Source organism: Pongo pygmaeus, chromosome 4 (assembly GCF_028885625.2).
Source record: "Pongo pygmaeus isolate AG05252 chromosome 4, NHGRI_mPonPyg2-v2.0_pri, whole genome shotgun sequence".
In the NCBI taxonomy this organism is placed as follows: Eukaryota; Metazoa; Chordata; class Mammalia; order Primates; family Hominidae; genus Pongo; species Pongo pygmaeus.
Window position 1 is genome coordinate 43,835,504 of NC_072377.2, and position 144,179 is coordinate 43,979,682.

General features: G+C 39.2%; 3 protein-coding genes and 1 pseudogene across 15 annotated transcripts; all 4 read right to left on the minus strand.

Annotated features, from left to right (window-relative positions):
- Positions 1 to 31,588: 31,588 nt before the first annotated feature.
- On the minus strand, positions 31,589 to 69,228 carry TMEM267 (transmembrane protein 267). Of its 5 annotated transcripts, XM_063664801.1 has the most exons (4): positions 68,249 to 68,416; positions 67,823 to 68,065; positions 40,792 to 41,177; positions 31,589 to 33,492 (listed from the first exon to the last, which is right to left on the minus strand). In XM_063664801.1, exons 3-4 carry the CDS (start codon positions 41,101 to 41,103, stop codon positions 33,157 to 33,159), a joined length of 648 nt encoding a protein of 215 aa, XP_063520871.1. In that variant the 5' UTR covers positions 41,104 to 41,177; positions 67,823 to 68,065; positions 68,249 to 68,416; the 3' UTR covers positions 31,589 to 33,156. The 5 variants fall into 5 exon arrangements, with proteins under 5 accessions (XP_063520871.1, XP_063520872.1, XP_054342889.1 ...); XM_063664802.1 differs by lacking the exons at positions 67,823 to 68,065; positions 68,249 to 68,416 and adding an exon at positions 68,996 to 69,228; XM_054486914.2 differs by lacking the exon at positions 67,823 to 68,065 and having other exon boundaries at positions 68,136 to 68,417.
- A 1,481-nt stretch (positions 69,229 to 70,709) lies between these two features.
- C4H5orf34 (chromosome 4 C5orf34 homolog) lies at positions 70,710 to 97,510 on the minus strand. Of its 7 annotated transcripts, XM_063664796.1 has the most exons (15): positions 97,149 to 97,510; positions 93,981 to 94,046; positions 93,151 to 93,382; positions 92,580 to 92,669; positions 89,737 to 90,383; positions 88,482 to 88,535; positions 87,675 to 87,770; positions 86,380 to 86,503; positions 78,538 to 78,629; positions 77,572 to 77,641; positions 76,749 to 76,919; positions 76,245 to 76,339; positions 74,652 to 74,750; positions 71,909 to 71,949; positions 70,710 to 71,116 (listed from the first exon to the last, which is right to left on the minus strand). In XM_063664796.1, the coding sequence occupies exons 3-15, from the start codon at positions 93,343 to 93,345 to the stop codon at positions 70,923 to 70,925; spliced, it is 1,968 nt and encodes a 655-aa protein (XP_063520866.1). In that variant the 5' UTR covers positions 93,346 to 93,382; positions 93,981 to 94,046; positions 97,149 to 97,510; the 3' UTR covers positions 70,710 to 70,922. The 7 variants fall into 7 exon arrangements, with proteins under 7 accessions (XP_063520866.1, XP_063520868.1, XP_063520865.1 ...); XM_063664798.1 differs by lacking the exon at positions 88,482 to 88,535; XM_063664795.1 differs by lacking the exon at positions 93,981 to 94,046 and having other exon boundaries at positions 97,149 to 97,486.
- On the minus strand, positions 78,835 to 80,549 carry LOC129036045 (putative elongation factor 1-alpha-like 3; annotated as a pseudogene).
- A 10,251-nt stretch (positions 97,511 to 107,761) lies between the features above and the next one.
- Positions 107,762 to 137,312, minus strand: PAIP1 (poly(A) binding protein interacting protein 1). Of its 3 annotated transcripts, none has more exons than XM_054486919.2 (11): positions 137,189 to 137,312; positions 135,687 to 135,856; positions 127,550 to 127,735; positions 122,859 to 122,971; positions 119,564 to 119,675; positions 117,462 to 117,587; positions 116,177 to 116,283; positions 115,490 to 115,607; positions 114,377 to 114,431; positions 110,438 to 110,531; positions 107,762 to 108,130 (listed from the first exon to the last, which is right to left on the minus strand). In XM_054486919.2, the coding sequence occupies exons 2-11, from the start codon at positions 135,783 to 135,785 to the stop codon at positions 108,037 to 108,039; spliced, it is 1,104 nt and encodes a 367-aa protein (XP_054342894.1). In that variant the 5' UTR covers positions 135,786 to 135,856; positions 137,189 to 137,312; the 3' UTR covers positions 107,762 to 108,036. The 3 variants fall into 3 exon arrangements, with proteins under 3 accessions (XP_054342894.1, XP_054342892.1, XP_054342891.1); XM_054486917.2 differs by lacking the exon at positions 137,189 to 137,312 and adding an exon at positions 136,675 to 136,997; XM_054486916.2 differs by lacking the exon at positions 137,189 to 137,312 and adding an exon at positions 136,438 to 136,934.
- Between the last annotated feature and the right edge of the window lie 6,867 nt (positions 137,313 to 144,179).

Consider the following 144,179-nt stretch of genomic DNA (forward strand, 5'->3'; position numbering starts at 1 on the left):
GCTGTAAATAACAAGTCAGACTAGATGACCTCCAAAGTCATGCCATGCTTCCTCTAGAACTATGTTGTCCTATATGGTAGCCACTAGTCCACATATGGCTCTTGAGCACTTGAAATGTGACTAGTCCAAACTCAGATGTACTATAGGTATAAAATTCACACTGGATTTCAAAGACTGGGTACAGAAAAAAATATAAAATATCTTGTTAATAATACTGATTATTGATTACATGATAATATTTTGGACACTTTGGGTTAAATAAAATATATTATTAAAATTAATTTCACCCATTTCTTTTTATATTTTCAAATTACTGCTGTGGTTTGATTATTTTTTTCTTCTCCAAAGCTCATGTTAAAAATTAATCCCTAATAGTGCTGGGAGATAGGGCCTAATGGGCAATGTTTAGGTTATGATGGCTCCACCCTCATGAATGGATGAATGCTACTATAAAAAGGGCTTGTGGGAATGGGTTGGTATCCTCTGCTCTTCTGCCAGGTGAGTACACAATGCTCCTTCTCTCCAAAAGATGCAGCAAAGTGGCATTATCTTGGAATTAGAAACTGAAATCACTGGTGCCTTGATCTTGGACTTCCCAGCCTCCATAATTGTAAGAGAATACATTTCTGTTATTTATAAATTGCTCAGTCTCAGGTTGTGGTGTTATGATATATATACTGGCTTTCATCCATGGTTTCTGTCTTATAACTCCCATAACCCTTGTTACAGTTTTTTTGTTTTTGTTTTTGTTTTTTTTGAGACAGAATCTCACTTTGTCGCCCAGGCTGCAGTGAGTTTCACCATCTTGGCCAGATGCTGGTCTTGAATTCCTGACCTTGTGATCCACCCGCCTTGGCCTCCCAAAGTGCTGGGATTACAGGCGTGAGCCACCACGCCAAGCCCAGTCTTTTTTTTATATTATAATGTTGGGGCACTTTAGGCTTCAGGAACAGGCCTCAGGAAACAGAATCTCTCTCTGACCTTCTGTTTTTCTTTCACCTGCCCAAGGCAGGACTCTAATCTGATTGTGGGTCATAAGATCCTCATTCCAGAAAGTGTTCTGTCCCATACTCTAGAGGAAGGAATGCTACACAGGCCAAGAAAAGCCTGAACAGGCAGGACTTGCTGGGTTTAGATTATGTGCTTTTTGTCTAATCACATTTCTACATGGTTGTTAATCACGCCTATGTAATGAAGCCTTTGTAAAACCCCAAAAGGGCAGAGTTTGGAGAGCTTCTGGATAGCTGAACATGTGGAGGTTCCTAGAGGGTGGCATGCCCAGGGAAGGCATGGAAGCTCTGCATCCGTTCCCCCATACCTTGGCCTCAAGCGATCCTCCTGCCTTGGCCTCCCAAAGTGCTGGGATTACAGGCATGAGCCACTATGTCTGGCCTTCATCTGTATCTTCTGTACTGTCTCTTATAATAAACCATTAAATGTAAGTATTTCCCTGAGTTCTGTGAGCCACTCCAGTGTTGCAGGAAGTCAGGAACCCCGAATGGAGGGACCAGCTGAAGCCATGGCAGAAGAACATAAATTGTGAAGATTTCATGGACATTTATTATTTCTCCAAATTAATACTTTTATAATTTCTTATGCCTGTCTTTACTTCAATCTCTGAACATAAATTGTGAAGATTTCATGGACACTTATCACTTCCCCAATCAATATCCTTGGGATTTCCTATGCCTGTCTTTAATCTCTTCATCCCGTCATCTTCATAAACTGAGGAGGATGTATGTCACCTCAGGACCCTGTGATGATTGCGTTAACTGCACAAATTGTTGGTAGAGCATGTGTGTTTGAACAATATGAAATCTGGGCACCTTGAAAAAAGAACAGGATAACAGCAATGTTCAGGGAACAAGAGAGATAACCTTAAACTCTGACCGCCGGAGCCAGGCAGAACAGAGCCATATTTCTCTTCTTTCAAAAGCAAATGGGAGAAATATTGCTGAATTATTTTTCTCAGCAAGGAACATCCCCGAGAAAGAGAATGTGTCCCTGAGGGTAGGCCTTTAAAATGGCCGCTTCAGGGGCTGGCCATCTTTTATGATCGAAGCTGTAGGGATGAAATAAGCCCCAGTCTCCTGTAGTGCTCGCTTATTAGGACGAGGAAATTCCTGCCTAATAAATTTTGGTCAGACCGGTTGTCTGCTCTCAAACCCTGTCTCCTGATGAGATGTTATCCATGACAATGCGTGCCCAAAACTTCATTAGCAATTTTAATTTTGCCCCAGTCCTGTGGTCCTGTGATCTTGCCCTGCCTCCATTTGTCTTGTGATATTCTATGACCTTGTGAAGCACATGATCTCTGTGATCAACACTCTATTCATACACTCCCTCCCCTTTTGAAAATCACTAATAAAAACTTGCTGGTTTTATGGCTCAGGGGGCATCACGGAACCTGCTGACATATGATGTCTCCCCCAGACACCCAGCTTTAAAATTTCTCTCTTTTGTACTCTGTCCCTTTATTTCTCGGACTGGCCAACACTTAGAGAATATTGAAAAGAACCTACGTGAAATATTGGGGCAAATTTTGCCCGATATCTGACTGAATTTCCCCCAATACTCCAGCCAATTAATCAAACCCATAGAGGGGTTGTGGGAACCCCAACTTGGAGCCAGTTTTTCAGAAGTTCTGGAGGTCTGGACTTGTGACTGGTGGGAAGTAGGGGGTGATCTCACAGGACTGAGCCCTCAACCTCTGGTTCTGGCACTATCTCTTGGTAGATAGTGTCAGAACTGAATTGGAGGACACCTAGCTGGTGTCCACTGCTTGGTGTATGCACCAATTTACCCCCTACATATTTGGTTATAGAAGTCTTCTGTGTTGATGATTTTTGTGGTATGAGAGCAGAGGAAAAACAGTTTGAGAGTTTTTTCCTCAGACATATTCTGTTATAGCAGCATAAAACAGACTAAAACAATTATATATGTAATTGAAACCCAGAATATTTCAAATCACATGGGTAGATCACATATTTGCATTGGGTGTTGCTGCTTTTGAAGATCAAGAGCAGGTGTCCAAATTTACCCCAGCTTTCAAGTTACATTTAACCAAGTTCCAATTCACTATCAAGAACCAGAGTTATAATAAGGAATGGGAGCTTTGGAGAGCAACAGACTTGCAAAGATAGTGACCTCTTGAATGAGAAGACCCACTGCAGCATTCCAGCCTTTCCACTAAGCAAAGGGACCTTGCCACAGGTCTTGATAAAGGAGCACAGAGAACCAACCTGTGGAGGTGACAAAGACCTGTGAAATTACACACACCAGCCATAACCACAGTAGCCCCTCTGGACCAAAGCCGTGTGCTCTGAAGGTAAGAGTCAGGAGGCTGGGTGTGGTGACTTATATCTGTAATTCCAATACTATGGGAGACCAAGGTGGAAGGATTGCTTGAGCCCAGGAGTTTGAGACCAGCTTGACCAACATAGCAACACCTCAGCTATACTAAAAATTTTTTAAAAAATTAGCCAGGCACTGGCATGCACCTGTAGTCTGTTACTTGAGAGGCTGAGGTGGGAGGATCTCTTGAGCACAGGAGGTTGAGGCTATAGTGAGCTATGATCATGCCACTGTATAACAGCCTGGGCAACAGAGCAAGACCTTGTCACTAGGAAAAAAAAAAGTGGGGGAAGCTGCACAAAAATTATAGTCTGAAACAACCATGAAGATTTGCAAACCCAACACGAGTACCCAAACATTCACCAGCCTGCCAGGCAACTGAAATTCCCAAACATAGTTCCTCCTGAGAATGACTTTCTTGCAGTAGAAAATGGCTCTGTTCAGATGAAATGAAGGGTGGCGATTGGATAATAGGAGTGATTTTTAATCCAGTAGGACAAAATTCACACAGTTATTAGGGCACTGACAAGAAAGGCTGGACTGAATTTGAATGAGCCTGCAATTAGGCCCCTTGTATTCACTCGTGTACTTTTATTTGCTTTTGTATTTGACAAGACAGCTTCTCTTTCACTGTGTGCATATTTCTTCTGCTAGGAAATGCCACCTTGCCCCTTCCAGCAGGAAGGCATAGGGACAGAATCCAGGGACTTGGAAAACAAAGGGACTCCTCCTTGGGTTGTTAGCATTCTCCCTTTCATCCACACTTTCCTGGGGGCGCTGGAACAGGTTCGTGGGTTGAGTAGTGGTTACTAGAAGACAGTTGCTATAACATGTAGAACCAAAACTATTAAAGCACTCATGAAATTACCACCATTGGAATTACAACCTTATGGGAGGGTATTATGTTACCCTGGTGCTAAAAAGCAAGCCTGACATCTGCCAACAGGAACCTGTAAACCACTAAAAACCCTATGCCATGCCGTTTTTTTTACTAAGTTTTTGTACTAAGACATGAATAAGAGGAGTGCTGGGCACATCAGTTTTGTTTGGAGTGAGAGAAAAACTGAACCGTGGGATTTTTGTCTGGAGAGAACACAGGACAATTTATAATTATCGGGCATGTGTGTCTGTGTTTGAGAGGGGTGCTAACTAGCAGACATGGACCACCCATAAACTAGGAAGGAGCCCCAAAGGGGTGGATTCAGATGAATAACTTTGATTACCTAAATATTTTTCTCTGTGCACGGTGACTCTGCAGAAGAAAATGAGGGACAGAAATGTGTGCCGTTAGGGCTCAGAGGATAGTTGAGCCATAGAATGAAACAGTTGAGGACCTAAAACTATGTCTGGTTTTGTGTTTTCCATTTATGAAATGGTCCTGGCTAAGAATATCTAGATTTAACCTTTTAGGAAAAAAACAAAAAAAATTACCGGGAAGAACCACATAGTTTTCACTTTAAAAAGAAGTAAATTGTAAATCTCAAATGATCATAAAAATACCTGCTGCCATCTCTGCACTGGGCAAAATGACCTGCTTGGATTAGGAGGATGAAGATTTCCAAACAGTAACTTTCACAGAATAAAATTAAGCCACTGAAGCTTCCTTGAATATTTGTCTTGGAAAATTAGTATATGGATGGAATATATATATATGTGTGTGTGTGTGTGTGTGTGTGTGTGTGTGTGTGTGTATATATATATATATAATTTTTTTGAGATGGAATTTCGCTCTTGTCACCCAGGCTGGAGTGCAGTGGCACAATCTTGGCTCACTGCAACTTCTGCCTCCCGGGTTCAAGAGATTCTCCGGCCTCAGCCTCCCAAGGAGCTGGGACTACAGGCACGTGCCACCACGCCCTGCTAATTTTTGTATTTTAAGGAGAGACAGGGTGTCACCATGTTGGCCAGGCTGGTCTCGAACTCCTGACCTCAAGCTATCCACCCGCCTTGGTCTCCCAGAGTGCTGGGATTACAGGCATGAGTCACCGTGCCCGCTCTGGATGGAATATTTTGAAAATCATATCAACATTTAAATATCCTAGGATAATTTATAATGTAATGGACCCTTTTGATAAATCCTTTGGCATTGAGAATAATCACCTTTTAACCTGCATAATACTTGAGTTCTGATTTGTAGTTAATAGATCTGCTAAAGTAGGGCAGAGCCAAACAGAAGTCTCATATTAAAAATTGGGCTCCATATACTTTATGGCAGGCTGCTGAGTTACAAATTTTAAAAATAGTATGTTCTCTTTTGATTACAAAATTATACTAGGGCCATTGTAGAAAATTTGGAACATGTAAAAAAGTATAAAGAAATAAACATTTTAAATATAAAAAAATAGCTTTCTTAATCTATTGGCATATATTCTTCCAGGCTTCTTTCTGTACGTATCTAGTAATTCATTCATTGACTAAACCTTGATAAAGGAACTACTTACTATATGTAAGACACTGCTAGACATTGAGGACAAATGGTGAACAAAAGGGACATGGTCTCTGTCTGCAGGGAGGACACACAATTCAGTAAGCCACAGCAATAAAGTCTGCTCAGTGCAAACACAGGAGAAGCACAGTGCTTAGGGTGTTGTTGCAGAGGCACTTCACCTAGTCTGGGAATGAATCAGCTCTAAAACATGATTTTTTATTTTTTTAGATGGAGTCTCGCTCTGTCAGCCAGGCTGGAGTGCAGTGGCACAATCTTGGCTCACTGCAACCTCTGCCTCCTGGGTTCAAGCGATTCTCCTGTCTCAGCCTCCCGAGTAGCTCCCAGGCGAGTGCCACCATGCCCAGCTAATTTTTGTACTTTTAGTAGAGATGGGGTTTCGCCATGTTGGCCAAGCTGGTCTTGATCTCTTGACCTCAGGTGATCCGCCACCTCGGCCTCCCAAAGTGCTGGTATCACAAATGTGAGCTATACCATGCCCGGCCTAAAACATGATTTTTAACTGCTGCCTAGTTTAGTATTTCCTAATACAGAGGTATTGTACTTTATTGAACCAACCAACGGCTCTTAATGCTGAACACTAAGATTGTGGTTTGTTTTTTGAGACAGGGTCTTGCTCTGTCACCCAGTCTGGAGTGCAGCGGCATAATCTTGGTTTACTGCAGCCTTGACCTCCTGGGCTCAGGTGATCCTCCCACCTCAGCCTCCCGAGTAGTGGGGACTGTGGGTGCATGCCACCACGCCTGGCAAATGTTTGTATTTTTTATATAGATGGGTTTTTGCCATGTTGCCCAGGCTGGTCTCAAACTCCTGGGCTCAAATAATCCACCTGCCTCAGCCTCCCAAAATGTTGGCATTATAGGTGTAAGCCAGGGCACCCAACCAAGATTGTGGATTTTTTTTTGACTATTATAAATAACTTCTGCAATGAATCACATTCAAACCTTTATACTTATTCTTTAGAATGCATTAAAAATTTTTTTTGAAAAGCGGAATTGCAAAGTAAAAAGGAATCCTTATTTGAAAGGCTTTTGATACATATTCAAAAGCCTGTTAAGCTGAAACATTTACCTAATTTTAATTTTTTCTCGGCAACACTTTCCACATCTTCCAGCATCTTGCAATGATGGCTCTTATTATATAAAGCCTATCGCATGCATTACAATGGCTCTGGAGAGCATATGACAGGGCTCTTTCATCCTCAGGAAGACATTGTCAGGTATGGTTTTTCCCAAGTCAGGATTTAAGGACTTTTTTGGACAGAGGTTTCAAAGCCCTCAGTGCACCTTCTGTAAATAGGAAAAGGTATCCCTCTCTGGGTGGACAAAGCCTCCAGACCCACAGCTTCACAAGCAGAAGGTGCCTGCAGAAACAAAAGTCCCCTTTCCTCTATTAAAAACAAAAAATGGAGAGTGGATACTTCTTTGGATGGTTGCAACTGGGACGTATAACTTGGCGAGCGAAGCCCATCCTGCATATCCGCCCCACTCCTCCTTCCTCAGCAGGTAGCTTTCTGCAGTGCAAACTGCACAACCATCTGCAGCCCTGACCTTTCTGTTTTTTCCTGAGACTCTGATCTTGTTGCCCTTGCGTGGACAACCTTCACAGCCTTTCCCATACCATCTAGGAAACTCTTCCTCATTCTTTAAGGCACAGCTCCAGTGACACTCTGAGCATCTCTCTGCTGCCCATCCATGTTTCCCCATGCTCCAATGGGTGACCCTCTGTTCTCACAACCTTCTAGGGTGGGCCTTGAGAGCAGGAAACCCCTCCCGTTAGCTTTGCCTCCTCTAGTGCGGCTCAGGCCCAGCACACAGAAGGTGCTATATTCCCATTACTGAAAGGAATGCCTGTTCAATCACTGTTACTGTATTACACCTTAGGTTTAGAAACCTTTGTTCTGACTAAAAATGTACATGTTCTTTGTAAAATATATATATGAATATATAATTAGGTTTTACACTATATTATTTTTTGAAAATACAAAAATAATCTATAACCAGATACCCAATTCATATTATAAACCATCATATAATCATTTACATATAATAATTTATAACCAACAATCCAATCAAATGTTAAATAACTCTTTTTTAACATTAGTATGTATATCCTTTCATATTTTAAAAATTTGTTTGAAGTGTATTTTATTTTTACAAAAATAGAGTCATATAACACTTCCTGTTTTGTGACTTTTTTTCAGTTAATAAATCGGGAATCATCACCCATAGCTATATCTATAGATTTGTATAGTTTTTTTCTTTCAGTGGTTTGACAGTATTCAATCACATGGTTTTGTCATAGTTTATTTACTTGATTCTCCCAGTTGCTGGATATTTAGGTAGTTTGATTTTGTCACTTTCCTGATGAGTATTATTATTGTGGAAATGCTATGATAGTCATTCATATACCTTTTGTTCATCCATTTCAATATTTTCTTAAATAAATAAATTTACTTATTTATTTATTTTTCCGAGACAGAGTCTTGCTCTATTGCCCAGGCTGGAGTGCAGTGGTACAATCTCGGCTCACTGCAACCTCTGCCTCCCAGGTTCAAGTGATTCTCTTGCCTCAGCCTCCCGAGTAGCTGGGATTACAGGTGTGTGCCACCCGCCCAGCTAATTTTTGTATTTTTAGTAGAGACGGGGTTTTACCATGTTGGTCAGGCTGGTCTTGAACTCCTGACCTTGTGATCCGCCCTCCTCGGCCTCCCAAAGTGCTGGGATTACAGGCGTGAGCCGCTGCACCTAGCTGTTCTTAAATTCTTAGGGCCAGGCATGGTGGGTCTTGCCTGTAATCCCAGCACTTTGGAAAGCGAGGTGGGCAGATCACTTGAGCCCGGGAGTTTACCACCAGCCTGGGCAACATGGGGAAACACTGTCTCTACAAAAAATAAAAATAAATAGCCTGGCATGGTAGCGTGTGCCTGTAGTCCCAGCTACTCGGGAGGCTAAGGTGGGAGGATTGCTTGAGTCCGGGAGGTTGAGGCTGCAGTGAGCAGAAATTGCGACATTACACTCCAGCTTGGGTGACAGAGTGAGACTCTGCCTTTAAAAAAATAAAATAAATTCTTAGAAGTGAAAATTGTCAAAGGGTATGCCCATTTAAATCACTTTTTCATATATAGTGCCAAATTATCTCACAGTATTGAAAATATCTCTGTACACGCCTCTCTCCTCCAATAGTGTGGGCTCAGTGAAGGCAGGATCTCCAGTGCCTCGCTCAGTGCTCGGCAAATGGTAGATGACTAGTGTTGACTGAATGAATAATGAGTTGGATAACTTAAATGAGAAGGCCTTCATTACATAAGCAAAACCTTGCCAGTGTGGTCACAGAAGTCTACAATTGGTACTCTTGGCCTTTTCTGAATATCTATAGCCTAATTGGTAATAATATTTTAAATTTTCATTTCTCAGAGGAGATTGTTTTATATACCACAGTGAAAATAATAAATTACTCTTGGAGGATAATTAGTCGTAAAAATATATCACCAGAAGATTTATAGTTTTGAAACAAGGACCAAGGGCAGTGAGAGAGAGAGAGAGAGAATTTCAGAAATCTGTATTTAGAAACAAGATGAAACATTTTCCAGCTGAGATAGCTTTTAGGAGAGCCAGGTTTGGTTCCTTTCAGTGCTGTGGTTTCATAGCTTACACTCTGTAATTAAATGTGTGGTGAGGTATGCCAAAGTAAACAGAGAGGAAAGAATGCAGGACTAGTCATTAGGAACAAAGTTTGAACCTGGGGCCAACGGAGGGAATTTCCCTTGCACTGACTTTCTTATTCCTGGTTAACGCTATAGTTTCCTTTCTGGCTTAAATTTATAACTTTTTCTTAGAGCAGAATGGTACCTTGTGCTAATAGGAATAAAAACACTCCCAGCAAAATCAGAAAAAGGAGAGCAGTAAGGGATGATTAATGTTTCTGGATGTTAAAATATATTATAAATTTACTGTAATTAAGTTAGTGTATCACTGATGCGTAAATCCAGAAGATAAAATGCTCGTGCCAATTTAATATATTGCAAAGTTAGTATTTCACATCAGGGAAAACCGTGGATTATTCAATGAATGGTTTTGAAACAACTGGTTAACTGTGTAGAAAAAAGATAAACCTTTAAATTCCAAGTATATTAAATATATAAAGTGAAGAATTAAAATGTAAAACCACCCAAAGAAAATATGGAAGAGTTTTTTTTCTTTTTTTTTAAGTTTTACAGCAGAGAAGGTCTTTCTAGGCAGAAAACAAGACTCAGAACCCATTAACAAAAAAAACTTGACCTTATAAAAAGGTGAAATTTCATCACGGATAAATAAAATTCAATAAAGACAAACGGTGAAGAAAGTATACCAGGGGATGGTATTTGTAAGGCAGAGGACAAAAGGCTCTTGTATTAAGAGGTCTTGTATATCAATAAGGAAGAAGCCAATGGCTCAATAGAAAAATAGGCTATGGATGGCCGGGTGTGGTGGCTCATGCCTGTAATCCCAGCACTTTTGAAGGCCGAGGTGGGTGGATCACCTGAGGTCAGGAGTTCGTGGCCAGCCTGGTCAACATGGTGAAACCCCGTCTCTACTAAAAATACAAAAGTTAGCCAGGCGTGGTGGCGGGTGCCTGTAGTCCCAGCTACTCAGGAGGCTGAGGCAGGAAATCACTTGAACCCAGGAGGCAGAGGTTGCAGTGAGCCAAGATTGCGCCACTGCACTCCAGCCTGGGTGACAGAGGGAGACTCTGTCTCAAAAAATATATATATAATAATAATAATAAAAGAAAAATAGGTTGCGGCTATGGATGGGCAGTTCACAAAAATAAATAGGGCTTATAAACTTTTTTTAAATGCTCAACATTATTCAAAGTTACTTAAACACAAATAAAAACAAATAAGAGTGATATACATTTTCACCTGCCTAACTGGCAAAGATCAAAGTGATTCATATTACCCGGTGTTAACAAGTATTCTGTCATACATGGTTAGTAGGAGTATAAATTGGTGCAAATTTTTAGGATGTGTTTGTCAATACTTATTAATTTAAAATATATACTTTGACTTAAGAGTTTCACTACTGAAATTTATGCTACAAATGCAGAAAAATGCATGCAAAAATGTAAGCATAAGAATCTTATTGTAGCATTATCTTAATAGCAAAATATTAAAACAACCTGCATATCTATCAATAGTGAACTAGGAAAAATGATGGCACATCCACACAATGAACTGTAGTGCAACAATAAAAAATAACATAAGGAAAGATCTCTGGCCTGGGTGTGGTGGCTCACCTGTAATCCCAGCACTTTGGGAGGCTAAGGCAGGTGGATCACCTGAGGTCAGGAGTTCAAGACCAGCCTGACCAACATAGTGAAACCCCGTCTCTACTAAAAATATAAAAAATTAGCTGGGCATGGTGGTGGGCGCCTGTAATCCCAGCTACTTGGGAGGCTGAGGCAAGAGAATCACTTGAACCCGGGAGGTGGAGTTTGCAGTGAGCCAAGATCATGCCATTGTACTCCAGCCTGGGCAACAGGAGTGAAACTCTGTCTAAAAAAAAAAAAAAAATTCTCTGGTCTTTAAGTGAAGAAAACAGGTGGAAAACAGTGGAAAATACCTATTTACCTCTCTATTGTGTGTGTACATATAGGAAATTTGTATGGATATAAATGCTTACACATGCATAGATGATTGTGGAATGATAAAGCACACGTTCTTTTTTTTAGATGGAGTCTCACTCTGTCTTCCAGGCTGGAGTGCAGTGGCGCAATCTTGGCTCACTGCAACCTCCACCTCCCACGTTCAAGTGATTCTTGTGCCTCAGCCTCCTGAGTAGCTGGGATTACAGGTGTGCACCACCATGCCCAGCTAATTTTTGTACTTTTAGTAGAGACGGGGTTCACCATGTTGGCCAGGCTGACCTCAGGTGATCCACCTGCCTTAGCCTCCCAAAGTGCTGGGATTAGAGGCATGAGCCACCGTGCCCAGCCAAAAGCACAAGTTCTTATTAGTGGTTGTTTCTGAGGAGGGTGAAGGTCTGGAATGGTAGAAAAATATCTCCTTTTCATTGTATATACTTTATTATGGTTTGAATTTTTACTACTTGCATTAGTTGCATATTGTTGCATAACCAATTAGCAGAAACTCAGTGACTTAAAACAACAACCATTTATTATATTATAGTTTGCATGGACCAGGAGTCAGGTATGGCTCAATGGGTCCTCTGCCCAGGGTCTCACGAGGCTGCAATTAAAGTGTCGGCCTGGACTGTAGTTTCATCTGAGGTTTGGGGTCCCTTCCAAGCTCATGTGGTAGTTGGCCTCATTCACTTCTTCACAGCTGTTGAGCTTACAGCAGCTTGCTTCTTCAACACCAGCAGGTCAGAGTATCTGATCTCTAGATCCTCTTTTAAAGAGCTCACTTCATTAGGTTAGCTCCACTCAGAATAACATCCTTTTGAATTCACTTAAAATCAACTTTAGGGACTTTATATCTGCAAAATTCCCTCACTTTTGCCATATTCTATCAACTAGAAGTGAATCACTGCTTCCGTCTGGATTCAAAGTGAGGGAATAATACAATGGCGTGGACACCAGGGAGCAGGAGTCACAACGGCCTTCTTAGAATTCTGCCTACCACATTAGTATTACCCATAATAACCATCACCCAAACCACCACAACATATGGAATACTTACATAGAGCTTATTTTGTAGTGGGCACTGTTTCAAATATTTTGCATGTATTAAGTCACTTAATGATCAGAACAATCTTATGAAGTAGGTATTCTTATTACCTTCATTCCAGGGATGAGTTTAACTTGCCCAAGGTCATAGAGCTTATAAGTGCTGAAGCTAGCACTAGAACCCAGGCAGTCTATGTCCAGAGTTCTGTGTTCCTCATTATATTATCTATACATTTTTCAAATACAATGTTTAAAAAAAAAAAAAAGCCTTCTTTCCAGCCTGGGCAACAAAGTGAGACCCGGTCTCTACAAAAAAATCAAAAAAATTAGCAGGGTGTGGTGACACACACCTGTGGTCCCAGCTACATGGGAGGCTGAGGTGGGAAGATCACTTGATCCCAGGAGGTTGAGGCTGCAGTGAGCCTTGTTTGTGCCACTACACTCCAACCTGGGTGACAGAGCCATACTCTGTCTCAAAAAAAATTTTTTTTAAGTTTTTCAGTTACTAAAGTTCTATAACAAATATTTCAAACTTGTGGCTTAAACAAGCACAGCATTTATTTTGCTCATGAATCTGTTCTTTAAACAGGGTAAAGCTTGGCAGGGATGACTCATGTCTGCCCCAGTCAGCACCAGTTGGAGGGTTTGAAGGCTGGGAGCTGGAATCATCTGGAGGACTCACCACATTCCCATGCCTGGCAGTTGATGCTGGCTGTTGACCGGGAACCTTAATTCCTGTCCACATGGGACCCTCCATGTGGCTAGTTTGACTACCTCACAGCATGGTGGCTGGGATCCAAAGTTAAGTATCCCATGAGTGAGAGAGAGAGCCAGATGGAAGCCACGTTGCCTTTTAGGTTCTGTCTTGGAAATTAAGTTCACTTCTGTTGCATTTGATTAGTCAGAGGAGTCACAAAATCCTAGCCAAGTTTAAGGAGAGGGAAAATAGACTTCACCTCTTGACGTAGAGTGTCAACGTTCTGTAAGAGCATGAGGGCCTGAAATATTGCTGTCAACCTTCCACAAAAGGGTTGATTAATTTATTCCCCTCTCTCACAGCTAGCCTGTAACCAAACCATTCCAATAATTTATCTATCCTTTTCTTTAAAAGCATCAAGAAAAAGATGCCACAACCTCAAGTAATAAAACATCAAAATATTGTCCATTTTTCTTTTTCCTGTTTTAGTATTCCTAAAGCACTTTTCTCCTTCCACTTCATTTAGGGCAGTGGTCCCCAACCTTTTTGGCACCAAGGACCGATTTCATGGAAGACAATTTTTTCCATGGATGGGATGTTTCCAGGATGAAACTGTTCCACCTCAGATCATCAGGCATTAGATTCTCATAAGGAGGGTGCAGCCTAGATCCCTAGCATGTGCAGTTCACAATAGAGTTCAAGCTCCTATGAGAATCGAATGCTGCCACTGATCTGACAGGAGGCAGAGCTCAGGCTATAATACTTGCTTGTCTGCCACTCACCTCCTGCTGTGCAACCGGGTTCCTAACAGGCCATGGAATGGTACTAGTCCATGGCCTTGGAGTTGGGAACCCCTGCTTTAGAGTGAAGAACAAGTGAAATTTTAAGCTTAGGTATTGGTCACTGACTTTGATGATTGTTTTCCTTCTTTGGGCTGACACTATAAGGTTCTTCAGGGAAGAATTCTGAGTTAGAAATGTCTAGGACACCTCCGCTCATCTTCTAAAAATAAAAAAGGGAGGAAGGATGAAATAGATACAGCCATTCAGTCATTCATTCATTTAACAAAAATGTGTTGAGTCCCCACCTTGTGCTGAGCACAGCCCTAGGGAATTTATCCATCCTAGAGATGGAGACAACGTCTGTATCCTAGAGATGGAGACAATGTCTCTGCTCTCAAGGTGATTTTCTTTCATGGGGAAAGTCAAACACAACCACTCTTACAGGTCTTCAGCTGGGTCTTTGTCTTGTCTAGGATTGACTAGACAAGCCTTGTAATTAGAACACATGTGGACATGCACCATTTATTATCAGTTAGTGTAGTATGCTCAGTCAAGGCAAACACCATCTTAGTATAGTAGCCCCAGGATATTATTAGTTAATACAAAACCAGTTCAAAGATATGTTAGTGAAAGGGACCAACTAGTCCCTCTCAGCAGTCCAGTTGACTGCTGGAATTCTCGAAACTAATGTAAGCATTCAATATTAATTATTCAAATTAATAATGCAATTCCCAAACTATGTGCTGAGGCAATCCAGAATGCTGAAACAAACTCAGTGGTGCTGTAAGATATTTTAAAATTTTCAGAAAAACAGAGACATCTGTTGGACATGGCACAACTAATACCATTAAGTTGTTCAAATCTAACTAAATAACAGGAACTGGCCAGGCGTGCTGACTCACACCTGTAATCCCAGCGCTGTGGGAGGCTGAGGCGGGCAGATCACCTGAGGTCAGGAGTTTGAGACCAGCCTGACCAACATGGTGAAACTCCGTCTCCACTAAAAATACAAAAATTAGCCAAGCATAGTGGCAGGCACCTGTAATCCCAGCTACTCGGGAGGCTGAGGCAGGAGAATGGCTTGAATCTGGGAGGTGGAAGTTGCAGTGAGCCGAGATTGCGCCATTGCATTCCAGCCTGGGTGACAGAGCGAGACTCTGTCTCAAAAAACAAACAAACAAATACTGAAACTGGTGTTTCTTTCGGACTAGTGGTGCAGTTAAAAAAAATTACTGAGACATTAAGGGCATCAACTGTAAGCCAAGAAAGTGCGGGAACCTCTAGTATGCCTCATCCATCAACTTTCCTGATATTTCCTTGTTTTTTTTCTGAGTGAACACGTACTGTTTGAGTCATTCTTTCTTTGGGAGAACATCTTCACCTGCCTGGACCTCCTACAGGGCCTGCTTGCCCGGGCCATCAGAGGGCCTCTCCACATGGACACCATTTCCAATCTCTCCCCACTGCTACTACCTCCCTGCAGCCTCCTCCCCATAGCTGACCTGGCTTCAGTGTTCCTTCACCCCAGGCTCTGGCATCCCTCTGTGGAAATATTCAAGTGTTAATCCTTATCAGTGCCATCTGGGGACCTGCAGAATTTGCATCCTGGTCCCTTCCTCTCTGCCAAGTTATTGCTACTCAGCAAAAGGTAAGGGTGAGGGAAACACTGTGAAGTTCTTCCCTTCTGAGCTATGGTTGGTTCAGCATCCCCAAATTAATCTTCTTTTGAAGCCCCAGTGAGATGAGAAAGTCTTATCCCTTTCACTAACGTATCTTTGAACTGATTTCTTATTAACTAATATCTGAGGGCTACTACACTAAGATGGCGTTTGCCTTGACTGAGCATACTACACTAACTGATAATAAGTGGTGCATGTCCACACATGTTCTAATTACAAGACTTCTTTCCTGGCCTTTGTGGTGGTGGTGTGGGGCAGGGGCAGGGGTGGGGGGGATGAAGTAGCTGAATAAGAAAAGGACAGGAAAAGCATTTAGCTCTTGCCACCACATTAATGTGATAACCACACAACAGAAGGATGCAGAAGAATGTACTCAAGTGGGAGCCGTAGCTCCATCTTGGAGTCAGATTGAGATGGTCTAAGATATTTTACAGAACAGGACACACTTGAGGAACTCTCTCTTAAGTAACTGCTACCCAGATATTTAAGTGGTGGAGGAAAAGCTTCTCGGAGAACAGCATGCGCATAGGGAGCCAGACCATGTTCAGTTCTAGGCACTGCAAACAGTCCAGCACTCTGCGCAGAAGCTGGACTTGATCCCAAAAGAAGCTACAGTCCCAGAAGCTACAATCCAGGGGACAGGGAATGTGTCCCTGGTTTGCTTAAGGTAGGGGTGACTTTTGTTTAGATATTATTTTTAGTGGGTTTTTTTTGTTGTTGTTGTTGCTGTTTTGGTTTTTTTGTTTGTTTGTTTTTTTGAGACAGAGTCTCTCTCTGTCGCCCAGGCTGGAGTGCAGTGGCCTGATCTCGGCTCACTGCAACCTCTGCCTCCCAGGTTCAAGTGATTTTCCTTCTTCAGCCTCCCTAGTAGCTGGGACTACAGGGGCGCACCACCTGTATTTTTGTATTTTTATGCCCCGCTAATTTTTGTATTCTTAGTAGAGATGGGGTTTTACCACAATGGCCAGGCTGGTCTTGAACTGACCTCAAGTGATCAGCCCGCCTTGGCCTTCCAAAGTGCTGGGATTACAGGCACGAACCACTGCACCCAGCCTTCAAGTGCTTTATTTTTAGATTGTAAATAGCCCATATTAAGAGGCAGCCCATGTTATACTGAGTCTGTATAGAGGCTTAGCTGCCATGCCTCTAACCTCTGAAGTTCTTGATGGGAAGTGTACACAGCTACAAGATACCAATTAAAATCTGGGAGCTTTTGGATTCAGCTCCCAATTATCACCTCTAGGAAGAAAGGCAAACCTGATCATGCCATTCTCAGGCTTAAACCTTGCGATGCTTCTGCATTGCCTCAAGGTAAGTTCCTAAGTCCTTAAAAGGTAGACATGGTTCTCCAGGACCCAGTTCTGGTTAGCTTACCGACTTCAACTGTTGTCACTCTCCCACCTCAAACACTCTGCTCCTGCGTTTCCTACAACCCCACTGACCAGCTGCCACTCAAGGCTTTTGTAAATGCTATTCCCTCTACCTTCAGGGAGCTTCTCAGCAGTTCTCCATCACCTTATTCACTTTCACCTGAAGACCTCTGTCTCAGCTATTGGTTCTCAGGGAGCTTCCGTGTCTGCCCTAGGGGGACCTCCAAGCCCCTGTGCTTGACCTGACTGCAGCACTACCACCCTATACTGAAATGTCCTGTCTCCCTATCCATCTTCCAAATAGCCTAGGAGATCTTTTAAGATGGGGCCTGGTTTTTTCCACCATTAGAATATTAGTTTTTAATACAAGGCCTGCTACATAATAGGAACACGTTAAACATTTGTTCAATTGCTAACTGAACCAGTATTCTGTGAGGGCAAATATTGTATTCATTTTCATCAAAAGGGCTATGAACATTCAACTGATAAGACTTTTTTTTTTTTTTTGGCAACGGAGTCTCACTCTATCACGCAGGCTGGAGTGCAGTGGCATGATCTTGGCTCACTGCAAACTCTGCCTCCCAGGTTCAAGTGATTCTCCTGCCTCAGCCTCCCGAGTAGCTGGGATTACAGACATGTGCCACCACGCTGGCTAATTTTTGTACTTTTAGTAGAGATGGAGTTTCACCATGTTGGCCAGGCTGGTCTTGAGCTTCTGACCTCAGGTAATCCACCCACCTCGGCCTCCCAAAGTGCTGGGATTATGGTGTGAGCCACCACGCCTGGCCCTGATAAGACTTTTATAAATTAAAAATTTTTTTCATGGAGAATAGAGAAAGGGTTTTTCTAAAGATGCAGTAGTTCTACATGGAGAAAATAAAGGAAAAATACAACCAAAAGTGTTGATATCGAGGGAGAAAAACATATCCCAAGAATGAACTTAGCTGACAAGGCAAGTTGCAGGCCATTTCCCCAGAATTTGAGGAGCCCCAGCATTACTTGGACAAACAGCTGGAGAGTATAAAAAAATAGAGCAGGAAGGAATCTTGGGAAGCATCTGGCCTATCCCTCGTTGGCTTAGAACAGATGAGTGACTTCTCCAAAGACACCAGGAACACAGCGATGTCCAGGGCATAGTGACTTCAGAAAGTGGTTTCAGGAGTATGGGAGGTGGCCCACCAGCTTGTATTAAACAAACAAAACCACTAACAAACTACAACAACCAAAAATACTGAAGCAATCATAGCAGGTAGAATATAGTAATGGCCTCCAAAGATTCATCCCAGTCCCTGGAACCTGGCAAAAGAGGCTTTGTAGACATGATTAGAACCTTCAGCTGAGGAGATGATCATGGATTATCCAGGTGGGCCCAGTCTAATCACATGGGTTCTTAAATCAGAGAACCTTTCCTGGCTGTGGTCAGAGGAGGGTATGACTATGGAAGGAGGATCAGGGAGACGTGATATGAAAAGGGATTGACCTGCCATTGCTGGCTTTTAAGACAGAATAAAGGGCCACAAGCGAAGGCCTGCAGGTTGTCTGAGTCAGTTTGGGCTGCCATAACAAAGTACCATAGACTAGCCAGGCGTGGTGGCTCACGCCTGTAATCCCAGCACTTTGGGAGGCCAAGGCGGGTGGATAACCTGAAGTCAGGAGTTCGAGACCAGCCTGACCCACAAGGTGAAACCCCATCTCTACTAAATACAAAAAATTAGCCAGGCATGGTGGCATATGCCTGTATTTCCAGCTACTTGGGAGGCTGAGGCAGGAGAATCACTTGAACCCAGGAGGCGGAGGTTGCAGTGAGCCGAGATTGCACCATTGCACTCCAGCCTGGGCAACAAGAGCGAAACTCCGTCTCAAACAAACAAACAAACAAACAAAAAAACCAAAACCATAGACTAGGTGGCTTATAAACAACAAAAATTTATTTCTTACAGTTCTCAAGGTTGAGTTTCTGATGAATGTTCTTTTCTGAGTTGCACACACTGAATTCTAACTATAACCTCCCAGGGTAAAGGAGGCAAGAGAGCTCTCTGGAGTCTCTTTGATAAGGGTACTAATCCCATTCATGAGGGCTCTGCCCTACAAACGGCCCCACCTACAAATGCCATCACAGGGGGATTGTATGCATTTTGGGGGGATACACTGAGTCTATAGCACAGGTGGTATCCAGAAGCTGAAAAAGACAAGGGAGCAGATGCTTCCCTAGAGCCTCCAGATGGACACTTTCCTGCTGACGCCTTCATTTTAGTTCAGTGAGACCTGTGTTGGATTTCCGACATACAGAACTATAAGATAATAAATGTGTCTTGTTTTAAAGCACTAAGTTTGCAGTCATTTATTACAGCAGCAAATGAAAAGTAATACTGGATACACAGACACAAACTCATACCCTATAACCCCTAAGCAGTCCAAGTAGGCAGAATTCCCCACTTCCATACTTCCTTTCCACCCTTTTGTAGTTTTCAAAGATCCCTTGAAGTTGATTTTCATCTGATCTCACCTGGATTGGTATGTGGAGAAGGAAGCAGAGGGCTTGCAGAGTGGTTTGTCTTAGATGTCACACCCTAGGAATGGGAGAGCCCTTTCCAGGATTTGCCTGGGGCCCAAGCCATCTTCTCTGGAGGCCACATTGCACAAGAGCAACCTATGCCAATCATTTTAGAATCTAGAGAAATGCCAGAGTCTCTGCTGGCCAGGGAACCAGGCCTACCACTGAGAGACTATTGTCAGACATTGAGCAATCAGCTGTGGACCTCCAGGAAGAGGGAACTGTGGTATTTACACATAGCTTTCCAAGAGAAACAGGGCCTCTGCAGCACACAATGTGTTCCTAATAGTACTCTCAGGAATACTTTACAACTGTCATTAAGATATGTTATATATGCCTGTTATGTAACCACTGTCTCACATTTTAGACTTTATTTAGTATCACCCAGATATTTAGGGAAAATTTTCTCTCTGCCTTCCAGTTTATGTGCATGCTGTCAATATCACTCACCTGGAAACTTGGGCAGTGCTCAATATAAGACCAATTAATACCAAATGAGTAAGGGGGTGTGAATTCAGATGACCACCTTCTTTGAAGGCTCACACAGAGGTCTTAGGAAGATCACGATATGTGCTAGACCTCTAAACTGACATTCCCCTCCTATTCAGGCAATTGTGGGGTTGATGGAATTGGAATGCTGCCCAGACCTTGAAGCAACAATATTAATTGCGATACTGGATATGTAAGTCAAACTGACTCCTTGCAAAGTCAGAAGAAATGGTAAAATGCTTCATACACCCTTTCGTTATTATTGTTATTTCTGGCAAGTAAGGAAATGCCAAGGAGATGCAGGTGGCAGAACCTTTGATTTATGCAAAGTGCAAAGTAATTGTGGAGACTGATTATTAACATGAGTTTCTCAGATCAATGAAATGGCTGTGAACCTTCTGGCTTGGAATAGATCTTGGTACGTAGCTGGAGTCTGATGAAATAACAAATTAAATAATAAGGACAGCTATGTGGGCTTAATGGAGGTGCTGAATCCGATGTGGAAACAGAGTAGCTTATCAGTAGCTCGGCTCACTGACCCACCAGAAAAATCAGCACCAGTCTGAGGTGTGTTGCAGGGAGAGTCAGGTGCCGGTGTCAGGCCAGACCTGCTCCATAGACTGAGAATTGCATTTGTGATAGCAAATGGAGATACCTCTATGTCATATAAAAGTATACATGCTTATTGTAAAACATGATACAATATATAAAGTAAAAGCAGAAGTTCCTCATGACCCACTCCCCCAACTCCTGAGGTGACCATTGTAAATTGCCTGGTAGCTAGGTTTCAGAATTGTTTTCTACACTACACACATGTATATGCCTATTTTACAAAAATGGAATCATCTTGTTTTATTACTGGCTTTTATTTTTAAAATATTTCATACAGACATTTTTGCATATAATTACATATATCTACTTCATCCATTAAATGATTTAGCCATTAGTATTCCATTGTTTGCACAATAGCTTAGGCTACTAATCCTCTAGTCAGACTTTCAGGTGATTTCCAGTTTTGTCTCGTTTTATTTTTGCCATCTGAAGCAACCAATATAAATCCCTCTCCTTTGTATACTTACTTGTTTCTTAGAATAAATTCCTAAAATAGAATTTCTGAGTGAAATTGTTTGTACTTTTAAAACATGTTACCAAATTTATCTCTAGCAAAAAAGTGTGACTTTATTGTTTTACCAACAGTACCCATTTCCTTACACCTCTTGCCAATACTATTATCAATCTTTTTAAAATGTACCAAACTGAGAATTTTAAAAAACCCTTGTTGATGTTTTATTTTGCATTGTAGTTACATTAAATATCTTGGGATTTACATTTTAATAGATTGTTTCTATAACACAAAAATTACAATACTTGTAATAATTTGCAATAATCAGAAATAAGCATTTCTTTCTTTCTTTTTTTTTTTTTTGATGGAGTTTTGATCTTTTTGCCCAGGTTGGCGTGCAATGGTGCAATCTTGGCTCACTACAACGTCTGCCTCCCGGGTTCAGGCAATTTTCCTGCCTCAGCCTCCCTAGTAGCTGGGATTACAGGTGCCCGCCACCACGCCTGGCTAGGTTTTTTTTTTTTTCTGTATTTTTAGTAGAGACGGGGTTTCACCATGTTGATCAGGCTGGTCTCGAACTCCTGACCTCAGGTAATCCACCTGCCTTGGCCTCCCAAAATGCTGGGATTACAGGCGTGAGCCACTACACCTGGCCAGAAATAAGCATTTCTTGATGTAACTGAGAAGTTAAAAGTACTCCAATCACAAAATATCTATAAATTCATAACAAAACTAGGTGAAAATCAACCTGTTACCACATCTGCAGATTCCATTAGAATTAAGTTCAGTATGTCTTTTCATCACATGAAACAGACATAATGAGTCACATAGAAGAAATCACTAATTAAGATATTCCTTAAGGGCTCTAGCTTTAGAACTTTTGTGAATAAAATTTAGATCAACATTTTCTTTTTTTAAGGTCATGATTTGGGCCCAGAGGAAAAACCATAGGAAAACAAATAGAAAACTTTTGACAGACACATTATTATTATTATTATTATTATTATTATTATTATTATTTGAGATGGAGTCTGGCTCTTGTCACCCAGGCTGGAGTGCAATGGCATGATCTCGGCTCACTGCAATCTTTGCCGCCCGGGTTTAAGTGATTCTTGTGCCTCAGCCTCCCAAGTAGCTGGGATTATTAGGCACCCACCACCATGCCTGGCTAATTTTTGTATTTTCAGTAGAGATGCGTTTCACCATGTTGGCCAGGCTGGTCTCGAACTCCTGACCTCAAGTGATCTGCCCACCTTGGCTTCCCGAAGTGCTGGGATTACAGGCATGAGCCACTGTGCCTGGCCCAGACACATTATTGTTTGGCCATATGTGTATTATATTTTGTAGTTAGTGCATCACAGACCATCTAACATGACAGACATTTGGCAGGATACTCTGGCACACTAGTGAAATCCCATTAAATTCCTCTTTGTCTCCCCCACATGCGTGTGTGACAACATTCAGAAGAGGGCACAAAATATATAAAATAGTGAACACTGCTTGCCAAATGATGCATAATTGCTTTCAGTCCCATACATTTCCACTGAGATCCAGCCGTATATGGCAAGGAAGAAACCAGCACAATTGTCAAAAGTGCTTGCTCATGGTACCTAAACTCCTCAGCATGGCACCCACACCAGCCATCAAGGAGTGAGAGTCACTTCTATGCCCCATAAATCAGAAGACTTTACTGGTTTCTAATTTGTGGGGTAGACATTTACTCATCATATTTGCATTTTACTGCTTCATAATCTGGTATATGAAATAGATTGCTAGGTGGCTAAGTTTGCTTTTCAGGGAGAATTTAAAATGCAACACAATATACATCATTATCCACGCTCAGGAGGCCATGGCACTTAAAATATGGCACAGTTATATGTGAAAGATTCTACAGACGTCCACACTAAGAGGTTTGAGTATGTCACCTACTCCATCATCCTGATGTTTTGCATTGTTGCCATAAAATTGTGCAAGGTGCCAATGAGCCTTATAGTTCTATCACAAATCAGACTGTATGTGCAGACTATGCATACAGACAATGTGGAAAAAAAAAAAACCTTTGTGTTTTCTTTGGAGCAGGATATAAAAAGCAGAAAGAATCTGAAATTCTCTTGAAAGCTGTAAAAGTAGGCTTGACAGTCACTGGGCTCATCCAATTTGAAGGCAGAGCACAGGACTGAATGACCTCACTCATCATTCTGTAGCTCTGGGAAACGGAGTCCATCAACTGAAACTCTTAGTAAAAAAGTATATCCTTCAATAAAAGTCCATAGGATGGATTGAAAAATACCCCCAGCTTTCATATAAGTTGAAAACATAAGCCAGGTGCAATGGCTCACACCAACACTTTGGGAGGCCAAGGCAAAAGGATCATTTGAGGCCAGGAATTTGAGATCAGCCTGGGCAACACAGTGAGACCCTGCATCTACAAAAAAAAAAAAATTAAAAAATTAGCTTGGCATGATATTGCACCTGTAGTCCCAGTTACTCGAGAGGCTGAGGTGGAAGGAGTGCTTGAATTCGGGAGGTCAAGGTTGCAGTGAGCTGCAGTCATGCCACTGCACTCCAGCCTGGGTGACACAGCAAGGCCTTGTCTTAAAAAAAAAAAAAAAGAAAAAGAAGAAAAGAAAAAAAAAAAGGCCGGGAACGGTGGCTCATGCTCGTAATATCAGCACTTTGGGAGACCGAGGCGGGTGGATCACGAGGTCAGGAGATCGAGACCATCCTGGCTAACATGGTGAAACCCCGTCTCTACTAAAAATACAAAAAAATTAGCCAGGCGTGGTGGTGGGCGCCTGTAGTCTCAGCTACTTGGGAGGCTGAGGCAGAAGAATGGTGTAAACCCAGGAGGTGGAGCTTGCAGTGAGCCGAGATCGGGCCACTGCACTCCAGCCTGGGTGACGGTGCGAGACTCCATCTCAAAAAAAAAAAAAAAAAAAGGAAAATGTAAACCTTTACCAGTTCTGCATACTTTGTGGCTTGTGCTGTCTGCTTTCTCTTCTCTAAGGTTCTAAGGTGCTTTCTCTTCTCTAAGGAATTAGTCAAAACTTCTTTATCAGGCCATCTCCAAAGACTCTAACCTGCTGTTAGTTGGCAACACTTGGGTCAAGGGTCAAGGGCACCCTCTTGTGGTATGTCAGTGTGGGGGAGGGAAGAGAATAGAGTGGGGTCATGAAGTCAGTATGATCAGTTATGCTTAAGCACCCACCCAAGTCTATGCCACTATCAGAAAGCTGTGGTGTAGCAGACATTCCGTGTTACAATATTACACTACAATGTTCAGTAGTGAGCAACACATTATCAAGCACCTGGCTGAAGCTAGATTGCATGAGTTGTAGTAAGCCAAGTCAGCATGCTTCCATAACTACTTCAAAGACATATGGCCTAAAGTAGAACTGGGAAGAGCCCTCTACATAGACTATTCTGGATTGACTAATTGTATGATACATGAGGAAGTGCACAGTAATTTACACTGTACTGTATATTGCACTGATGGGTGACTGAACTTATACCACTGTACAGGTAGGGTCTTGGCAGAGTTAAATGTACCCAGCAGAGGGCTGATGGACTTGGTGATGAGGGACATTTAAGAAAAATTAAAGATATCGATAAGGCAGAGCAGCTGGCTCAATTAAAAAAAGAGAGATGAGGAAAATGAAGTTAAAGAAGCAGGATGGGTCTGGAGTAGTGCTCTTCAAAATATCATTCCTGAACAGCAGCATCGACATCAATTGGAAATGTGTTGGAAATGTAAGTGATCAGGACCTACCAAATCAGAACTCTGGGGATGGGTCCCAAGCAGTCCAGGTTTTAATAAGCCCTGAATGTGATTGTGATGTATGGTAGAGTTTGAGAACTACTGGTCTAGAGAAAGGAGACAAAGCTTAAGATCTCAGAGGCGACCAGTATCATCTAAGAAGGAGGTACAGGGGCCCACTGTACTGATAAGTGGCTGATGTGATGTGGCAATGAGAGTAGTGGCATAGAATAGGGGAATGCACAAGTCCAGGTTTCAGGCAGGTTATCTGCAACTGGGAAAGATAAAAGCAAGGGTTGGAATAAAAGGAAAAAGGGGATCCTTTTTGCTCATATCATTGAAGAAGGGGAAAGTGAGTCTTAGAAGGTGAGGAAGATTTGAAGTGAGCAACATAATGAGCTATCAAATGAAAAAAACTGAGAACTCTGACAGTGGTGAGCAAAGACCAGTTGGTTAAATGGGCCAAACTAAGTAATCGTTCCACCAGCCAAAAGAAACAGGAGCCAAGGGTGTCTACCTAAGGGTCAGTGTGGGAAGGCTGCTGCCTCAGAGAAAGGGCCAAGTTAAAGAGGTGAAAATAAAACGGGGAGTTTTGACCGGGCACGGTGGCTCATGCCTGTAATCCCAGCACTATTGGGAGGCTGAGACAGGTGAATCACTTGAGGTCAGGAGTTCGAGACCAGCCTGGCCAACATGATGAAACCCCATCTTTACTAAAAATAAAAAAATTAGCCGGTTGTGGCAGGTGCCTGTAATCCCAGGCTGAGGCAGGAGAATCTCTTGAATCTGGGAGGCAGAGGTTGCAGTGAGCTGAGATCATGTCACTGCACTCCAGCCTGGGCGATGGAGAGAGACTCCATCTCAAAATAAATAAATAAATAAAATAAAATAAAAAAGGGAGTTTTTACCCATTCACAACAGGGATTCTTTTTTTTTTTATTATTATACTTTCAGTTCTAGGGTACATGTGGACAACTCGCAGGTTTGTTACATATGTATACATGTGCCATGTTGGTGTGCTGCACCCATTAACTCGTCATTTACATTAGGTATATCTCCTGATGCTATCCCTCCCCCTCCCACCACTCCACGACAGCCCCTGGTGTGTGACGTTACCCACCCTGTGTCCAAGTGTTCTCATTGTTCAGTTCCCACCTATGAGTGAGAACATGTGGTGTTTGGTTTTTTGTCCTTGCTCAGAATGATGGTTTCTAGCTTCATCCATGTCCCTACAAAGGACATGAACTCATCCTTTTTTATGGCTGCATAGTATTCCATGGTGTATATGTGCCACATTTTCTTAATCCAGTCTATCACTGATGGACAGCTGAATTGGTTCCAAGTCTTTGCTATTGTGAATAGTGCCACAATAAACATACATGTGCATTGGTCTTTATAGCAGCATGAATTATAATCCTTTGGGTATATGCCCAGTAATGGGATGGCTGGGTCAAATGGTATTTCTAGTTCTAGATCCTTGAGGAATCACCACACTGTCTTCCACAATGGTTGAACTAGTTTATAGTCCCACCAACAGTGTAAAAGTGTTCCTACTTCTCCACATCCTCTCCAGCACCTGTTGTTTCCTGACTTTTTAATGATTTCCATTCTAACTGGTATGAGATGGTATCTCATTGTGGTTTTGATTTGCATTTCTCTGATGGCCAGTGATGATGAGCATTTTTTCATGTGTCTGTTGGCTGCATAAATGTCTTCTTCTGAAAAGTGTCTGTTCATATCTTTTGTCCACTTTTTAATGAGGTTGTTTGACTTTTTCTTGTAAATTTGTTTAAGTTCTTTGTAGATTCTGGATATTAGCCCTTTGTCAGATCGGTAGATTGTAAAAATTTTTCTCCCATTCTGTAGGTTGCCTGTTCACTCTGACGGTAGTTTCTTTTGCTGTTCAGAAGCTCTTTAGTTTAATTAGATCCCATTTGCCAATTTTGGCTTTTGTTGCCATTGTTTTTGGTGTTTTAGTCATGAAGTCCTTGCCCATGCCTATGGCCTGAATGGTATTGCCTAGGTTTTCTTCTAGGGTTTTTATGGTTTTAGGTCTAACATTTAAGTCTTTAATCCATCTTGAATTAATTTTTGTACAAGGTGTAAGGAAGGGATCCAATTTCAGCTTTCTACATATGGCTAGCCAGTTTTCCCATCACCATTTATTAAATAGGGAATCCTTTCCCCATTTCTTGTTTTTGTCAGGTTTGTCAAAGATCAGATGGTTGTAGATGTGTGGTATTATTTCTGAGGGCTCTATTCTGTTCCATTGGTCTGTATCTCTGTTTTGGTAGCACTATCATGCTGTTTTGGTTATACTACAAGGTTGTAGCCTTGTAGTATAGTTTGAAGTCAGGTAGTGTGATGACTCCAGCTTCGTTCTTTTTGCTTAGGATTGTCTTGGCAATGCAGGCTCTTTTTTGGTTCCATATGAACTTTAAAGTAGTTTTTTCCAATTCTGTGAAGAAGGTCATTGGTAGCTTGATGGGGATGGCATTGAATCTATAAATTGCCTTGGGCAGTATGGTCATTTTCACAATACTGATTCTTCCTATCCATGAGCATGGAATGTTCTTCCATTTGTTTGTGTCCTCTTTTATTTTGTTGAGCAGTGGTTTGTAGTTCTTCCTTGAAGAGGTCCTTCAAATCCTTTTTAAGTTGGATTCCCAGGTATTTTACTCTCTTTGTAGTAATTGCGAATGAGAGTTCACTCATGATTTGGCTCTCTGTCTGTTATTGGTAGAGGAATGCTTGTGATTTTTGCACATTGATTTTGTATCCTGTGACTTTGCTGAAGTTGTTTATCAGCTTAAGGAGATTTTGGGCTGAGACGATGGGGTTTTCTAAATATAGAATCATGTCATCTGCAAACAGGAACAATTTGACTTCCTCTTTTCCTAATTGAATACCCTTTATTTCTTTCTCCTGCCTGACTGCCCTGGCCAGAACTTCCAACACTATGTTGAATAGGAGTGGTGAGAGAGGGCATCCCTGTCTTGTGCCAGTTTTCAAAGGGAATGCTTCCAGTTTTTGCCCATTCAGTATGATATTGACTGTGGGTTTGTCATAAATAGCTCTTATTATTTTGAGATGTGTTTCATCAATACTCAGTTTATTGAGAGTTTTTAGCATGAAGGGCTGTTGAATTTTGTCGAAGGCCTTTTCTGCATCTATTGAAATAATCATGTGGTTTTTGTCTTTGGTTCTGTCTATATGATGGATTATGTTTATTGATTTGTGTATGTTGAACCAGCCTTGCATCCCAGGAATGAAGCCCACTTGATCATGGAGGATAAGCTTTTTGATGTGCTGCTGGATTAGGTTTGCCAGTATTTTATTCAGGATTTTTGCATTGATGTTCATCAGGGATATTGGTCTAAAATTCTCTTTTTTTGTTGTGTCTCTGCCAGGCTTTGGTATCAGGATGATGCTGGCCTCATAAAATAAGTTAGGGAGGATTCCCTCTTTTTCTATTGGTTGGAATAGTTTCAGAAGGAATGGTACCACCTCCTCCTTGTACCTCTGGTAGAATTTGGCCGTGAATCTTTCTGGTCCTGGACTTTTTTTGGTTGGTAAGCTATTAATTATTGCCTCAACTTCACAGCCTGTTATTGGTCTATTCAAGGATTCAACTTCTTCCTGCTTTAGTCTTGGGAGGGTGTATGTGTCGAGGAATTTATCCATTTCTTCTAGATTTTCTAATTTATTTGCGTAGAGGTGTTTGTAGTATTCTCTGACAGTAGTTTGTATTTCTGTGGGATCGGTGGTGACATCCCCTTTATCATTTTTTATTGCATCTATTTGATTCTTCTCTCTTTTCTTCTTTATTAGTCTTCCTAGCAGTCTATCAATTTTGCTGATCTTTTCAAAAAACCAGCTCCTGGAGTCATGGATTTTTTGGAGGTTTTTTTGTGTTTCTATCTCCTTCAGTTCTGCTCTGATCTTAGTTATTTCTTGCCTTCTGCTAGCTTTGGAATGTGTTTGCTCTTGCTTCTCTAGTTCTTTTAATTGTGATGTTAGGGTGTCAATTTTAGATCTTTCCTGCTTTCTCTTGTGGGCATTTAGTGCTATAAATTTCCCTTTACACAGTGCTTTAAATGTGTCTCAGAGATTCTGGTATGTTGTGTCTTTGTTCTCACTGGTTTCAAAGAACATCTTTATTTCTGCCTTCATTTTGTTATGTACCCAGTAGCCATTCAGGAGCAGGTTGTTCAGTTTCCATGTAGTTGAGTGGTTTTGAGTGAGTTTCTTAATCCTGAGTTCTAGTTTGATTGCACTGTAGTCTGAGAGACAGTTTGTTATAATTTCTTTCTTTTACATTTGCTGAGGAGTGCTTTACTTCCAACTATGTGGTCAATTTTGGAATAAGTGTGATGTGGTGCTAAGAAGAATGTATATTCTGTCGATTTGGGGTGGAGAGTTCTGTAGATGTCTATTAGGTCTGCTTAGTGCAGAGCTGAGTTCAAGTCCTGGATATCCTTTTCAACTTTCTGTCTCGTTAATCTGTCTAATGTTGACAGCGGGGTGTTAAAATCTCCCATTATTATTGTGTGGGAGTCTAGGTCTCTTTGTAGGTCTCTAAGGACTTGCTTTATGAATCTGGGTGCTCCTGTATTGGGTGCATATATATTTAGGATAGTTAGCTCTTCTTATTGAATTGATCCCATTACCATTATGTAACGGCCTTCTTTGTCTCTTTTAATCTTGTTGGTTTAAAGTCTGTTTTATCAGAGGCTAGGATTGCAACCCCTGCCTTTTTTGTTTTCCATTTGCTTGGTAGATCTTCCTCCATCCCTTTATTTTGAGCCTATGTGTGTCTCTGCAGGTGAGATGGGTCTCCTGAATACAGCACACTGATGGGTCTTGACTCTTCATCCAATTTGCCAGTCTGTGTGTTTTAATTGGAGCATTTTGCCTATTTACATTTAAGGTTAATATTGTTGTGTGTGAATTTGATCCTGTCATTACAATGTTAGCTGGTTATTTTGCTCATTAGTTGATGCAGTTTCTTCCTAGCATTGATGGTCTTTACAATTTGGCATGTTTTTTGCAGTGGCTGGTACCAGTTGTTGCTTTCCATATTTAGTGCTTCCTTCAGGAGCTCTTGTAAGGCAGGCCTGGTGGTGACAAAATCTCTCAGCATTTATTTGTCTGTAAAGGATTTTATTTCTCCTTCACTTATGAAGCTTAGTTTAGTTGGATATGAAATTCTGGGTTGAAAATTCTTTTCTTTAAGAATGTTGAATATTGGCCCCGACTGTCTTCTGGCTTACAGAGTTTCTGCCGAGAGATCTGCTGTTAGTCTGATGGGCTTCCCTTTGTGGGTAACCCGACCTTTCTCTCTGGCTGCCCTTAACACTTTTTCCTTCATTTCAACTTTGGTGAATCTGACAATTATGTGTCTTGGAGTTGCTCTTCTCAAGGAGTATCTTTGTGGTGTTCTCCACAACAGGGATTCTTAAGCTTGCCATTAAAGAAAGTTGGGCTTGGGGATGAGTAGAACATAGTTCAGTGGCAGAAATTGTCCAGAAGCCAGCATGAATAACACAACTCAAGAAAAGAGAATGGTAGACTGGGAGGTTGGATCAGTGAAACAGCAAAGAGAGAAACACGAGGTGAAGGAAGTTAGTCTAGAGGATGGAGAAAAATGCACACGTGCAAATAAGGTACAATCTAACTTTCAAACACAACGTTGTATTGACACACATTCTTTCACTAGAAGCAAAAACAAAAGTGCGGGCATGGGGAGGTGGTTGCTGGTTTTCCAGACATTACAATCACAACTTCTGGGGTCCATTTAGAGCAAGGGTCCCCAACTCCTGGGCTGTGGACAGGTACTGGTCCATGGCCTGTTAGGAACTTGGCCACAGAGCAGGAAGTGAGTGGTGGGTGAGCGAGCATTATCACCTGAGCTCTACCTCCTGTTAGATCAGCTCCAGCATTAGAGACCCATAGGAGCAGGAAACCTATTGTGAACTGCGTATGCGAGGGATCTAGGTTGAAAGCTCCTTATGAGAATCTAATGCCTGATGATCTAAAATGGAACTGTTTCATCCTGAAACCATCCGCACCTCCACCCCGCCCCTGCCATCTGTGGAAAAATTGTCTTCCACCAAACTAGTCTCTCCAGTCTCTGGTGCCAAAAGGCTGGGGACTGCTGATTTAGAGGACAAGGAAGATTTCCGATGGTAGAGGTAGGAACCAAGATGAACCCACACATAAAATGTGCAGTATTGTTTAAGCAAGGAGTTATGTTCAAAAGTGAATTCTCATTCTAATAAGGGAAAGTTATGACAACCCAAAAAATGCCTATGTAGCATTCTTATTTATTTATTTTATTTTTATTTTTTAAGACAGTCTCCCTCTGTCACCCAGGCTGCAGTGCAGTGGCCCCATCTCAGCTCACTACAACCTCCGCCTCCCAGGTTCAAGCCATTGTCTGCCTCAGCCTCCCGAATAGCTGAAACTACAGGTGCACACCAGCACGCCCAGTTAATTTTTGTATTTTCAGTAGAGACGAGGTTTCACCATGTTGGCCAGGCTGGTCTCGAACTGACCTCAAGTGACCTGATTGCCTCGGCCTCCCAAAATGTTGGGATTACAGGCGTGAGCCACTGTGTCTGGTCACTATGTAGCATTCTTAAATAAGGCCCTATATTTTTAATAATATTTATTTGTTTAATATGAAGAAAGAAAAAGTAGAAAAGGTTTTGCAATTTAGTCAGGAATTGTTACACAAGATACAGACTTTATTTCCATGGATTTCTGAAGCCAGATGCTTAAAAAAAAACTCTAATCAAATTTACCCCCACTATATAATATTTACCATTATACCAACCAAACTTATACAATAATTACTCTTGAAAAATAAGTAGACTGTAATATCTAATCAGTTGCAAAATATAATAGATTGCAACCAATTTGTTAACAACAAGAAAAAAAACTCCCCTAAAGAGCTTGAACCTTCACAATAATTTACAGAATTGTGTTTAACTTAATATACAAGAAAATCTGCTGTGGATAAGGCATTGCTTTATGAACCCTCCATCTTTCCTCAGAGAATAAGGCACCGATCACTAGCATTATAAATCACAAAACTGTAAGAAAATCTGAAGACAGCAGATGCCACATATGCCACAAAGAAAAGCAGGTACCTTTAGGGCACTGACTTTAATAAACTGTGCAAATATAAGATGTATAGCAACTAAATTTTCCTTCTCTAATAAAGAGGAATCATTTTAATAGAAGATCAACCTGAAAGAAAAAGGAAAAAGCAAATTTCCTAAAACTTTATTTTGAAAAAAATATATGCTGTCTTTCAGTATCAGGCAGAGTAAAATATTTTAGAATAGTATATAAAATAGTATATAAACAAACTGATAGCAACTAAAACAATTTTAATGGTACATTCAGGAATTTACATTTGAAATGACATTTCTGGTCTTTTTTTTGCATGAATTCAAATGTTATGGTTATGATCCAAATATCAATATTTTGTTAATGTTACTTATTAACAAATATTACATTTAGTTATGTTTTTCAAAACAGTTAAAACTAACACACGAGATTCTAGGCTACAGATACTAAAAAATACTACTTCAGTAAAGTGTTACTGTAGCCAACATGTTTTAATAATTATTTCCTAAATTAATTTCTGAAATAATAAGCTAGATTTAATGTTAGCTACTGGATATTATAATGATGTGTCACAAGTGCTCTGAAGGTTTTGCCAGTAATCATAACTCATAAAGCATTCTGCAAATTAAATTTCACTCAGGATGAACATATATGAAAATACATGTTAGCATTAACTATACATTTGTATAGTTAAATTATTCATATCATTTATTTGGCGATTTCACTATTTCAATAGCTCAAGAAAATTGGATCCAAATATAATGTTAACTCTTTACAAATTAGTTACCCTAAAATTTGAGCTGTTTTTCATTAGGAAATGGACTAAATTCCAGGTATACTTCCAGAAAATGAACTGGATGTTAATCTAAAAGAACTACTAGTAAAGCCAGATAAACAGAAAAAAACAATAAAAATATATCGTGGAATAAATGAAACTCTAACATTGCACTAGAGTTGTCATAGAAGAGAGAAGTAGAATAATAACAAGTATAATTTTTAAAAAAGTTGTACATGCTTCCTGAGCAAGGGGATTCCAGAATTATAATAACTAAATAATATAAACACCTAACTGTATTTTTAAATATTAACTTTAACGTTGGCTACTCTTAATTATCATCATGTGAGCCATTTGCTTCTCTAAGACTGCCGTGTGGTTACCTCAGACATCAATACGAACTCCATGTTTTGAAGACATCATTTGTCTGGTTCCTGTTAAATACATAACGAATGAACAGATGTGAGGTAAAGATGATGTGATTATTACATAAAACCAGAATGGCAAAGGAGAAGTTTTTCCAAATGGGCATATCCACAAACCATGACGAATCCCATCTCGGATATGATGTGAAGTCCAGGATATAAATAACATCCAGGGAAGAAAGCACCATGAGTCTTTGAGCTTGAAAAGGTGCATAGTAAATTTCAGGGTCAGAACCACAACGGGTATCACAGTAGAACAGTGAAGGAAAGGTCTTCGCGGAAGAGTCAAAGCAGCCTGAGGGAGCAAAGTAATAGCGAGTATCATTTCCTTTCTAGCAAAACAAAACTTTATACACGCTTCTTAATATTTTAAAATATTTTCCAGAGTCTATTGGACATGCAAAACAAACATGTTCTATGCCACTTCAGAATACATATACCAAAATTATATATACATAAAAGAATATAAAAGTGTGAGCAGGATATCCTTTACATTAAAAATAAAATCAAGGTCTCAGGAATACGGTGATTAATTTTTTAAGTTTCCCATTATTTGCTTAGAAAATTCACAATATGAACATAATTTATAATCTAAGTGTACGGTTTGTGTAATTTGGAGGTTTATATAATTATCCAGGGCCTCTAAGAACACTGTAAAAATATCTCACAACCAAATAAAACATTCTTTTGTTAAGGCAAAAGAGGGAAACATTTTTGTTATATCCATTTTATATTAGCTATAAACACTTTTGGAATTTATTTACAACACTTAGAAAAATTATATTATTTTAAATACGTATTCTAAAATTGAGTTAAATAAACTTTAGTAAATTTCTTTTTTTTTTTTTTTAGGTGGAGTCTTGCTTAGTTGCCCAGGCTGGAGTGCAGTGGCACAATCTCGGCTCACTGCAATCTCTGCCTCTCGGGTTAAAATTCTCCAGCCTCAGCCTCCCGAGTAGCTGGGATCATAGGCACCTGCCACCATGCCCGGCTAATTTTTGTATTTTTAGTAGAGACGGGGTTTCACCATGTTGGCCAGGCTGGTCTCGAACTCCTGAACTCAGGTGATCCACCCACCTTGGCCTCCCAAAGTGCTGGGATTACAGACGTGAGCCATGACGCCTGGCAAACTTCAGTAAATTTCTAAACCACTACCAAAATGTATACTCAATATCTGAACCAATAAAAATTTCAGGCTTAATCCCTGAATGATTGATTCATGAGTAGGGTTTTGTTCTCACCTGCTTTAAAGACTAATTTGCAGTGAGATAATCCCTAAACAAAAATAAAGCTGAGGATAGTTATGATTGTCTAAATCTGAATCTCTGCACATATCCTCTAAAAGTTTATAAAACATGAAGGACAAATAAAACTACACAAAATCTCAAACCCTCAGCATAAACAGAAGCCAGAGAATGCCCATATTTGAAATTACCCGTAAGTATTAAACTAAACACCAAATCAGTGGGTTCTCTCTCTCACACTTCCATTCAAGTCAGGAAAAACTATATTGAAGAGAGAAGAGGGGAAACCTAAGATTGATGTAAAATTACCACTAGGAAGTTCAGTTTAAGTGTGAAAATACTGAAGAGTGTCCTAGTAGGTCAGAGCACTAACTGCAGGGAAAGGACTTAAGAGTGGACCTTCAAGACTCTGAAAGGTATTGATTCTGGGGGAGACAATGGTAAGAAAGGGAGAGACACCCTTTGGAGATTGGATGGTGAAAAGGAAAATAAGTAGTAAAAGGAAGAAATGTAGTTTCCTGTCCAAAAAACACAAACAAAAATCAGACAATGTTCCGACCACAAGAAAAAAAGTTACTTATTAAAGAGACTCTACCTTGTCCCACTGTCAAATCAGACCACCCTTGAACAAGGAATCCTATAAACCCTCTCCTCAAACAAGTATTCTTTAACTCTCACCTATGGTCTGAATATCAAAGAGTTTATTTTACGCTCCTCTTTCCCTGCCTTCTCCTCCACATTTTGTTTGACTTCTACTTCATCAGAGAATATGTACCATTTCTGTATTATTATTCTACTTTTGTCTTCACCTTTGTTTTTAAATTCTATATCCACAATATGTTAAGTTCATCATCGGTCCTTTTGCTAACACTGCCTTAACCAAGAATATGTTAGAATAAAGAATCATGTAATATCATGAAATAAACTGATAAAATATAACAAATCTATAAAAAGCTAGTATACGAGGAAAATCAGAAATAGAATAAAAATATCAGGCCGGGTGGGGTGGCTCACGCCTGTAATCCCAGCACTTTGGGAGGCTGAGGCGGGCTGATCACCTGAGGTCAGGAGTTCGAGACCAGCCTGACCAACATGAAGAAACCCCATCTCTACTAAAAATACAAAATTAGCTGGGCATGGTGGTGCATGCCTGTAATCCCAGATAATTGGGAGGCTGAGGTAGAAGAATCGCTTGAACCTGGGAGGTGGAGGTTGAGGTGGGCTGAGATCATACTGTTGCACTCCATCCTGGGCAATAAGAGTGAAACTCTGTCTAAAAAACAACCCCCCACCAAAAAAAAAACAAACATCTCTTGAACCCTGTTCCTAGTAACAAATACAAAACAAAAAAAAAAAATTTTTAAACTACGTAAAACATAAGAAAATTATATCACAAGACTCCAAAGTAAGTTAAATCTGAAACAACCATATGGGGACATAAAAAAATCTTGAATCAGAAATTCAAAAATGGAAAAAAAAAAGATTAAAAAAAGATAATAATTGATTAAACTCAGTGTGGAGAAAAAACAAAAACAATCTAATAAATGACTATATTGCAATGTATCCAAGGGAGAATAGATCAAATGAAAGTTTAATAAGGCACATTGAAAAAATTAATACAAAAATTAGCTGGGTATGGTGGTGCATGCCTGTTATTCCAGCTACTCAGGAGGCTGAGGCATGAGAATCCCTTGAACATAGGAGGCAGAGGTTGCAGTGAGCTGAGATCGCACCACTGCACCCCAAACTGGGCAACAGAGTAAGACTCTGTCTCAAGAAAGAAAAGAAAAGAAAAAATGCAGGAAACCAACCAAGAGAATAAAAATGAAATGAGGAAAAAAGTAAAAACAGTCAGGTAGAAAATAGCTGAAATAGAATACAGGCAAAAAGAAACAACATATATATAACTGAAGTCCCTAAAGAAGAAAAACAAAGAAATAGAATGGAACTAGTATTTAAAGCTATGATCCAAGAAAACTAAAAATAAAAACGTGAACCTATTAAAAGAGCCCATCTTAAAAAACTGACTCAATGATAAGCTTCAAGACAATTTAGTACAGCTATTACTGTAATAATGATAAAAAGAACAGTTTTTAAGCCCTCCACGCAAAAGATAAAATAACTTGCAAAGGCAATAGTATTACACTGGCATCAGATTTCTCCCCCCAACAAAAGCACTTTTATGTACCATAGTAATAAAGGTTTAGTTTGTAATCCATATTAGTAAAGTATAAATCATAGAACTGATTGGAAAGACTGGAGACACCTTTAATAGGAAGTACAACATTTTCAACAGGATGGGATTAAGGAGCCTATGGCAATCACTTCTTGCAAGAAAGCAATAACCTGATGTTGAGTTATGCTCTGGATATGTTTACAGCCATACTGATTCTTTACACTCTTATTTGTGAATTAACATCTATTTATATTAATAGCTGCTAAAAAGGAAACTGGAAATTCTTGTTGTTGGCTGATGTCTAAAATGTCAATGTGGCGTTTTTTTGTTTGTTTGTTTGTTTGACGGAGACTTGTGCTGTCTCAAAACCCAGGCTGGAGTATAGTGGCATAATCTTAGCTCACTGTAACCTCAAACTCCTGGGCTCAAGTGATCCTCTTGCCTCAGCCTCCTGATTACATGGAACTATAGGCATACATCACCATGCCTGGCTAGTTTTTTATTTTTTGTAGAGGTGGAGTCTGGCCCTGTTGCCCAAGCTGGTCTTCAGCTCCTGGCCTCAAGTGATCCTCCCATCTCAGCCTCCCAGTGTTGGGGTTACAGGCATGAGCCACTGTGCCTGGCCTTTGATTCTTTTATTAATAGAAAAACAATGAATAATGAAAGAAAATGGAATTATCATAGAATCATAGAAGTAGAAATAGATCACTGTCATGAATACTTATTCAGTTTTGATATTTATTACTGATAATCACATACCACCTTATGGTGGATGTAAAATATTTTAATACTTAATTCAAAAATAATGATTAATACTAGCACTATGCTGTACTTTATGTGCACTATCTCATTTGATCCTTATAACAACTCTGTATGGTAGGTAGCATTTTACAGCAGAGGAAACTGAGGCAGTGAGGCTAGTTACTTCCCCCATACTGTGCAGTTAATGAGTGGCACAGCTGGGATTTGATCCTGGGTCTGTCTAACTCTATAGTTCATATTCTTAACAATAGTGCTTCTAAGTGAAGTAAAGGATAAATACGTTATGCAGCCTAAATGCTTTTAAAAATTATAATAAATTCTAGATGAACACATTTATGAATCACATATTTTATAATGTTTCATAGCTTATCCCAATCTCTAACATTTATTTATTTATTTATTTATTTATTTTTGAGACAGAGTTTCACTCTTCTTGCCCAGGCTGGAGTGCAATGGTGTGATCTTGGCTCATTGCAACCTCCACCTCCCGGGTTCAAGCAATTCTCTTGCCTCAACCTCCCAAGTAGCTGGGATTACAGGCGTCTGCCACTATGCCCGGCTAATTTTTTTTTTTGTATTTTTAGTAGAGACGGGATTTCACCACGTTGGCCAGGATGGTCTCGATCTCTTGATCTCGCCTCAGCCTCCAAAGTGCTGGGAGATTACAGGCGTAAGCCACCGCACCCAGTCCATTTACTGTTAATATTTACCAGGCCATGTCACTTATCATGCTTACTTAATCCTCACAACAACCCCACAAGGTAAGTAATGTTATAATCCACATATCACAGATGAAGAAATTAAAACTTAAAGAAGAAAAGGGAACTTAATTAAACTAAAGAGCTTCTGCACAGCAAAGGAAATAATCAATAGAGTAAACAGACAACCTACAGGATGGGAGAAAGTAGGGTTCATTTGAAAAAGGGCTCATATCCAGAATCTACAAGGAACTCAAACAACTCAACAAGAATAAAACAAATAACCCCATCAAAAAGTGGGCAAAGGACATGAACAGACATTTTTCAAAAGAAGACACACAAGCAGCCAACAAACATGAAAAAACGCTCCATATCACTAATAATCAGAGAAATGCAAATTAAAACCACAATGAGATGCCATCACATACCATCAGAATGGCTATTATTAAAAAGTCAAAAACCAACAGATGTTGGCAAGGATGCAGAGAAAAGGGAACACTTATACATTGTTGGTGGGAATATAAATTAGTATAACCTCTATGGAAAACAGTATGGAGATTTCTCAAAGAGCTAAAAATAGAACTACCTTTTGATCCAGCAATCCCACTACTGAATATCTTCCAAAAGGAAAATAAGTTATTATATAAAATTAATCATTGCCAGGAACAGTGGCTCATGCCTGTAATCCCAGCACTTTGGGAGGTTGAGGCAGGAAGATCACTTGAGCCTAAGAGTTTCAGACCAGACTGGGCAACACAGGGAGACCCTGCCTCTACAAATAATTTTTTAAAAATTAGCCTGGCATGGTGGCGTGTGACCATGGTCCCAGATACTCAGGAGGCTGAGGTGGGAGAATTGCCTGAGCCCAAGAGGTTGATGCTGCAGTGAGCCGTGATCACACCATTGCACTCCAGCCTGGGCATCACAGCAAGACCCTATCTCAAAAAAAAAAAAAAAGAAAAGAAAAGAAATCATTATATAAAAAAGATACCTGCACTTGTATGATTATGACAGCAGTATATACAATAACAAAGTCATGGAATTAACCTAAGTGTCCACCAGTGGATGACCGGATAAAATGCGATTGATATATAATCACACCATGGAACACTACTTGCCCATACAAAATAATAAAATCATGTCTTGTATAGCAACATGGATGGAACTGGAGGCCCTTATCCTTAGTGAGATGATGCAGAAACAGAATGTAAAAAACCACGTGTGTTCTCACTTGTAAGTGAGAGCTAAACAACGGGTACACATGGACATACAGAGTGGAATAATAGACACTGGAGACCCCAAGAGGGAATACTACTTGGCCATACAAAATAATAAAATCATGTCTTTTACAGCAACATGGATGGAACTGGAGGCCATTATCCTTAGTGAAATGATGCAGAAACAGAAAGTAAAAAAACCACACATGTTCTAACTTGTAAGCAAGAGCTAAACAACGGGTACACATGGACATACAGAGTGGAATAATAGACATTGGAGACTCCAAGAGGTGGGAGAGTGAGAAGAGGTGAGAGATAAAACACTATTTGTACAGTATTAGAGTGATGGGTACACTAAAAGCTCAGACTTTACCGCTATGCAATACATGCACGTTATACAACTGTGCTTGTGGCCCTAAATCCATAAAAATAAAAAAAATAACTAAAAAAAAGAAAAGTACTCTACTAACACCAAACAACCAGGATTCAAACTCAAGTCTTCTCATTTCAATCTTAAACAAAATGTTATGCTAACTCTACTTATAGCACAAAAGTTTGTCTTTAATTAGCAATTACTGATTCTTTACTGATTAAGTTTCTAAATAAGTGAAACAATTTCTGAGAAATACCTGGTACTTGACGCCTAATAGGAAAAAGTGAATATTTCTCATTCATTCCACAAATATTTCCTGAATATCTACTAGGTAAGCCAGGCATTGTTCTAGGCCAGGGGTGAATGAAACAGAAAGTCCTTGCTCTATGAGTTTAGATTTATTTCCTGAAATGTTTATAGATCATAAACACGTAAAATGTAGGCAAATCTTCTGACATTTAGAAAATATTATCTGAACCAACATTTTAAGTTTAGTTCATTTGTGAACTATATAACTGAACTCCTGAATGCCTCAGTGAAATTCCTCAGTTTCTCCACAAGGGACTGTGTTCTAGCCAGTCCAATTGAAATACATGCCTTTCGCCCCAAAAGGGACTGGGAGAATTAATCTGTTCAAGTCATTCCTCAGGACTGGGAATCATCTTAAAGCTATTCAACTTTTATGGAGTACTTAGGAGCTGCATACTAACTGTAAAACATAAAGAATAAGGGGGAAATGTTAAGTGTGCTCCTGAAGAAAGTACACTGATACAAAAAGAACTAGGACAGCCTTGAGAATCACCCCTGTTAATTTAAACCGGTTTGCTAATACTTTCTTCAAGACCTGGCTAAACACATCCTCTGTAAGCCAGCACTGAACTCTTTAGGTACAGTTCGTGGGTCTTTGCTCTATGTGAATCCGTAGCAGTTTGTGATGGCAAATAATTTGATTAGTAACATGTCTGTGTGCATCTTTAGGGAAGTACTAAGTGGTCAAAAAGGTTAAATGAATGTGCTTTCCTATTTTAAGACAAATCCTCTCTAGTTCTAAATGATGCTATAAAGATCAGCAAAATAGTGCTAAGGAAATTAAAGATCAGAAAAATTAAGCCTATGCTTTTTACCTTTAAAGACATGGATCCAGCTAGAAAAAAGTGGTCTACATCAATTACAGAGGCTAAAAATCCAGCTAAAATGATTTCTCCGAAGTCAGTCTTCTTCTTGATTCCAATGACTACCGCCCATGACCACATGCCAATTACACAATGTACTGCATTATCTGAGAGAGCACGAAGCCAGTCATTTTGCTGAATTGTGGAAAACTGAAGAAGTCTGTCAGCTACGAGGCAAAATACCCCCAGACCAAGGCTGGAAATAAGAGATTCAGTGCTACAAGTCTGCAGTAAAGCATGGGTCTTTTCAGTCTCGGATGCCATGACAAACAATATGTTAGTACAGACTAAAAGCCATCAGGAATGAACAGTCTATTCTTGTTTACATTTCCAGCACCCTAAAGGAGAAAGTAGAGAAAAATATGAATGAAGATTATGGACTACCATATAATATTTAAACAAAACAGTATCAGCAATAATTTCACAAGCATAAAACCAAGATGTAAATATTGGCAACTTTTACATGTTATATATAATATGCCACACAGCCCAAGGAGAATAGTTTTTTTTTTTTTTTTTTTTTAGGAAAAGCAGGGTACATGGCATGTATCAAGGAGAATTTCAGAAAGCCCACCAACTGCAATCTATTGCTTTAAGGTCATCAAATAGTTCTGTCTCTCAGCTGTGTGTAGTACATGGTGGTGAATATCCGTTGGGTTTGTGTACCCAACAACTACTTTCCATACTTCTGACAACAGTAATCCCTTCCTTTGGGAAAACTTTCTCACATTAAACTCCAGAGCTCACCAGTTAGAGTTTTCCATTTCCCTAATAATGGTGACTAATTTAGTAATGAAAGTGGCCCAGGCTGAGCCAATCAGATTCCTTTCCAAAATTTGTCTTGTGGTAGAGAAAGTTCGTCTTCTTGGAGGCTATGGGCTCCACTACATGCAATAACCTAGGAAAATAAAATCCCAGAGAGACACAAGGAGAAAGGCTAATAGAATCATGACGACAGTGAGTACTTATGTCCAACGTCTAAAGGTTCTCAGAGCTACCTTAGATCTTGCAGCTCCCCCTCCACTTCAATGAGCTACCCCAGCATTTTCCCAATAAATCCCCTTTACATTTCTGTTGCCTTGAACCAAATAACCTTAACTGATATAAAAATGCAATCATAATTCTATGCTGAGTTCTCACATGGCACAGAATATTGACATTATTTACCTAGCTAGAAAATATCTGTCTACCTAAAGTGTGACACATGAAATTTTTTCTTTTACATTGTTTTGTTTTAATCCTGAGACTAAAGAATAACTGATTTATTGATAATGACTCAACTTCTATTCTGCAATAAAAGCTATACATAGCTCATTATATATATTCTAAAACTGCTGAGGACCTAGAAGAATAAAACAATTTTGAAAAAGAGAAACTAAGTTGGAGGACTACTTATACTATCTTATTTTAAGTTTCATTATAAAGCTACAGTAGGCTGGGCACAGTGGCTTACACCTGCAATCCCAACACTTTAGGAGGCTGAGGCAGGAGGATCACTTGAGGACAGGAGCTCGAGACCAACCTGGGCAACATAGGGAGACACTGTCTCTACAAATAATAAAAAATTAGCCAGGCATGGTGGTGTATGCCTGTAGTCCCAGCTACTTGAGAGGCTGAGGTGGGAGGATCACTTAAGCCCCGGAGGTTGAGGCTGCAGTGGGCTGTAGTCATGCTACTGCATGCCAGCCTGGGCAACACAGAGACCCTGCCTTAAAAAAAAAAAAAAAAGCTACAGTAATCAAAACAATGTAGTATTGGTATAATGACAGACATACAGACTAACAAAACAGAATACAGAGTGGGATCAGAAATAGAACCAAACATACCTAGTCAATTTTATTTATTTATTTATTTATTTATTTTTTGAGATGGAGTCTCACTCTGTCGCCCAGGCTGGAGTGCAGTGGTGTGATCTTGGCTCGCTGCAACCTCCGCCTCCTGGGTTCAAGCAATTCTCCTGCCTCAGCCTCTCAAGTAGCTGGGATTACAGGTGACCACCACCATGCCTGGCTAATTTTTTTGTTTGTATTTTTAGTAGAGATGGGTTTCACCATGTTGGTCAGGCTGATTTCGAACTTCTGACCTCAAGTGATCCACCCACCTCAGCCTCCCAAAGAGCTGGGATTACAGGCATGAGCCACCGTGCCCAGCCAATTTTTTTTTTATTTAAGACAGAGTTTTACTGGAGTGTAGTGGCATAGTTAAGGATCACTGCACCCTTTACCTCCCAGGTTTAAGAGGTCCTCCTACCTCAGTCTCTTGAGTAGCTGGAGCCACAGATGTGTGTCATCATGCCTTTTTTTATTTCAAAGAGACAAGGTCTCCCTATCTCTAGAGAGGCCTCGAACTCCTAGCTGGTCTCGAACTCCTGGCCTCAAGTGATCCTTGGCTTCCCAAACTGCTGAGATTACAGGCATGAGCCACCATGCCCAGCCTGGTCAATTAATTTTTGATAAAGGTGCAAAGATAAATCCATGGAGGAAGAATATTCTTTTCAACAAATGGTGTGAGAACAAATGGATATCCATATGCAAAAATCATAAACCTGAATCTATATCTTACTCCATATACAAAAATTATCTCAAAATGAGTCACAAATCTAAATGTAAATAAAACATAAAAAGATAAAATTTCTGGAAAAAAACATAAAGTATTTTTGTGTCCTTGGGTCACGCAAAGAGTTATTAGATACAATACCAAAAGCTTGATCCATTAAAAAATTGGTAAGTTGAACTTTATCAAAATTAAAAGCTTCTGGTCTTTGAAAGACAATGTTAAGAGAAAGAAAAAACAATTTTTAAATCTTATATCTGATAAAGGACTTACATCCAGAATATATAAAGAACTCTCAAAACAGAGTAATAGGAAAACAAACCAATACAAAAATGGACAAAAGATGTGAAAATGGGTACCTTACCATTGATGATATTCAGATAGCCAATAAGTATAAGAAATATGTTCATCACCATTAATTATTAGGGAAATGCAAATTTTAAAAATGAGATATCACACACTTGTTAAGATGGCTAAAATTAAAGACTGACAATCCCAGATGTTGACAAAGACGTGGAGCAACCAGAACTCATACACTGCTGGTCGGAATAAAAAACAGTATGACTATTTTGAAAAAACAGTTTTCCAATTTCTCAGAAAGTTAAACGTACTCTTACCATATAACCCAGTCATTCCACTTCTAGGTATTTTCCCAAAAGCATATGTGTACACAAAGGCTTACACGTGAATGTTCATAGCAGCTTTATCTGAATTTGTTCCAAGTTGGAAACAACTCAAATGTCCATAAACATGTGAATAAACAAAAGGTGGAATAAAAAGGAACAAACACGTGATACACATAAAAACATGAATGAATCTTGAAATGATTATAGTAAGTGAAAGAAGTCAAACAAACAAAAATTACACAGTTAAAACCCATAGAACTGTGCAACACAAAGGATGAACCCTAATGTAAAGTATGGACTTTAGTCAATAATAACATATCAATATTGGTTCCCTACTTGTATCAAATATACCGCACTATTGCAAATGTTAATAATGGGGAAAATGTATGCAGGGCAAAGGGCATCTATAAGAATTCTCTATAATATTGGCTCAATTTTTCTGTAAACCTAAAACTACTGTTTAGGTTTATGTATTAGTCTGTTATTGCATAGAACTACCTGAAACTGGGTAATTTACAAAGAAAAGAAACTTAATTGGCTTACAGTTCTGCAGGCTGTACAGGAAGCATGGCTGAGGAAGCCTCAGGAAACTTACAATCATGGCGGAAGGTAAAGAGGAAGGAGTCACGTCTTACGTGGCCAGAGTAGAAGAGTAAAGTGGAAGGTGCTACACACTTTAAACAACCAGATCTCATGAGAACTCACTCACTATCATGAGAACACCTAGGGGGATATCTAGGTGTTCATGAACCAGTCACCTCCCACCAGGCCCCTCCTCCAACACTGGGGATTACAATTTGACATGCGATTTATAAACCATATCAGTTTATGAAGTCTATTAATTAGAAAAATTTACAAAAACTTAAAAATAAAGTCAATTTATTTTTAAAAATTAAATAAATGAACTGCCAACAAATATTACAAATTTAGGTAATAGATGTACTGTAGTTCATTATATTTTTCTCTATTTTTCTGTATGTTTGAAATTTTCATTTAGAAATGTTTTTATTAAATTTATTTATTTTGAGGACAGGGTCTCACTGTGTTGCCCAGACTGGAGTGCAGTGGCTTGATCTTGGCTCACTGCAACATTGACCTCCTAGTCTCAGGTGATCCTCCCGCCTCACCTCCTGAGTAGCTGGGACTACAGGCATGAGCCATCATGCCTGGCTACATGTTTCCATTTCTATTTATTTAATTTAAAGAATTCTTTCTTTCTTTATTTTTTGAGACAGGGTCTTGCTCTGTTGTCCAGGCTGGAGTACAGTGGTGTGAATATGGCTCACTGCAGCCTCTACATCCTCGGCTCATGAGATCCCCCTGCCTCAGCCTCCTGAGTAGCTAGAATTACAGTCACAGGCCACCATGCCTGGCTAATTTTTAAATTTTTTTGTAGACATGGGATTTCACCATGTTGCTCAGGCTGGTCTGCAACTCCTGGCCTCAAGCAATCTTCCCACCTCAGCCTCCCAAAGTGCTGGGATTACAGGCGTGAGCCACTGAAACTGGCCTAGAAATATGTTTTTAAAAAGAGTACATAGTATAATTCTACTTATTTAAAATTCTACAAAATACAAACTAATTTATAGTGACAGAAAGCAGATCCATGGTTTCCTGAAGACAGTAGAGGCAGGAATGATTAAAAAGGAGCATAAGGAAACTTTGGTAAGGGACGCATATGTTCATTATCTTGACTGTGGTGATAGTTCCACAGTTCAAAGTTTCATACATATGTCAAAACATATCAAACTGTATATTTTAAACATATACAGTTCATTACATGTCAATTATACTCCAACAAAGATGTTAAAAAGTTAGGAAGGTACACTTCATTGATTATAAAACAGCAGGCTTTTGTAAAAAAGGAGAAATATGAAAACAAGAAACTATGGAAATGAAAAAGTTGATTACCCAAATAAAAACTCAATGCAAAGTCTACTATGCACTGAAGCAATGCACAGTGGCGTGAATCTTTCAAACATCAAAATTAGTAAATGAGAACATTTGCAAAGAATTTTTCCAAAGCTTAAGGGGAAAATATAAGACAAAGAGTTGGGCATTGAAAAAAATTTCCAAAAATAAAGAGAAAACCTTTAGAGTTTCTATGTAAAAAAAAAAAATTATCTTCAAAAGAAAGAGAATGTGATTATCATCAACCCTAAATGTCAGAATATTGTGAGGTAACATTTACAGAACTCTGAGAGAAAAAGATCATAGACTGTAGCATTCTACACATAGCTAAATTATGACACCTATGTAGCAACTGTGAATTTTAAAAGTTTTGCCTTAGAAATTATACACCCATGTATGATTTTAGGGGGTAGGGGAAACTGAGCAGTAGAACTTCTCAATCTCTAGCAGGAAGGAAGACAAATAAAGAAAATTTGATCAATACAGCAAGACAGAAAAGAAAAAAAAGAAAACCTTACTTCCCTCCAGCTCACCCCCACCCTGCAAAAAGCAATAGGGACCAAATAAAATACAAATGCCACAACAAATGTGAATGTGTTAAATTTCTCTATAAAGAGACAAACAATCAGATTGGGACAAAAGAAAACATCAATAAATTATTGCTCAAAACAAAACACCTCAAACAAAAAGTCTTAACAATATAGAAAATAAAGAGATGAGAAAATATATGTCTAAGAAATACACACAAAATTAAGTAGCAATGGTAATATTAACTGCAAACACAGAATTCAAGGTAAAAATGATTAGAACTGAAAAGGATAAAATATTCACATCACAGTAAAGTTCTATGGGGTAAGAGGATGCTTACATGTCAAACAACATAGCAGTAAAAAATTAAGTGGTCAATAAAAGGCATAATCTGAATAATATAATTTATAAATGTTATTTCCTACTCAGGTGTACAACTTCATATGCTATGAAGCAGTGGTCCCAGTCCTTTTTGGCACCAGGGACTGGTTTTGTGGAAGACAATTTTTCCATGGACTGGGGAGGGGGATGGTTTTGCAATGATTCAGTACATTACATTTATTGTGTACTTTATTTCTATTATTATTCCATTGTAATATATAATTAAATAATTACACAACTCAACATAATGTAGAATCAGTGGGAGCCCTTAACTTGTTTTCCTGCATCTAGAGAGTTCCATCTTAGGATGATGGGAGACAGTAACAGATCATCAGGCATTAGATTCTCATAAGAAGCACATGACCTAGATCCCTCGCATGTGCAGTTCACAATAGGGTTCACTCTCCAATGAGAAGCTAATGCTGCCACTGTTCTGAAAGGAAGTGGAGCCCAGGCAGTAATGTGAGTGATGGAGAGTGGCTGTAAACACAGATGAAGCTTCACTTGCTAGCCTGCCATTTACCTCCTGCTTTGTGGCCTGGATCCTAATGGGCCACGAACCCATACTGGTCCATGGCCTGGGGGTGGGGACTCCTGCTATAAACAGTACACATTCTTTTCAAATGTTCATGGAACCCCCATAAAAGTTAACCACATATTTGAATTAGGGAGGCAGAGCAAAATAGCAGAATAGAAGGCTCCACCAATCATCCCCAAACACAAGTTAACAACTATCTACGCAGAAAAAAAACACCTTCATAAGAACCAAAAATCACGTGAGACTCATAGTACCTGGTTTTAACTTCACACCACTGAAAGAGGCACAGAAGAGATTAAAAAACAAACACAAAAAAGCAAAAAACAGTCCTGAATCACTAACACCACCCCTCCCCTACACCCCAGAAGTGGCAGAGTGGGGCAGAGAGTATCTCTGGGCACTGAGGGAGGGAGAACAGAGCAGTTTTGAGGCACTGAACTCAGTGCTGTCCTGTTAGAGCAGAAAGGAAAACCAGACTAAACTCAGTTGATGTCCAGCCACGGAGGGAGCATTTAAATTAGCCCAAGCCAGAGGGGAAATGCCCATTCCATTGGTCCAAATTTGAGTTTCTGCAAACCTCGCCACTGAGGGCTACAGTGCCCTCTGTCTCCAGGTAAACTTGAAAGGCAGTGTAGGCCTTAAGGACTGCAACCCTTAGGTGAGTCCTAGAGCTCAACTAGACCCAGAGACAGTGGACTGGGTGGGCACATGACATACTGAGACCCCAGTTGGGGCAGCCAAAGGCGTGCTGGCATCACCCTCACCTAACCCCATGCTGCACATCTTGAGGCTCCAAAAGAGACCCCTTCTTTTTGCTTGAGGAGAATAACAGCTGAACCACAGCAAGACAGGACACTGGTCAGAGTCATGAGGCCCCCATTCCAGGCCCTAGTTCCCAGATGTCATTTCTAGACATACTCAGAGCCAGAAGGGAAACCCCTGCCTTGAAGGACAGGACCCAAAACTGGCAGCATTCATCACCTGCTAACTGAAGAGCCCTTGGGACCTGAACAACCAGCAGTGATACACAGGTACTACATTAAGGGCGTTGTGTGAGCCTCTGAGACTTGCTGGCTTCAGGTGAGACTCAGAACATTATCAGCTGTGGTGGCTATGGGAAAAAACTCCCTCTGTTTGACAAAAGCAGAGGGAAAACTAAAGGGGACTTTGTCTTTCACCTTAGGTACCAGCACAGGCATAGGAGGATAGAGCACCAAGTGAGCTCTTGGGGTCCCTGATTCCAGGATATGACTCTTGGATGGCATTTCTGGACCTCCCCTGGGCCAGAGAGGAGCCCACTGCCCTAAAGGGTGAGTCTTAGGCCAGGCAGCATCCACCACAAACTGACTTAAGAGACCTTGTGCCTTAAGGGGCATCAGCAGTGTTCTGGCAGTACTCTTTGTGACCTGGGGTGGTGGTGGCTATGGAGTCAGGCTCCTCTATCTTTGGAAAGGGGAGGGAAAAGTGGGAAGGACTGCATCTTGTGGTTTGAGTGCCAGCTCAGCTGCAGTGCAATAGAACATCAGGTAGACGTCTAAGGTTTTTGACTCTAGTCCCTGACTCCCAGATGGTACCTCTAGACCCACCCAGGGCCTGGGGGACCTCACTGCCCTCAAAGGAAGGACATAGGCCTGGCTGGCTTTGCTACTGATTGTAGAGTCCCAGGGCCTAGAGCAAACATAGGCAGTAGCCAGGAAGTGAATATAGCAGGCATTGTGTGAGACCAAGTGCCATGCTGGGTTCAGGTCTGACCCAGCACAGTCATGGTAGTTGTGGCCACAGGGGTGCTTGGGTTACTTCACCCTAGCTTTAGATGACTCAGAACACAGAGTGAGACTCTTTGTTTGAGAGAAAGTAAAGGAAGAGAACAAGAGTCCTTGCCTGGTAATGCAGAGAATTCTGCCATATCTTGTCCATGACCATCAAGGCAGTACCTCTACGAGTCTGCAAGAACCACAGCATTACTGGGCTTGGAGTGCCCCCTAAAGCAGATATAGCTTAGATTATAACACCAACGTCCTTTCAAATATCTGGAAAACCTTCCCAAGAAGGCCGGGTACAAATAAGCCCTGACAATGAAGACTACAATAAATACTTAAGTCATCAATGCCCAGACACTGAAGAACATCTACTAGCATCAACACCATCCAGGAAAACATGACCTCACCAAATGAACTAAATAAGGCACTAAAGACCAATCTTGGAAAATGAGATATGTGACTTTTCAGACAGAGAATTTAAAATAGCTGTGTTGAGGAAATTCAAAGAAATTCAAGATAACACAGAAAAGGAATCCAGAAGTCTATCAGATAAATTTAACAAAGAGATTGAAATAATTAAACAGAATCAAGCCGAAATTCTGGAGCTGAAAAATGCAATTGGCATACTGAAGAATGCACCATAGTCATTTAATAGCAAAACTGATCAAGCAGAAGAATTAGTGAGCTTGAAGCCAGGCTACTTGAAAATACAGTCAGAGGAGACAAAAGAAAAAAGAATAAAAAACAATGAAGCACACATACAGGATCTAGAAAATAGCCTGAAAAAAGCAAATTTAATAGTTATTGGCTGTAAAGATGAGACAGAGGAAGAGATAGGGGTAGAAAGTTTATTGAAAAGGATAACAGAGAACTTCTCAAACTTAGATATCACTATCCAAGTACAAGAAGCTTGTAGAACACCAAGCAGATTTAACCCAAAGAAGACTACCTTAACGCATTTAATAATAAAACTCGCAAAGGTCAAGGATAAAGTAACAATCCTAAAAGCAGCAAGAAAAAAGAAACAAATAACATACTATAGAGCTTCAATTATATACATCTGGCAGCAGACTTTTCAGTGGAAACCTTTTCAGGCTAGTAGAGAGTGGTATGACATCTTAAAAGTGCTGAAGGAAAAAAAACTTTTATCTTAGAATAACATATCTGGCAAAAATATCCTTCAAACATGAAGGAGAAATAAAAACTTTCCCAGACAAACAAACACTGAGGGACTAAATCAACACCAGACCTGTCCTATAAGAAAAGCTAAAGGGAGAACTTCAATCAGAAAGAAAAGGATGTTAATGAGCAATAAGAAATAATTTGACGGTACAAAACTCACTGGTAATAGTAAGTACACAAAAAAACACAGAATATGATAACACTGTAAATGTGGAATGTAAACTACTCTTATCCTAACTAGAAGGAATAAATGATGAGCCAATCAAAAATAATGCCTACAGCTTTTCGAGACATAGTCAGTACAATAGGACATAAATAGAAACAACAAAAAGTGAAAAAGTAGGTGGGGGGGATAAAGTTAAAACAGAGTTTTTATTAGTTTTCTTTTGCTGTTTATTTGTTTATGCAGACAGTGTTGTTATCAGGAAAATAATGGGCTGTAAGAGTATCTACAAACCTCATAATAACCTCAAACCAAAAAACATGCAATGAATACACAAAAAATAAAAAGCAAGAAACTAAATCACATCCCCAGAGAAAATCGTTTTAACTAAAGGAAGACAGGAAGGAAAGAAAGAAGGAAGAGGTCAGACACAGTGGCTCATGCCTGTAATTTCAGCACTTTGGGAAACCAAGGTGGGTGGATCATTTGAGGTCAGCAGTTTGAGACTAGCCTAGCCAACATGGTGAAATCCCGTCTCTACTAAATATACAAAAATTAGCTGCGTGTCATGGCACACGTCTGTAGTCCCAGCTACTTGGGAGGCTGAGGCAGGAGAATTGCTTGAACCTGGGAGGTGGGGGTTGCAGTGAGCTGAGATTGCGCCATTGAACTCCAGCCTGGGCAACAGAGAGAGACTCTGTCTCAAAAAAAAAAAAAAAAAGAAGAAAAGACCATAAAACAACCAAAAAAATAAACAACAAAATGGCAAGAGTAAGTCCTTACTTATTAATGACAACATTAAATATAAATGGACTAAACTCTCTAATCAATAGCCATAGACTGGCTGAATGTGTGAAAAACAAAGACCTATTGATCTGTTACCTACAAGAAACACACTTTACCTATAAAGACACACATAGACTGAAAGTAAAGGGATGGGAAAAGATATTCCATGTTAATGGAAGCCATAAAAGAGCAGGAATAGCTATACCTATACTAAACAAAATAGATTTCAAGACAAAAAGTATAAGAGACAAGGTCACTGTATAATGACAAAGATGTAATTTCAATAAGAGGATATAACAATTTTAAATGTATGTGCAACCAACACTGCAGCACCCAGATATATAAAGGAAATATTATTAGAGCTAAAGAGAGAGATAGGCCCCAATATAATAACAGTTGGATACTTCAACATCCCACTTTTGGCATTGGACAGATCTTCCAGACAGAAAATCAACAAAGAAACATCAGACTGTGAAAGGAAAATATCTTGGGTCCTTTCAAGCTGGGAACCACTCAGGGCAAATCTGCCTCTCATTCTATTCAAGTCATCCCTTTGCTCACAGAGATAGATACATATTCTGATTGTCTTCTTGGGAAAGACTTATCAGAAACTCAAAAGAATGCAACCGTCTGTCTCTCACCTACCTGTGACCTGGAAGCCCTCAGTGGGGGGGGCCTTACTTTGAGTTGTATCTGCCTTTCCGGATGGAACTAATGTACTTCTTACATATTGATTTGTTGTACCCGAGCGAGTTAGAAAAACACCACACTTTGAGACGAATTAAGAGTCCTTTATTAGCTGGCGACCAAGAGACAGCTAATGCTCAAAATTCTCTCGGCCCCGAGGAAGGGGCTTGATTAACTTTTATACCTTGGTTTAGGAAGGGGAGTGGCGGGGGTCTAGTTAAAACAATTTTACAGAAGTTGGCAAAAAGTTAAAAGGATAAATGGTTACAGGAAAGTAAACAGTTCCAGGTGCAGGGGCTTTAAGACTATTACAAGGTGATAGACGCGGGGCTTTGGGCGTTATCAATCAGATGAATTCCTGGGAACTGCGGATATAGCTTGCCACAGTATCTTATCAGTTAATTGGATTCTTGGATGTGCTGGGAGTCAGCTTGCACAAGTTAAGTCCTTGAGGAAGGGGCTGCCAGTGAAAGAGCCAAGATGGAGTCTGTCTTGTTCTCTTAGCTAAGGGAGAGTCCATTCGGGTGGAAACAAGGCTAAGTGATTAAAGGAAAAAGGGAGAGTCTAAAAACAGGGTTAGTAAAAATGAGGTTGGGCATTACAGATTGATGTCTTATGTCTCCCTAAAATGTAAAAAACCAAGCTGTGCCCTGACCATCTTGGGCACATGTCATCAGGACTTCCTGAGGCTGTGTCATGGGTGCATCCTCAACCTTGGCAAAATAAACTTCCTAAATTAACTGAAACCTGTCTCAAATTTTCGGGGTTCACAAGACTTAACCTGCACTACAGACCAAATCGATCTAATAAATATTTACAGAACATTTCATCTAAGAGCTGCAGAATATACATTCTTTTCCTCAGCACATGGATATTCTCAGGGATAGACTATACAAAACAAGTCTTAAAACATTAAAAAAATTGAATTAATATCAAGTATCTTCCCTGACCACAGTGGAATAAAACTAGAAATTAATTACAAGAGGAATTTTGGAAACTATACAAATACATGGAAATAAAACAATATTCTCCTGAATGACCAGTGGGTCAATGAAGAAATTAAGAAGGAAATTTAAAAATTTCTTGAAACAAATAACAATGGAAACATAATATATCAAAACCTATGGGATATGGCAAAAGCAGTACTCAGGTAAGTTTACAGCTATAAATGCCTACATCAAAAAAGAGGAACTTCGTATGAACAATTTAACAGTGCATCTTAACTAGAAAAGCAAGAGCAAAGCAAGCCCAAAATTAGTAGAAGAAACAAAACAATAAAGATCAGAGAAGAAATAAATGAAATTGAAATAAAGAAATACAAAAGATTAATGAAACATAAGGTTGTTTTTTGGAAAAGTTAAACAAAGACACACAAAAAAAGAAAACTAAAGGCCAATATCGCTGATGAATATTGATGCAAAAATTCTCAATAAAATACTAGCAAACTGAATTCACCAATACATTAGAAAGATCATTCATCATGACTAAGTGGGCTTTATCCCTGGGATGCAATGATGCTTCAACATATGCAAATCAATCAGTGTGATACATCATATCAACAGAATGAAGGACAAAAACCATATGATCATTTCAATTGATGCTGAAAAAGGGCTAGGTAAAATTCAACATTTGTTTTAAAAACCCTAAAAATAACTGGGTATGGAAGGAACATACCTCAACATAATAAAAGCTGTATATGACAGATCCATAGCTAGTATCATACTGTCAAAGGAAAATAAATGTCGGGACCCAGAAATCACTAAGTCAAGAGAAAAGTAAACTTGGGAACTATGTCAGGTAAACCTGCCTCCCATTTTATTCCCAAATAAGATAGCTACAAAGATAAAAAGCTACATACCTCCCTCATAATTTGCCCAGAAGGAAATTCCTTGTGGATCTCAAGATCTTTACCCTGAAACAGTTACACTGAATTTCAACCTGGCAATGTAAACTGATGGCTTATCTTCACAGGTGCAGGACAGTAAATCATCCCCCTGCTCACCTGAGACAAATGGATATCTGATTGCTTCCTTTGCCCTAATTTATGTAAAAATGCAGATTCACTGAGCCAGACAAAATTGTGTATTCAGTAAAAGGCTGGGCCAGGACTCAAAATAATGCAATCTTTTGTCTCTTATCTACCTATGACCTGGAAATCTTCCCTTTGAGTTGTCCCGCCTTTCCAGAAGGAACCAACATACATCTTTTTTGTTTTGTTTTTTTTCAGATGGAGTCTCGCTCTGCCACCTCAAGGCTGGAGTGCAGTGGTGCAATCTCAGCTCACTGCAACCTCCACCTCCCAGGTTCAAGTGATTCTTGTGCCTCAGCCTCCCAAGTAGCTGGGATTACAGGCACACACCACCATGCCCAGCCAATTTTTGTATTTTTAGTAGAGATGAGGTTTCACCATGTTGGCCAGGCTGGCCTCGAACTCCTGATCTCAAGTGATCCACTGCTTCAGCCTCCGAAAGTGCTGGGACTACAGGTGTGAGACACCACGCCCGGCCCCAACATACATCTTACACATACTGATTGATGTCTCATGACTCCCAAAATGTATAAAAGCAAGCTGTACCCTGACCACTTTGGGTACATGTCATCAGAGCCTCTTGAGGCTGTGTCACGGGCACATCCTTAACCCTGACAAAATAAACTTTCTAAACTGATTGAGAGCTGCCTCAGATATTTTATGTTCACAACACCGAATGGGGGAAAATTGAAAACTTTTCCTCTAAGATCTGGAACAAAATAAGGATGATGCCCATTGTCATCACTGTTATTCAGCAGTAATAGACATCCTAGCTAGAGCAATCAGATAAGAGAAAGACATAAAAGGCATCCAAATTGGAAAGGATGAAGTCAAATTAGCCTTGTTTGCGGATGATATGATCTTATATTTGGAAAAACCTAAAGACACGACAAGAAAACTATTAAAACTATTAAACTAGAAAAGCATGAGCAAACCAAGCCCAAAATTAGTAGAAGAAAAGAAATAATAAAGATCAGAGAATAAATAAATAAAATTGAAATTAAAAAATACAAAAGACCAATGAAACACAAGGTTGGTTTTTTTAAAAAATTAAACAAAATTGGCAAAACTTTAGCCAGACTAAGAAAAAAAGAGGGAAGATAAAAGAAGATAAACAACTTCAGTAAAGTTGCAGAATACAAAAGCAACATAAAAAATCACTAGCATTTCAATATGACAATATTGAACAATGTGAAACAGAAATTTTTAAAGTAATTCCATTTATAATAGCCACACATAAAATTAAATACCTAGGAATTAACCAAAGAAGTGAAAGATTTCTATAATGAAAAGTATAAAACAGTGAAGAAAGAAATTGAAGAGGACATCAAAAAATGGAAAAATAATCCATGTTCATGGACTGGAGGAATCAATATTGTTAAAATGTCCATACTACCCAAAGCAATCTATAGATTCAATGCAATCCCTATCAAAATACTAATGACATTCTTCACAGAAACAGAAAAAAAAATCCTAAAATTTATATGGACCCACAAAAGACCCAGAATAGCCAAAGCTATCCTAAGCAAAAAGAACAAAACTGGAAGAATCACATTACCTGATTTCAAATTATACTACAGAGCTATAGTAACCAAAACAGCATGGTTCTGACATAAAAATAGACACATCAGCCAATGAAACAGAACAGAGAACCCAGAAACAAATCTGCACACCTATAGTGAACTAATTTTTGACAAAGGTGCCACGAACATACACTGGGGAAAACACAATCTATTCAACAAATGGTACTGGGAAAACTAGATATCTAAATGCAGAAGAATGAAAGTAGACCCCTATCTCACACCATATACAAAAATCAAATCAAAATGGATTAAAAACTTAAATCTATACTTCAAACTATTAAACTACTACAAGAAAACATTGGGGAAAATCTCCAGGACATTAACGTGGGCAAAAATTTCTTAAGCAATCCCTCAAGCACAGGTAACCAAAAAAAAAAAAAAAAAAAAAAAATGGACAAATGGGATTACATCAGGTTAAAATGCTTCTGCACAGCAAAGGATACAATCAGTAAAGTGAAGAAAAAAACACAGAGAATGGGAAAAAATATTTGCAAATTACCCATCTGACAAAGGAATAATAACCAAAATACATAAGAGCTCAAACTGCTCTATAGGAAAAAAAATACAATAATCTAATAAAAAATGGGCAAAAGATTTGAATAGACATTTCTCAAATGAAGACATAGAAATGGCAAACAGGCATATGTAAAGGTGCTCAGTATTTTTGATCATCAGAGAAATGCAAATCAAAACTATAATGAGGTATCATCTCCCCCAGTTAAAATGGCTTATATCCAAAAGACAGGCAATAACGAATGATGATGAGGATGTGCAGAAAAGGGAAACCTTGTACTCTCTTGGTGGGAATGTAAATTAGTATAGCCACTATGGAGAACAATTTGAAGGTTCCTCAAAAAACTAAAAATTGAACTACCATATGATCCAGCAGTCCCACTGCTGGGTATATACCGAAAAGAAAGGAAATCAGTATATCAAAGAGATATCTGCATTCCTATGTTTGTTGCAGCATTGTTTACAATAGCTAAGATCTGGAAGCAACCTAAGTGTTTATCAACATATGAATGGATAAAGAAAATGTGGTGCATATTCACAATGGACTACATTCAGCCATAAGAAAGAATGAGATCCAGTTATTTGCAACAACATAGATGGAACTGGAGAACATTTTGCTAAGTGAAACAAGCCAGACACAGAAACACAAACATCACATGTTCTCACTTATTTGTGGGATCTAAATATCAAAACAACTGAACTTGTGGACATAGAGAGTAGAAGGATCATTACCAGAGGCTGTGAAGGGTGGTGGGGGGTCTGCAGGGTGAGGTGGGGATGGTTAATGGGTACTAAAAAAATAGAAGGCCGGACGCGGTGGCTCACACCTGTAATCCCAGCACTTCGGGAGGCCGAAGTGGGCAGATCACAAGGTCAGGAGTTCAAGACCAGCCTGATCACCACAGTGAAACCCTGTCTCTACAAAAAATACAAAAATTAGCCGGGTGTGGTGGCGTCTGCCTGTAATCCCAGCTACTCAGGAGGCTGAGGCAGGAGAATCACTCGAACCCAGGAGGCGGAGGTTGCAGCGAGATGCGATCACGCCACTGCACTCCAGCCTGGGCTACAGAGCGAAACTCCGTCTCAAAAAAAAAAAAAAAAAAGAAAGAATGAGTAAGACCTAGTACTTGATAGTACAACAGGGTAACTACAGTCAGTAATAACTTAATTGTACATTCAACATAGTTCTGGCCAGGGCAATCAGGCAAGAGAAAGAAATAAAGGGTATCCAATTAGGAAAAGAGGAAGTCAAATTGTCTCTGTTTGCAGATGACATGATTGTATAATTAGAAAACCCCATCGTCTCAGCCCAAAATCTCCTTAAGCTGATAAGCAACTTCAGCAAAGTCTCAGGATACAAAATCAATGCATGAAAATAACACGCATTCCTATACACCAATAACAGACAAACAGAGAGCCAAATCATGAGTGAACTCCCATTCACAATTGCTACAAGGAGAATAAAATACCTAGGAATACAACTTACAAGGGATATGAAGGACCTCTTCAAGGAGAGCTACAAACCACTCACTGATCAAGGAAATAAGAGAGGACACAAACAAATGGAAAAACATTCCATGCTCATGGATAGGAAGAATCAATATCATGAAAATGGCCATACTGCCCAAAGTAATTTACAGATTCAATGCTATCCTCATCAAGCTACCATTGACTTTCTTCACAAAATTGGAAAAAACTACTTTAAATTTCATATGGAACCAAAAAAGAGCACGCATAAATAGACAAGACAATCCTAAGCAAAAGGAACAAAGGTGGAGGCATCACGCGACCTGACTTCAATCTATACTACAAGGCTACAGTAACAAAAACAGCGTGGTACTGGTACCAAAACAGATATATAGATCAATGGAACAGAACAGAGGCCTGAGAAATAACACCACACATCTACAACCATCTGATCTTTGACAAACCTGACAAAAACAAGCAATGGGGAAAGGATTTCCTAGTTAATAAATGGTGTTGGGAAAACTGGCTAGCCATATGCAGAAAGCTGAAACTGGATCCCTTCCTTACACCTTATACAAAAATTAACTCAAGATGGATTAAAGACTTAAACGTAAGACCTAAAACCACAAAATCCAGAGAAGAAAACCTAGGCAATTCAGGACATAGGCATGAGCAAAGACTTCCTGAGTAACACACCAAAAGCAATGGCAACAAAAGCCAAAATAGACAAATGAGATCTAATTAAACTAAAGAGCTTCTACACAGCAAAAGAAATGATCATCAGAGCGAACAGGCAACCTACAGAACGGGAGAAAATGTTTGCAATCTATCCAACTGAAAAAGGCCTAATATCCAGAATCTACAGAGAAACCAATTTACAAGAAAAAAGCAAATAACCCCATCAAAAAGTGGGTGAAGGATATGAACAGACACTTCTCAAAAGAAGACATTTGCCAGGCACGGTGCTCATGCCTGTAATCCCAGCACTTTGGGAGGCTAAGGCAGGCAGATCACCTGAGGTCGGGAGTTCGAGACCAGCCTGACCAACACGGAGAAATCCCATCTCTACTAAAAATATAAAATTAGCCAAGTGTGGTGGCACATGCTTGTAATCCCGGCTACTCGGGAGGATGAGGCAGGAGAATTGCTTGAACCCAGCAGGCAGATGTTGCGGTGAGCCAAGATCACGCCATTGCACTCCAGCCCGGGCAACAAGAGAAAAACTCTGTCTTGAAAAAAAAAAAAATGAAAAAAGGCTCATCATCACTGGTCATTAGAGATATGCAAATCAAAACCACACCTCACACCAGTTAGAATGGCGATCGTTAAAAAGTCAGGAAACAACAGATGCTGGAGAGGATATGGAGAAATAGGAATGCTTTTACACTGTTGGTGGGAGTGTAAATTAGTTCAACCAATGTGGAAGACAGTGTGGCGATTCCTCAGGGATCTAGAACTAGAAATACCATTTGATCCAGCAATCCCATTACTGGGTATATACCCAAAGGGTTATAAATCATTCTACTGTAAAGACTCATGCACACGTATGTTTATTGTGGCACTGTTTACAATAGCAAAGGCTTGGAACCAAATGCCCATCAATGATAGACTGGATAAAGAAAATGTGGCACATATACACCACAGAATACCATGCAACCGTAAAAAAGAATGAGCTCATGTCCTTTGCAGGGACATGGATGAAGCTGGAAACCATCATTCTCAGCAAACTAACAGAACAGAAAACCAAACACCGCATGTTCTCACTCATAAGTGGGAGTTGAACAATGAGAACACATGGACACAGTGAGGGTACACAGGGAGGGGAACACCAGGGCCTACAGGTGGGTGGGGGGCTAGGGGAGGGATAGCATTATGAGAAATACCTAATGTAGATGACAGGTTGATGGGTGCAGCAAACCACCATGGCACGTGTATACCTATGCAGCAAACCTGCACATTCTGCACATGTACCCCTGAACTTAAAGTATAATTTAAAAAAAAATTCAGAAACAGTATAGCTATTATAACATTGTTCTGGTGGTTTTAATCAATGTAATGAGGAAAAAGAATAAAGGCAGGAGAGGGAGGGAAGAAAATGTATCATTACATTATCAGGAAGGAAAAGATGATTACATTAGTTTGCAGGTAAAATGACTGCCTACCCAAGAGAACCAACAGAAAACTGTTGGAATTTAAGTTGAAAAATGTGGTTAGTTCAAGATATGAACTAAAACAATTTTTCAATATAATAGCAATAATCATAAGAAGATGGGAAAATGAACATTCACAACATCAACTCAAAATGCCAAGAATTAAAATAGCAAGAATGAAACAACAAAACTCTATTAAAAGATGAAAAAGATCAATTAACTAGAGCTCTAATGGCTTTGTACTGTATCAACTCAGCTAACTCGGACTTAAAAACATTTCCCAGAATTCCCTTCCTTATATTGTTCTGGGTACTGTTGGCTATAGGAGACATTATATGGAACTCACAAATGAAGCAAGTCATATTTTTTACACCGTGAAGGTCAATGCAGAGCACACTGTGAAGCTTGCATGTGCTGCTGATCTGTTAGCTCACCTTGCTGGCATGGGGAAGAAGCTGGACCTGCAGCTCCTTCAATTCCCATCAGACCTTCTCTCCACTTCTCCAAATCCTGGGCCCACAAGTGCAGCTGTGACATGAAAGTGTCATCCTCTCCTGCAGGTTACTCAAGCATCAAAACTAGGGTTGGTGAGAGGCTGATGCAGGTTCCGTTTTGTCCCCAACGGTTTCAGTTTGTCCTTTCTCTCATCTACAACCAGTATCCCTGTCTGACTGCCAGTCTAGTTGATCTGCAGCAACTTCAGGCTGAACAAGAGACTCAGAGGCAAGTCTGCAGACCACTCTACCACCTCCCACAATTCCATAGGTCTTTAGCTCACAAAGTGGTTCTGCTCCTTTGATGGATCCTAACTGATACACAAGCCAGACCTTTTTTTTTCTTTTTTGCATAAGAAGACAACACTGATGGTGTTATTCTCTCCAAATTAATCTACAAATTTAATGCAATTTTAATCAAAATCATGAAGGGATTTTCTTCTAGGAACTTCGCAACATAATTTTAAATTTCATTTGAAAGAGTACATGCTAATAAACTTTTGAAAAAAAAGTAGCATAATGTGAGTACATAAAGGTGAATACAAAATCGAGAACCAGACCCAGTATGTATATGGTGGGGAGAAATGTGTACATAGTTCTGAATTGGTAGAGGAATGATGTAATATTTGACCCAGATCTCGTTATCAGCTATGGTTCCAAGTGCAAGGAAGGGCAAAAACGGTTTTGTATTAAGTAAAAAAAAAAAATTATTAAAATGTTTGAGGCCAGGTGTGGTAGCTCACACCTGTAATCCCAGCACTTTGGGAGGCCAAGGCAGGAGGATTGCTTGAGGCCAGGAGTTTGAAACTAGCCTGGGCAACACAGACTGTACTAGAAAAAAAAAAAAAAATAGCCAGGCGTGGTGGTGTACACCTGTAGTCCTAGTTACTCGGGAGGCTAAAGTAGAAGGATCACATGCGTCTAGGAGTTCGAAGCTGCAGTAAAGAACTACGATCGCCCTACTGCACTCCAGCCTAAATGACAGGGTGAGATCCTGTCTGAAAAACAACAACAACAACAACAAATAAGGAAATTGGGAAATCACAGACTTGTCAGGTTTTGAAAACCAGGCTTCAAAACTAACCCTCAAGAACAAGAACTTCAGTTAAAATGACACCAGACACAGGCCGGGGGCGGTGGCTCACGCCTGTAATCCCAGCACTTTGGGAGGCCGAGGCAGGCAGATCACGAGGTCAGGAGTTCAAGACCAGCCTGACCAACACCGTGAAACCCCATCTCTACTAAAAAAAAATACAAAAAAATTAGCCGGGCATGATGGTGTGTGCCTGTAATCCCAGCTACTTGGGAGTCTGAGGCAGAAGAATCGCTTGAACCCAGGAGGCGGAGGTTGCAATGAGCAGAACGCACCACTACACTCCAGCCTGGCAACAGAGCGAGACTCCATCTCAAAAAAAAAAAAGACACCAGACAACTGGTCTGATGAAGATCTCCCTGCCACCAAGCCCAGCTTGCACTGCCCAAACTCCTGTCACCAAGTATTTCCAATGGCATTGCTGCCAGTCCTGCCCTGTCTGCTGCTGCTATAAAAGATTCTTGGCAGTATTTGTTTCCTTGCTCTCAATACAAAATTCGGAGCGGGGTAAGGTATGTGTCTGATTGGCTAAGTCTAGGTCATATGACCACACTCAAGCTGCAAGGCTGGAGAAGACAGAACAGTATGTGGCCTTTTCAGTATATACAGATGGTTTCAACCTACGATGGTTCAATTTATTATTTTTTTGACTCTACAGTGGGTTTGTGGGCGTTAATGTATTTTCAACTTATGTAATTTTTGACTTACGATGGGTTTATCAGGACATGGACACCATCATAAGTAAACGAACATCTGTATAGAAGAACATGGGTTCTATCTTCCTTCACAATGGATTTGAAGAGGAACCTCCCAAATATATTACATTGAACAGGAAATGACCTGTCCATACTGGTAATCAGTAGGTAGAAAAGGCTATAATTACTAAATACCACTGAAGAAAATCAATCATCAGACAAAACCTAGTTTGGATAACCAACTTTCAGTCTGTATAATGTAATTTTATATAAACAACTTTAGATTTTAAAACGTCACACCCCATGTTTTACAATATAGACTATTTCTCTGATTAAATTAAGAAAGGGAATCAGTTTGGTTGACTAGCTGCCTGGAAAACTTCCATGGTTAGATAGCTTTTGTAATCAACTGGGTTATCAAATTTAGGATATTTATATGAATTTGTCAACAGAATTCTACATAGTCCAGCTAACTAGAGGAGCTCAAAAATATTTTTAAAAATCTGATGGGCATGACTATACAATAATGTGAAGCTTTTAGCTAGAAGAGCTCAAAATTATTTTTAAAAATCTGATAGGCATGACTACACAATAAAGTTTCTGCATGGCAAAATTAAAGACAAATAAATGGAGGAAATTTAGAACATTTATGACAGAGAAAGATTAGTAGCCCTAATGTATTAAGGGATCTTAAAATTAATACAGAAATAAGCATCCCAATAATAATGTGGGCAATGTACATAAAAAGACAATTTGGAAAAGAAATACAAATGGTCAAAAAATATGAAAAGATTTCAATTTTATTAGTAATCAGTTGAATTCAAATTATAACAATGAGATTTCAACGTAAGACTGACAAAAGATTACTAATACTCTGTGATAGTAGGAGTAGGGAAATACTGATCACTCTCAAAGGTTATTGGCAAGAGTGTAAATTGGTATAAACCTTCTCGTGGTCAATTTGACTATGTATCAAAAACCACAAAAAATAAGCAAACACTTTTGATGCTACATTTCCAATTCTAGGAAAATAAGGAAATAATTAGATAAATACGAACAGCTATATATGAATGTTCAGCATAGCATTGTTTACAAGAAAAATTTTAAAATAATGTATATGTATGAAATATGGCACTAGTGAAATAAATTCCACAAATATGCAGCCATTAAAAAATACTTATTCTCATATTTACTGAAATAGAAAGATGTTCATTAAGTATTAAAATGTAAAAGATAACCTACAAAATAATATGTAAAAAATTACATTTTTGTTAAAAAAATATATACAGGTCTATTAAAAAATCTGGAAGACTGTTCATTTGGTTTGTTTCTCAGTGGTGGCCTTACAAATGTAATCATTATTTTTCCTTTTTTGAATTTTTGAAAAATTTCAATGTCTTACTATTATGACCATAAAACCAATAAAGCTACTTTGAAAAGTTAAAGCCAGAAGTAATTAAACAACTCATACTTGATTGTTAAAGTCAGCCTCTTAAAAGTGTAATTTTAAAAAGGTAATAAAAAGGTATAACATTATAAATATATATTAATATGCACATTAAATATATAACACTAATTGGTATTAATAAAATTACATCCAATCTCATAAATCAAATTTATTGTATAACATAAAAACAATTTGTTCATTGTTATGTAATAATAGACACAAGAAATAACCTATGCAGATTCCTTATGTGAAGCATACTTACTTTGCAGATAACAACTATTTTTTAAATGATAATGGAGTCTACAACAATGCTCATTCTTGATCATTTGCAATAATGAAAATTGTTCTCTAAAGCATTAAGATGGATTATTTTTTATAGATTCTTCCAGGATCTGGAAATAATGATTTCCAGGTACTCTCAACCAAGAGATGTGACCAAAATACAAAAAATGCAAAGCATACCTCCATTACAAAGTCATGAATCATTTCTATAAACCTCAGGATTTACAGTGTCACAAATTATGAATCATTGTCTCCTTTAGAAAACAAACATTCAACACCTGAATGGATAAAGAAGTCAACATATTTAAATATTTAATGCATATAACTTTAAAGTTGATAAAATGTCCCTTTCAACTAAAAATAAATGCCCTTATCCACTTAGCTGGACTGAAACAGGGACAATGAAAACTTGAATTAATGGCCAACCCAGAGCAGCAGCAGCAGCAATATTCCCCTCCTTCAGTAAAGTATGGCCTGTAAGTTAGCCCTAAGGAGAAAGAAGACCATTCAGGTATGAGAAGAACCTAGGCTGGGCACAGACTACACAGACGCCTAACACAAAAGCTCTGCTGCCACTCAATCTTTGTTTATATATTATCACAAATTTTCTTTTCTTTTTTTAGAGACAAAGTCTTGTTCTGTTGCCCAGGCTGGAGTGCAGTGGCATGGTCCTAGCTCACTGTAGCCTTTAACTCCTAGGCTCAAGCAGTTCTCCTGACTCAGTTTCCTGAGTAGCTGGGACTACAGGCAAGTGCCACCAAGCTTGGGCAATTTTTTCTTTTTTTTGAAGAGACAGGGTCCCTCTATGTTGTCCAGGCTGGTCTCAAACTCCTGGCCTCAAGTGTTCCTCCCGTCTCAGCCTCCCAAAGCACTGGGATTACAGGACTGAGCCACTGAGCCTGACCCAATTACAAATTTATTTTCAACCCTCATTCCAGAAGGAAGACAAAAATAAAAAGCCAATATCCACTTAACTGCAAATTTCATGATGTCCTTATAAAGCCAGTGCATTATATTTTCTTTCACTCATGAAGCAATTTTTAATAATCACAATATATATTTAAATGTTAATAACCTTACTTTTTTTTTTGAGATGGAGTCTTGCTCTGTCGACCAGGCTGGAGTGCAGTGGCACGATCTCGGCTCACTGCAAGCTCTGCTTCCCGGGTTCACGCCACTCTCCTGCCTCAGCCTCCCGAGTAGCTGGGACTACAGGTGCCCGCCACCACGCCCGGCTAATTTTTTTGTAATTTTACTAGAGACGAGGTTTCACCATGTTAGCCAGGATGGTCTTGATCTCCTGACTTTGTGATCCGCCCGCCTCGGCCTCCCAAAGTGCTAGGATTACAGGCGTGAGCCACTGCGCCCGGCTTTTTTTTTTTTTTTTTTGACAAGGTATCTCTGTTGCCCAAGCTGAAGTGTAGTGGCACGATCATAGCTCACTGTAACCTTGAACTCATGGGCTCCTGCTTCAGCCTCCTGAGTAGCTAGGACTACAGAAATGCACAACTATACTTGGCTAAATTTTTGTTTTTAAAGTGTTTTGCAGAGATGGGGTCTCACTGTGTTGCCCAGGCTGGTCTTCAGCTCCTGGCCTCAAGTGATCCTTCCACTTTGGCCTCCCAAAGTGCTGGGACTACAGGCAGAAACTACCACATCGAACCTACTAACCCTACATTTTACATGATGAGTTCAGATTTTAAAAGGATTAGTTTGCTAATAAAGTGTCGTGAGCAAAGTGAAAAATCAAAAGATTACTTGAAGTATTTACATGACGATCCAAATTTAAAGCGACCTCAACAAGCAAAATTTACTGTTTACAAATAACTGTATCACGGTTTACGAATAGGAACACATATATTATACATGATGGGTATAATGCGAATGCATTTTATCAACGGAAAGTACAAAACAGCTTGCTGATGAAAGAGGACGGAAAAAGCTCACAGTGAACTTGGAAGCAGATCCTTCAGCCCCAGTCAACCCTTCAGATGTCCACAGCCACTGCTGACATCCTGACTGCAACTTCATGAGACCCTGGGCCAGAACTGCCAGCTAAGTCTTGACCCCACAGAAAGAATGCAACTATTGTCTTTGTTTGTTTGTTTGTGTTTTGTGTGAGATGGAGTCTCGCTCTGTCACCCAGGCTGGAGTGCAGTGGCATGATCTCGGCTCACTGCAAGCTCCGCCTCCCGGGTTCACGCCATTCTCCTGCCTCAGCCTCCCGAGTAGCTGGGACTACAGGCGCCCGCCACCACGCCAGGCTAATTTCTTGCATTTTTAGTAGAGACGGGGTTTCACCGTGTTAGCCAGGATGGCCTCGATCTCCTGATCTCGTGATCCGCCCGCCTTGGCCTCCCAAAGTGCTGGGATTACGGACGTGAGCTACGGCGCCCGGCCCCTACTGTCTACTGTTTTAAGCCTCTAAGTTTTGGTGTAATTTATTACACAATAGATATGTAGAAGAGTACTATTTCTATTTTTAAGGAAGGTATAATTGCAGTTCCAGAACCCCACATTTCTGGCATCTATTCTACTCCAACTTTTGGTGCAGATATTTAACATCAGAGTCTGAGTATTAGAAAAAGAGAAATTTACTAAGTGTTCCTGTATTACTTATTGTCTCTGAATAATACACCTAAGGGTACCCATTTTTCTTCTTAAACTTTTTATTTCTTAACTTTTCTTAAACTTTTTATTTCCTTTTCCACTTCCTATTCCTCACCCTACAAATAACACGGACTCCCGAACCTCCTAAATTCATAAGCTTTATTTTACATATTCACTTTTGTTGATAAGGTTCCTTAAGAGTAGTGATCTCTTTTAAACTTGTCATGCTTAAAATCCAATGTGCTCAAGGTATTTAATAAATATTCCATTTTACTAATACAAGAGATAATCACATAATAAATCCTCAGCCTATGAACTAAAGATACTGTTTGGGATAGCTTCTCTGACATAACTGACATATCATAAATTCCTCCCTATGACTCGCAGAAGCCACTTTCTGCAATGCCCAAACTTTGTCACACCCCATCCCCCTTATAGCAAATACCACTAACTTTGGGGTCTTCAGAGTATACATAGCAGTACTTTTCTCCTTCCTGAATTCCACAAACATATAATTAGCTGGTCACTTTAATTATACGCTATCATGTATTGTTTGCTAATAATCTCTTAGACATTATTTCTGTCAAAACAAATAAGAGCTGATACATTCTCTAAGTAAGTGTCATCTGTTTTAACTTTCCCTCTTCCCCACCAACCTTACATATTATATGCAAAAACCCAAGGTCAAAACACGGTCCAAATTCCAGAAACCGCCTTTATTATGCTTTACCAGTAAGTCCTCTTCACTGAACTGTAGTTGCTGTAAACTTAATATATTTAATTTCTTTAATGGAAAAATAACAAAAGCAGATGCCAAATCTGATGCAACTAACTGACAAAGAAAGGAAACACAAATCTTGCTTACTTTCACTGAAACTTTTTATAGCCATCAGATGTCTGCACTTAAAATGTTTAGTTCCTACGCCCATTACGAATAAAACAAAATCCTGTATTTCAACATGTTTCAAGCTTCAGAAGTTCCCAGACATCCTTTTCTGAGTCTGGTATGATGCAATAATTTTTTAAACGTCATTTAAAAAAATTGGCCAGGCTGCAGGGAAAGGACCATGTCACACTCTCAACATTCAAGCCTCAAGAGCTCCGGGGCGCAAAAGGCTCTTACAACCGGTTAAGGACGGCAATGGGATCCTTCGGCAGGACTCCCGGAACCCTATCCTGGGCCAGAAAAAGGCCAGGGGCGCGGAGCGTAGGCGGAGGGCTGGGGCTCTAGGGATCTAGAAAAAGCGCGAAGCCGGAGGGCGGCGCCAGGGCTCCTCGCAGACCCCAGGGCCGCGGGACAGTGCCAGCTCGTGGGTCACACGCAACCAGCAGGCTCCTGGCTCCCGCGTGCCGGCTGTTCCAGCACGCCGTCCGACCCGCAACCGGACCCTCCAGACATCAGACTCAGTGGTCCCCACCTCCGGTCTCCCACCTCAGGACGCAGTTCCGCGGCGTCCACCCGGCCCCCTCCCCTCAGTCCCTCGCAGCGGCTCCGCCGTACCCACCCCGGGTTCTCTGAGTTCAAACCGGCCGCAGCTCGAGCAGCGGCCCCGCCCCTGTCCTCCGCCCCTCGGTCGGAGCCATAGAGACGTCGGCTGCCGGCCAGAGTGGCTTCAGACCGCAGCGTCGGCCGAGAGGACGCCGGGATACTGGCCAGCTCCAAGTCGAAAGGAAGCGACGAATGAGTACTGTTTGGTGCGGTGGGTAGATACTTCGAGTTTCTCCTCGCCCACCGTAGGCCCCGACCCCTAAAAAGGAAACTTTTGGGACGTCAGAGTGAGAGGAGAAAAGTGCCTTTTTAGTTTACTTTTGTCAAACCTGAGGATTCGTTTTTCAGTTTAGCCGGAGCCGTGCCGCAAACGTAGCTGCAGACATCCCCACGATGCACCCAAGTAGTGGCCCGGAAGCTGGGGACAGAAAAGTGGCCTCACCGAATGCCAGGCACACAGGCCTTACTACCAGAAGCTTGAGCTAAGAGCCTCGGCCTTCGCGTCTCTAAGGTGCAGCGATACTGCCAGCTTCCTTCTGCGAAGCCCTCAGGGTGGGCAACGGAGCTTTTCGCCAGACTGAGGGACCGGGCGACCTGGCCGACCGGCGGCTCATCACCGCCCCCTTGGGGATTTCTTGATAATTCTTTGCCACGATGCGGGCGGATGTTGTGGAGCTACTGTTTGTAGATCGCAGTAGCGTGACAACACTTAATCATGACTACTAAATCCTCAGAAGTCGAAAAAGCAAGTCCATACAGAGTAGTTTGACCCTAATTAAGTCGCGCTTACAAGATACAGTTTGTTTACTGGGACTTTCGCTAGGTCCCATCCCGTATCTGCCTCAGAGTGGTGGTTGCTCTCTTAGCACCAAGGAAATACCAGCTTGACATCTGACTCTAGGAAGCACAGGCCCAAAAGAAGAGGCCCAAGGAGGGACATTCTTCTTTCCCTTTCCTACCTACAGTTTCTCAAACCAAGTGTCAGGTGAAAAGCAAGGGGTGGTATCATCGTAATTATACAGTTGACCATAGAAAATAAACTTCAATCTCAAAGTAAACTCCTAGGCCAACCCCAGAATCTTAGAGTTTCTCAATCATAGAACTAATTTCTTGTCACACTCTTGGTTCTTAGCCAATGTAAAAGACCCAACTGACAGGGAAAATTAAACACCTTTTAACTCCCACATACCTTAAATGAGAATTTAAAGTATCTCTCAGCAAATGTATTTATAATTTTGAGTGCTTTTAGCCATGTTAAGGACAAATTTTCTCCTTCTGAATGCAGTAATAATTTGGCATTACCCTTTTGGCAGTGTGGTACAAAGTCTTATAATCTAGGCCTTATGGAGCTATTGAGGAACAACATAGATGGCTTCATGCAAACCCAAACAATGTAATAGTAGTTCTTTTCTCTGTAGTCAGTCTACTGCCTGTAGATCCTTATTCTTTTTTTTTTTTTTTTTTGAGACAGGGTCTCCCTCTGTCACCCAGGCGGCAGTGCAGTGGTGCAATCATAGCTCACTGTAGCCTTGACCTCCTGGGCTCAAGGGATTCTCCGGCCTCAGCCTCTGGAGTAGCTGGGACCACAGGCACATGCCATCATGCAGGTAATTAAGTTTTTTGTAGAGATGGGCATCTCACTATGTTGCCCAGGCTGGTGTTGAAGTCCTGGGCTCAAGTGATCCCCCCTCCTTGGCTTCTCAAAGTTTTGGGATTACAGACGTGAGCCACTGTGCCCAGCTAACTGATTCATTTATACAAACAAGAGTGCTCTCAGTGTGCTACAGAATGACTATGGAGCTCAAGTTCTAGTGGAGGATGTGAGCCACAAGGAAACAAGCTGGACAGATTGTAATAAGTACTATAAAGGAAGTAAATAGGGTGATGTAATAGACTTGGGAGATGCTAACTTTAGTCAGGTAGTAAGGAAGGCCCTTATGAGGAAATGGTACTTGTTTGAGAATTGAAATGTGAAGGAATCCAGTGTCAGAGGAACTAAAAAAAAAAAGGCATTGTGCCCCTTTAACTTAGTGACATTATCATTCCTGATCTACACTCTTCTCCCCATTTTTCTCGTTTTCTCTGTTACTGCTTCCCGTTTATTTGAAGAGCCAGGTCTTTTATAGAAATCAGAAAATTAGAACATTTCTGGTTGTGTTTGGTGTAATCTTGACGTCTTTATAGATACGTGGTTTTGTTCTTTCCTAATAGACAAGCTTATAATAAATAGCACTTTTGGTGAGCTCATTTCTGTTAAACACTTTGCAGCATAAATCTTCCTGTGTTCAAAAGAAAGTATCTGGTTCATGAGACAGTTTAGATATACAGTCTTTGCCAAAGTGCCTGATTTTTAGTTTACAATGTTGCTTGTCTCCGTTTTTGTTTTTGAGATCTAGTTCTTGTCTCATAGCTCTATTGAAAAATACTTGGAGTAAAGGGACCAAATAGCAAGTGAATAAATGCACAATTCTGCATATTAAAAAAAAAAGAGGCTGGGTGCAGTGGCTCACACTTATAATTCCAGCATTTTGGGAAACGGAGGCAGGAGAATAGCTTGAAGCCAGGAGTTCAAGACCAGCCTGGGCAAGATAGGGAGATTCAAAAAATATTTTTAAAAATTAGCCAGGCGTGGTGGTACATGTCTGTGGTTCCAGCTACTCGGAAGGCTGAGGTGGGAAGATCCCTTGAGCCCACAAGTTCAGGGCTGCAGTGAGCTATGATTGCACCACTGCGTTGCAGCCTGGGTGACAAAGCAAGACCGTATCTCAAACAGTAAAAACAAACAAAATGAAAAAACCTGAAGATTAATAGTGAATGTTCCACAAGATAAAAACAGCAACAACTTTATAATGTTACAAATTTTTTTCTTGTTAATCTGAAATAAGAATTAAATGAGAAAGTTCAAAACTTCAAAATAGTTATTTATTATTAAAATATAAATACATATTTAAAAATGTACAAGTTAAATAAAAATACCTTCAAAGTTAAATGTCAGTTCTTTCACAATCATTGTGCAGGGGTAATACGTACAATATCTTGGCTTACTAGTAATTTTATACCAGTCACTTGAAACAACATCCTTAAACTGTAATAATATGTTGTAATAATTCCATTTTTCACTTCCTACAGTTTGATAGAAGACAGTCAATATCGTGAAGGATTTCAGAGGTTTTTTTCAATGCTATTGATACTCTATTTTCATTAACTTCCCCTAGCAAGGTTTCTGAAGATCCTGGTTTATAATGATCAAAAGACTGTTCATTTTTCTTGTTAGAAATCTGGTTTAGGATACCACTATTCTCTAGTAGCACTAAGTTGCTTAGTTAAGGAGGTTTTCCCCACATTTTTCACTATATAAATATCTTTATATACAGAAAGCATAGGTTTCATATTAAAATATTTCACAGCTGGAAGACTTCTTGGATTCATAATAGAGTTGGAACTGCAAGGCTTATCAAGTCTGCTCCTTGTAGATGAAGAAACTAGTTACAGTATAAGGGAGGGGGAAAGAGAATACAGTGTGAATGTGTGTGTTTGGGTGGAGGTTTGGTGGTAAGGCGGAAATGAAAATTCAGTAACATTTCTTTAAGTGAAGAAATGATATGAGAATTAAAGAGTAGGATGACAGGATTATAAGGAATCTGTGTAGTGTCTATTTTTAATTTAAAAAGATTTAGAGTGAAAAACTTGTTCACTACAGAACTAACTTATTTGAATAAGATTAGAGAAAAACCACAAGAGAAAACAAATTTAGATGAATTGGGTGAGAATGTACAGAATGAAATATTTCATTTAAAAAAAGAGGTCTTAAACAGTTATAATTTTATAATATAATTATGTAAGTGAAAAAGTCTCCAAAGGAGACCTTAACCCTAATTAACTGTTCTTTGCCCAATTTAAACTCAAAGAAAAGTATAAATGTTAACATGCTATACCTTCTATGGACAAGATCCATCTTAAATTACAATCTTAGGTATTTGCTGACTCAATAAAGGTTAGCAATATATTAAGTATAGATTAATATTCACAAAGTACTGAAGTCATGAATTAAGCCTAGAATGAAAGTAATTATGTAGGACAGTGCATTCTGTTTAAAGGATACAGTTAAACTTCTGTATCTTTTCAAGTTCAGAAGCAACAGACCTGTCCAAGGAAAAAGAAAACATTCATTCAGTTGTCTGATTCTTTTGTATTCATGATATTTCAAATAAGCATACCTTTTTTTTTTCATAAAGGTTAGAATTTTAAACGGAAGAACGCAGAAGAATTCTCTTTATGTTACCTTTATTTAGCAACAAATCAACTTGACTGAAATGATACTTACTGAGTGCCTTTAAAGGTAAGTGAATAAAAGTCTACCCCTTGTAAATCCACTTCAAGGAATTTGTAATCAAATATTGATGTATGAGGATAATGGGCCTTCCTGTTACTTCTTAGTACTAACCTAGCATACACTCTACTTTCCTCCCTAAAGTTTATTCCAACTTTAAAAACCTATTAAAATCCCATTCCTTCTGTGAAAGAACTGCTCTCTCCTTCCTTGAATTCCTGTAGCATATTAATTAATCACATATTTATTTGTAATATCTTCTCTTGAACTATTTAATATTTAACTTCCTGCTCTTCCTACCTAGATTGTTTCTCTCAGAAGAAAGGATTTTTTATTTTTCTGTACTTGTGCATATATTAAGACCTCATTTATAAGGAACTCTTTGGGAATGGATGGTATGGGAGATCGAAGTTTTTAAATAGTTGAATTACATGTCAAAACAACTATTTTTTATTAAATTCCTTCTGGAATAGACTACCTATTTATTTCATTGTTTTTTTTAAGCACAGAGGGTTAACATGATGAACATTAGCTCTTACCATGTTCTATAGAAAGATAGTGGGACAACTGGTATGGAGTAGAGGGCTAATATATACATCTCCAGCAGAACCCCTAAGTGTGTGTTCTTTATCCTTTTTCTTATCAAGTTAGAATAAAATATGAGCAATGGCATACAGCTGCAAACTGTAACTTGACTAGCTCTCTGCAAAATTAATGAAAACATTAGTCTAAAATATTCAAGTCACTAGAAAAATCTTCACAGTTCGTAGTAGGGTGTGTGACTTGTCTGCTTTATTGGCTTTACTACAACAGATCACATGCACCTCCTTGTCAGCTTGTACTTTTTTCCCTTGTACTCCAGCCTATGGATGGAGAATGAAAAGAAATATTTCATAATTTTAAACACCTGTGGCAAAGAACTTGGATACAACTTACTCCAACAACCAGCTGATTGTTCATTATTGCAAAATATCTTTTTTTTTTTTTTAAAAACCTGACACATTTTTCTGGATGTAAGAAACAATACAACCTTTATTGTTATTGCTCATATAATGAACAAACTTTTTATGAAACATGTACTATTTGTTGACTAAAAAGTTAAATTAATAAGCTAATAATGGAAGGTGTGGCGGAAAAAAAATTACTAGAATACAACTTAGGTAGCTTTTTATTGTACAATCTTGTTTCTTCCTTCAACCTACCCTCCTTGATAAGAAAAACCGAAGTGGAGATACCTAAGGCTTTATAGGGGGAATGGAGCTACTCCTCAATTTCTTTATCTTGCCTCTGCTGTTCCTAGGTGCTTTCACCTTTAGCTGCTATCACCAATCTCTACTTGCAGTTTTTAGTGTGTATTGACAGCCTCTTCTCAGCTTTCAAATAAAAAGGCTGATGATATTTTACAAACTGCCAGCTAAGCAATGGTGAAGTGACGGTTTTATACACAAGTACAATTTTCCTTCCATCACAATTGTTTTTTGCTAGTTACTTTAGCAACTTTTCTGCTTCCAAACAGGCTACAGCTAAAGGATGAGGGATCTGCAAAGCTGGATCCTTAGATACCTGAGATATTCAAATAATGCTTACTGATATGATTTGATTTGTTATAAGAAAGGACTTAGGAAAAGGTAACAAAAATTGGCTTAATGTTTACATTTTGTTTCACTACACTATGTTAGGTCACCTCACAAAACTTACTTAAAAAGCTTCCCAAATTGTTCCTGGTATCCCTGTCTTCCCATATATTCAGGTTAGACTCTCAGTGACACTAATCTTCTAATGACCTTTCTTCCTATCATTTTTCGATTTAGGACCTTCTAATTCCATCAGGTCTGAGCTCCTATTTATTATAAGATCCATTCCTAGGCCTCAAAACTCATACTATATACTAATAGATAGCATATGTTCCATAAAAACTATCTTCTATCTCCACAGGCTAAAATATCCTTTTTACTTCTGCCCTTATTTCCTCCCTAAAATGTCTTATATTTTCACAAAAAGTTCCCTTGAAGCCCAGTTCTAGTACCCTGCACACTGAAAAGCACACAGGAGGGACTAAAATACTTGCTTTATTTGATCTGCCAGTTAATTTGGGGGAAGTAACTAATATGACAGAAATTATTTAAAAATCAATGTTTTCTGAAAGCTTATGTTATTAAACCTTTTATTTCCTTCAACATTACTAAAAATTTAAGAATCCCCTTTAAATTTTTCCATAAAGTTTTCAGGATGAATTTGTCACATAAAAAGAGCCACTCGTTTTCATGTTAAGTTTTCAATGCAAGGTTTTCTTACCTTTAGGTAAAATAGAATATGATGAAATGTAATAAATTAGATGTCTGATTAGAAATAAATTATTTTCAAGCTTAAGCTATCAAAAATACTTTAGAAGTTAAACATATTCAAAACTAAGAAAGTTTTTTTGGGGAAAAAAGTCTCAGTTTACCGTTTGACATTTTAATTTTTTTTAAAGTATTAGCTCTTCTAAACAGATTTAAGTTTAAAAGAAAAATACCAATTTTCTTGGAGAACAGAAGATGACAAATGAGTGGGCATCTCTCTGGGACTAGTCTGGGTCAGTCTCCTGCACCATGATGTTACTGTTGTCACATATCTAAAGTGAATACATTAAAAGAAATACTTGAAAAATGAACTTGAATACATTATAAAATTATAAACAAATGTAAAAATAATTAAGACAATTTGGGAAAAAAGGATAAAGAAAAAATGTTAAAGTGAAGCATTTACTGGGCAATTCTCAAAATATTTTTCACTGGTAATAGAAAAGCCAAGTTTTTTGCATTATTCATCAAGAATAAAATGATTTACTTATATTTGTGATTAATACAAGTGACATTTAAGAATCAAAATAAAGGTGATATTTGGATTTCATTTAAAGTTCAACTTTAAATGTTCTAATTCTTTTAGTTTTTCAAAGTAAAATGCGTTTAAGTTTTATCAAAAAATATCGACACATAATAAGACTAAGTAAGCATTTGCTTACTAAAATTTAAACCAAAAAACACCTGCTAATGCATATACACATATGCTTGTATGCATATGTATAATTATATGTAACTTACTACATATCTAAAACAAGTATCAAGTTTAATAAAATGAATGTTCTGAAATGATTGGCTGAATCAACAGAAATGTTTGCTAAAGAAACTATCTTTTTTGAGGCAAATCATTAATAGCAATGAATGAGCACTTAGACTGAAACACAATAAAACCCAACAGAAAAATACATTCAAGAGGTAATAAAAAGCAATTCTTTTGTGAATATTCTCAAGTAAAATCACTAAAATGTCAAGACTATCACAAGTAGAATTACTGTAATAAATTAGATAAACCAAAAGAAAAAACAATTCATAAAAAGCTGAAGAATCTTCCCCATTTTAAGAGTAATCATTGGGTAATTTTATCCACTTTATAGAAATATACACAATTTTAGTTATTTGTGGTTGCAAACCTTATTTCAGATTGGCTAGAGGATTAGTTAATTGTTAACACAGCTGACCATATCCAACCTCCACAGCAAATCAGTATGTCTATAACATGTTTCATTTTGAAAAGTTACTTGAATACAAATGAAATGATTAAAGCTGACCTGAAGGCTGGGCATGGTGGCTCATGCCTGTAATCCCAGCACTTTGGGCAGCCAAGGTGGCCAGATCACCTGAGGTCGGGAGTTCAAGACAAGCCTGACCAACATGGAGAAACCCCATCTCTACTAAAAATACAAAAATTAGCCGGGCATGGTGGCACATGCCTGTAATCCCAGCTACTCGGGAGGCCGAGGCAGGAGAATCACTTGAACCCAGGAGGCAGAGGTTATGGTGAGCTGAGAATATGCCATTGTACTCCGGCCCGGGCCACCAGAGCAAAACTCTGTCTTAAAAAAAAAAAAAAAAAAAAAGCTGACTTGATCTATTTAGTTATGCTAAACACAAGTACAACTATCAACTCTGAAACGACTGAAATGCCTTCATTATTATCCACATGGAAAAACTAAAAATATATATAACACTTAAATAATGCTTATTGCTTATTCTCTGTTAGTTAAAAGTAAAACATAAAAATAATTTTTAAAATTGCTTTTCAGTACCTTTCATATGGTTCAGGGTGTTCAATTTGAATTAACTGATCTTGTCCATCAGGAAAAGTTAACTTACACCACCCTAAGTTAAGACCTTGATTTACCTTAAGAAGTGGAAAGATAAGTTTTAGCATTTTAGAACTGAAAAAAAGAACATAAACAACTTATTCTAACTTCATTAACTTAAAGAAATAAGTAGAGGAATCATTAAAGATGCAACAGTTTAAATGTTGTTTACATGAGATATGGGTGTTATTTAACCACCACTCATATAGGTAATTATCAAAGCAAATGAAAATACTAATCCCTTTCTCTATAATCAGTTATCTTTAGAAAAATGACTATTTGTCAAATCATTCTGATTTTTGCTAGGAAATCCAAAGAGATCAGTAAAGCTTCTTGACAGATTTATACTTCAAAAAATGAACTGAAATAGTGTGGTACTTTATTTTCTTTGTTCTGTTTTCCACAGATAACCAATAAAAAATAGATCTAAGTCTGAAATATACCCACCTGTCTCTTCTCAATAGGAGAGCTGAAATTCCAATTTAGGGTTAGAGTAATGCCATCTAAAAAGACGGCATGTACTTTGTCATCAGAGTAGGCAAGAAATCTTCCCACGCTGGGTATGAGTGACTCTTTCAAAACCAAAGGCAGTATATTGCTATCATTTATCCCAGGTACCTAAAACCAAGTAAATAAAAATAGCAGGAAATAGAGTTATCTAAGAACAAGATTTAAATGAATATTAATGACTCTAGGGCAATTCTGGATACTTATTCAGAAGTCGAATATTGTAAAATCCTTATATTTTAATTTTTCCAGAAGTGGATACCCAAAACAGTCTTTTTTTCAAGCAGATTCAGTTCTAATATCTTTGTAAAGTCACTGTTCTGCTCTGAACTTTACATCCATTATAGACAAAAATTAGGAGCTTATAGATTTGTAATTAAATTAATATAGATACAGAAATCAAAGTCTGAGAATCACTTCCTCCAAATCAGCATTAAGGAATTTTATTTTTATGGTTATGAAAATATAGAACCTATAATATCATGGTTTATAATGACTAATGTTTTTACATACTTCAAATCCAATCAGTTCCCCTATCCTTTCCTCTTCATGAAAAACAAAAACCATATACAATAAAACTATAACATAAAAGCCTGAACTTTCAGTGTTTGTCTACTAGGTAGGTATTTTTCTGAATAAACCAACATTAATGTTACAAGAATTTCTCACATGACTTAGAGGAAAACTGTTTGAACTCAGAAGTATGGATACAAACAATAAAACAATTTAAAAATATCTTGCTTTTAAAATAATTTTAACATACCATTTTCCAGCAGCATATACGATAGTTATGGCTTAAAGAAAGTCTCATCTTCACACAATGTTGAAGAATTCTGTGAACACAAAAAATACTACTTAAACATTTGCAAATGACATTTTCCAATTCTAGCAACCCATTTTCACCGCCATACAACATTTTAGATGATCAGTAAATCATTTCCACTGAAATGTGTTGGGAACTCTTTTTTTCTCCAGAAATCCTTAAGCCCCTAGAAGGGAACTACTGTTGCTTCCCTTTGTGCTAATCTTACCTACTTAAGGCTATTCTTTTAATTTTTAGCAATGAAATGATTCCATGGACAGAATTTTCAGGAACTCCTTTTTAAGAGGTGATAGATTCACACTGCCTGGAAAGTTTCACATAGCCTAAAAATGGTAGGGATGTGAATCAACTATCCCTAGGAAATCAAATTACAGAATATGCTTCTTCAAATCTGTTTTGGAAACTGCTTGTACATAAATTTATAAAAAGAAACAATAGTCCACTTGCATTTTTCTGGGTGTCATAGATTGAGAGAATTTTAAAAACATATGAACCAAAGAACCAATCTATGCTTTATCATTAGTATATTCTCAGAAATCTATTACTCTGAAGATAATAAAGAAGTATAAAAATTTTAAATGTAACATCAAATCTCCAACTTGATTTCAAGGAACAATAATGATGCCACACTTATGCAGAGAAAGGGCACTTACTTCCTCTCAGCACTTGCTCACCATATATGGATATTTCTCCATATTTAAATTACAAAGCCAGAAGTACTCTTAATAAATGACATAAAAATTACCTTATTTTATAAATTATGACACCAAAAAAGTTGACAAATTTTACCGAAGGCATACATTTCCATTGTACCTGCCAATTCTTAATCTTATCCTTAATCACAAGAAAATGTGCCAAGATGTTTAGACACATAACATTTGATTCAATTGAATGGGAAGAACTTACCTTGTTGCCTGTTTAATTAGAGAACCAACAGAGAATGGACTTCCTGGTCTATCTGGAGGAAGGTTATTTACTGAGTAAGTTTTCTCTTCTCTCTGAAAATTAGTTAAAATGAAAAATTTCATTAATAATAAATTTTGGCCTTTATTACTTAGCTGTTTTTCCTTGAAATATGTTTTTACAATAGTGACAAGATGAGTAGTTATTTTAACAAAATAAAGCCCATAAAACCATGGTATTTTATGATGCTTTTTCATTTTCCCATTTTTTTTTCTCATTAAACTTTTTTAATGGGCCTCAAAATTCTGTGACCAATTTTTGGTCAAGTTGTTTCCATTAAAAAGTACTGATTTTAAAAACTAATAACTTAAAACTGCCACATGCAAAAAAGAAAACCAAAGTGGTCCACAAAACATTCTCCTGAAGGTTTTACGATGCATTGTTATCATTAACCAGTCTTTTACTACTAAACTTAAATGGCCAATTGAAACAAACAGTTCTGAGACCGTTCTTCCACCACTGCTTAAGAGTGGGGTGGCAGGTATTAGGGATAATATTCATTTAGCCTTCTGAGCTTGCTGGGCAGACTTGGTGACCTTGCCACCTCCAGCAGCCTTCTTGTCCACTGCCTTGATGACACCCACCGCAACTGTCTGTCTCATATCACAAACAGCAAAATGACCCAAAGGTGGATAGTCTGAGAAGCTCTCAACACACATGGGCTTGCCAGGAACCACATCAACAATGGCAGCATCACCAGACTTCAAGAATTTAGGGCCATCTTCCAGCTTTTTACCAGAACGGTGACCAACCTTTTCCTTCAGCTCAGCAAACTTGCATGCAATGTGAGCCATGTGACAATCCAATACAGGGGCATAGCCAACGCTTATTTGGCCTGGATGGTTCAGGATAATCTCCTGAGCAGTGAAGTCAGCTGCTTCCATTGGTGGGTCATTTTTGCTGTCACCAGCAACGTTGCCACGACGAACATCCTCGACAGACACATTCTTGACATTGAAGCCCACATTGTCCCCAGGAAGAGCTTCACTCAAAGCTTCACGGTGCATTTCGACAGATTTTACTTCTGTTGTAACGTTGACTGGAGCAAAGGTGACCACCATACCAGGTTTGAGAACACCAGTCTCCACTCGGCCAACAGGAACAGTACCAATACCACCAATTTTGTAGACATCCTGGAGAGGCAGGCGCAAGGGCTTGTCAGTTGGACGAGTTGGTGGTAGGATGCAGTCCAGAGCCTCAAGTAGCGTGGTGCCACTGGCATTGCCATCCTTACGGGTGACTTTCCATCCCTTGAGCCAAGGCATGTTAGCACTTGGCTCCAGCATGTTGTCACCATTCCAACCAGAAATTGGCACAAATGCTACTGTGTTGGGGTTGTAGCCAATTTTCTTAATGTAAGTGCTGACTTCCTAAACAATTTCCTCATCTCTTCTGGCTGTAGGGTGGCTCAGTGGAATTCATTTTGTTAACACCAACAATTAGTTGTTTCACACCCAGTGTGTAAGCCAGAAGGGCATGCTCTTGGGTCTGCCCATTCTTGGAGATACCAGTTTCAAATTCACCAACACCAGCAGCAACAATCAGGACAGCACAGTCAGCCTGAGATGTCCCTGTAATCATGTTTTTGATGAAGTCTCTGTGTCCTGGGGCATCAATGATAGTCACATAGTACTTGCTGGTCTCAAATTTCCACAAGGAGATATCAATGGTGATACCACATTCACGCTCAGCTTTCAGTTTATCCAAGACCCAGGCATACTTGAAGGAGTCCTTTCCCATCTCAGCAGCCTCCTTCTCAAATTTTTCAATGGTTCTTTTGTCGATGCCACCGCATTTGTAGATCAGATGGCCAGTAGTGGTGGACTTGCCCGAATTTACGTGTCCAATGATGACAATGTTGATATGAGTCTTTTCCTTTCCCATTTTGGCTTTTAGGGGTAGTTTTCACGACACCTGTGTTCTGGTGGCAAACCCGTTGTGGAAAAAAAAAAGCCATTTTCCCATTTTTTAAAAATATAGAATTACTCCTATTCATTCAAAAGTTTTTTTTTATGTTTTTTTTTTTTTTTGAGACAGGGTCTCACTCTGTTGCCCGGGGCTGGAGTACAGTGGCGCAATTACAGCTCACTGCAGCCTCTGTGGCTCAAGGAGTCTTCCCACCTCAGCCTCCCAAGTAGCCAGGACCATAGGCATATGCCACCATACCAGGCTAATTTTTTAAGTTTTTTGTAGAGGCGAGGTGTTACTATATTACCCGGACTAGTCTCAAACTCCTGGGCTCAAGGGATCCCAAAGTGCTGAGATTACAGGCATGAGCCACTGTGCCTGGCCCACAAGTTACATTCTAATAACTTATAACTTATTGTGCAATTTAAATATTAGCTATATTTACATTAACATGGTAACCAAACTAATTTTCCCACACATTAACAGGAAATTTATAATGAGCCACCCCTTTCCCTTAAGACAAAAAGAAATGGATATATAGATTTAAAAAAACTATTTTAATTGAAAGAATATACCATTTTGCTACATTAATGGAAGAAATACTGCTACAGTTTGTGGAAGAAAAAATTATTTACAGGCTGAGGTTACTGAAATTTGAAAAAAATTGTTATTTTAAAATTCTTTCTGAATTTCCTCTTCCTCAGACTTGCTAGTGTTTCCCAGGACTCTGTCTCCAGCCTTCTCTTCTGACTTCTTGATTTCTTTTTAGATAATCCTAAAAGAGTACAAAGCTGTGTTCACATTAAATATCATAATAGCAACAGCTAACATTTGTGGAGCAGACACTCTGCTAGGCACTATCCTACTCACTTTACATGGATTATCTCATTTATTCCTCAAAATAATTCTGAGATAACTATTAATGCTTGTTTTTCAGATGAGAAAACTGAGACTGAGGGCTAAGAAACAGTAGAGATCTGATTTAAACCACCAAGAGAGTGCAGTTCATACTCTTTACCATTAGGGGAAGAAGATGGGCTTCGAAGTCAGACAGATGTGGATTCAAATCACAGGTCTGCCTCTTACCAACTATAATGATGGACAGGCTATACAACCTTTTGTAAGCCTCAGTGCCTGCAGCCTGTGAAATGGGGATACTGCCTACCATCCAGATTTATCTGAGGATTAGTGATATAATATACATATGAAGTTCCTGGGACAGAATTTAGTATATAATAGGTACCAAACAAAAGTCTTTGTCCTTTTATTTTGGTCTACAGACCTGACTATCTAAATCTCTATTGGGCTTCTCTTTTGGCTATGAAAACAGACACCTCAACATCACCATGTTAAAACTGGAATTAGCATCATTTCAAAATTTGCACTTTCACTTTCTCTACGCTGTATTTACCTTTGGTATGTCATTTATCACATTGTTCCCTCTACCTAGAACTCAGTTCCCTCCTCCAGCACCTCCCTTTGCCTGGCTAACACCTGTTTTTCCTTCCGTCTCAGGGAAGCCATTGCAGAGGTCTCATAGACTAGGAGAAATCCCCTACTTATGTCCACAAGCACAGTTCCCTCTAATCCTGCCTCTTGGTCTTAATTACAACTTCAATTTAATACTTTTTACTTAATGTCTGTCTTCCCTGTTAGAATGCAGCTCCATGAAGGAAGGGGCTGTGTCTGTTTTGCTCATGTCTGTATCATTATCATTTATTAGCAGAGTGCTTAGCACATGGGAAGCACTCAAAATACCATATTTTAATTATTTATGTCTTTCTCTACTGGATATTGAGTTCCCTCTGGGTTCTTATTTCCAAGACCCTATTTCATCAACTCTAAAATGCTCATTTTTCACAATTTAACCACTGAAATCTGGATCCATCTTACAATTAAGAGTGTCTTTATAATCTATTAGGCAGGTAGGGTTGAGATATAGTTGAATTTTAATAATCTCAAATCCTTAATTGACATCTCATGGTAGGCGCAAAAGAAAAAAAAGCCATCATCAAAAAAATTTAGATTTGATAAAAATTTTGGTTTCACACAGTACCGGGCACCACCATTCACTGATTAATAATCTGGCATCCCTTTCAACTCCTTCCTCATCCTCAGTGTCCAGTCAGCAATCAGTTCTGTCTCCTTAATATTTCTTCTCATTTTTCCTACCACTGCCTGGCCTTCACTTGAACTACTACACATGTCTTCTGACTGGTTCTACAGCTTCAAGTTTTACCTCTTTCCCACCCAGTTCATCTTCCTCTGAAATAATCTAACAAAAATCTGATGTCACTTCCCTACTTGAAATCCTTCAATGGTTCCCCAAATGCAGTAAGGTTACTCATGCTCCAGTTATGAGCTGGCCATCTTAGTGATCTGGCTTCTTCTCTGGACATTTCCCCCAGCATCCCATCTATGTTTTGGCCTACCAAACTACAACATTTTCACTTCCTTCAACACTCCACACTTGCTCCAGGCTCTTGTGTCCAGTTAAGTGCCATTTATAAACTGTTCTAAGAACCAGCAATAATAATGTGTTGAATAAGATAGGGCTTAACTCTAGTGTGGCTGATAATGAACAAACATATATCATTAAGAAAATGTCACCCAATTTTCAGTGCTTTGAAGAAAAAAGATGACAATGTCATGATAGGGAGTGTCTTGGGTAGCTTCTTTAATTTGAATAGTCAGGAAAAGCATCTGAGAGGAGATGACATTTAGATACAAATCTGAGTGACAAGCAGCCAGCCATGCAAATAATTGAGAAAGTAAATTGTTCCCTTAGCTATATGCTCCTCCTACCTCCATCTGTCTTTTGTACAACTCCTCCTTTGGAATTATAGATCCTAGCTAAGCCAAGTTTTCCTTCAGGAGTTGTTTCTGGAGCCTCAAACACTGGGTCAGGTGCCCTTTCTTATGTGGTCCCAAAGCACCAAGTTCTTATCTCCATGGAAGTACTTACACTGTGAATACTTGTCAATCTTTCCTATTTCAATTTTTAATTACACAATAAATAATACATTTTTGTTAAAAAAAAGTTCAAAAAGTATGAAAATTGAGTCCTCTCAGACTTCTCCTCCCTCACAAAATCCCAAACTCTTTCCCAAACGTAGCTACTTCAGTGTGTATTTACCCAGGATCCTTTCTTGTGCTTGTGCATGTGTATTACAGAAAGTACTATATAGGTATAGGGTTTATTTTTTGTTCTTTACACAAAAGATATCATTGTACGTGTTCTAACGCAAGTTTCTTTATTCACTCAACAACCTGATCTTTGAGATCTTCCAGAATCTATTACTCTATGCATCAACATCTACCTCATTCTTTTCAACTACTGCACACCATTCCCGTAATTTGATAATTACAACTTATTTTACCATTTCCCTATTAATGAACATTTATTTAGGTTGCTTCTGATTTTTTGCTGCTACAAATAATGCCACAAAACACACCCTTGGCCATGCTTCTTTGAACACACGTGCAAATATTTTTCTAGGCTAGATACTGAGAAGCAGAATTTCTCATCAATTTCATTTGATGTTATCAAATTGTCCTTTAAGAAAGCCGAACCAATTAACACTTCAACCAACACTATGAAAGCACCCCTTTTCCCACACCCTTCCCAGCAGATGTCATCAGTCTTTTTTAGTTATTGACAATTTGGTAAGGGAAAAATGTTATGTCATTGATATTTTAATTTGCATTTCCCTGATGCAAGTAGTGAAGTTGAATATGTTTTCAAATATTATAACTTTTTAATTTACATTATCTTTTCTATGGCTAAATCCATTTTTACCCTTTGCCCATTTTTCTATTAGGGTATTTTGGTTTTTTTGGTCTATTACTGATTTATAGTGTGGAATATCTTCTGGGCCTTTGCTTATCTTTTTAACAGAACTTCTGAAATTTTTCTTTTAATTAAAAAATTTTTTTGAGACTGTCTCCTAGACTGGTGTGCGGTGGTGTGATCTTGGCTCACTGCAACCTCCACCTCCCAGGTTCAAGCGATTCTCATGCCTCAGTCTCCCAAGTAGCTGGGATTACATACAAGCACCACCATGCCTGGCTAATTTTTGTATTTTCAGTAGAGACGAGGTTTTGCCATGTTGGCTGGGCTTGTCTCGAACTCCTGGCCTCATGTGATCCACTAGCCTTGGTCTCCCAAAGTGCTGTGATTACAGGCATAAGCCACTGTGCCCAGCCTAAATATTTATAATTTAACATAAGTTTGAAGATTTCAAGCTTGTCAAACTTTTCTTTTATGCCTTCTGGTTTTCTGTATTCTACTTAAGAAGGCCTCCTTTACCCAGAGATTTTAAACATTGTTCTTCTGTATTTTCTTCTAATACTTATAAAGTTTGGTTTCTTACATTTAGCTCTTTAATTCATCTGAAATTTATTTTGGAGTCTGGGTTAAAGTAAGGAGAAAACAACTTTATCCCCAAAAGAGGGTCAATTGTTTCTAAACCTTTGCACTAAAGCAGACAGAGAAGGGTGAATGTGTTGCACACAAAGGTTGGAGAGTGAAGCCCAAGGCAGTCTACCACAAATGCGTTCTAACCCAAAAGCTCATGCTTCTACTCCATGATATATTTGCTTTAGTATAAAAATTATCACCCCCTCCCGCAACAGCTTTGAGTAGAATTGAAGCTCCAGGAAGATACACTCCTTTTTATCTTGCAATTTTGCAAACCCTCTGATATACGGCAGTCAGCAATGTGACTATGCATACCTACTCTATTTGCTTGCTCACTTGATTGTCTGATGTACTATATACACACACATACACACATATATACGTATACATGTTACTGGGCATGCTTGTATCTCATTTGCTTGTTTGCCTAACTGAACACAAGACTGTGAACTCTTGAGGGCAGGAACTCTTCTTCGTCTTCATCCTTGTCAGTGCTTACCACAATGCCTGCCAAGGAGTTACTGTTCAATTAATATTTATTTACTAAATATTTTCCTAGAAATAGGCCCCCGTTGGGAATCTGTTCCAATATATACTAAAGTATTTATGAAGAAAACAATATTTGGTTGGGATTTACTTAAAAATAAACAGGGAGTGGAGGGAGCAGCAGGAAGTATAAATGAACAAGATGGGTGATGGGTACATAGGGGTCCATTATATTTGTCTACTTTTGTATATGTTTGAAATTTCCATAGTTAAAAAAATCTCAATTTTTAACTCTATTCCCTAGGGATTCTGATAATCTGATTAGTATTTAAATACCCCACTCTGTAATGGAGAGAGAAAACATACTTATTTTGTTCTAGCATGCAAAGTAGTGTGATACTATAGTGATTGCTGTGAAAGGGTGGATGTCAAATATCAGAGGGGCAATAAGCAAATTAAAACTCATTAACAAAATATTGACATTATTAAGACTATGGGCTGGTAATTATACCATGTTATATTTCACTGTTTTCAGCAACAGAGAACAATCTTGTTTAACTGTCTAGTTGTACATAAAGATTTAGAAGTTAAGGTGCTTAAAATACACAATTACATGGTAGGGAAAAAAGAATGTGCTTTTGCTTTTTAATGTACAAATATTAATTCAAAGTAGTTTATTAACTCAAAGTCCTGGTTTCAGCATTTTCCATCAATAAAGTCTATGACAAAAGAAAGTTTCTAATTTAAACACGAACTGCTTAGGCAAATGGAGATAGCAGGTGAAAATACAGTAAAAATAAGGTGGTTAATAATTACTGTACCAATGCTGACAGTAAGATTATATTAATTCTCCAGACTGGGGAGTAGGAAGCAATGTTATATAATGACCAAATTTCCCATATATATTTGGAATTATTTAGAAAGAGCTATACAGCAAAACTCTTCTTGAGTTGAGTTCGTTGTTGGCTTACCTCTTCTGATCCTTCTTGAATGGAATAATAAGTAAAATAGTTCCCAAAATAAGGCCCTTCTGATTTGAAAACAGATCCATCCCCAGAATAAATCTCTATTGAGTTCATATTTTGATGGGTAAGTCTAAGAAAGAGAAATAACCATTAAAATTTTTTTTCCACTTGAGATTAAAACATGCTTGGATAGTCATCAAAAACCAGTAACAACAAAATCTAAGCAAAACAGCAGAGTCTTTTTGCCTGTCCAGTGAAGCAGATAATTTCATATTCTGAACCCAACCAGCTAAATTAACTCTTTCACAAAAAGATAAATAGAATTGGTTTATGCATTTATTTCAACAACTAAACTAAAAGCTTCTGGAATTCAGGCATCTTGTCTTATCATCTTCTTGATAATCCCCACTGCTAATCACAAGGCTGGCACATAAGGGTCACCAAAGCAATGTCTATTGCATAGGAGTTAAATACAACATTTCCAGAGCCTGAAAATAAATAGATTAATGAAACTAGTGGAATCAATATTTTATGGATAAGATTAGCCGTCTGCACAAGGGGCTATCCCTAAGAAAAGGTGGCTGTACCTGGAGGAGCCAGGTACAATCAAGGTACTGGGTATATAACAAATAGAAACTTAAGCCAAGTTAATTTTATTAACATATATGTTAGAATATGTTGTTAGAAGGAATAGGTCTTCACATAGGAAAAGGAGAGCCCCCACGCTCTCCAAAAATTTAGCAGTGCTCTTTTAGCATTTTTCATGGAAGTGAAACTCTCAATCTGCTAACACTAGTATTCTAGTCACTAGAAGGGTGTCCTTTGTTGTGGGGTAGGGATAATTCAATGGAACAGTGCTGGCCCAGAGCGGCCACTCAATGAGTATTTGCTTTGTGAATGAAGGCTAAAATCTCCCTTAGGTGATTTAACTTCTCTAATTCCATGCTCAAGCAATTCTGTTTTGTCTACTTCAAACAACTTGATCCTCCAATGCTTGGAAGGGGTATCCTAAATAACTGATATGAATGTTACATTCACTAGCAAACCAATCCCTCATTGGCTGTGGAGGTACCACATAAGTCTTATAAAAATGGTTAATGTGAGTGAGTCACAAGACCCTTGTGTGCACTAATAACATTAGTTTTGAGACCTGTAAAACTCAGGATCAAACACAGGAGCACAGTTGGCCCGACAGAACTGTGTCCTCTTCTGAGAGTCTGTCTACGAGGCTAGTCCCATCTTCTCTGTGACATCAATAAACAGCTCTAACTCCAACATAGAAGCCAACATAGGTGCCTTACCTATATGTAACACCTTTGTACCAAACCATTTTCACTAGTTCAGGATAGGAATATTCATCAGATTGTCTCTGTAAAAGTGAATCACAAAAATTCCACCTGTGAAGGATAAAATACAAGCTATTACTTCTGGTTGCTCAATATAATTGCCTTTAGAAGTCAACAAAATGGTGCTACTGTAACAGGATTAATTTCTTGTTTAACTCACTAGATCAAAGAATAAAAATTAATATGAAGGTAATGAAATGTAAAAAGCAAGTCTTTTTCCATGTTTTTTCAGTATTTTCAATAATCTCATTATTGAATCTCAGCACAATTACAGAAATTAAGAGTTTTACTAACATTTAAAATTTAGCCTGGATTCGCTAGGAACGTGGCTCATGCCTGTAATCCCAGCACTTTGGGAGGCCAAGGCGGGCGGATCACGAGGTCAGGAGTTCGAGATCAGCCTGACCAACATGGTGAAACCCCGTCTCTACTAAAAATACAAAAATTAGGCATGGTGGCACGTGCCTGTAATCCCAGCTACTCAGGAGGCTGAGACAGAAGAATCGCTTGAACCCAGGAGGCAGAGGTTGCAGTGAGCTGAGATCGCGCCAGCCTGGGTGACAGAGTGAGACTCCATCTCAAAAAAAAAAAAATTTACTAAAATATCTATAGTGGGCCAAGCACTGTGCTATACACACTGTGGATATAACAACCAAAAAAAGGCAGACATGGTCCCTGCCCTCAGCAGGGACGTTAAATAATAAACATTGAGTGTAAAGAAAAGGCAAGTACTGTATGCTATGGAATTGTATAGGACTTAACTTGTTTAGGGTCTTCAGGAAAACCACTCTAAAGAAGTTAGGTTTAAGCTGAAACCTGGAAATGAGCACAAGTTAGCCAGTTGAGAGAGAGAGCGAGCGCTCCTGCAGAGTAGGTGCAGTGGTCACAGAGTGCTTGAGCAAGCATTTTAGGGATTGCTAAAGTCCAGCTTAGCAAGAATAGAGAAAGCAAGGGCAAGAGTAGTGACAGAGTTGAGGATTACAGATACAGGAAGGGACCAGATCACAAAAGACCTGGTAAGCTATGTGAAGGATCATGGATTTCAACCTAAACATCTTGGCAAGTTATTGAAAAATCATTACTTTTGAAGCATAATTCCCTTTTGACGTGTACTCATAATACTTGATTCTCATTTTAACCAGATAATCATGACAAGCCTAACAGTCATTCCCATATTTTTGTTTTAAATAACAAATGTATACTCAGAGATGGCCTGAGATCAAATCTCACTTTTACAAGTACTAGCTGTGTACCTTTCCTCAAGTTATTTAACATTTCTGTGTCTCAAGTTCCTCTACATATAGGGATGATACGTTTTTTAACTTCATGGGAATGCTTTGAGAATCAAACGGGTGAAGTCCAACAGTACCTGGCACATAAATGTTTTGTGTTAGTTTTTATCATTATTATTTGCACTGTTTATGCAAAGTTGATGTTACAAATCTACAATCCTTAGTGGAGTTAAAAGTTTTATACTTAGCCTTACAGAAGCCACTCCATGTGTACCCCTTTGGGAAACAGACGTATTTATAGTCAGTGAACCAAAGATGGGGTAGCCTCTGAAGCTAGGTATGGACAAAAGAACAGTGTCTGATACACACTCCAGCAAGCAAGGTCACGGGCTCCAGTGAGTGGCAGCAGATGCTCCCCTGGGCCCACAGAGCCCTGTGCGGACTCCTGTCCCATCATTTAGCATACTTTAAAAATCTTTTTAGGTACAGTGACCTTCACTAGATTCTAAGTTGCTATAAAGCAGGGACTGTGTCTTAGTCATCTCTGCAGTTACTGGACTTAGCACAGTACCTAGTGTAGAGTCAGCGTTCTACATTCAATGCATGGACACAGAGTAAGAAACATAAGCAACACATTTGCTAGGGAAATTATTTACTATCAGTTAAAAGCAAAATTTTGGATGAGATAAACTTTCCTTGTGAATGGTATCAGATAAAAAGAAAATTATCCAGGTTAAGACTGGTTCTGATAAAAGCTTCATGACCAATAGCCATTACTGCATTACCTGTGTAGGTGTGGGACTGGACAGTTGAGTGACAGGGCCCTGGGAAGAACAGAAACCACTTTTCCTCTTTCCTCTGAAATATCAGAAGTTAAAAATCTACTCTGAGTTATATGTGCATCAATTTTAGACATATTGCTGATTTTATTATGAAAATGAAGTGCTAAAGACAAAGGATATTTCCATTCCTCTGGACAGGCGGCCACAGACCAGCACTGCTTGACCCATGTGTATACGCATGTGTGCTTTGTACCAGGCGAAGCCAGCTCTTCCCTCCCTTCAGTTCCATTTACACAACTCATCTTCTTTAAAGTTTCTTTGGATTTCATGATCTGGCAATGAAACTCATTTTCTTTATTCTTCAGTCTCTGTTCTGGTAAATTTCCACGTATACAGATTTTGCCAGCTTTTTCAACTAGTTTATCTTTTGGGGCTTTATTATTTGTTTCTGACAACACTGCAGATGAGTCTGACTTCTGGCTAACTTTACACAAAAAATGTACTGTAAATTCATGCTGAGATCTGGGCAGGCAGAGGTATGCATGACCATCTAAAGATGTTATCTTCACAATGCCACTCTCCATATATATCATGGTACCATCTGTATCAAGACTAGGCCATCTCACTTCTGTTATGTCAGTGAAGATACGCTGCAATGAGGGGGGATAAAGAGATGGTGAGTATTTTCTGTTAACAGTCCAATTTTTCCATACATTCGATATTTAAGTATTGTGTAAGAAAGCTCTTAAATATTTGTGTTTTACTATCTACAGAGAATGAAAAAATGGAGGGCCAGAGCTCAGCCTATATATGATTTTCCAGAGAATATTTGATATTGTTAAGATTATCACCCTTAAAAAAAAGAGATGTGAAACAGACACAAAATGAGAGAAATGGTCATATTTAGTGTTAAATGTATTTTGGTTTTAAATGTACAATGAATTAGAGATAAATGGATTTGTACCCCTCCCCTCACCCTGCAAAAGTTTACTCTGAAAAAAAACTAGAAATAAGGGAAGACCAACACTATGATACATTGTATTAAAAGCAATCATAGCTAAAAATTTTTCTTTAAGTTTTAAATAAAAAAAAATAAAAGCAACCATAGCTTAAATGGTACAGGACTAGCATAAAAATTATTGACAGAACAACTCAGAAAATTCAAAAACAAACTCAATCATATCTTAAAATGTTACATGAGATAACAAGTTTTTTCAGAGCAAGAGGGAAAAGAGAAAATTATTTAAACTAGTACTAGAATTACTGAACAGCATTTGGGAAATTCTGTCTTGCAGGGTTATCACATGAACTAAATAAGGTAACATGTAAAAAGTACCCATCCTAGGTAGTACCTAGGTAGTACCATACACTAAAATAAATTTCAGGAGGCTTAGAGGAAACTTTAAAAAAGTTTAATTACTCAAAGAAAAATTGATCCTGACTAATAAAAGACTCATAACAAGTAACAGTGTTGGTTGTGTCTTTTCATATAAGATATAAATAGTAGATATTGCGTGAGAGGTTTTTACTGAATTAATTTTCCCAAGCATTTAGCATTTCAATTCCATTTATGTAAAACCTTACATTTACACAAACTATTGTCAAGAAAGCTTCCTAAATTTACCATGCTATCTATATGTACAATGTTAGGACACTAAAATTGAGGGCTGTATTTACTGACAGCAAAGTTGGTTTGTAAGGATGGTCATCAAACTCCTCTTTTAGAATTAGACTATCTAATAATCTTGCTGCATCATCAGCAACAAGCTAGGCAGTTTCAGTGAATAAAGTGACTCAAAAGACACAAAGGAAAATTACCATTCTAGGCTAAGTTACAACTTATAATTTTTTATGGCTCCTTTGCCACAAGACAATATAAAATTACTCAGCCGGCAGGCAAACATCTTGACAGCATAGATAGGTAGCAGAAAGTAGTTGAGAAACAGAGTTTACAGAGTCAGATAAGACTAGGTTCAAATCCTGACTTTGCCACTTAGAAAACTGCCATAGACAAATTAGGTAAACTCTCTAAGACATAATTTCCTTGCCTATAAAAAGAGGCTGCCAGCCGGGCGCGGTGGCTCACGCCTGTATCCCAGCACTTTGGGAGGCTGAGGTGGGCGGATCACGAGGTCAGGAGATCGAGACCATCCTAGCTAACACGGTGAAACCCCATCTCTACTAAAAATGCGAGAAATTAGCCGGGTGTGGTGGAGGGCGCCTGTAGCCCCAGCTACTCGGGAGGCTGAGGCAGGAGAATGGCATCAACTCGGGAAGCGGAGGTTGCAGTGAGCTGAGATCGCACCACTGCACTCCAGCCCTGGCAACAGTGCGAGACTCCGTCTCAGAAAAAAAAAAAAAAAAAAAGAGGCTGCCATGTAGCCAATATACCTGTTTTGATTGGATGGACATCCATTTTGATCAGTATGGTGTTATTAAATATTTCTAATATTGTTCATAGTTGTTGGACATAGTAAACCCTCAGTAAATGACAGTTATTATTCCTAAAAGTCCAAACACAATACTATATAAGCAAAATAATAAAGGTCATACCCATAGTTACATATCTCTACTATACATTAACAAATATGCTGTTACTGAAAATGGTCACATAATTTCTTAATTTTGAGACCTCTGAGAATGAAAAAGTTACCAATCTAAAACATTCTGATTATAATGCTTGGATACAAAGAAAATGGCAAGCGGATACACTATGTAACTTCGATGTTTTATAGCAATGTATCCCCAGGTGTCCTGAAAAAGAAAAAAAGGCTAAATATTAAATTACCTGTTTCTAGTTACTTGTCCTCAAATAATACTAACAAAAATGAAGTTAAAAGAATCACCTTTTTTCTTTCAGATGGTATGATGGTTTCAGATAAAAAAGGGCAAGTAGCTGAAGAGTTTCGAAAATCTAGGGCTCGCTGTAGTTGCTCCTATGAAAAGAAATATAAAATGTAACCTTAATGTAAAATGATTTGAAAATCAATTAAAAATGACAGTACAGTATAATCCATAATACTAATTACTTTTCATATTCTAGCCACGTCAACAGTATTTTGGTATTCAAAGAGTAGTTTCGGCCAGGCACGGTGGTTCACACCTGTAATCCTGGCATAATGGGAGGCTGAGATGGGAGGATTTCTTGAGGCCAGGAGTGTGAGAACCAGTTTGTGCAACATAGCTAGACAATGCTCTACAAAAAATTTAAAAATCAGCCAGATGTGGTAGTGCACACCTGTGGTAGTCCTAGAGTAACTCCCTTGTAAAAGGAGGCTGAGGCAGGAGAATCACTTGAGCTTAGGTGTTCAACACTGCAGTGCACTATGGTAGTGCCACTACACTCCAGCCTGGGTGACAGAGCAAGAACCTGTCTCTAAAAAACAAAAAAGTTGTTTACATGATATCTTTACTTACTCTGTAAGTGCTAATGACAAAATGTGTCCTTTGATGAATTCTTTCTGGTTGTTCTAAAGGATGTGCTGAAACAGGTGGTGACTTTTCAAATAAAAATTCAGAGCCACAGGGAGAAAGTTGCAATGTGGAACCATCAACATATTGTACTTCTACTGAATCATCTTCATAAAGTACCATTCGCAGTTCGGCTGCCATTACTATGGCAGGATAAGATATCCTTCTAAGTCAAAGACTGAATGAAATAGGAAAAACAATAGCACAAATAGTTCTCTTAATGTACAAAAGTTTTATCAAAATAAATGGGTGCATTTTCTAAGAAGATGACATTGCCATTGCATTTACTTTTGTTAAGAATACTAACTACACTTGATAAATCTGAAATGAACATCCTTAACAAAATGCCTTAATTAACCCCTAGAAGTTTACTCTAATGGAGGAACATAACCAAAAAGAGACAACCACAAGTGATAACGGTCTTTATAATTTTAATAGCTTCACTTCTAGTGAAATTTAATTTTTGTAAATTATATGTTCATTATTTAAAAGCTTATAATTTCTAGTTTACTCCAATGCAGGAACATAACCAAGAAGAAACTTAATTTCTTTTTTCTTTTTTTTGAGATGGAAACTCGCTCTGTCACCCAGGCTAGAGTGCAGTGGCGTGATCTCGGCTCACTGTGACCTCCGCCTCTCAGGTTCAAGTGATTCTCCTGCCTCAGCCTCCTGAGTAGCTGGGATTACAGGTGTGTGCCACCATGCCTGGCTAATTTTTGTAATTTAGTAGAGATGGGGTTTTACCATATTGGTCAGGCTGGTCTGGAACTCCTCACCTTGCGATCTGCCTGCCTCAGCCTCCCAAAGTGCTGGCATTACAGACATGAGCCACTGAGCCCGGCCTAAAGAAATTTAATTTCTATAAATTATATGCTCATTATCTCATTTTAAATTTCAAATAATAAGCAAATTCCACCTTTACGGTAAGAATGCAGCAAATTGTTTGTAATACAAATTCAAAAGACAGGCAGAAAGTAACTATTAGGCCTACGGGAAAAGGACCCTGAAGAAGAAATCCAAATACCTGGAATCCTGTCTCTACCCTAGCATTAAATAAATAGCTCTTTATTACTACTGAGCAACTTAATCTCCTATTGTCTTGGATTTGTCCTTATTTCGCTGCATTCAGTTTCCTCTTCTCTACCTCTAAAATACTCTGTCTTCACCTACGCTCTCCATATAGCAGTGACAGAAGGGGAATTAAAGAGTTGGGTTTCATTCACACCTTACCATTTACTAGCTAGCTATAAGTCTCAGGTTGTTCCTCATTTGTAAAATGGGAGTAGTAACAGGATTGTTGTGTGGATTAAAAGAGAAAACAAATATGACAGTGACCAGCACTGTGGATGCTGCCTTGCAGGCACTCAATCAATCTTATGAAATGTTTTTATTCCTTTCTAACACTAACCCCATCCCCTTCCACATTATCCCCTTCTACTACCTAGATGATCAAGTTTTACCTGCCAGAAAAAAATAACGTTCTATAGAAAACACTTCCACCACTTTATCCCTATTTCCTACCTATAAACAGCTCAAGTGTAGTATTCACTCACTACCAACCTTCTCTCCTATCAGTCTTCAATTCACTGCAATCCAGCTTTCACCTCTCTTTACTGACATTGTTTCGCAATGGTCGCCAATGTCTTCTTACACCCAATGACTTTAGTCTTCATCCTACTAAACCTCATCAACATGTAACAGCATTGTCTACATTCCCTTGCACCAAACGCTCTTTTCCCCTACTTTTCCCCCCTAATATTGGGCTGCCACAGTTTTCTTCTTCACTTCTACCTGTTTTTAGTTTAATCATTCTTCTTCACCATTCCCTTAAATCAAGGATTCTTCAAGACCTGACCTTAGTCCACATTTCTTCCCTTCTTAACATAACACTCATGTCACTTTTATGCCCCACCTTGTCTTTTTTTTTTTTTTTTTTGAGACGGAGTCTCGCTCTGTTGCCAGGCTGGAGTAGAGTGGCGCAATCTGGGCTCACTGCAACCTCTGCCTCCCGGGTTCAAGTGATTCTCCTGCCTCAGCCTCCTGAGTAGCTGGGACTACAGGTGCGTGCCACCACGCTTGGCTCATTTTTTGTATTTTTAGTAGAGACAGGTTTTCACCATGTTGGCCAGAATGGTCTCGAACTCCACACCTCGTGATCTGCCCGTTTTGGCCTCCCAAAGTGCTGGGATTACAGGCGTGAGCCACCGCACCCGGCCCACCTTGTCTTTTTTTAACCTTACCCCCTTTAATGTATGTAATCAGCTGTAGGTGATATCATCTGTAATCTTCTGAGGATATGTCAGGATATAAGTAAATATTTAACCACATGGTCTCTCCTGAGGAGATTCACACAATTTTAATTATTTTCTTTCTCTAGAGAACTTTTAAATGTACCTGACCTCTCACAGAGCTTTCAGGTGGCTGCCTGCTAGACCGCTCTCTATGTCCCTGTCCCATAGATAAATCAAACGCAACATAACTAAAATGGAACTTAATCACTCCTACCAAAAGCAGGCTTCTGTAATATCCCCTAATTGCACTTTCACTCTCATCTCTTCCCTCAAATCCAGTCTGCATACAGTAGTACCCAGAGGGATCTTTTAAAATGAAAATCACATCTATCACTTCGTGGCTTAAAACCCACCAGTACCTTCCATTTCTACTTAGAATAAAATCCAAACTCCTAAACTATGGCCGACAAAGGCCACACAATCTGGTCCTATCTACTTCTCCCAACGTCATTTCTCAACTGTCTCCTACTTCTACAGGGCACTTTAGATACATTGGCATTTTAAATGTTCTTTAAACAAGCTCTTTCCCATCTTTGCACTGTTCTTTCTGCCTGCCTTGTCTTTTCCTTGGCTAATCACAAGGCTGGTTCTTTATCATCATCAAGGTTTCAGCATAAATATAACTCCTACAAGGGCCTAACGACCAACTAAGTTAAAGTTACTCCCAAACATCTCCCAATCATTTGTCATCCCTCTTCAACTTTTTTCTTCATAGAATCTATCATCAAAATTGATTATTTACTTGCTTTTTGTTTTCTCCCACTAGGCTATAAACTCAACCGAAGCAGGGGCCTTGATCAGATAAGGCATCTAAAACAGTATTAAGCAAATAGTAATGGCACAATAAATATTTGAATGATGAAAAATAAGTAAATTGCTCCTCTTGAATTTGAAATTTGAATTAATGGTGTCTCATTGTTAGCAGCCAATATTCTAAAACTTGACTTTTCACTCCATGCCCCTGTAACAAGTCCTGTTGATTTTCTGTCTTCGGAACCTGGCTCTCTCTACCTCTTTCTCTTTTTCAGGCCATAGACTCTCCAACTCCTGCAACTGTCTGGAATTTCTTCTCTCTCCAATCCATCTCTAGTATTGATGACATAGGTAACTTTCCACAAGTCAGACCATACCAACTGCTTTACATCACCTGTTTACGTACTTATCAAATGGCAATATAGATTACAGATATATATATAAACACACACGTATATATCGGATATGTCTACTTGGTATTTTAGGGGAAAAAACGGGTGCTGATACATAGATGAAAGACATTTTCTGATTCCAATTTGGGAAAAATAGTCTATCTTTGGCCAAGTCTTTTTTTCTTTTCTTTTTTTAATAGCTTTATTGAGGCGGTTTTCTAATTTTAAATAATCAAGCATACACAACAAACAGTGTAATGACTAAGGTTCTTGGCATACCATAGAAAAGCATAACCCGGCTCCAACCCACACTGGCATTCTCATCTCTACAGTCTCATTCCCGCTTGCGTTCTCATCACCCAGCACATTACGTCAGGGTATGTTTAACACTCAAAAATCCACAAGTCTGTTCTTGACATGAATGAGAATCTCATTTCTTTCAAAATGCTATAGTCTCTAGTTACAGAGGGAGCCTAATCAAAACCACCACCAAAAGTCTTCCACTCACAGCAGTTCGGAGCCGAAAAGTTGCGGAAATAAGGCCCAGCAACGGTCCCTGGCTTTGATTTGCCAAAATGCTCTGGAAGCCGCACCGTCGGCGCCTGCCCACGACTGCTTCTTCAGGGGTTTCTTCAGTTTGACAAATTACCAGCAAGTGATATTTCTTGATGAAAGAAAAAAATCACAACCCTAGAGGAATAAGGTGGCAGGGAGAGTGTTTTGGCCAACACGCCCGCCAGGCAACAGGAAAGCGGAGAGAGCGCCAACTGTAACCACTAAGAGAAAGCGCACACGGAACACGAGCCGTTCAAAACCAGCGCCCTCAGGGTGCCGCTTCACAGCTCCGCAACAGGGAAGACAGGAAGTCCCGCCCCTCCACCACAGGGAGGGCAGGAAGTCCCGCCCCTCCACTCCGGAGGCTGCTCTCGTTGCGTTCCCTGCGAAGGGCGGAGCAGGAAGTGGCGTAGAAAGGGGACGGATGGTTCCTTGTTCGGAATCGAGTTGGCTGCTCTTTGATTTTTTACTTCTGGTGTCCCACGCAAAAGCGGTCCGACCTGGTTGTATTAATAAAGGCTGTAAGGATCAGCCTTTTTAACGGTCCAGCCGAGAACTAACCACAGAGCGCGTTTTAGTGGAGTGGTACTTTTTTAAAATAAGCTAAAAAACGATTATACTTCAGGAAAGCTGTTAAAAAAAAAAAAAAAAAAAAAAAACCTTGGCCAAGATGGAGAACTCTTCTTTTCCTAATTTGGTATCAGAAAATAGGTCGTCTATGTATCTGCACCTTTTTTCCTTATAAAATGGCAAATAAACTTGTCTGCTATATTTATTGCCACTAAACAAGTGTTTATGGAACACTCACTATGTGTTTAGGCGTTGTGGGGATAAAGCAGGGAAGGTGGCCCAGTTCTTTGCAGGTGAGGATCAGAGCTAGAGATTAACTGAAAAGAAAGAATAAACAATCATTTATTACAGTTGTGGTGAGTGTTTCTAAGATAAAATACAGAGGTTTGTGAGAGCATAGAGAGGCATACCTTGTTTTATTGTTCGTTTTATTGTGCTTTGCAGATTACTGAGTTTACTACAAATGGAAGGTTTGAGGAAACCTTGATGGAGCAAGTGTATGGGTGCCATTTTTTTCCAACATCATGTGCTCACTTTGTGTCTCTGTGACACATTTTGGTAATTCCCACAATATTTCAAACTTTTTCATTATTTTTGTATCTGTTAGGGTGATCTGTGTGATCACTGATCTTTGATGTCACTACTGTAATTGTTTTGGGGGACCACAGATCATGCTCATATATTATAAAATGGCAAACTGAATCTGTTACAGGTAGTTAGGCATGAGCAAGGCAGGAGAGGGCTCTCCCCTGCCACCAACCCACTAGAAATGTTGGGTAGTGGTTCAGCAATTATCACATGGCCTCTCTAAAAATAAAAATTTGGCAGTGCCAGGGAAAGGCCATTTCCTGATGGCCCACACCTGTTAACATCAAAATGTTAATTGAATGCAGGCCACAGAGAGAAGCAACTTCCTGGGCATGCTGGTTAAGAGACAAAAATGATGAAGTATGATTTTTCTGGTACACTCCACCGGAAAAAGGAAGAAAGCCTCAGACGGGCATGTGTATAAATCAATAAAATCACTGTGTGTGCTCACTTCCCAAGGGTAAAGAGGGCTCTGAGCATGCAGGGAGCCCATCCTAAGATCATGGTTAAATGCGGCACTTGACCTTCTCTCTCTCTCTCTCTTTTTTTTTTTTTTTGAGACAGAGTCTCACTCTGTCACCCAGGCTGGAGTGCAGTGGGGCAATTTCAGCTCACTGCAATCTCTGCCTCCCGGGTTCAAGCAATTATCTGCCTCAGCCCCCCACCGAGTAGCTGGGATTACAGGCGCCCACCACCATACCCGGCTAATTTTTTTGTATTTTTAGTAGAGACAGGGTTTCACCATCTTGGCCAGGCTGGTGTTGAACTCCTGACCTCATGAGCCACCTGCTTCGGCCTCCCAAAGTTCTGGGATTATAGGCGTGAGCCACTGCACCCGGCTGGCCTTCTCTCTTTAACCTTCACATGCCCACTTGGGTCTCTTGCATGCGTACCTTCCTTTCTTTCCTGTTCTAAGGCCTGTTTAAATAAACCTCTATTCCTACTCTGGAACTTGCCTCAGTCTCTTTTCTGCTTTATGTCTGTCAGTCAAATTCTTTCTTCTCTGAGGAGGCCAGGCTGCAAGGATAGGCTACTGGTAACTTGGGGTAACTCAGATCTCTTCCACTAGTAACAAGTCGATTGATATATATTGTGTGTGTCTGGCTGCTGTATTCACTGGCCGCTCTCATCTCTCACCCTCTCCTAGAGCCTTCCTATTCCTTGAGACACAACGATATCAAAATTAGGCAAAGTAATACCCCTGCAGTGGCTTCTAAGTGTCCAAGTAAAAGAGGGTTGTATGTCTCTCACTTTAAATCAAAACCTAGAAATGCATGATTAAGCCTGTAAGGAAGGCATGTTGAAAGCCAAGATAGGCTGAAAGCTAAGCCTCTTGTGTCAAACAGGCAAGTTGTGAATACAAAGAAAAAATTATTAAAGGAAATTAAAAGTACTACTCCAATGAACACATGAATAATAAGAAAAACCAAAACAGCCTTATTACTGATAGGGAGGAAGTTTGAATGATCTGGATAGAAGATCAAACCAGCTACAACATTCCCTTAAACCAAAGCCTAATCCAGAACAAAGCCCTAACTCTCTTCGATTCTATGAAGGCTGAGAAAGGTGAGGGAGCTGAAGAAAAGTTTAAAGCTATCAATAGTTGCTTCATGAAATTTAAGGAAAGAAGCCATCTCTGTAACATAAAAGGGCAAGGTGAAGCCACAAGTGCTGATGTAGAAGCTGCAGCAAGTTATCCAGAAGATCTAACGAAGATCATTGATGAAGGTGGCCAAATTAAACAGCGGATTTTTAATGTAGATGCAATAGCCTTCTAGTGGAAGATGTCATCCAGGACTTTCATAGCCAAAGAGAAATTAATGCCTGGTTTCAAAGCTTCAAAGGACAGGCTGATTGTCTTGTGAAGGTCTAATTCAGCTGGTGACTTGAAGTTGAAACCAATGCTCATTTCTCATTTCAAAATCCTAGGGCCCTTAAGAATTATGTTAAATCTACTCTGCCTGTGCTCTAGAAACAACAGAGCCTGGATGACAGCACATCTGTTTAGAGTATGATTTACTGAATATTTTAAGCCCACTGTTGAAAATGACATTCAGAAAAATAGATTTCTTTTAAAATATTGCTACTTATTGACAATGCAGCTGGTCACCTAAGAGCTCTGATGATGTACAAGGAGATTAATGTTGTTTTCATGCCTGCTAACGCAGCATCCATTCTGCAGCCTAAGAGTCAAGAAGTAATTTTGATTTTCAAGTCTTATTATTTAAAAAATACGTTTTGTGAGGCTATAGCTGCCATACAGAGTGATGTCTCTAATGGATCTGGGCAAAATCAATTGAAGACCTTTGGGAAAAGATTCACCATTCTAGATGCCATTGAGAACATTTGTGCTTCATGGGAGGAGGTCAAAATATCCAATTAAGAGGAGTTTGGAAGAAGTTTATTCCAATCCTCATGGTTGAGTTTGAGGGGTTCAGGTCTCCAGTGAAGGAAGTGACTGCAGATGTGATGGAAACAGCAAGAGAACTGAATGAGAAGGGGAGCCTGAAGATGTGACTGAATTGCTGCCATCTCCTGATAAACCTTGAATGGATGAGTTGCTTCTTTTTTTTTTGAGATGGAATCTTGCTCTGTCACCCAGGCTGGAGTGCAGTGGCACAATCTCGGCTCACTGCAACCTCCACTTGCTGGGTTCAAGCAATTCTTCTGCCTCAGCCTCCCGAGTAGCTGGGACTACAGGCATGTGCCACTATGCCCGGCTAATTTTTTGTATTTTTGGTAGAGACGGGGTTTCACCATGCTGTCCAGGCTGGTCTCGCACTCCTGACCTTGTGACCCGCCTGCCTCGGCCTCCCAAAGTGCTGGGATTACAGGCGTGAGCCACGGCGCCTGGCCTGAGTTGCTTCTTATGGGTTAGCAAAGAAAGTGATTTCTTGAAATGGAAACTACTCCTAGTGAAGATGCTGAGTATTGTTGAAATGACAACAAAGGATTTTGAATATTACATAAACTTGGTTGATAAAACAGCAGCAGGGTTTAAGATGATTGACTCAAATTTTTAAAGAAGTTCTATTGTGGTTAAAATGCTATCACACAGCATTGCAAACTGGATAAATCTTTCTTGAAAGGAAGAGGCAAACCTCATTTTTGGCTTATTTTAAGAAATTGCCACAGCTGTCCCAGCCTTCAGCAACCACCACCCGAATCAGTCAACAGCCATCAACACTGGGGCAAGACCCTCCACCAGTAAAAAGATTACGATTCACTGAAGACTCATATGATCATTTGTATTTTCTAGCAATAAAGAATTTTAAAATTAAGGTATGTACATTTAAAAAGTATGCTTTTGCACACTTAATAGGCCTCAGTATAGTAGAAACATAACTTTTATATGTACTGGGAAACCAAAGAATTCCCAACTTACTTTATTGCAATATTTGCTTTATTGTGGTAGTCTGGAACGGAACTAGCAATATCTCCATGGTATACCTGTAATGAGCAGATTTAACCTAAGATGAGAAAATATTTCCACTGAAGTTTGAAATTTAAGTACATGTTAGCCAGGTAAAGTAGGGGGAAAAGTATTTCAAGCAGAGGTTAAGGTCCCTGTGTTAAGGCTGTGAGGCCCAAGGGAAAGAGCTTTCCCTTTAAAAGGACTGAAATAAAGCAAATGTGGTTTAAGCATGATTAGGGAGGAAAGAGGCCTGAAGGGGAGGGAATCCTGGAGTGGGATATAGAGGTAGGCAGGCAGAGTACAGAACATTAGGGATTTGTGGACTCAAGATTTATATTCTCTGACACCAAATTAGGAAAAAAAGAGGTCTCTATTTTTGGCCAAGTTGTGTGTGTGTGTGTGTGTGTGTTTTAAATAGCTTTATTGAGGTATAATTGTTTATTACAAGGTGTTTAAGTAGGCCAGTCATGGTGGCTCCCATCTGTAATCCCAGCACTTTGGGAGGCCAAAGGAGGCGGACCACCTGAGGTCAGTAGTTCCAGACCAGCCTGGCCAACATGGTGAAACCCCATCTCTACTAAAAATACAAAAATTAGCTGAGCATGGTGGCAGGCACCTGTAATCCCAGCGACTCAGGAGGCTGAGGCAGGAGAATTGCTTGAACCTGGGAGGGGGAGGTTGCAGTGAGCCAAGATCGTGCCACTGCACTCCAGCCTGAACAACAGAGCAAGACTCCATCTCAAAAAAAAAAAAACAAATAAAAAAACAGAAAACAAGGTGTTTAAGCAAACGTGGCAGCACCACAGGATGGGGGGCAACCTAAACCCCTAATTTACCTCTATTTAATAAAGGCTGATATGCAAATTGATATCAATCTTACATGAAGTGTAAATAAAGGCATCCTCAGAAGATCACATTTTCATTGACCTGTAACATCAGTTTGTATTATATAATGCTAACTTAGGTCCTGTCCCACCCCCACCTTTTACCTTCTAAGAACCTCCTATATAGAAATCCTATCTACTACGGAGTTTTGTGACGCTGTTTGTACATTAGAAAGATTCTTGGAACTGCTAAGTGGAGAAAGGATTATAGGATGCAAGGTTGATGTGGATAGCTCAGTAGAAGGTTTTTGAAAAAGCAACAGTAGAGATCATGGCAGCTCGGATGCAGGACCTGGGCAGTGAAGATGATGAGCACAGCTCCAAGAAATATTTAGGAGATTGACTGTATACTTGGTGGTGGTTGAACCTGGGGCTAAGGGAGGGGTAGGAGTCATAGGCAATGCCAGGGTTTCTGGTTGGGACAAGTGGATAGGTGGCAGTGCTACTGATAAGAGGTGGGATGTTAAGAGGAAGAGCAAATTTGGTGATAGCATGATTTAAATTTTGTTAGTCCACCTGATCGAAATGGTAAATTAGTAAAGGTCTGCAATCAGGAGATAGAAACAAATCTGGAGGTCACTGGCTGATAGCTGCTAACTGAAGCTACAGGAGAGGATGAAATAGTCCAAGAATATTGTGACATGAGAAAAGAATGTTTAGGACTGAACTTTGAAGAACGGTAGTATGTACAGATTAGGTAAAGGAAGAGAAGCCCACAAAAACATTGAGGAGGAACAGCATGAAGATGGAAAGCAAGTTAACTGTGTCCTAAATGCCTAGAGGTTTTCTTTTTCTTTTTTTTTTTTTTTTTTGAGACAGAGTCTTACTCTGTCACCCAGGCTGGAGTGCAGTGGTGCAGTCTGGGCTCACTACAAGCTCTGCCTCCCGGGTTCACGCCATTCTCCTGCCTCAGCTTCCTGAGTAGCTGGGACTACAGGCGCCCACCACCACACCCGGCTAATTTTTTGTATTTTTAGTAGAGATGGGGTTTCACCGTGTTAGCCAGGATGGTCTCCATCTCCTGACCTCGTGATCCGCCCACCTCGGCCTCCCAAAGTGCTGGGATTACAGGCGTGAGCCACCGCGCCCAGCCTGAGGTTTTCAGTTTTAGTGTCACTTAACAATGTCACATATTGCCACAGGATAAGCTAAGAATGAAGTCTCTCCAGGACTTAGTGTCATAGAGGTCATTGGTGACTCTAGTGAGGGCCACTGTATATAGTGGGGGCAGGAGCCATAGTGGGTTTTAAGCGCAAATAGGAGGTAAGGACATGGAAAACATGGGAAGGCACTTGAGAAGTCTGACTATGAAGCAGAGATAGGACTGTGGTCGGAGACAAATATGAGAAGCAGATTTCTTCTGATGAGAATGGTGTGTTCAACAGTCCATGCAAAGAGCCAATGGGGAAAGAGAGGAAAAATACAGACCAAGTAACAACATACTCCATGAGAGAACGAGAGGAGATAGGATTCCAGTACATGTTGAATAACTGGCCTTTAATAAGAGGAGGGATTCTTCCTGTACAGGAAGAGGAGGGATGAAGTGAATGCAGATGCATTTGTGTACATGGGTATCATGTTTTTTGTTTTGTTTTTTCCTGCGAAGTAATCAGTTAGGGGGTGAAAGGGCCTTTAGAGTGAAAAGGGTTTGAAATAGTTACAGAAGGATTGAAGAGAAACATTAACATTGTTGGCAGTACTGACAGCCTAACTCAATGTGCTGAGCATGAATTTACAGTGATAAAAACCTACCAGAAACATGACCTCCAGCTGCAAGGATGCAGAAGCAGTGTTGGGTTCATCCAGGTCTGGTATTTTGCCAGGCTGACACAATAGAGCAGCAGCATACATGAGCTTAAATTATTTACATCTGCTGAAGTCTAGTCCACCAAACATCACCAGGCTCAAGCCTGTCTTCTGACAAAACCATTTATTGATTTGCAAGCAAGGGAACCAGAAGCAGCAAGCATGGTGCATTCCACAAGAGGGCAGGGGGTGCCATCTTTGGTAAGGTTTGGGTTCCCAATGTAGGGTTCTGAGCAAGCTATAAGGGAAAGGAGACCAGTTCTGGGTTGGATGCTATTTCTGTAGCAAGATTAGATGTGAGAATTAACTAGGGATTGGTGCTGCAATGAGGTGAGGGCAAGTTTAGCAACTGGATATCCCCAGTAGTAGATGGGTTATAGCAAAGTAGGTCTCAGCGTGTCATAGCCAACAAAGCAGTGGTCACATGAGCGAGTCATGATGGCATTTTATAGCTGCTGCAGAACCTAACAGTTTCATGTTAACTTTGCAGCTGCCTTTATCTGCCTGTCCCCTTGACAGTGGTGGAGCTTTTTTTTCAGTTTGAACCACTTTGAGTCCTAGAATTTACTTTCATGCCAAACATCCTCCACTCATTAAATGTGAATGATTTTTCCCCCTAAAGTACAACTTAATCCATATGCATCTGTCCTCTCTAAAGATTTAATGAAGTATCTAATTATAGAATTAAGCTTGCTTTCTGGCAAGACCCAGCCTAAAGTGAACCTTAAGTTTCAGACCATCCCCCAAATCACCAAACCAAAGCCCAAATCCTATCACAGATTCTAACACACTCTTACTGATGCACCCCACAACTCCCACAAGGTGTATGTTCTCCTTTACTGCAACGATAAGCTCAGGCCGGGCGAGGTGGCTCACGCCTGTAATCCCAGCACTTTGGGAGGCCGAGGTGGGCGGATCATCTGAGGTTGGGAGTTTGAGGCCAACCTGGCCAACATGGAGAAACTCAGTATCTACTAAAAATACAAAATTAGCTGGGCATGGTGGTCCGTGCCTGTAATCCCAGCTACTTGGGAGGCTGAGGCAGGAGAATTGCTTGAACCCGGGAGGCAGAGGTTGAGGTGAGCTGAGATCACGCCACTGCACTCCAGCGTGGGCAACAAGAACAATACTCTGCCTCAAAACAAAACAAAAAACAAAAAACAAAAACCCAGTAAGCTCAACATGTTCAGGTACAGTATGTTCCTGGTAGTCTATGGCTGGAGAGCATTAACAACATAAAGACAGAGGGTCAGAGTTGATGACTTCTAGGTTAAGACCAATATTTGTGTTTTTTTTTTTTTTTTTGCCAGAACGCAAGACTATATTTACTAGCAGCTCTGTGTCCTTGCTCATTGGAAAATGATCTTTCCTCCAGACTTACTGACACGTTTCTGTTTAAGGCATGACAATCCTAAAGGCCAACAATTGTGGACGGGGGCAACTCTTCCTTTATGTACTGGTGTAGTCAATTATGCAAAGTCTGGTCAACCAAAGACCATCAGGCTCAAGCCATCAGTTTTAAAATATGGCCACATGCTCCTTGATGGCCTATCTGATATGGTTTTAGTGACTCCCTTAGGACCAAGAGAATATAATGGAACTAATGCTGTGTAACTTCCAAATGCAGCTGCTTTCTGGGTCTTTTGAAATGGCCCTTCAGAATCCAAGCAACATGCTATGAGTGTCCAAGCTACATGGACAAGTGTAGATGGTTCTGGTGAACAATTCCAATCTAGTCTTGGCTTTAAGTCATCTCAGTACCATGAATCCAGATGATTATAGCTCTCAGATATTAAAATTACCCTCGGCCCTTAGTTTTCCTTGCCTAGGCCTCAGACATCATAGAATAGAGAAAAGCCATCCCCACTGTGCCCTCTCCAAGTTCCTGAACCATAGAGTCCATGAGCATAATAAAATGATTGTTTTAAGATGCCGGATTTCTGTGCTTTTTTTAATTAAGCATAATACCGGGAACAGATTGATCTTGTTGGTAGCTACTGTGAGTAGAGCAGTAGTTGGTGACAATGAGCTAGTAGACAAATACTGGACGGTTATTCACAGAGCAGCTGCTAGAAGTTTCAAGTATATGCAGTTAGCATTCCTTGTCCCTGGTCTAATGTACCACCCCTTCTCTACACCTCCTCTCCCTCCAATATTTATAGTCAGTGCTATCTTTAGAGAACTGCAGATTATGTTAATAGCTGCCATGTTACAGGAGCCATTTTGAAAAACATTTCTTACTACTACAACTTCCAAAAACCACAATTACGTACATATTTTCTTTATAGAAGGAATTTTAAAGTTTTAATGTTTTATGTTTGCTAGTTTTTCAAGGTAGACTTGTTACTAAATTCTTATTCAGAGAATGAATAAAATATCTTCTAATATGATTTGATTTCAAACCATTAAGTAAATTCATTATGTCATTTAAGTTCAACAGCAAATTATTTAAAATACCAGATGCTACTTCAAAAATTTAGAGGAAACAGAACTATTTAAGCTTTATTTTCAAAGTCTAATTTTAATTCAGACTGAACAAACAAGCAGAAAAGTGAGAAAGCTAACTGTATTAGCAGACACAGATGTACCAAATGTAAAACAGTGGGTTATTAACAGAACTATTTACATGCATATTTACAAGCAATCCTTTTGTACATAGTTTTTAGTTAGCTGGAAAAAGATTTGACATTAGGTAAAAATATTATTTATTAGGGCTGAGGTGTTACCACATTATAGTAAAAGTATTAGAAAAGTGACCCTCAAGGTGTATCAATTATAAAGCAGATGAAAACTTGAATGATAAATATCTAGTAAAATTCTCTAGTAAAAAAGTCGATGCAACCCATGCTACAAAATAAAAGTGAGAAAGCCATATAAATAAAGCAGAATAATGTTCTAGGCTTTAAGGTAATGAAGTTAGTCAGTTGAAAAAACAAAAATAAAAAAGAACAATTCTAGAATTGGAATAAATCTTCAGTGAAGTCTTGGTTGTTTAGCTGGGAGTTCACCAAGCTGGGTGTTTTCCTCCCCATGACATTTAAAAAGCCCTTGGTATCAAATAGCATCTGCATATGTAAGTCAGTTGTTGATATATTCCAAGACTTTAGTGCTAAAGATTTTCAAGATTATGATTCATATTTGAAATTCATTAGGAGGCTAAATGTCAAACTAAAATGAAAGCTATAATACTCCTACCTAAAAAAGGATGCTACATTTTTGCAGTAATATGTATTTCCAGATGAAGACTTTTTCCCCTCAAGAAAAGTAGAATTTAAAGGATAAGCATCTAACCAACTAGCAAAATTTTCAACATTTCATTTATTTCAAAATCGATTTTATTGCAGCCAAACAGTAGAATTAACTGTACATAATAAACTATTATATATATATACACATTTTAAGTTATAGGGAATAAAGTTTATTTTGGCAGATAGTGTTAAACAAAATTAAAGTTGCATACATTAGTAACATAACTCAACATCCTTAATTTGGTATAGGTGTGACACATTTTCTTGCAGTGTTCTGCTAAATCACCATACCTAAACTGCTTTATAAAACTGATACGCTGAAATTTAACTTTACTGTTTTCGCTTACGCTCTGATTCCAAACAAAACTTTTCATAAGCTTCTTCTATCTCTGGGTCCATCTCATCATCAATATCATCCAAGTATCTGTAAAAGCAAAGATGATTCATAAGTGTAAGGTTTTTCAATTCAGAAAATAAGATGCTAAATCATGAAAAAAATAATGTAATACAACTTTCCTAGACTGAGTTATAATAGAACACAAGCCTAACTTTAGAATTACATTAATGGCAGTCTTCGGACAACCAAATGCTTAATTTGGTAAGTAAAATTTTACAGATTCTGAGTCCCTTGTGTCTGAAATTATAGTAAAGAATATACATACTTTTAGACATTAGTTAAATTCTATAACTTGAAAGTTAATCAAAGGCTTGACATATAAACTTGGGGCTCAAGATTGATATTAATAAATTTACCTTACCAACAATTAGAACATAACTATTAATAGACCATAATTTCAAATATGCCATTCATCTCTAATGATGCACTAATATTTTATGTCTACTTAATAACAAAGTGCTATTCCTGCTATGATTTCTGCTGGGTTATTCCCATGATGACAATTTAGTCACATTCCCATTTATTTGGAATCAGATTTTCATAGGAAGCTACTTTTGAGATCATCTATTCCAGATTTTTTTCCAACTATTAGGTAGTTTAAAATGGTGGAAAGCAAGGCTTCCCATAGTTAAGTATGGGGGGAAAGATTTAAAGTGTCAATTAAGGATTTAATCTACACATTCTTACTGAATGTCCATAGCCATCTTAAAAAGATATGCATTACGATCATCTTCATTTTGGAGATGGAAAATAAAGAGACTCTGGAAGGTTAAATGAACAATGTAAAATTTTAAGTGTGTGGCAGGGCCAGAATTTGACTCCAGGTCTTACCCCTTTTTCCTCCACAACATGATTTTATCAACATCTTCCCCACCCCTCCAATAATCCAATCCCTTCCACCTACAAGCATGAAAAAATAATCTTGCCAATCCTACCAACTGCTGATGAGTCCTTTTCTGCTTCTTCCCCATTTCCAATACAGGGCCATGTGTTGAAATAACCATGAGCTCATTAGGGCAAGAGAATATGATGTTTACCAAATAAACTTAAGAGGATAACCTGAAGTTCAATGCCAAGAACAACTTTATCTTCCAGCGGTATACCCAAGTAGATGGAACTTTCCTAGTTCTGCCTGGGTCCTTAAATCCCTGTATTTTTTTGTTTTCTATTAAACTAGGATATAGAAGTATGGCAACAATTGTATTTCTAGATCTCAAACCGACCCATAATTAAAATATCACTAGAATAAAAGTGGTTCACTTTTTAAAAAAATCTACAACACAGGAGATGAGATATTAAAAAAAAAATAAGTTCAAGATATAATTTATTCCCTCCCATCTCCTACTTAGGAAGAAAAGAAACTAAGTAGCTTGTCCAAATATACACAAGTTGTTAACAGAATTGGGACTAAACCTCACAATTTCCTGGTCCTTCTATAAGAAAATGTAGTGCAATCTGATGGTAAGTGAGTAATATGTTAAAGGGATCTTTAATTACAAAGAGCAGCAGGTGAAGAAACAGATATATAAACAGTCCTATAATTAACATCTTATCAGTTCAAACATTTTTACATAGTAATCTGTTTTCTTTACTCTTAACTTATCCTTTAATAGCTAAGATTTGAGCCTTCTACTGTGTGCCGGAAGGCTAAGTATTTATGTATTCTCATGTAGTTCTCAGAAAAAAAAAAAGACTCAAGGACAGGTACTACTATTCTTATTTTATAGATGGAGAAGTTGCCCAAGATCTTACAGTAAGTTTTAGAGCTTCTTAAAGTCTAAATACAATAGAATCTATTTTTAAAAAATAATTATGCTTAAGTAGACTATATTTTAGTGGTTATTTTCCTCAACTATACATTTTTCAGAACTAGTCTGTGAGTTAATACAATTTTCTGAAAATTTTTAGTACATAAACACTACCACATACCACCATCAAATCAAAATGTCTTTTTTTTTTTTTTTTTTTTTGAGACAGAATGTAGCTCTGTCTCCCAAACTGGAGTGCAGTGGCACAATCTCAGCTCACTGCAACCTCTGCCTCCCAAGTTCAAGCAATTCTCGTGCCTCAGCCTCCCGAGTAGCTGTGATTCTGTGATCCTGGCTCATTTTTGTACTTTTAGTAGTGACAGGGTTTCGTCATGTTGGCCAGGCTGGTCTTGAACTCCTGGCCTCAAGTGATCTGCCCTCCTCAGCCTCCCTAAGTGTTGGGATTACAGGCATGAGCCACTGCGCCTGGCCCCAAACACCATTCTTTCACGAGCTACTTTGTCTAATCTCCATCTACAAATTAGACACAGAAATTTCACCAAGTTAGTAACTAAAGAAAACTTACGGATCACCAGCCCCGGATAAATCTGTTCCATTTTCTTCATAATCTGGAAAAAAGTCCTCTCTTTCAAGTAATTCTTGGTATTTCTCTTGGTAATCTGTAAGACAACATACGAGAAAAACTAAATACTGAAAAAATATCGCATGAAATGACCAATCACCCCAAATGTTAATATTATGACTTTTGCCCCCCTGCATGCTCAGAAATCTTAATTACATATAGTACTATAAATATAAGTTGGAAATCAAAGCCACTGTAGGTGATGTAAATTCATAGCCAATGTATACTGTTTACATCCTCTACTGCTGCTTTCCATGAGACAAAATAATGGTTATATAACTGTTGGGGAAGAACAGTCCTTCCATTGGAAAGATATTAACCAAATACTACTGGTTTCCAGCTCCCTCTGTACTCCTCCACAAGGAAGTAAAGAAAGCTATCTGGTAAAGTAAGCAGGTAACAACAATTGGTCTCTGTTCCTCAGATGAGGTTAACCTACCAAAAGTTTTAACAATGGGGGATCTTCCTTCCCTTTCTTCCCAGAGAGACGGGGAAGGCAGCTACCTGGTAAACGTTTCAGCTCTGCCAACTTTCCATTCATTGGGTCCTCCACGGTAATACAGGTGATATTACAGCTATCTGCCAATTGTCTTAGGAAGAGTTATTGGGTACCTTTTAAGTTAAGTATTTCTTTATGAAGTCCTAACCTCTGAATAAAAAAATGAATCAGTATATATTAAGACTAGTTACCTTATAGTTTCTTATGAACAGAAGCCAACAGAAATTTTGCAATTATATTAGACTGGGTAAAAGCCATGTTTTTCCAAGACTGTCAGTCTGTATAAAACCGTAACTCCAGCTTCAAGGGCTGGGGACATTTTGATACCCAATTTTGACAATTTAGAGACCGTTTTAACAGTAAAATCTTCCTGCTACAAAAAGACAGACATTCTTTTAAATGTATGGATAAGTTCACAAAAAAGAAAAACCAAGTCATCAGGTCACAAATGAAGAAGGAACTGAAAGTCATATATAAACTGCAGCTGCTGCAGCTGGGAGGCTGACAGATGATGTTGGTCTCGGTAACTAAGGGGCTTGGATTTTAAAACCCACAGAAAGTCAGAAAGCAAGGTCTTGGGCCCCATGTGAAACAGGAAAATGAAATTCATGCTCCATGCCCAACCTCACCTGCACAAACCTGGGACCCTCAAAGGGCTGGTATCTTAAACAAAAGGTGAATCAGGAAAAAAACCAAGAAATACCTCAGTGGTGTTTTATCTTCCCTGCGAGATAGCAGGGAAGCTTGGTCATGTCTGCCTGGGTTTGGAATAGGGACAGAGCACTTTGTAGAAATTGGTGCCCAAGAGAATTTTTAACAATGGGCCTGCACCTCAAATTCCTACTACCTACATAAAGAACCCCTATGACAAGAAAACAAAAAATTTGTCCAAGTCAGTGATACCTACTCTGTGGCTCCTGGCAGAAGCTAATGTAAAACCATTTTGGACAGAGGTTCCTATAATCCAAGCCACAGTGTTTTTCATTTAAAAAAAAAAAAGAAAAAAAAAAGACAAAGCACTGAAGCATTGAATCAGGGTTATATTAATATGAAACTTCAAATGGTTTAAGAAAAAAAAGTGTGTGGATAAGGTCAGGAAGTCAAGACCAGCCTGACCAACATGGTGAAACCCTGTCTCAATAAAAAAAAAATACAAAATTAGCCGGGCGTGGTGGCATAGGCCTGTAATCTCAGCTACTTGGGAGGCTGAGGCAGGAGAATTGCTTGAACTCAGGAGGTGGAGGTTGCAGTAAGCTGAGGTTGCTTCACTGCACCCCAGCCTGGGTAACAGAGTGAGACTCTGACTCAAAAAAAAAAAAAAGAAAAAAACTGTGTGGAAAGAGCACAAATGATAAAGCAAGTAACTGTTAACAAAAAGTACACCTGGGTAAAAGGTATTCCTTGTACAATTTTACTTTTGTAACTTTTCTGTAAGTTTGAAATCATTTCCAAATAAAAGTTTAAGACAGTTAAGGCAAAAATTTTATGTGTGATGATCAGAAATAACAGAAGGATTATAATTAAGAGATAAAACAAAAATGTAAAACAGAAGTAAGCATGTTTAGAATGATGAGAAAAAATAACTTGAAACTCTGAGAAAAGGTCAAGATTATTTGAACAAAATGCAGAAACAAAATTTAGCTTGATTTTTCTATAAAACTGTAAGATTTCATTTACTGTCATGAAGTATAGCAGATTAAAAAACGCTTAAGAAAAAGAAACTGAGATCCACTGGCTGTCTACAGTATTTCTTTTCCTTGAAAAGAAACTGAAAAACCAAACTGAATTTCTGTAAATCAAACAGTACTAGAAACAATTAAACAGGTTAGACAAAATAAAAAACAATCAAAATAAATCAAGGTAATTTTTAAGAATAAGAGGAAAGATTTGTCTTACCAGACATAGCAAGATTCACAGTAAGGTAAAAATAATTTAAGTGTAGTATTGGCATAGAAAGAGATTAACAGAAAAAAAGATTCACACAAACACAGAAATAAGACACACAATTTGACAGAAGAGTTACATGGTATACAACGAAGGGGGCTTATTATAACTAGGAAAGGAAGGATGGCTTAATACCTATTGTTGAGACAACAGGCAATGGAAAAGATACTTAATTCCTATGATATCATCCTATATAAAAATTGCACTGGTAGATTAAAGACCTAAAAATAAAAAGCAACGATGATTTTCAGAAGAAAATAGAAGTGGTAAGAAAACTTTCTTAAACCACAGAAATTACAAACAAGACTGATAAATTTTGTTCACATTAAAACTCAAAGGTTCTACATGACAAGACATTATAAACAAAATGCAAAGACAGGCAAATACTGAGAGAAAGAAGGTAACCGAAACCCTCAGCTAAGAATCACTTTTTTCTAGACTACACAAGGAATTACAAATCAGTAAGACTGACAAATGATCCAACAGAAATATGAACAAAGAGTATAAGCAGGCAATTCTCAAAGAAAGAAATCAAAAAGGTCAACAAGAACAAGAAAACTTCAATATCACTTGTCAGGGAAATAAAATATCAGCAAGATAGAATTTCATACAATCTGATGGACAAAAATTAAGTTTAATAAAAAGTATTGCCAAAGATGAGGAGCAGGAACCCTCAAGTGCTGCTGATGGGAAGATTAAGTGGCATAATCATGCTGGAAAACAATTTAGTAACATTTAGTGAAGTTTAAGATGCCCATAGTGTGTAACTTAATTCTACTTCCTTGCCCTAAAGAAACTTCTTTGTGCTAGGGACACAGGACAGTCAATGCTTGGAATCCAGAGGAAACAAATGGAAAAATTCCAACCATAAGCTGGTTGCAGTTTGTACCAAATGGGAAAAATTTCTCTTCCTCACTCTATAGTTCCATCTATTACAATTAAGGCAATCTTTCTATAAATGGTCCTCTTCTGGAAGAGGAAATGCACAGAGATTTGGATTTTAATTAACTCTCACATACCAAGTATGAATGAAATGTGTAATTCTTAGAGTAAAGTATTAACCCATATTAATATATGTTGCTGACTATGCAGTCAACTAGAACCATCTTTCCCCTCCATTCTAATCACCTGAAAATTTAAGATTATAAAAAATGTTAGAGGAAATATAAAATTAAAATAGTTGCATTTAATTGAGAATTCTTCCCATCCTCTGTTGTTAAGTGACAAGACATTATATGTGGAATCAGACTTTCATTTGAAATGTTTCAAGTGGTCACTATGAAGACCATTCTATATTAGACAAACCATTACACTGGTATTTTAGAATGATGTGAAGACATCAAAAAGTTACAAATTTGTGCTGGTGAGGATGTGGTTTTCTGTAAATTTACTACTTTACCAAACAACTGGGAGGAGGGAATGACTGTAAGACAACATACCTGGATCAGCTGCAGTGAAAGGAACACCATCAGATGTATAAAATGTTGGTTCATTCTAGGATGAATCAAAGTGATAAAAATATGTAATCATTTAGAATTGATTTTTGTAAGTACAATAATGAAGCATGGCTGATGTCACTCGTCTGCATCTGATAATGCAAGAACAAGCAAAAGAACCTAACTTCCTAGTAGCCATTTTCACTTCACTGAGAAAGTCTATGGTTTTCAGATTTCCATTCTATTATCTCAAGTTCTTGTGGTTCTAATGGTGCTGTCTATTGTCTTTCAGTGAACTGTTCTGTTGTGCATTGTCATTTAGTGTCAGTGCATTTTTAGCTGTGGTTTCCAACCCCACCATTTCTTTTAAGAACTTCCAAGACCAGGGCTGGAGGAACATTTCTCCACAGCTGCTTTATGTTTGTTCATGTCAGGAGCTTCAGGGCATCATTGGCCTAGTAACCATTTTTTTTTTTTCCTGAGACGGAGTTGTGCTCTTGTTGCCTGGGCTGGAGTGCAATGGCATGATTTCAGCTCACCACAACCTCTGCCTCCCGGCTTCAAGCAATTCTCCTGCCTCAGCCTCCCGAGTAGCTGGGATTACAGGCAGGTACTGCCACGCCCAGCTAATTTTGTATTTTTAGTAGAGATGGGATTTCTCCATGTTGGTCAGGCTGGTCTTGAACTCCTGACCTCAGGTGATCTGCCCACCTCGGCCTCCCAAAGTGCTGGGATTACAGGTGTGAGCCACCACACCCGGCCAACCATTTTTATTTTATTGTTCGTTACTACAACATGCAAAGCAAAAGTCTGAGATGCAGGTCCTTGGTTATAAATTCTCTGGAAAAGCTGCTTCCTGGCATCCCTGTGCTCACTTAAGTCTAAGCCTTGTCAATCTCTCTTGCCATTGGATATATCTTTCTCTAGTCCACCCTTTCACTGGAGAATTCCAGGTCTCTTCTCTTTTTTACCCAGTCTGATGGCTGCCATGTCACTCAAAGCCAGTGAAGACAGTTATTAGGCACTGAATTCTGACAACAGCTTTATGTAGCTCTTCTAATTTCCAAAACGGAATTCAAGCAATAAGTAAAACTTAAAATATAAACACTGGCATACCATAAAGTAGTTAGGATCATTTTCTGGTGTTGCTTCTCTATATGTTGAAGTTGCATGGACTCTACCCCAGTTACTTGACCGGAGTTCTACAAGCTTCAAGAGCATCTGTTTTACATCTCTGTAGACAAAGTTGAAAATGAGTTAGTGTATCCACCATAAGGGCTGTCAGACCCTAAAATATCTCAGATTCCCAAAACTTTATTTCCTTAATTTAACAGGTATATCTGATGCCTTGACTTTCTAGACGTTTCCTATGTGACATAAATTCATTTAAAAAAAATAGCCTTGAATTATGTTCCATGTAACTATGACTATATGGACCTTAAAGGCAGTGGCTATCCTTCAAACAACATTTTTATGTGTCCTACTATACTTACAGTAGTACTTTTATTTGTTGGACAGTTAATATCTGGATTTTATTTTTCATTTAATTCATACCTTAACATAAGAAAATTAGCTTTTTCAATTTCTAAATGTAATTGAGCAAAAATATCTGACACATCTATCACAAAAATGTCTAGTGAGCAGAAACTATAGGTAAAATATTATTCCTTTAAAGAAAAGTATTTTTGTATATCCGTTAGCCATCAACTCACCCTGCTGAAGTATAGCAAATTAAAAAACAATCTCCAAAGAAAAAGCAAGAAATTGAGATGCACTGGCTATTTACATTACTTCTTTTCCTACCTACTGCAGTTAGCATCTAGGACAACGTTTTCAATTCTCTGAATAATTTCTTCCATATCCATCTTTCCTTTTTCCTTCCAAGCATCTTCCAAAACTGATCCTGTCAACTAAAAAAGCAGGTGTCAGTAAAATAAGAAATTCAACAGTGTATTATAGAAATTCTAAAAAGATACCAGTAACAGTTCAAGCATTCCCTAAACGAGATGAATTTAGCAAGTTTAATATTCCTAATTATTCTCTGTCTACCATCTAATAGTCAGTGATCTCTACGCCCTCTGTATTTCTCTTGACTGAGAGAAACTAAAAAAAAAAAAAGATAGCAGAACTTTAATCATGGGTTTTATGTCAATGACTGTTATATTCCCTGTATGACTAAGATGGGCTATTAGATTTTAATGAACATGTCACTTTTTTTGAAATATACAGCATGCAACAAATATAGAAGCTTTGAATTAAAAAGAAAACACAAACACGCATTTCATCAGGAAATAAATCAGTTAAGGATTTAAACAGGTAATTTATAGAAAATAATAAACAAATGGCTAATAAACATGAAGAAATGCTTAAAATCATCTGACAAAACAAAAACCAAGATTGATTATGTCCATCACTATAAGGATGTAGGAAGAGATGTACTCATTCTGCTGATGGGGCTATACTCTGGTTCAGCATTTGGAAGGCAAATTAGCCATTACTTGTCGTAAAATACATATGCTCGTTGACCCACCAAATCCGTGTTTAAGAATTTAACCTACAAAAGTATCTGCACATATAAAGACAAGAGGAAAGATTACAAGCAATGCTGCAGTGGCTAAACTGAAGATAATCCAAATATTCATCAGTAAACACTGATAGATATTATGGAACGGATAAACAATGCATATGCATATGACAGAATACTAGGAAGTTATTCAATGAAAGAGGTAAATCTGTGTGCCATGGAAAAATCTAAGATGTTTCATTAGGTGGCAAAAACAAGAACAAAAAGCCAAAACAGAGTAAGATCTTATTTAATAAGAGCACATGTACAGAGATAAGAAGGGAAGACAGAATTTGCAAATAGAAATGGCGTAAAGGACTTCCATTTTTCACTTCTGAACTTGCTTCATATATTAAACAATAAGTATATCTCGCTTTTCCAAAATATTCAAGAAAAAAGTTAAATGTCAATATTTACCTTAAAGTAATAACTTAATCTTGAATTCATCTGTATACTATACAGACTAACCTTCCTCTAAATCATAAGTAAATAGGTAAATTAGTTAAATTAAAAAAAAAAACCTACCTTCAACAATTTTACTGCACAAATTAAATTGTCATCCATAGGATTAGAAAACAGGGCATTCAGCAATTCTCGAAGACCAACCTGAAGAATATCTGCTCTTGTAACCTGTCCATTTGTTCCCTTGATCTTTCGGGACCAAAAAAAAGAACAAAAGGAATGATGCCAAAATATAATACAGATACATAAATGACCTAACAAGGTGTTGGCAAAATAAGCATTTTAGCTAAATCACAAAAGTCACAGGAACACACTCTGATATCTTCACAGAATTTGTTAGAATTACTTTATATGTAACTAAGACCTCTAATAAAACTGGTAAGCTATGGGTAAAATTTAATATCAGAGTCAGCATAATTTAAGCCCACTTTGATGTTACTGCTTCATAAAGCTTTCTTTAGTTTGTTCAACTACCACTTTTTTTTTGAACACACAGCATTTTATTCTGCTTTTAAAATATTTTAAAATATTCTATTTTGCATCAGAGTGGTATATGTATCTTATACCACTGTGTAGAAGAATTTTAGGTGTAGGAACTAAGCTTTATCTTTACATCCCCCATAGACGTAGCATCATTATCTCCATATAGAAAATGCTCAACAGTATTCTTTAGATCGCTGTCCATATTTTGGCTTAAACAAAAATTAGACTGAAAAAGAACATGGCATAAGATTTTCAAAAAACTAAGTCTACCTGTGGTAAAAAGGCCTAGTAAGTTAGGCTCTGGACTGGACATAGACCTTTTAGATACAATGACTGAGATGTACATTTGATAGATTCACATTGTCTTATGATGTTTCTGATATTATGGCATTTATGATCTTAAGTTCTCAAATCAGGGTATAAGAAGGTATAAGCTTATATATGATATTCACTAATTTAAAAAATCAAGCAGAGGCTGGGCATGGTGGCTCATGCCTGTAATCCCAGCACTCTGGAAGGCTGAGGCGGGCAGCACCTGAGGTCAGGAGTTTGAGACCAGCCTGGCCAACATGGTGAAACCCCATCTCTACTAAAAATATAAACATTAGCCAGGCGTAGTGGTACGTGCCTGTAATCCCAGCTGCTCAGAAGGCTGAAGCAGGAGAATCGCTTGAACCCGGGAGGCGGAGGTTGTAGTGAGCCAAGATCACGTCACTGCACTCCAGCCTGGGTGACAGAGTGAGACTCTATCCCCACCAAAAAAAAAAAAAAAAAAAAAAAAAAATTCAAGCAATTCCATTACACAGTAATAATGCTGTGCTGAATCCAGCACTTCTATTGCCTACTAACAAGCATATACTTAAGTATACCACCCAAATTTATAAATACATTTAGCCGTAGACTTTGTACAAATGCATTTTTACGTGGAAGATTAATATATAAAATAGGACAAAAAAGAACTATTCTTAGGGGTTGGGGTATTGGGGTGATGCTGGTCAAAGGACACAGAATTTCATTTAGGGGGAATAAGTTCAAGAGATCTCTTGTACATCATGATGACTACAGTTAATATATTGTATACATGAAAACTGCTAAAATTTTTAAGTGTTCTTAACACAAAAAAGTATGTCAAGTAATGCATGTTAAATAGCTTGATTTAGCCATTCTATGATGTATACATATATCAAAGTGTTGTGTACCATAAAGGTATAATTTTTGTCAATTAAAAAAAATTTTTAAAAAACTATTTGGGTGAATTAGAGTGAAAAGCCTAGAGAGACTCTAGTCTCTCTTTTCACTCAGAGTTCTGCAGAGTAAACTGCTTTGAGCCACTATCTGAAAGTCAACAAACTAAATGTATTAATATATAAGATGCAAGAACTCAAAAAGGTATCACTGTTGATATCTCAAGAACTTAAATTTGCATGTAAACCACAGCTTCCTAAAAGTACGCAGATTTTCACCTCAGTAATTATTTCCTAACATTCTGCCCATGAGCAAATGTTATGGACAGACGGTCCAGTAAACCACAGACACTAGTAGGTGCCGAAACATGTTTTCTTTCCTCCCTCTTTCATTTCACTCTTAATGTTGTAAAAGTACAATGTGAACACAAATTCCTCATTGAGATCAGCTTATGTTCTCAGGCCTCATTAGTACTTAACAAAAGAAAAACTTCTCACCTCCAGGTTAAGATAAAGTTCTCCCAGAAAGAGTACAAATGCATGAAATCGTTTTCGAGTAACTTCATCCCCTTTTGCAGCTTGATCTTTAACTTCATATTCAGTCCGACATCTAATTAAAGACATATCTTTTATAATCTCACATTGCTTTGCTTTTTAAATAGTCAAACAAGATAACCATTTGTCAGTTTGGTTGTCCACAGCAAGAGGCAAGGACAATGTCCCAACGCTTTTTCTACAATAAAGAAACTGTTCCTGACTATTGAAGAGGCTAGAATATACACCATCTTTTCATACTAAGTCTCCCAGTTTGAAAAAACTGATAGTTTTATTTTCAACGATTTTTATCAAATTTATAATATGTTTAAACAACATAGGTGTAATCTGATTCACAGCATACTGGCAGCCCAAAGAGGGGAGAGAGAGCCTCACCTTGTCTTATAGGTTTTTTACTAAGAAAGCACTGATTTTACCCAAATTGTCTCTGTAAATTTTTTAATACTACAACTTTGAAAAGGATCTTTAAATACACACACACACACACACACACAGCCTCCAACTGAAAATAAAATGAACTGTTTTGAAGTCCATTATTCTTGTAATTTCCATTATACATATCAGAGAAGTACTAATGTGAGGAAAAAATTCCCCCATTAAAACCACAATACAGAAAGCATCGGCCTTGTTCTCTATTTGTAATGAGACTGACAGCTTCAAATAACTGATTTTTCCTTGCTCTCTTTGCCCCTGACTGGACCCATTTGCTTCACACAGATGACAAAAAGAAGAAATCCTCTTCTTGGAGCTTACTGTCAGTCATAGTTCCTACAAGGTAACTAAACTAGGCACAATAACCCTGTCACTGCCTTCATAAGTGAACTACAGTGTCAGATATTGTTACTAAAATAGATTTTTTAAATGGACTGTAAAAGTTTATCATTTTGTTATTAAGTATTTTTAATCTTTATTGATAAGGTGAGAAAACTCTGGGAAAGTAACTTGTTTCACAAGACTGGTTTTGACAGTTTTCCTTTTAAAGACAAAGGGAAAAGCTATGGGTACTGAATGGTTTCCACACAGCCAGTTTAGGTTGACTTTGTAAAAAATTTTTAATAAAGAAAAAATAAATTACCTCTTGTTCAGTAATTGACTCTGGGTCAGTTTGCCAACCACGAAACCCCAGCACAGCTTACTGTGCTTATGTGGCGAATTCCAATGTTTACGAGGTATATTAACTGAGCAACATCTTCTGTTTAAGTCAAATGTGGTAAGATATTTGTTATCACCTTGTACATATTAAATTACTCATCAGAAAGAAGTTGGGATATTTATAGATAGTACATTCTGGTTAATAATGGAAGAGATCAGTTAATTAATGCCAAATCAGTTATTTAAAAACACCTGTTGGCTGCTTTGCTTTCTGTTACAACTTTGTTGGTAAGAGTTGATGAAATAACTTTTTTTTTCATAAAATGCTATGACAGATTGTACATTAAGATATGATTATGTACATGCAAACATAAATACCTACATAATTGACTAGGTGAAAAGTCAAATTTTTAAGCTAAAGATTTTCAATTATAAAAGCATGTTTATTTTGGAAAGGTTAAAACAGAAAAAGTATAAAGAACAAAGTCACCTGTAATACTACTGAAAACAAGAGATAACTGCTGTGAAGGTAACTTCTGTTCCATCTTTTTCAAAGTATGTATATATTTTTTAAACAGGTAGCAGAATTATGCTTTGCTTTTTACCTGTTAGCTCACTAGCATTTCTCCACATTATTATCTTTGACAGGATTACAGTACCACAGAAGCATATATGGTGGGTAACAGTCAATGAGAAGAGTGGGTCTCAATCATAGCTATACAGTAGAATCACTTGGGAAGCTTTAAAAAACCATGTCCTAGCTCTACCTCGTCTAATTACACCAGAATTTCAAAGGGTTCAGATAGGATCTCGGCTTTAAGTATCTAGGTAACTCTAAGGCACAGCCGGGGGTGAGAAGCACTGAAAAACATGAGTGAGCATTCCTGGCGTCCTACCGCCTACAAGTACCCACTCTGAATCTTTACAGAAGCTATAATTTGTGTTTCTTTAATTATAAGTATGGTTAGATATCTTTTTATAACTTTGACATTTGTATTTTTCCAAACTGTATCTATATCTATTTGGGGCCATTCCAAGTATTTTCATCATTATTGTTATTATTATTTTTGATACGGAGTCTGGCTCTGTCGCCCAGGCTGGAGTGCAGTGGCGCGATCTCTGCTCACTGCAAGCTCCGCCTCCCGGGTTCACCCCATTCTCCTGCCTCAGCCTCCCGAGTAGCTGGGCTACAGGTGCCCGCCACCACACCCGGCTATTTTTTTGTATTTTTTGTAGAGACAGGGTTTCCGGGTTAGCCAGGATGGTCTCGATCTCCTGACCTCGTGATCTACCCGCCACGGCCTCCCGAAGTGCTGGGATTACAGGCGTGAGCCACCGCACCCAGCCCATTCCAAGTATTTTTATAAAGATACTAGTTGGCCGGGAGCGGTGGCTCACGCCTGTATTCCCAGCACTTTGGGAGGCCGAGGCGGGCGGATCACCTGAGATCAGGAGTTTGAGACCAGCCCAGCCAACATGGTGAAACCCGTCTCTACTAAAAATACAAAAATTAGCCAGGCATGGTGGCGGGTGCCTGTAGTCCCCGCTACTGGGTAGGCTGAGGCAGGAAAATCACTTGAACCTGGGAGGCAGAGGTTGTAGTGAGCTGAGATCGTGCCACTGCACTCCAGCCTGGGAGACAAAGTAAGACTCCATCTCAAAAAATAAAAAAAAAAAAAGAAAAAAAAGAAAAGCTTTTTAATAGCTATTGTATGAATTGTATGGTAATAAGAAGGAACAGAATAAGTGATAAATGGAATGAAAATCCAGAATCAAAATCCAAATAATGCAAGTGTGATAAAAGTGGCAGTTCAAATCAATAAGGAAAAATGGATTATTCACTTTTATTCTAATCTAAATAAAATTAGATCCTTATTCAAACCAAAGCTACCAAAGTAATAAGAATTACATAAGTGTTTATTTTTAAGATCTTGGAAAAGGAAAGGTCTTTCTAAACACAAAACCAAATTCATAGACCATTACAGAAAAAAGACTGGTATATTGAACTAAAAACTTCAAATATAATGCACATAAGAATAGGCTGCCCTATTCTTTCCTGCAGCTTTTTATAATATATGGTCTGAGGACTGGTCAAATTCTAGTATATTTAGAAGTAGTTTTCCTTTAATTTCACATTTACACTGACCTTTGAAGTAGCAATTGGCGGAAGTTGCCACTCTGTGGGCTAATTGTCAGATGATGGGACAGGTAATTACACAGGCGAGCTCCCATATAAGAGAAATTTGGGATAGACGTGGCCTTTTAAAAAGAAGAAAAGTGTCATATGACATAGGTACATCATTATTAATGCAAATACTTAACAGCAACATTCTAAAGAAGAAAAAATTGACTCCCCAAACTGACCATATACACAAGTCTTTTGTCATTGTTAGGCTTAAGGAAATTAAGTTCACTTTCCCTCCCAACCTTACAGCAAGAACCACAATAAGTAGAAAAAAAAGTACAAAAAGAAAAAAAAGAAAAAACCCATCAGTTACCTGAGGCTACCAGAAAGCGAACAGATAACGTCTCCTGATGCTAACCCATTTTTTGCAGAAAATCTGTACATGTCCTCAACTGCACAGTGACAATTATGAATGAGAATCCTGCCAAACTGTTGACCAGTGGGGCTTCTTGGGGCAGGAAAGCACAGACTTTAGTGTTCGGCATTACAGGACAAGATTCCCTGGCATTCTGCTTCATGACTTTGGACATCAGTAAACCTCCCTGAGCTTCAGTTAGACTTTAAAGAGGTGATTAATGGTAACTGGCACAAGCAACTAACACTTAAACACTCCAAGAATGACTGGGTAAAGGGGAAATGAAAACAGCTAAGCTACTTAAAAAAAAAAAAAAAAAAGACAGTAAGAAAACACTACACGTCAAAGATTATTGATATAACCGAAGCAGTGTTCAGCAAGTTTAACTTTAATTGCAATTTCTAAAGAATAGTAGAGAACATAGTTTACCATCTAATATTAGGTAAGAAAACACATATTAAAAGGTTAAGAAGTCGGGCACAGTGGCTCATGCCTGTAATCCTAGTACTCTGGAAGGCCAAGGCCAGAGGATCGCTTGAGGCCATGAGTTCAAGACCAACCTAGTCAACATAGTGTGACCACCATCTCTATAAAAAAACTTAAAAATTAGCTGGGCACGGTAGCATGCACTGTAGTCCCAGCTACTCTGGAGGCTGAGGTGGAAGATCACTTGAGTGCAGGAGTTCAAGGCTGCAGTGAGCTGTGGTCACGCCACTGCACTCTAGTCTGGGTGACAAACAAAGCCCCCATCTTTAAAAAAGTTAAGGGACTTGGCCACAAATGTAATTGAACATAGAATCTAGATCTAACAAATGTCCTGCTACCCACCCCTCTGACCCTATGCTGGGTCTACTTACTAACTTTTATTTCTAATTATTTCCTTGCTCACATGGGGCCAGTATATGTCACATTAAGGGAGAAAGAGTGATTTCTCCTGACATCATGTATGTTTAGCAGGTACCCAAGACTTGGTTCATACTTACATTTTTCCCATTATTGGCACTGCATGTTTTCCTTTAGCTTCTTTTTAATGTTATAACACGATTTAAAGACAAGTTCTATAGGGCTTGTCATTCAACAGTTTCCTACTTCCCTACTTACACCCCGGTTTTACTCCCAAAGACAACCACTTTTGACTTCTTCAGCTAAAAATGTTTTAACCCCCATATCTCCGCACTACATAATTTTTCAGTTTAGATGTTATTTCTTATGGCAACTTGAGCATCCCTGTCCAAAAATCTAAAATCCTCCAAAATCAGAAAATGTGAGTGCCCACATAATGCCAAAAGTGGAAAATTCCACACCTGACCTCATGTGACAGGTCAGTCAAAACACAGGTGTACAACACATAATTTATTCAGCATCCCCAAAGGAAAAAAGACCCTGTCAACCCCCTTCAGCTGTAATACTTAGGTACCCTCCCTGAGGTGTCTCATTATATACTGTATATGCTAAATCCGAAAAAATGCTTGAGATTTCAAGCATTTCAGATAAGGGATACTCAACTTACAGTTTCCCATCATGGAAGATGAGCTTTTAGCTTTCACCCTGCTTAATTTCACCCCACTCTACTATTTCCTACTATTACAGTATGGTTATGATTTTATTCATTTGCTGTGTTTTCATTTAAAGCTGAACCATGTATTACACTGCTTTTACTTTTTGCACAACTTTGTTTTCCCTAGACTCAGTTTTTCTTACATTTTTATATTCTTCTCATCGATTGATCCCTAAACTCACTACTCTGTAAATTTCTTCCCATATCTTACAGCACGTGTGCTCATCTTATTACGGCAGTCTTTCCTGGAGCCTTCTGACCTAGTCCAGTGAAGCCTGGCTGCTTCAGACCTACTATGCATGCTGCTATTGTTTTGAGATCTCCTTTGAACCATCATCTGGACAGTTCATGTAGTCTCTCCTGTAGAGTTCCTTTTCCTGGTTTCCATGTCTTCATCCGTGGCATAACTCCTCTTTTCGACAGAGTACGTCCTTTGTTAATTTCATAAGAAGGGTTACAACAAAATTTCAAACTGGCTGGTCAGTGTAAAAAGATCTGGATGGTCTAACTTTTTAGATTCTCAAGCAATCCTTTTAGCCTCATTCCATCCTTATTCTAGAACCTTTTAGGTTTTGCACTGTAAGTCATGGTGATTCTCAGCTTTACCACCACTGGCTTGGAATTCAACTTTAGATCTGCCAAATCAGGTACCACTCACTCACCTGCTTTCTAGTCTTCAAAACTAGTGCTTTTCTTTTCCTCTTCTCTGTCCCTATGAGCTTCCGCCTTTAAAAAATCCCCATAGTGTCATTTTAGTGGTGTTTGGGAGATATCAAAGTTGAATGTGTATTTAATCTGTCTTTTTTTTTTTTTTTGATTCAGAGTTTCGCTCTTGTTGCCCAAGCTGGAGTGCAATGGCGCAATCTCGGCTCACTGCAACCTCCGCCTCCCGGGTTCAAGCGATTCTCCTGCCTCAGCCTCCCGAGTAGCTGGGATCACAGGCATGCACCACCAAGCCCAGCTAATTTTGTATTTTTTTTTTAGTAGAGACGGGGTTTCTCCATGTTGGTCAGGCTGGTCTTGAACTCCTGACCTCAGGTGATCCACCCGCCTCGGCCTCCCAAAGTGCTGGGATTACAGACATGAGCCACTGCGCCTGGCCTAATCTGTCATCTTTTATACTTCCTCGTTTGTTAGTTGCTATGAGTAAATTTCCATAAATTACGTCAATGAAACTTAGCAGCTATTGATACACCTATGCATCATTGATCATAGAATATTAAAACATTAAATATACTGACTACATATTTGACAATCAGAGAAACAGTTGAAGCTTATCAGGTTACTGATCCTTTGTCCAGCTCTGAATAAGTATAATTACGCAGCCTACTGAATAACTGAAACTAAATAGTAGAGGAAGCCAGAAAGGCAACAAGAAATAAATATATTTGTTTCATTTTCTTATCTCATATCCCTTTTCAATCCATTTATCGGCAGAAAGCAGAAATGAGGACAAACAGTGCAGTTCTGTCTTCCTAACATCTCAGCTACTTCCTCAAACCTGACAGTTGGCTAGGTAATCTTGGGGTCCAGTAACCATCCAGAATAACTTGGAAAAGCAGCCAAATGAAACATTAGGACAGAAAATAATCATTAATTTGCATTATAATCTCCCTTCCATATATTCCAAATTTGTGTTGCTCTTGTAACAGTGACTTAAAGAACCTGAAGTTTATACTTCTGATCATGGCCCATTTTTTTTGACCAGTCTCACACTGACTAAGAAATTTTGTGTTAAGCCAGTGTTGTCTACTGTATTTTTCACTTTTAAAATAGCATTAATGAGGCCAGATGCAGTGGCTCATGTCTGTAATCCCAGCATTTTGGGAGACCAAGGCAAGCAGATCACTTGAGGTCAGGAGTTCGAGACCAGCCCGGTCAACCCGGTGGAACCCTGTCTCTATCAAATATAAAAAAATTAGCTTGGCATGGTGGTGCACACCTGTAATCTCAGCTACCTGGGAGACTGAGGCAGGAGAATCGCTTGAACCCAGGAGGTGGAGGTTGCAGGGAGCTGAGACTGCGCCACTGCACTCCAGCCTGGGAGACAGGGCAAGACTCCATTAAAAAAAAAAAAGCGTTACTATGTTAATGACCAATATGCCGGGATAAAAACTAAATGTTGTATAATGAAACAATTTCAACTGACTAAATTAGACTTTCAAGGAATTAAGATGAAATACTTAAATTTTAAAAGAAAGCAAAGACAAGTAGAAATGTTAAGACTCAAGACAAGACGTTTTATGGTTTGGCTTTCTTTTTTTAAAGACCTACTTATGAGGCAAGCAAATTCTCTAATATTTTTCCTCCCCTACTCTAATACTACTATTCAATTCAACACATAGGGGAAAAGAATTGCAGTCTTTTCTGGTACTAATTTCAGAGCCTGCAAAACAAGGGGCAGGGTTTGGGTGGGGGGTGACACTTATGTAGCCTTCCTTTTCAGTGCCCATATCACCTTCTGTACTATACCGCTTGTATAGAGCTTTGGCTAAACAGGTGAATATTGCCTATACTAAACCTTGACTACACAGGTGAACTTGCAATCCTGTCTGGCTCTACCGTTGGATCCCTAACTATAGGAGTTTTATACAAGACAGACTTAGAACTCCCAGAAACTATAAAGAGTTAAGTGTGGAGGCAGGTGATCATGAATCTGGTCTCCCTCAAGGAGTAGCCACTATCCTTGGGCTTCAAGGAAGCTATCTGAAGGTCATTCCATGCTATAAGCCAACATACCTGTTGATAGATGAGTTCCACAAGTTCTTGCAAAGCATCATCTGTTGTAACGCAACCATTCAGGGTCTCTGCAAACTGTTCAATTTCAGTTTCAAAACTGCCAGGCTGCTCTGTAAGATGATTCAAAAAATCTTGAACATATTCTGATAGAGTAGGATAATCCTCACAACCATCCTCATAGGATTCCTACGGATCAAAAACGAAAAAAAAATTTTAATCTATGCTACTGGCTAAAACACACTAGGTGGTATGTCTCTAGCACAAATGCTTTTTTAAAGATCCTTCACATGATAAAAATTTATGTTCATCAATAAAATTGTCAATTGAGCTATTTTTCTTCCTTGCCTAAAAGCTGAAGTGTTATAATTAACAGCAGAAAGGTTCTGTTTAGCTGAATAGGAAACTGTCTTCTCATTCTGGGTCAACTTCTAAGATGGCTGAGGAATAAAGTTTAAACCAATATTTCACTACAATGCCAATATAAAAATTAAGACTCTGATCCACTTACGAATGAAATAAGATCTAGGATTTGCTTCAAAGTGGGAGGGGAAGTATGGACTAGGGATATAAAAACAAGAACGGCCACGTGTAGCTTACTGTTGAGGCCATGAGGATTCATTATACCATTCTCTGTATTTCTGCAAATGTTGACAACTTTTTTATTGGGAGAAAAAAACAAAAAAAACCCCCAAAACCTAATAAGGTTTATCATCTGTTAATCCCCAAGGGCAAAGAAATGCATAAAGCTGCTCGAGTAACTAAAATTTCATCATGGTATAAATGGAAGGAGACCTTTTGGCTGCTACATCCAGGTTACTAACAAAACCTTGATAGCAGCAGTAGTTTCCAGCTAATGTTGTTTCCACCACTGTCACCTTTGGCAGTTTCCAACCTTTTCATTAATGGCAGGAGGCTGAGTGGGCGAGTTTTACAAAAGATAATAGACTTGAGCAGCAACTTTCACATCTCAATGCCTAGAATACCACCCGAAGCGCTTTAAAGTTTACCAAACAGTTAAAATCTAATAATAACTATATTGCTTGTATGAAATTTAACCTTCTCCAAACAGAGTCAAATGAAAAGCCACATAAAAAAGTTATGACTAAAACAGAAGCATTTTGTGAAGGGGTTAAGTTCAAAAATCAGTGAGTGCATAGAGGAAAAAAAAAGGCATACATGGTCAAAACACCCTTAGAAATGCTCCATGTTGGAGAAAGACAGTCTTTTTTTTTTTTTTTTTTTTTTTTTTTTTTTTTGAGACAGTCTTGTTCTGTTGCCCAGGCTGGAGTGCAGTGGTGCAACCTTGGCTCACTGCAACCTCCGCCTCCCGGGTTCAAGCTATTCCTGTACCTCAGCCTCTCAAGTAGCTGGGATTACAGGCATGCACCACCATGCCTGGCTAATTTTTGTATTTTTCGTAGAGACAGGGTTTCACCATGTTGGCCAGGCTGGTCTCGAACTCTGACTTCAGGTGATTCCCCCACCTCGGCCTCCCAAAGTGCTCGGATTACAGGCCACTGTGCCTGGCCCAGGACACAGTCTTAGGAGAAAGACCAACATTGCCAATTGTCCACTTGCTCCTTTACTGTTGGTGCCTGATATGGTTTGGCTGTGTCCCCACCTAAATCTCAACTTGAATTGTATCTCCCAGAATTCCCATGTGTTGTGAGAGGGACTCAGGGGGGAGGTAATTGAATCAATGGGGCTAGTCTTTCCAGTGCTATTCTTGTCATAGTGAATAAGTCTCACGAGATCTGATGAGTTTATCAGGGGTTTCCGCTTTTGCTTCTTCCTCATTTTTCTCTTGCTGCTGCCACGTAAGACGTGCCTTTCACCTCCCGCCATGATTCTGAGGCTTCCCCAGCCTTGTGGAACTGTAAGTCCAATTAAATCTCTTTTTCTTCCCAGTTTCAGGTATGTCTTTGTCAGCAGCATGAAAATGGACCACTATAGTGCTACCACTTCAAATGACCACCATTTGGAGGTCATGTTGTACACTTTTTATTTTATCTTTATTTTTTATTTTTTTTTTTTTGAGATGGAGTCTCGCTCTGTCACCCAGGCTGGAGTACAGTGGCAAGATCTTGGCTCACTGCAACCTCTGCCTCCCAGGTTCAAGCACTTCTCCTGCCTCAGCCTCCCGGAGTAGCTGGGACTATAGGCATGCACCACCAGGCCCAGCTAATTTTTTTTGTATTTTTAGTGGAGACGGGGTTTCACCATGTTGATCAGGATGGTCTCGAGCTCCTGACCTCAAATGATCCACCCAACTCGGCCTCCCAAAGCGCTGAATCGATTACAGGCGAGAGCCACCATGCCCGGCCTATGTATCTTCAGAGACTGAAGTGATACTTAGCGAAAGTTGCATGTACTATGAGAGGCAATCAGGAAGTAAAACCAGCTGCAGAAATAGCAGATTCATGTGCCTTTTTCATTCACATATAGTGTTCACTGAATAGAAGGATAAACTCTAATACATTAGATTTTTGTCACGCATTTGAATTCAAGTTAAACATTCTACTATAATAGGAGGTATTAATGTTGATGAATTTATTTACTAATCATAAATATTATAGCTATGACTCTGAGGATTAAGTGAATTAATCAAATTCACCTAGATTGGTGAAGAGCACATAGTAAAGCACAGAATGTTCAACAAATGAATTACATTTTAAATTTCTAGAATACTGAGTCATATTCCAAATGCAACAGCCATGTATTCATACATAAAGGGACTAAAGTATAAAAAGCATCCAAAGTGAATGATAAAAAGCTGTATTTCTTGGCACCTAGGATGGTACTCCAATTAATAAGCTAATAGCCACCAGCTGCATATACGATATGTGATAAACACCATAAGGGCTTTGCCTGCATCTTATTTAACCTAGAACATTTTGAGGTAAGCATTACTATCCTCCCTGCACAGAAGAAACAGGCACAGAGTAGTTAAGTCACTTTGGTTATTCATTCAAAATGGTGTGGCTGCTGAGTACCTACTAAGTGCCAAAGACTGTCTTAGGGGATGGGATACTGCCATGACATGAGTATCTGCCATGAATAAAGCAGACAAGGCTCTCCTCTCATGGAGCTCATACTCCATGATGGAAGACACATTCAGAAGTTGAAATATACTACAAAAAAAAAAAAAAAAGGCAAAAAGCCAAGTAAAGATTCTTAGAGTTAATATATAAACTAAGAAAGAAAAAAAGATCCAGCCATACAAATATCTAAGGAAAGATATTCTCTTTCTATGGGCACAAGAAGCACACAGGCCCCAAGGAGGCCTAATAACTTTGAAAAAGACAATAACTAGAATACAGAAACTGAGGATGGGTGGTAACTAATGAGGTCAATGAGGCAGATAAGGAGATCTTAGAGGGCTTTGGGGGCCAAATTAAGGAAACTGGCTCTTAAGAGAGTAGGAAAAACAGGATGGGGCAAAGAGGGTTTGAACAAGGAAGGACCATGCACCAACTTAAGTGACTGTGCATGGTCACAAACTGATTAGAAGAACTGAGCGCAGAACAAAGCCTATACTTTTAACTTCTATGTGAAACTCTAAATAAATGACAAAAGCTTAAAACCCAATTTTGACTTTATGTACAAAGATGTTCATTGCCAAAAAATCCACGTAACAATCCATTAACAAGGAATTGGTTAAATACATTATCATATAACTGTATAATGGAATATCACATAGCCATTTAAGAACACAAGAGACAACAATACTTACCTCTAGAGTGAGAAAACGTTCCCATTATAAATATTGACATTATAAAATTGTGAAAGCAGTTAGGCATAATTGTACACATTCATATACTTAATGTTAACTACATACATGTGTGAATTTTATAACTAAAAAGTAGTCTTAAGTTTTTGATATACAGTTGCTAGTTTTACAGACTTGTAGTATCCTACCACTATTAATGACAAGGAACAGCAGAAAGGCAAAGGTACGGGTCCCAGCTGAAAGTACTAATTTCCTGTTTCCATCAAATGTCATTCTTTGTGGCAAAAATGCTGCTTAGAGCGCTGATTTGCAATCCTTTTTTTTTTTTTTTTCTTAAGTCAACAGAACTCTCTTTTAAGAAAATGTAAAATCTGATCAGTAAAAGAAGAAAGTAGAACTGCTCTGAATATAGCAGAACAGAGGATCCAGAGCCTGCCATTTTAAGCAAAAAAGGAGGCATAGAGTATTTGGAACAGACAGGCACTCCAACGTGTTTGAATCAAAGCCTGCATTACTTCTCTAGCACCAGATTTTTTAAAGCCACAAATTTCTTCAGTCTTCAATGTGGAGTCAAATGGCTTCCAAACAGGGATATTTTCAAGTTTTATTTTTCTTAGAATTCTATGGGAGATTGGGAGAGATAGAAAATGTACTTTTTCATGGTATGTACTCTATATACATTGTCAAGAGATGAGAACCTATTACAGAACAGTGGGAATGAAAGAAAACTGATCAGACACTACAGAGAGTGAATATAGTCAAGACTACTTTAGCTAGCTGGATTGAATTAAGGCAAGGGTGTGCAGGAGAGGTGAGTCAATATGCCACCAAGTTCTTAGTGTAAGCAGCTAGTTAGAAAGAAGAGATTCACATGAAATACATAATTCTTACACTGTGTATAGATTTTATACTTGCATTTGAATGTGAGGTCCTCAAGAGGTGGTCAAATAAATGAAAATGTATGCCTAGAGTTCACTAGAGTTCAAAGGAATAATTAGATGTCAGGGTTATTAGCACATAAATACGTGACAGATTCTATGGAATAGGCGGGATTAGCAAAGGAGGTAATAAAATGGAAGAAAGAACATCACCAACCGTCATCTGAGGGGAAAAGGAATGATCTGCAAGTTGGGAGGATAAAGAAAGTACTGCCACAGAAGCCAAAGAGGTAGGAGAGAAGAGGTGCTCATAACAACAAATGCTACAGAATAAATTCATAGGTTGAAATCTGGAAGAGAATAATCATTGCAGAGTCTTGGGAGTGAAGGAGATTATGCTCAGAGAGAAAAAAGAACAAAATTAGTACCTTAAATACTTAGTTCTTATAAAAATGAGAGGGAGCTTCTGATAGACTAAAAAGGTACCTTTGCACCTAGCACAGGACCTGGCATATGGGAATTTATAAACTGAATAGATCCTACAGTGCTCAAAGTTTTAAAATGAGATTTAGGAAGATAAATTTAAAAATCGGAAGAACATCAGTCACAAAAATAGTATCAATACAATTAGGGAGATCAGACTGCAGAGGTTTGAACAGTGAGAGACAGTGAATAATTTTACCTACTGGAGAATGATACTACTGCAAGGCAGAAGAAAAACTGGGAAGTAACTTGAAGAGGGACTCTCTTAGAAAAAAAGCTCATTGTTTTGCAGGGGAGGAAGGGGACTTCTGTCTCTTAATCAATGCTTTATGAATTCCTATGTTAAATTTTTGGCTCTGGTAAGTGAACTGCGACAAAATATTCAAGGCATAATGGTTTGTCTGAGAAGAAACAATGGCCAGGAATAAATGAATATAGCAACTCACTGGTAAGAAGGCTTGGAAAGTAGGAAATTCTAGCAGCAGGATTAGAGGAAGAACTGAAGATAAAAGGGCTTGGTGCCTTGAAAGAGTTAAGAAAGCACAGCAGAAGACTACCATAAAGGCTGTTAGAAAAAGGATACCAGGAAATAGATTTTCATGTGTAGAACAAAAGCAGACTCAATAAATGTCTGGAAACTGAGCCAGAAGACTACTAGAATAGAGACTCCATGAAGACAGGAATTTCTGTCCATTTTGTTTGTTGCTGTATCACCGGGGCTTGACTCATGATAAGTACTTGACTATTGTTGAATGAGTGAATGTAGCTAACTTTGGATTATGGCTACTAAAAGGAAACGTTTCCTTTGCAATAAGAGCTTATCCTAAGAGTCGGGGGGAAAAAAGGATCCTGCTGTTCCGTGACAAATTGGATTGAGAAAAACTCTCTTAGCCTTAACTATGGGTAAAGATTAGGGTAAACTAGTAAGGCTAGAGAATATACCAGAACAAGGGTAGTAAGCCTGAATGCCTGTAGAATTCAGGTAGATTACAAATGAATGAAATAAGCCAGAAAGCAAATTAGAGCTCACAGACTCCATCTAAAGAGAATGCCTCTACTCAGCTCCAACCAATTTTTGCTGTATCAAAATGCCAGTCCACTAAGGCCAGATTTTATGACAAACCAGAACATTCGAGTTTCTAATATCTAATTTAGGTATTGGTTAATTAATTAAAACAACTTAAAGAAAAAAACAAACCCATTCAGGGCTAGAGAAGACACCTGCAGGCCACACAGGTTTCCAGGTTCCAGGCTGCAATCTGTTTTGGTAAATTGAGCACAGAAGGTGCTGATCTATTAGAGGATGGCAAGGAATGCCTAAAAGATGCAGTGGCTCAAAGTAGGTGGACTAACATGACTTTATCTACTGCTCTACAGCCCCAAAGTCACTTGAACCATGTAAAAATAGTTGATACACGATTATTACACACACAAACACACCCCTGTATCCCTCCATCATCATAAAACAGCCCAAGTCAATAGGGAAGAAAATAAATGGGAACCTGCTCGTGGCTGCTAGAACAAGCATCCTTAAGAGTTTATTCAACCTCTTACAGTGCTCTAATGGTTCTTTTCCTCTGTGAGCTAAATACAATTTTCTGGCAAGAACTCAAGATGCTCTCATTTCTACCTTACACGATAGATGGCCTTTTTCACCCCATATCAATTGCTTTTCCTGCTATGCCTATATCTTTTTCTTTCCAATCCCAAAGCTTTTTCCTATACAGCATAAGAATCATGGAGTATCTAAAACATGGAACACAGCTTTTCCATACTTTTACTGTCAAATATGGAAGGAGAGCCAAAAAGAGGTAATAAAAAAGGTGTGTCATTATCAGTTATAAGGGAAATACAATTTAAAACCACAACTAGATACTATATGCCCACCAGAATGGTTAAACAGAAAATACCAAGTGCCGACCAGGAAGTAGAGTAACTGGAAATCATACACTACTCAGAAAGTACAGTGGAACAATCTCTGAAACTACTTGGCAGTCTCTGCTAAAGCTGGCTACCCTAAGTCCCAGCAACTCCATTCCTTGGTATATACCAAACAGAAATAAAGGCATACAGCCAGCAAGACACAAAATGTGCCCTATTGATAATAACCCAAGAGTGAAAGCTACCAACGTTCATCAACAGACAAATGGGATATATTCATGCAATGGAATGTTATAAAAATAAGTCACCTCCAATTATATGCTACAATATGGAGTAATCTTGATATTGAAAGTGAGAAAGAATATATTCTATATGACTTCATTTATACAAACTTTGAACACAGGCAAAACTATCCTATGAAGTCAAAATAGTGGTTATACTTGGACATCAGGAACAACTGGAAGGAGACAGAGTGGGTTTTCAGGATGTTGATAATGTTCTATTTCCTGACTGGGATGCTGATTAGTTGAGTGTTCACTTTATGAGACTGAGCTAACACTTAAGTACACTATTCTCTGCTATACTTCAATAAAACTAAGAAGATAGGAAAGACAGGACTTAAGCTAAAGTATCATCAATCATTTCTCCAATGATTCCCTCCCACTTCTCTACAATTAATCCTTATGCATTTACTCATCTGGGTTTATCCAGTACAACAAATTCCTTTCTACATATTCCAACTGTGCTTTGTACGGCTATTTAAGAAAAGTGACTATTTTTTAAAGTTATATAAGTGACAAAGAAAAACTGAAAGTTTAAACGTTCTTTACACCTATGTAAATACTTTATCACAACCCCGTAGGACATTTCTGCATACAATAATTAGGATCAAAACTATGTCTATTTTAACATAATGGAATAATCACTAGAAACAAGAACACAGATGTGTATCTCAAGCTTACATTCTAATACCTTGAATATAACTACAAAATATATTTCTGAATCAGCTTTGTTTCCTTCTGAGTTCAATAATTCAAAACATTCACAATAAAAAATTTTTTTTTACGTGTAGTACAGAAAGCACAAACATACTCTGATTAACAAAGTAATAACCACATTATTCCAGTAAATTAACCCAGAGTTGTAGGAAAAAGGGTGTACTTACTGTGTAATTGGAAGAATAACCTGAAGGGTAAAATTCAGGGGCATTCACTGACAGCTTAGACATTAATACAGGCGCTACAACCACCTGGGGCTTAGCCATTGCTGACTCCGAGTTCTGCTGTGGGATTTTATCCTGTGAACTAGGTGGAGCTCTCAGGGGCCTCGTTTGCTCTGCGAAAGAAAAAAAAACGGGGCGTCAGATGCATTCTTTCCTTTGTACAACAACTTGCTATATACTGAAAAACCATCTGAAAAGCGTCTGTTTTTAAGAGTTAAATAGAAACCATCATGAAATTTATGGTTATCGCCGGGATGTGTACAGACAGCCTACAAAAAGGAACAATAGACTTGCGGTGACTCAGTTACAGGCATACCTGCCTCTCAAATGAGTGCTTGCGAGCTTTTTTCCTCTCTGTGGTTTTAAAGGGGTCGGTGGAAAAGGGGTGGTTACTCGCTAGGGTCTCGCTTTAGAGGGCTGCTGAGGGGAGGCGATTTTTACTTCCTCCCGGGACCGCGAACTCCGAGACCGCGCACCCGGCCCCTCCCCCAGCCAGGCGCACAAAGGATTCCAGCAGACACCTTCCAAACCCGGATCCCGGACCGTCCCTACCCGGTCACGCGGACCTCTCGGGGAATGCTTTCGGGGAACCGGGGGTGAGGACGGCAGACAGCGCGTCGGGCCTCGGCACGCGTGGAGGGCCGTAGGGAAGCGTTCGCCAAGGAGGACTGGGGCCCTTAGAGCTGCTCCGTACCTGGGAGCGCCCCGGGCCGGGAAGGCCGCTGGGGGCTGGCGGGGACCTCGCACTGGGCCCCTGGCGGCGGGGTCGTCCTGGGCTGGCGCAGCGGCGGTGGCTGCAGGAAGCCCGGGGCTTTGGGTTGCGGCGGCTGGTGCCGCACCCGCTCAGCAGGCCCCGCTCCGTTCGGGAAACCGCCGCCCTCAGGCCCGCCCCCTCCGCGGCCCAGGCCCCGGCTCCGGCCCCGACCAGCACCTGGGGCCCGATCGAAACCGTCCGACATGCTCCTCCTCCTCCGCCTCCTCCTCCAGGGGCCGCTGCCGCTGCGCTCGCGATAGGACGCGGGGGGAAGGCGCCGCGGGTCGGCTATAGCCGCCGCGCCTCACTCGGGCCTCATGGAGGAGGAGGGCGACGGGCCCCGGCTCGGCTGCTCGGTGCTTCTGGCGGAGCGGACGGCAGCCCGAGCACCCGCTGCAACAGAGCGCCCGCCCCCCTCGGCTACCCTCGGCTTTCCAATTCTCCCCCAAAACCCGGCTCCCCGCCTTCGGCGTGGCAGGGGCGCAGGCGGGTCACAGCGGCCCCCTGCGGCCCGGAGGCTCGGGACGCGCCCGCTAGGCTCCTCCAGTTCGCGGCTGGCCGGCCGCCGGGCCCCGCAGGCCGCCCGCCGAGTGGCGTCTCGGCCACCTGCCGGCCCGCAGCCAGGCTCGGGCAGGGGCATCTCGGTTCCCGGGGCCAGGCTGGGGGGATGAAGGGTGAGGGGGACGCTTACCACAGGCAGGCCCGACCTACTCGGTAGTTCTCAGGAGAGACGTGCGAGACCGACAGTTGACGCCCGGAAAATAAAAACACGGGGGGAGGGGGCGTGGACCCTGTGCCAGGGTTCGCTGGCGCACAGGTGTGTTCAATGACTCGGCTCCGGCCGAGACCCGCGGACTGCTGTGGAGTGGTCCCTGGGAGACTGCCACCTGGTCTGTTAGCATCGGGGGAAGGGAGTAGAAACGGAATCAAAATATGCGTCCCCCCTTTTTAATTCACACTAGGTGTTTACCACAGTAGGTCACACCTCCGTTTAACAAGCTTCGTTCTCTTTCCTTTAACCTTCCCCTCCAGAAATTTCAAGAAAATGTGCTAGCTTTCAATGTAACTCTCCCCTCTTTTTCATCTTGTATCAGTGCTGTCCAATGAAAATATAATGCGAGCCACAAATGCAAACCACTTATGTAATTTTACATTTTCGAGAAGCCACATTAAATAAGTGAAAACAAACAGGTGTGGCCAGGCGCAGTGGCTCACGCCTGTAATCCTAGCACTTTGGGAGGCCGAGGCGGGCATATCACCTGAGGTCGGGAGTTCGAGACCACCCTGACCAACATGGAGAAACCCCGTCTCTACTAAAAATACAAAATTAGCCGGGCGTGGTGGCACATGCCTGTAATCCTAGCTATTCGGGAGGCTGAGGCAGGAGAATCGCTTGAACGCAGGAGGCGGAGGTTGCAGTGAGCCGAGATCGTACCATTGCACTCCAGCCTGGGCAACAAGAGCCAAACTCCGTCTCAAAAAACAAACAAAAAAAACCCCCCAAAAAACCAGGTGAAATTAATTTAAATTTACTTAATCCATTATGTTCAAAATGGTATTTTAACATGTGATTTAAAATATTAAATATTTTCTCTGTATTTTAGATACTAGTTGAAATCCAGTGTATATTTTACACTTACGGCACATCTTAGTCGGGATTCGCACATTTCAAGGGCTCAGGAGCCACATGTGGCTAGTGGCTACTGCGTTGCACAGCACAATTCTAGATTTTATTAATATGTAAATTGTTGTTTTTGTCAGGCCTGACAGTGTCAATGCCAAATAAAGGATGGATGAATATAAGTAACGACAAGGAAGGAAAAATTGATTTCTTTACTGTTGGATTGATCCATCTCCACAAATTCTGATTTTAGCCTTGTGTTTTAAGCAGGGTTTCATGTTTTTCTATCTTTTCATCTTAAGAATCATTTCAATTAGGGACACAAACTCTTGTTAGCCGTTTTCTCTTCTCATTAATAAAGAAAACAATGTCTTCCCCTAAATGAATGAGAAAATGGCTTCACCAAGGGCAATCATGAATAAATGGTTCATCCTATTGATGTTAGGCAAAATAATGAAGTTAGGGAAGGAAGCCAGCAGTACGTGTGGCTCTTCAGTGTACGGAAAGTTTAGGATTCAGTCTGCCAGAGCTTAGTTGGGATTCCAGTCTTGACTATTGCTAGCTTTGTGATTTTGAGTAAGTAAGGGGTTTAGCGTCTCTGAGCCTCACTTTCCTCATCTGTAAAATAATAACTGTGTGGTAACACTCAGCATATATTGCAGAGACAAGATTACAATTTAAAAATTACAATTTTAACATTTTCAAATTCATTATTGTATGTGGTCACCAGTCACTTCTTGCCTGGACTTTTTTATTTTATAGGAAAGACCCATACATAAACTATGCTAAAAAACTAACAATGAGTTATGTTCCACTGAAGTAGATGCCCCAATTCTGTCCCACGCTTTTGTTTGCACTCACCACCCTTTCATTTCCCCTTAAAACTTTTATGATGAATAGCACCTTTTCTAACACCTGGGACTTTCCTATGTGAAGATAAGGCCATTCTGCATCCATGGTGATGTCACGACATCTTCACACCCTCTTGTTAGGAAAATTAGGTAAGATGTCCTTTGCCTTCTCTGTATTTGTTACTGTATAACTTTTGCCCTATTCTTATAATGTGTGGATGGTGGACTTGAGATAACACGAATGGATTTTGCATCATGATGATAAAAATATCTAATATTTATTGTGTGTCAGTCACCTTTTAAGAGCTTTTATTTTATCATTTTATTTTATCCTCATATCCTGTGAGATAGACATTCCAATATCTTCATTTTACAGAAAAGGTGCCAAGATATCACAAGGGCTCAGATCCATCTTGGGACTGTTTTAGAGCTAACTGGCAGGTATCGCAAAATGCATACACAGAAACACATGAACGTGTGAGCACCATGTGGAACTCCCTAAAGAGAATCATCAAAGTGCTCCTCATCCATATGTATGCCTTTCTTATTAATTTATGGTGAAAGGAAAGTAGAACTAAATTTGAACAAGTTGGAAAATATGTTGTAATATGGAAAAGGACCTGCTGTGAACTATGAAAAAAATATGTTTCCTTAAACTGTACTTGAAAGACATTCTCCAGTAAGACTTCCCAAGCTGCCTAATCTTAGACTCTCTCCCTTGTGATAAGTATACCCTGGGAAAACTGTCTTGGTACTTAGCATGCCAGATTGTTATTGTTAGTATTTGGTTTATTTAAATGTCTCCTTCCCTAAACTAGCCCTCTGAAGACAGAGGATGCCTTTTAATCCTTTAGGTCCAACCCAGTACTTAGTCCATAATAAGCTTTTAACAGAAATAGGACTCACCTGCAATGGTCCTGCCTTTCCTTAGGTCACGAGTCTAGTGATGGTTAAAAAAAAAAAAAAAAAAAAAAGACTGTTTTTTAGAACTTATTGACCTCAGGATCATCATTAGACCTTATGGGAGTAGACAGTACAGCCTTCAAGGCCAGCTAACAGGATAAAATTTTCATAAATATACAAGAGGAAATATTTGCAAACCACATGGTATAGTTTGTATATTTGACCCTCCAAGCCTCGTGTTGAAACTTGATCCTCAATGTCATGGTATAGTTTGTATATTTGACCCTCCAAGCCTCGTGTTGAAACTTGATCCTCAATGTCATGGTATAGTTTGTATATTTGACCCTCCAAGCCTCGTGTTGAAACTTGATCCTCAATGTCATGGTATAGTTTGTATATTTGACACTCCAAGCCTCGTGTTGAAACTTGATCCTCAGTGTTGGAGGTGGGGCCTAATGGAAGGCGTTTGGGTCATGGTGACAGATTCTTCATGAATGGTATGGTGCCATTCTCACAGTAATGAATGAGTTATGGTTTTACTAGTTCCCAAGGAGTTTTCCCAAGAGCTGGTTGTTGAAAAGAGCCTGGCACCCTCCCCTGTCCCATGCTTCCTCTCTTGCCATGTGATCTCTGCACACTGTCTCCCCTTCACTTTCTGCCATGCATAGAAGCAGCCTGAACCCCTCACTGGAAGCAGATGTTGGTGCCATGCTTCTAGTATAGCCTGCAGAATAGTGAGCCAAATGAAACCCTTTTCTTTATAAATTACCCAGCCTCAGCTATTCCTTTATAGCAACAAAAATGGATGAAGGCACCACATATTTGACAAAAGACTTGTATCTAGAATATATAAAGTACTCTCAGAACTCAACTGTTTTGAGAGTACTATAGCCAGGTGTGATCCCAGCACTATGGGAGGCTGAGGCGGACAGATTACCTGAGGTCAGGAATTCGAGACCAACCTGGACAACATGTGAAACCCCGTCTCTACTAAAAATACAAAAATTAGCCAGGCATGGTGATGCGTGCTTGTAATCCCAGCTACTTGGGAGGCTGAGGCAGGGGAATCGCTTGAACCCGGGAGGCAGAGGTTGCAGTGAGCCGAGATTGCACCACTGCACTCTAGCCTGGGTTAAGCGTGACTCTGTCTGAAAAAATCCCAAACAAACAAAACACCTAACTCAACTGTAAAAGGACAATTCAGTTAGAAAAGGGCCAAACATAAATGAAAGAACACTTCACTGAAGGGAATATACAGATAGCATAAGCCTATGAAAAATGTTCAACATAACTAGCCAGTAGGAAAATTTTTTAAAAACCACTGAGATTTCACTACCTACTTATTCGAATAGCTCAAATAAACAATAGTGACAATGCAAATTCAAGGATGTAGAGAAACTAGGAACTGTGTTGCTCATATGTTGCTGGTGAGAATGTAAAATGCTATAGTCACTCTAGAAAACAGTTTGATAGTTTCTTTAAAAAACTATACATATTAAGTACTGTACAACCTAGCAATTGCACTACTGGACATTTCTCACAGATAATTAAGATTTATATTCACATAAAATCCTGTACCCAAATATTTAGAGTGGCATTATTAATAAGAGCCCCAAATTAGAAAGAACCCAAATATCCTTTGATGAATAAATAGTTAAACTGTGGTACATTCATACCACAGAATGCTACTCAGCAAAAAAAGGAACAACTGCTCGTATAAAAATGTTGATGGATCTCAAGGGAATTATGCTGAACACAAAATTTCAATCTCAAGAGCAATTGTATGATTCAATTTATGACAAAATTATGAAGAAGGAGAGCAGATTTGTGGTTGCCAGGGGTTAAGGACGGAGTGGAATTTAGAGGCAAGTAGATGTGGTTATTAAAGGAGTAGGTAGCATGAGAAAAACCTTGTGATGGAACTGTTTTGTTCTTTACTATAATGATGGTCACATGAGTCTATACATGTGATAACACTGCATAGAAATAAGTGTGCACACATACACACACACATACACACGTGCATATAAAACAAAGGTTGGTGAACTGTATCACATATCATATTATAGTTATACAAGATGCTACTATTGGGGGAAACAAGGTGAAGAGTAAACAAGATCTCTCTGTATTATTTCTTACAATTGCATGTGAATCTACAACTAAGTTTTAGAATCCTAACATATAAATAAACTTTGTTCCATCTTATTCCATCACTCCTAATTCTCTCCTAGCTAGTTCAGTTCATTCCTTTCTGCACAAATCATCATGGCAACTTACATATCATTATAAATGAGTGGGGGCATCATTAAGAGAGAAAAAAATTAGCTGATGCATTTGTCCTTGTGTGTCTCATCTGTGTAAATTATCTTCCTCTGGCCACTATTAAAAGTAACCCCAGGCAGTCAGCTCTTGAGACTCCCATCTGGATTAGGGCCCCAATTCATCTTAGAGTCTAAGATAGCCAGGAATGCTGCTTGGAATCTCCTCAATATCTACTGATACTTGTTTAACGTTGATCTCTTAGCTGTACTGTAAATTCCATGAGGCTAATGAAAGAAACCAAAATATTTCACCCCAAAATATATTTCCTTGACATAGTTCAAGACGGTTATTTGGATGGGCTGAAAATATAAGAGTAGCTAAAAACCTGCCTTTTTTGGGGAAGATTGAATCTGTAGAGAAAATCTGCATTGATGCAGTGAGGCTTTCTCTGAGACCCTCACTTGTCCCATCTAGGAAAGATTAACCGAGACTCTGATACCTTTAAAGGTTTATAAACATTCTCTCTGAGGACTGCTACCTGTGAGATTTTGTCTACATGATAAGACCACCTTTGCTAGCCAGTTCTCCTCTTCTCTCTCTCTCTCCCCTACCATGTCTTGCTACTATCACTGATTTAACACCATAATCTGTTTTTGGCTATGTGCTGAGATTCCTCTCTTTCTGTAACTTCAAGATAGTAAGTATATCAGCTTCTGTACCCCATTTGGGTAATTACTTTGTGAGTCTCCTCTGAGCACAGTCATTTCTTTTATTTTTTTTGAGACGGAGTCTCGCTCTGTTACCCAGGCTAGAGTGCAGTGGCACGATTTCGGCTCACTGCAACCTCCGCCTCCCTGGGTTCAGCGATTCTCCTGCCTCAGCCTCCCAAGTGGCTGGGATTACAGGCACACGTCACCACGCCCGGCTAATTTTTGTATTTTTAGTAGAAATGGTGTTTCACCATATTGGCCAGGCTTGTCTCGAACTCCTGACCTTGTGATCCACCCGCCTCGGCCTCCCAAAGTGCTGGGATTACAGGCGTGAGCCACCGCGCCCGGCCTCACAGTCATTTCTTTTAATATACCTTTTGTCAGTTGATTTTTCAGTAAAACTTCAGAGAGCAAAGGGGAAGTTCTTCTTTGGCCCCCACAATAGGAATTCATTCATTCACTTGTTAATTCAACAAATACTGATTTTGTGTCTACTTCATGCCAGCACTGTTCCAGGTGCTGAGGATATGCAGGGGTGTGAGATTAGTAGGTTTGAGGCATATGAGACGTGAAGCAGGAAAACAAATTCAGTGGCTATTGCAGACGTTCTGGTGATAAATGATGGTGTCTAGTAAGGTAGTGGTAGTGGGTTTGGAGAGAAAGGCCACACTGAAGAGATGTTTAGGAAGAAGTTGACAGATTATGTGTGAGGCATTAGTGAGAGGCCAGAGATCAGGGTGAGTTCCAGGATTCTGGCTTTGGTGCCTCAGCCTGTAAGATGGAAAATACCAAAAGGAAACAGATTTAGGGGTAGACGCCAGGAAAGTTTCTGCTTTGGCCTCTGAAGTTTCACTGAAAAATTTGCTGACAAAAGGCAGACTAATTGGAGAAAAGACATACAAATTTCTTAACATGTACATGGGGGAGAACCATAGAGTGATCACTCCAACCCCTAATGGGGTTCAGAAGCTTATATACCATATTGAGGTTACAGGAAGAATGGGGGCTTAGATTGTGAGAAAACAGGTTACAATGGCAAAACAGGTTATGGGAGAGAGAGATAAGAGGAAGCCTGGCTAGCAAAGGTGGTCTTGTTATATAGATGAAACCTAATAGGTAGCAGACCTCAGAGAGGCTAGATGGTGAATAATTTTTCAGACCTTTAAAGTCGTCAGACTCTCAGTTAATCTTTTCTTGATATAGACAATGGAAGGCCTCAGAAAGAACCTGGCTGCATCAATACAGATTTTCTCTACAGATGCAGCTCTCCCCCACAAAAGGCAGCTTTGCAGGGATACTTCTATTTGCAGGCCCTCTGAACAGCCATGGCAAAAT

Bases quoted from the DNA above. Each gene is read 5' to 3' on its own strand.
- TMEM267 (XM_063664802.1), bottom strand. From the start codon at position 41,103: ATGGCATCCGAGACTGAAAAGACCCATGCTTTACTGCAGACTTGTAGC. The intron at 33,493-40,791 runs GTAAAAAGCATA...TTGCTCCCTCAG, and splicing joins CTGGATCCATGTCTTTAAAG to GCTGCTTTGACTCTTCCGCG.
- PAIP1 (XM_054486916.2), bottom strand. From the start codon at position 136,702: ATGTCGGACGGTTTCGATCGGGCCCCAGGTGCTGGTCGGGGCCGGAGC. The intron at 116,284-117,461 runs GTAGGTTTTTTT...CTGCTTTTTTAG, and splicing joins GTGCAGTAAAATTGTTGAAG to TTGACAGGATCAGTTTTGGA. The intron at 115,608-116,176 runs GTAGGAAAAGAA...CTTTGTCTACAG, and splicing joins CTAGATGCTAACTGCAGTAG to AGATGTAAAACAGATGCTCT.
- C4H5orf34 (XM_063664796.1), bottom strand. From the start codon at position 93,345: ATGGCAGCCGAACTGCGAATGGTACTTTATGAAGATGATTCAGTAGAA. The intron at 87,771-88,481 runs GTTAAGTCCTAT...TATCCTTCACAG, and splicing joins TTCCTGAAGACCCTAAACAA to GTGGAATTTTTGTGATTCAC. The intron at 77,642-78,537 runs GTAAGTTCTTCC...TTGTGTTCACAG, and splicing joins CTAATTAAACAGGCAACAAG to AATTCTTCAACATTGTGTGA.